The sequence below is a fragment of the Zea mays genome, chromosome 7, assembly GCF_902167145.1.
Source record: "Zea mays cultivar B73 chromosome 7, Zm-B73-REFERENCE-NAM-5.0, whole genome shotgun sequence".
NCBI classification, from domain to species: domain Eukaryota; kingdom Viridiplantae; phylum Streptophyta; class Magnoliopsida; order Poales; family Poaceae; genus Zea; species Zea mays.
In genome coordinates this window covers 174,995,671-175,139,849 of record NC_050102.1, presented here as the reverse complement: position 1 = coordinate 175,139,849, position 144,179 = coordinate 174,995,671, and the positions used below count along the sequence as shown (strand labels likewise).

At 46.5% G+C, this 144,179-nt stretch overlaps 5 protein-coding genes and 1 pseudogene across 10 annotated transcripts; 3 read left to right on the top strand and 3 right to left on the bottom strand.

Annotated features, from left to right (window-relative positions):
- Positions 1-46,045: 46,045 nt before the first annotated feature.
- Positions 46,046-49,514, bottom strand: LOC100193564 (AT hook-containing MAR binding 1-like protein). Of its 2 annotated transcripts, XM_008652686.3 has the most exons (2): positions 47,668-49,514; positions 46,046-46,484 (listed from the first exon to the last, which is right to left on the bottom strand). In XM_008652686.3, exon 1 carries the CDS (start codon positions 49,368-49,370, stop codon positions 48,042-48,044), a length of 1,329 nt encoding a protein of 442 aa, XP_008650908.1. In that variant the 5' UTR covers positions 49,371-49,514; the 3' UTR covers positions 46,046-46,484; positions 47,668-48,041. The 2 variants fall into 2 exon arrangements, with proteins under 2 accessions (XP_008650908.1, NP_001132145.1); NM_001138673.1 differs by lacking the exon at positions 46,046-46,484 and having other exon boundaries at positions 48,042-49,370.
- Positions 49,515-90,882: 41,368 nt separating this feature from the next.
- On the bottom strand, positions 90,883-94,847 carry LOC111589795 (translation initiation factor IF-2). The gene is made up of 2 exons (XM_023300715.2): positions 92,818-94,847; positions 90,883-91,269 (listed from the first exon to the last, which is right to left on the bottom strand). Exon 1 carries the CDS (start codon positions 93,762-93,764, stop codon positions 92,877-92,879), a length of 888 nt encoding a protein of 295 aa, XP_023156483.1. The 5' UTR covers positions 93,765-94,847; the 3' UTR covers positions 90,883-91,269; positions 92,818-92,876.
- A 3,257-nt stretch (positions 94,848-98,104) lies between these two features.
- Positions 98,105-103,693, top strand: LOC100280531 (uncharacterized). The gene is given in 11 exon segments (NM_001153450.1): positions 98,105-98,815; positions 99,505-99,635; positions 100,411-100,452; positions 100,537-100,645; positions 100,841-100,919; positions 101,050-101,346; positions 101,422-101,534; positions 102,437-102,544; positions 102,649-102,711; positions 102,799-102,966; positions 103,096-103,693. Coding segments are annotated over 11 exon segments (1,809 nt in total). The 5' UTR covers positions 98,105-98,257; the 3' UTR covers positions 103,237-103,693.
- A 5,442-nt stretch (positions 103,694-109,135) lies between these two features.
- On the top strand, positions 109,136-116,614 carry LOC100280892 (thioredoxin-like protein 4B). Of its 5 annotated transcripts, NM_001153812.2 has the most exons (6): positions 109,136-109,331; positions 109,663-109,867; positions 111,117-111,274; positions 112,017-112,083; positions 115,159-115,304; positions 116,334-116,614. In NM_001153812.2, exons 2-5 carry the CDS (start codon positions 109,733-109,735, stop codon positions 115,255-115,257), a joined length of 459 nt encoding a protein of 152 aa, NP_001147284.1. In that variant the 5' UTR covers positions 109,136-109,331; positions 109,663-109,732; the 3' UTR covers positions 115,258-115,304; positions 116,334-116,614. The 5 variants fall into 5 exon arrangements, with proteins under 5 accessions (NP_001147284.1, NP_001398315.1, XP_035816460.1 ...); NM_001411386.1 differs by lacking the exon at positions 116,334-116,614 and having other exon boundaries at positions 115,159-115,577; XM_035960567.1 differs by lacking the exon at positions 116,334-116,614 and having other exon boundaries at positions 109,160-109,419; positions 115,159-115,582.
- Positions 116,615-118,594: 1,980 nt separating this feature from the next.
- LOC103633427 (uncharacterized) lies at positions 118,595-120,307 on the bottom strand. Its single transcript, XM_008655125.4, has one exon. It carries the CDS (start codon positions 119,964-119,966, stop codon positions 118,857-118,859), a length of 1,110 nt encoding a protein of 369 aa, XP_008653347.1. The 5' UTR covers positions 119,967-120,307; the 3' UTR covers positions 118,595-118,856.
- Positions 120,308-122,671: 2,364 nt separating this feature from the next.
- Positions 122,672-143,282, top strand: LOC103634397 (scarecrow-like protein 6; annotated as a pseudogene).
- The last annotated feature ends 897 nt before the right edge of the window (positions 143,283-144,179 follow it).

The following is a 144,179-nucleotide window of genomic DNA, read 5'->3' as shown; positions in this document are numbered from 1 at the left end:
TTCAACAGCTTGAGGTGCTATCGATGGAAATTGAACCCAAAAAAGTGCGTGTTTGGGGTGCCGGCTGGAAAGCTACCCGGGTTTATCGTCAGCTGTCGGCGTTTCGGACCCCGGGGGACCCTCAACCGGGCTGACCAGTGAATTTTATCGCTACGTGCCCCTGCCCAGATGGGTTGGCGCAAGATGGAACACAAGAGGGAAATGCGACTCGTGTTATCTCGCACCAGGGGGTGCTCGTAGTAGGAGTTACAAGCGTTCGCGAGAGAGAGAGAGAGTGAGCCTGTTCGTTTTGCTCGTCCCCCCACGCGACCCTCCCGCAGGAAGGCTCTGGACCTCCCTTTTATAGATGCAAGGAGAGGGTCCAGATGTACAGTGGGGGTGTAGCTATGCGCTAACATGTTTGGAAGAGAAGTGCCTGAGCCCTGTGTACATGCCAACCTAGCTATCGGAGAAGTGCTTGAGCCCTTCGTACGCGATAACGTGGCCGTCGGAGAAGTGCCTGAGCTCTGTAGAAGCACAGCTGGCGATGCGGCTGGGATCCTGCTGACGTCTCCTTGCTTCCGTAGGGGGCTGAGAACCACCAGCGTCATGGACGCACGCGGGGAACCATCATTACCTGTTACCGGGGTGAGCCAGATGGGACGCCTGTGGCAGAACCGCCCGAATTATTCTAGCTTAAGTGCCTAAGTCACGCCTCAGGGGCCGTAACACACTTAAATCGGAGTAACCCGTCAGTCCCTCAGATCTAGTCTGATGAAGCCACTTAACCAGGATCAAACTCCACAATCTCACTCGAAGGTGAGTCACAGAAGAAATACAATAAAACAGGAAACCTCAAATTTAGTACTGAGTTATTACATAAATCGGAGTTTTTGAGTAGCAAGTAAAGTTCATAAATTAAAGTGCAGCGGATAATCGATGTCGTCGGTAATGAGGAAATGGGCAAGGCCTAGCCCACTACTCCTCATGCTCCTCTCCTGCCGGAGCAACATCCCACTCGACCGTCCAACCCGGTGGCAGGGTGGTAGGCCAAGTCACACCATCAACTACATCCTGCATGGTACCTGCAAAAATGGTGCCACAAGCAAGGCTGAGTATACTAATACTCAGCTAGACTTAACCGGTGTGAGGAGTCTACTCCTCTACCTCTAGACTATGCAGCTGTTTGGCTGAGGGGTTTGGTTTGCCAAAAGCACTAGCTGTTTCTAAAATCAACTTTTAGCTTTTCAAATTCTACCATCATTATCTTAGCTAGATTTGCTCCTTCTAAGCATACATGGTAACAATCAATTAGTTCAATCAACAAGTTATCTCATATAATCCACATTTCACTTCTTACTCGATGCAGTACAAGGAATCAAGCAGTCTCATTAGCTGCGAGAAGCAGACGATTCGAATCGAGTTTTTAAACCTTGCAAGGTAAACCTAAACACACGGCATGTCAGGGTACTCCGACCCCACACACGACAACCGTCCCCATCGATTCCCCGTTCGCGTCCAGGCCTCACCGCCTTGGCATACAATGCTCCACTGACCCCGACTGCCGTCGTGCAGTGGCCGCACTTGTACCCACCATAGCTAGCATGGGAGACCCTATCTCAGGTCGCATGAGGGATAAAGTCCGCGCCCGGCTTCACTCAGGTACTAGGTTTACCGGTTACCATTTTTCCCGGCATGTGCTTAGTACGTTCAAAAGCTTGACTCAGGTATCCACACATTAATCCTTAATTCATTTTTCCCGTCTCATGGACATGGCATCCTCCCTGGATCCAAGTCCACGGACCAACATATATCCCATTATCAAGATGAATACAATCAATTCCTGACCTCGCGCGAGTGCTAGAAAAATCACTCGACTTCTACCGAGATCCTGATTAGCAAGCAGCTACTCGACCTAGCATATTAGTATTCATCTCAAAAAGGAATCCTAAGTTCATGCAACTAGAGGTTTCAAGCAACTCCTACACTTAAGTGCACATTGCAATCCTACAAGCATTAAGTGTAGTAAAGTAGCATATAATAACATGGTTATGCATAAAACCGGGGCTTGCCTTCAATTGCTGGGGTTGTGGGGAGATCCTCAATAGCAGCCTCTGAAGCCTGCTCCTGGTCCTTCTCTTGGACAGGTCCTTGCTCGGGGATGAGCACGTACTCTCCGTCGGCAAGATTACAATCTAATGAATGCAATGCGTAAGATATATGCATGATATGATATGTGCTTTAGAATTTATAACTTTAAAGATGTATGATCTTTTGAGTTAAAACCAGTTAACTTTGCTTATGTAAAACCCTTTAGTGGTATACTTGGTAAATTGGGTTAGTCTTATTGGGATGAGGTTTATTCCTTCTTCTCTTTTCTTTTATTCTCTTTAATGTTTTGGAGTAGGTTTGAACTACAAGTTGCTTTTATAAAATTCCAAAAATTCTGCAAAAATTACAGTGGCTTGTTACTGGTGTATGATTTTCTGTCTCAAAATTTGGGGTTCAGAAAGTGAATGGTTTTCTCTGGACAAAATTACCAAATTTTAGGGCAGAAGGGGTACCTTGAACTACAACTATTATTTAATAGTGGGTAGTTTTCAAAAACTTATTTTTGCTGGTTTTTAGGTGTTGTAACACGACTTGATACAAATTTCTAGTCATTAATACCCTTTAATTCTTTCCCCAAGATTTTCTTAATGTTTCTAGCCAAAGGGGTGCTTTCTACTACCACTATACTTGAAAAACATCAAACAACATAGTTCTTATTTTTCTTAGCTAGTATTTTGTGCAAGAGCAATCATTCTAGAGTTTGGCTTCCTTTTGCCTAAGGGAAGGGGTGGTTTGCATTATTTGAGCTAAATGGCCTTTCTCACAAATTACTAGCAAAAGGCATGGGTTCACTTCTTTTTCATGGGTTTGTATTTTTCTCTGGTGGTTTATCTCATCATGGACTTAGCAAAATTTTGGTTGCCCATTATCACATTATTTGGGGTTGCTCATGATTTAGTGGGAAAATGCCTTATTATCATTCTCTATTTATTTTCCCTACTTAAAAAGTTAGGCTGGGGTGCTCTGTATTTTTGTAGTGGGGCTCTGGTGGTTATAAGTTCACTGGATTTTTGTTAACCACTTTGGTTATAGTTTTGCAATTCTAATAATTGATTTTCAGTCTACATAATGCTAATTAAAGCATCTTAATTAGAAACTGGTCCAAATTAATGGTCTCTGCATTTTTCCTAGGTTCTCTGTTGCATAAGTAATCTAGGAAAAATATTACTAATCACTGTTCATTAATCTCTAAGGCCTTTCTGATTTTCTCTAAGTTTTGGACAAAATGGCTTTAAATGAATAACTACATCATAATCTCTAATGCTGGGGCTCCTACTATTTTTAAACAGTGTCTAATTAAGGTATAAGCATCTACAAATTTTCTTAAGCTCAGCACAAAAGAAAAACTAATTTTCCTTAATTAAACAAGGTTTAGGGGGTTTCTGTTTTTAAATTTAAACTCTAAAATTTTGAACAGAAAGCATGGGGTTTACTATTTTTAAATGATAGATCATAATATTCCAGAGCTAGCAAAATTGGTTTGACAGCTTTTTATTAAGATTTCATCAAATTATGGATTTCCTAAGTTCTCTGGTTATTTTAAAAAGAATAACAGAATTGATTAATGGAAATCCACTTTGCACTGGGGTCCCTGGCGGTTTTTCTAAGTTTTCCTCGCAATTCAGTCCTTAGGTTACTATTCACATGAGTCGCTGACATTACGAAAAACCCCTCGGGTTCTACAGAACCTAACCCGAGGTCCTTCTTCTACCTTAAACAGTAGCCGCGGCGAAGAAAAGGGCGGAGGGGCTTACCGGCGGCGAGACTGTTCCGGTGAAGTGGCCGAGGGTGAAGGTGTCACACCCGGCTTTAAGGAACAAAGCCAGGTGCATCTCATACATGCGCCAAGAAGACAACATATATAATAACAGAGTGTATAGAGATAAATGTCATAAAACATCAGAGTACTTATTACATAGCGGAAGACTTATTACAAAATAAAAGAATAAACATAAAACGAACTAAGGATCGTCGGCGCCAATGTCGACTGGGAAACGCCACCTAGATCAGATCGAACTCCTCAGTGTTAGGCGGCTCCTCCTGAACCACCTGCTCTTCTCCTGTGGGGGGGTGTGAGACAGCAAGGGTGAGCTCACACATGATCATCGCTCAACAAGTTGTGGGGAATAATGTGACATGAACTCACCAAAGGTGGGAGCTCATGGAGTGTAAGGCTTATCAAAGAGAATGGTTAAAGCTGAGCATTGCTTTTAATGTTGGTCAAACTTTTATTAGCAATTACTAGATGTAAGTAAATACCAAACCTTAAATAAAGTAATAGAACAAATTAATAATAAACCCATGCATATGCAAATGACAAAATTGAATTTAAGTTCCATAATTTAATCATCAGAGAGTCCTGAGCTGCTCATGACCGTGAGCTCGGCTAGTATACCAGTTTTACACTCTGCAGAGGTTGTACCCTTTACCCACAAGTCATGTTACCCATCTGCCAAGGGGTCGCGAATCCCATACACCTCTACCTAGGAAGCGCGGCAGGGCAACACTACGAGGCCTTTACAAAGTTCCACTAGCTTCCGAAAACCCGCTACAGTTTATAGGAAGTTCCAATGCAGGGTTCCTGGCTGACCGCCATCGCAGCAAAATCAACCAGGGACCTCCCTACACTGACCACTCCCCTACTGCCCTTGCCCCTTTCGGGTAAGGTAGTCTTCCACTAGCTTTCCTAATTAGTCAGCCAAGGGCGTCCCATTAAACCCTTGTGGTGGCACGTGGTTCTCAAGTTAAGCTCTATGTTCCAATTAACATTAATGATCTCAACATGAACATAAATAGAATAACAAAAATAATTGGAACATAGATATAATAAATGATTATCCCAAAACCATGTAAAGCAATAGCAAACTACCCAAGTGATTCAGGGTAAACAAGGTAATGAGATAAACAATCTAGGGTGACCTATTGGGTCCCATCAAAATTAACCTATGCATGGATAAATGATATTAAAGAACATTATTGGGTAAAATGTGGTCAAGGGCACAACTTGCCTGGCACTTGAGATTCCAGTACCAACTTGCTTTTCAGATGACACAAGTCCTCGCGCTAGTCGTAGCAATACAAACAAACATGGTATAGATAAAATTAACATCACACCAAACATAAGAACAAACTAAATAATTAATAATCTACACGTTGCTACGAGACTAACGCAACTTGAACGGATCAAATCGGAGTTAAAACGAAGAAATTATGAATTTCCGAAGTTATTAGGTACTTAGAATAGATTAATTCAAATGAACAATTTTAATTCAAGTTTCAAGGCTAAATAGTGTTACTAGTTGATAGACAATATTAAAACAAAATTATAGGAACTGGAATTATTAATTTTGGAGTTATAGATTTTAAGTTATGAATTTCCTAAGGTTTAATGTGATTAAAATAGGATTAGATGAGAAATTAATTTTATTACTGGTTTCATGACAAAACAGAGACACTAATGTATAGACAATAATATTACAAAAATTTAGGAACTGGAATGGACCAATTTGGAGTTCATATGCATTTTCTATGAATTATACAAATTCTAGGGTTTATTTTCATATTAAAATCCAATTTCCAATTCATTTAATCAATTTAACTCTGTACTGGACTGGGCCTCAATTCCTGGAAAGTCCAGGGGTCTCGGGGTAACATTTCATATGACTCAGGCACTACAGAGGTGGACGGCGGGTTTATTATTAAATTGTCCAGGGACTCTTATGCAAAGTGCGCAAGCGAAGGGGGTATAGTTAGGTCTCGGTCGTTGGATCACAAGCTGACGGTGCAGATTAGATCGGTTTTATCCCGAACCGGTACGCAAACGGGGCCCTCGGATTCAGAATCAAAGGCCCGGATTTAATTAACCCTAGATCTAGATCCTACCGCACGACGCGAGATCAACGGTGTGGATTTCTTCCGAGCGAAGGGGTACGCTGGACCTAATCGGGACTGTCCGTCAATGATCCAACGGTGCTCGATCCCCACCCCAACTAGGCAGGCACGCGCGGCGGCGCCGCCCACACCCACGGCGGTGCACCGCCGGCCGCAACCATTAACCCCGCTCGGAGCCCCGAAACTCTATTCCAAACACTACTGCTCGAACCTAGAGTTGCTTCGAACTTAATGAGGACGAGTTTACCGTGGATTATGCAATGGCGGCCACTGGCTCCACGTGAAGGCGGATGGTTAACTCCGACGAGCGATTGATGCCGACCTGAGGATCAATCCCGCCGGGGTCTGCTAGGGTCGTCTTTCTAGGAGCGCGGTGAAGCTTCACGGTTCCTCTCCAAGGCTTCAATGGTGACGAGGCCAGGAATCGGCCGCGGCGACGCTATCCACTCCGGGCTTCTCTGTGGGCGGCTAGAAGGGGGAAACGGGGGAAAGGGTGACTGCGGCGCGGTGAGGGGAGGTTAGGCAGTTGAGGGGGCCCGTGCCCGACCTTTATGGTCCCGCGAGTCCGCGCCGAGGTGGGGGAGTCGTTGGGAGTCAGCGCGGCAATGGCGGGGAGGTGGCGCGCCGTTGAGAAGAAAGCGCTGACGACGAAAGTCCACCGGTCAGCCAAGACATGCGCGCACAACGGATACCGACATGTGGGCCCGCCAAGCGCGGATCACGGGGAAGACGGAGCTCCTGGCGAGCGGATCAACCGGCGAGTTCTACGGTGGAAAAACTGCGCGGCCCGTGCAGAAGAAGGCACGCGAGGGGAAGAAGAGCGTGCTGACCCGGTGGGGCCGGTTGGTCATTGACCCAGTGGGCAGTGGAAGCGGGATGGGCTGAGGCGACGGGGAATAGCTGGGCCGGTTGAGAATAGGCCCAAGTGCGCTGGTTCTTTTATTTAATTATTTATTTTCCATCTTTAGATTTCAGATTTGAACTCCTTCCCAAATTTAAAAATCGATAATTTGAATTCCCGTTTATATTGGGGTTTCCACACAGTAATTGAGCACATAAAATGTACTAACATGAAGGAGTATACTTATTCATGTATATTTTTCTTTGCATATTCCTTTCCCCTTTCTATTTCATTTTTTTTCTTAGTTCTCTTTCTCATTTAAATTTCAAATTGAATTTGAATCTTGTTATGAGCTTCACCTTTGAGTCAATTACAAAAATTCAAACCCTATTTTAGGAATCATTTATCTTTGTTCATTTTTTTACATAATATTCATTTTCTTATCTTTTCTAGAATTTCTTTTGGATGTCAAATTCCACTTTGGTCTTTAATATATTTCCTGTCACATTATTTTTTTTTATTGTCACAAAATGCACACAACATAAAATTCCAGCATGATGCATAATTTAGTGGCATATCATTTATTAATTATTTGTTTTTAAATGTGATATTCACATGTGATGATAAGTATAGATCACAAAATATTGGGCTCTCCTCTATTTTCACTATTTACATTTTTGGGTATTACAAATCCTACCCCCCTTAAAAGAATCTCGTCCTCGAGATTTAGGAAGGACTAGAGAAAAGATGGGGAAAATCTATGTGAAGCTCTTCTTCTCTTTCCCATGTAGCTTTATCTTCACCGTGGTGACTCCATTGCATTTTGCACATCTTTATCACCTTATTTCTTGTAACTCGAGTCAAAGTATCCAAAATCTTGATTGGGTATTCCGTGTAAGTTAAATCACCCTGAACACTAAGCTCTTCCATCGGTAACTGTTCCTCAGGGACACGGAGACACTTCTTTAGTTGAGATACGTGGAACACGTTATGCACATCCGATAGACTATCCGGTAACTCGAGTTGGTATGCCATCTCTCCAACTCGCCTAAAGATCAAGAATGGTCCAATATAACGAGGGGACAATTTGCCCTTAACTTTAAATCTCCTCATTCCACGAAGTGGTGACACCTTGAGGTACACATAATCTCCTTCCTCAAATTCCAATGGTCTTCTTCTATTATCAGCATAGCTCTTTTGTCTGGTTTGAGCCACTCTCAAATTCTCTCGAATTATACGGACTTGTTCTTCTGCTTCTTGAATCAGTTCAGGCCCAAAGAACTGTCTTTCTCCAGTCTGATCCCAATATAGAGGAGTTCTGCATTTCCTGTCATATAGAGTCTCGAACGGTGACATCTTCAGACTGGCATGTTAACTATTATTATATGAGAACTCAGCATAAGGTAAACTTTTATCCCAACTTCCTCCATGCTGAAGTGCACAAACTCTCAACATATCCTCCAACACTTGATTAGTCCTTTCAGTCTGTCCATCAATCTGAGGGTGATAAGCCGTACTAAAATTCAACTTTGTACTCATATTCTCATGAAAGCTTCTCCAAAATCCGGGGGTAAACTGTGATCCTCTATCCAAAATGATCTTCTTCGGTACACCGTGTAAACACACAATTCGAGCCATATATAACTCTACCAATTGAGATCACTTATAAGTAGTCTTGACCGGAATGAAATAAGCCACTTTGGTCAATCTATCCATAATAACCCATATAGAATCACATCCTTTCGAGGTGCGAGGCAATCCAGTAATGAAATCCATACCAATCTCTTCCCACTTCCACTCGGGTATCTTAAGTGGGTGCAGTAGTCTAGTTGGTCTCTCGTGTTCAGCCTTAACTCTTTGACACACATCGCACATAGCCACATGTGCAGCCACATCTCTCTTTAATCCATACCATCAATACTTCCGCTTCAAATCCTGATATATCTTGGTACTACCAGGATGAATAGAATAATCCGAGTCATGGGCCTCCTTTAAAATAGTCTCACGAAGGCTTTCAATCTCAGGAACACATATCCGATCCTTGAACCATACTGTGCCTTGTTCATCTTTCATGAATTCCAGACCTTGACCTTCGGTAATCAGATCCTTAATCTCTTGTATTTTTGCATCACCAATTTGGCCTTTGCGGATCTATTGCTCCAAGGTAGGTTCCACATCAATAGTAACTCCTTCAGTATGAGCAACTATGCCCAGGTTAAGTCTCCTGAAATCCTCAATAATCTCGTCGGGTAGCTAGGCAACAATAGCTGAATGAACATGCTCCTTGCGACTCAAGGCATCTGCAACCAATTTTGCCTTGCCCGGGTGATAGTGAATCTCCAAGTCGTAATCCTTAATAAGCTCCAACCAACAACGTTGTCTAAGGTTGAGATCCTTCTGAGTGAATATATACTTCAAACTCTTATGATCCGTGTATACTTGACACTTGTTTTCTATAATATAATGTCTCCAAATCTTAAGCGCATGCACAACGGCTGCCAATTCTAAGTCATGAGTGGGGTAGTTCAATTCATGTTTTCGTAACTGACGCGACGCATAGGCGATCACATGTCCTTCTTGCATGAGCACGCATCCTAAGCCTTGGCCACATGCATCACAATAGATATCAAATCCTTTCTGTAAGTCCGGCATAACCAATACTGGTGGCAACATCAATCTTTTCTTCAATTGATCAAAGCTATCTTGACACTTATCATCCCACTTAAATTCTCTTCCTTTCTCCAAAAGCGAAGTCATAGGCTTAGCAATCTTAGAAAATCCTTCAATAAATCTCCGATAATATCCAGCAAGTCCCAAGAAACTCCGAATCTCAGTAATTGTAGTGGGTACTCTCCACTCCATTATCTCCTTAACCTTAGCAGGATCCACTGATATTCCTCCATTGGAAATAATATGACCAAGAAATGGCACCTCGCCAATCCAAAACTCGCACTTGCTGAACTTGGCATATAGCTGGTTATCTCGTAGCTTCTGTAGCACCAATCTCAGATGTTCCTCATGATCGCTATCACTCTGAGAATAAATAAGAATATCGTCGATGAATACCACGACGAATCTGTCCAAATACTCCATAAACACCTTATTCATCAAGTTCATAAAATAAGCTGGTGCATTGGTTAATCCAAACGACATAACAGTAAACTCATATAATCCATATCGAGTCGAGAAAGCCGTCTTGGGAATATCCGATGGTCTAATCTTCATTTGATGGTAGCCCAATCAACCTTTGAGAATACTCTTGCACCTCTTATCCGATTAAATAAATCCTCGATGCGGGGTAATGGACACTTGTTCTTCACAGTGACATCGTTAAGGGACCTATAATCCACGCACATCCTTTGTGATCCATCTTTCTTCTGTACAAACAAATCTAACGCTCTCTAAGGTGAAGAACTTGGACGAATGTACCCATCCTCTTGTAATTCCATTAATTGCTTCTTAAGTTCCTTTAGCTCTTCTATGGACATCATGTATGGCCGTTTAGAATTAGGAGCAGCCCCAGGTAAGAGATCATTAACAAACTCAACTTCTCTATCAGGTGGCATCCCTGGTAACTCCTCTAGAAAGACATCCGGAAAATTTCTAACTGCACGGATGTTGCCACCCACAAACTTCTCATCTTCTAAGAATGTCGCTAGTCTGATGGTGGTAGTTACTGCAACTTCAACTTCAAATCTTTGTCCTTTGGAATTGGTGAGTTCTATGGTTCCTTTAGCACAGTGTATAAACTGCCTTTGCCTCTCTTAACCATGACATACCAAGGATCACGTCTATAGTGCTCTCTTCTAACACTATAGGGGTAGCCCATCTGGGTTAGAAACACAGGGTACGAAAGAAAGGAAGAATTATAGACAAGATGAGTAATTACGAGGAATGATACTACAGGGGATTTATTATCTAAGTAGATTAGTGTGTTATCCACTAAAGCTAATACATTACCTTATGGTGGTACATGCTAAGATGCCCAACTATAACGTTTCAATCAATCAAAGAAGCAAATCAAGCATTTATCATCAGAACAATCAACCAACATTTTTAAATAGAGAAAATAATTTTTAATTCCTTTTTTTGGTCTCCTATCTCTTAAAAAGGTTATAAATGTAGGATTCCAAGGTGTGAAATCCTTCTTGTCTTAGAGTAGAGAAGGTAAGAGTAATCAGAGTAGGAAAGCAAAAGGTGAGACAAGATCAAGATGAGATAAGTATAGGATGAATCAGAGTAAGGTAAGTAGTGAAGGGTTTTGTCCATTTCTATCTAGGTTTCATCCTACAGTCAACATTTCCTCTGATACCACTTCTGTCACACCCGGCTTTAAGGAACAAAGCCAGGTGCATCTCATACATGCGCCAAGAAGACAACATATATAATAACAGAGTGTATAGAGATAAATGTCATAAAACATCAGAGTACTTATTACATAGCGGAAGACTTATTACAAAATAAAAGAATAAACATAAAACGAACTAAGGATCGTCGGCGCCAATGTCGACTGGGAAACGTCACCTAGATCAGATCGAACTCCTCAGTGTTAGGCGGCTCCTCCTGAACCACCTGCTCTTCTCCTGTGGGGGGGTGTGAGACAGCAAGGGTGAGCTCACACATGATCATCGCTCAACAAGTTGTGGGGAATAATGTGACATGAACTCACCAAAGGTGGGAGCTCATGGAGTGTAAGGCTTATCAAAGGGAATGGTTAAAGCTGAGCATTGCTTTTAATGTTGGTCAAACTTTTATTAGCAATTACTAGATGTAAGTAAATACCAAACCTTAAATAAAGTAATAGAACAAATTAATAATAAACCCATGCATATGCAAATGACAAAATTGAATTTAAGTTCCATAATTTAATCATCAGAGAGTCCTGAGCTGCTCATGACCGTGAGCTCGGCTAGTATACCAGTTTTACACTCTGCAGAGGTTGTACCCTTTACCCACAAGTCATGTTACCCATCTACCAAGGGGTCGCGAATCCCATACACCTCTACCTAGGAAGCGCGGCAGGGCAACACTACGAGGCCTTTACAAAGTTCCACTAGCTTCCGAAAACCCGCTACAGTTTATAGGAAGTTCCAATGCAGGGTTCCTGGCTGACCGCCATCGCAGCAAAATCAACCAGGGACCTCCCTACACTGACCACTCCCCTACTGCCCTTGCCCCTTTCGGGTAAGGTAGTCTTCCACTAGCTTTCCTAATTAGTCAGCCAAGGGCGTCCCATTAAACCCTTGTGGTGGCACGTGGTTCTCAAGTTAAGCTCTATGTTCCAATTAACATTAATGATCTCAACATGAACATAAATAGAATAACAAAAATAATTGGAACATAGATATAATAAATGATTATCCCAAAACCATGTAAAGCAATAGCAAACTACCCAAGTGATTCAGGGTAAACAAGGTAATGAGATAAACAATCTAGGGTGACCTATTGGGTCCCATCAAAATTAACCTATGCATGGATAAATGATATTAAAGAACATTATTGGGTAAAATGTGGTCAAGGGCACAACTTGCCTGGCACTTGAGATTCCAGTACCAACTTGCTTTTCAGATGACACAAGTCCTCGCGCTAGTCGTAGCAATACAAACAAACATGGTATAGATAAAATTAACATCACACCAAACATAAGAACAAACTAAATAATTAATAATCTACACGTTGCTACGAGACTAACGCAACTTGAACGGATCAAATCGGAGTTAAAACGAAGAAATTATGAATTTCCGAAGTTATTAGGTACTTAGAATAGATTAATTCAAATGAACAATTTTAATTCAAGTTTCAAGGCTAAATAGTGTTACTAGTTGATAGACAATATTAAAACAAAATTATAGGAACTGGAATTATTAATTTTGGAGTTATAGATTTTAAGTTATGAATTTCCTAAGGTTTAATGTGATTAAAATAGGATTAGATGAGAAATTAATTTTATTACTGGTTTCATGACAAAACAGAGACACTAATGTATAGACAATAATATTACAAAAATTTAGGAACTGGAATGGACCAATTTGGAGTTCATATGCATTTTCTATGAATTATACAAATTCTAGGGTTTATTTTCATATTAAAATCCAATTTCCAATTCATTTAATCAATTTAACTCTGTACTGGACTGGGCCTCAATTCCTGGAAAGTCCAGGGGTCTCGGGGTAACATTTCATATGACTCAGGCACTACAGAGGTGGACGGCGGGTTTATTATTAAATTGTCCAGGGACTCTTATGCAAAGTGCGCAAGCGAAGGGGGTATAGTTAGGTCTCGGTCGTTGGATCACAAGCTGACGGTGCAGATTAGATCGGTTTTATCCCGAACCGGTACGCAAACGGGGCCCTCGGATTCAGAATCAAAGGCCCGGATTTAATTAACCCTAGATCTAGATCCTACCGCACGACGCGAGATCAACGGTGTGGATTTCTTCCGAGTGAAGGGGTACGCTGGACCTAATCGGGACTGTCCGTCAATGATCCAACGGTGCTCGATCCCCACCCCAACTAGGCAGGCACGCGCGGCGGCGCCGCCCACACCCACGGCGGTGCACCGCCGGCCGCAACCATTAACCCCGCTCGGAGCCCCGAAACTCTATTCCAAACACTACTGCTCGAACCTAGAGTTGCTTCGAACTTAATGAGGACGAGTTTACCGTGGATTATGCAACGGCGGCCACTGGCTCCACGTGAAGGCGGATGGTTAACTCCGACGAGCGATTGATGCCGACCTGAGGATCAATCCCGCCGGGGTCTGCTAGGGTCGTCTTTCTAGGAGCGCGGTGAAGCTTCACGGTTCCTCTCCAAGGCTTCAATGGTGACGAGGCCAGGAATCGGCCGCGGCGACGCTATCCACTCCGGGCTTCTCTGTGGGCGGCTAGAAGGGGGAAACGGGGGAAAGGGTGACTGCGGCGCGGTGAGGGGAGGTTAGGCAGTTGAGGGGGCCCGTGCCCGACCTTTATGGTCCCGCGAGTCCGCGCCGAGGTGGGGGAGTCGTTGGGAGTCAGCGCGGCAATGGCGGGGAGGTGGCGCGCCGTTGAGAAGAAAGCGCTGACGACGAAAGTCCACCGGTCAGCCAAGACATGCGCGCACAACGGATACCGACATGTGGGCCCGCCAAGCGCGGATCACGGGGAAGACGGAGCTCCTGGCGAGCGGATCAACCGGCGAGTTCTACGGTGGAAAAACTGCGCGGCCCGTGCAGAAGAAGGCACGCGAGGGGAAGAAGAGCGTGCTGACCCGGTGGGGCCGGTTGGTCATTGACCCAGTGGGCAGTGGAAGCGGGATGGGCTGAGGCGACGGGGAATAGCTGGGCCGGTTGAGAATAGGCCCAAGTGCGCTGGTTCTTTTATTTAATTATTTATTTTCCATCTTTAGATTTCAGATTTGAACTCCTTCCCAAATTTAAAAATCGATAATTTGAATTCCCGTTTATATTGGGGTTTCCACACAGTAATTGAGCACATAAAATGTACTAACATGAAGGAGTATACTTATTCATGTATATTTTTCTTTGCATATTCCTTTCCCCTTTCTATTTCATTTTTTTTCTTAGTTCTCTTTCTCATTTAAATTTCAAATTGAATTTGAATCTTGTTATGAGCTTCACCTTTGAGTCAATTACAAAAATTCAAACCCTATTTTAGGAATCATTTATCTTTGTTCATTTTTTTTACATAATATTCATTTTCTTATCTTTTCTAGAATTTCTTTTGGATGTCAAATTCCACTTTGGTCTTTAATATATTTCCTGTCACATTATTTTTTTATTGTCACAAAATGCACACAACATAAAATTCCAGCATGATGCATAATTTAGTGGCATATCATTTATTAATTATTTGTTTTTAAATGTGATATTCACATGTGATGATAAGTATAGATCACAAAATATTGGGCTCTCCTCTATTTTCACTATTTACATTTTTGGGTATTACAGAAGGGGAGGTCGCGGGGATCACAACGGTGTGCGGAACACCGTCGGAGATGGCCGGAGTCGGTCGGTCCACGCGCGCAGGCGGGGATGCTCGTCGGCGGCGAGGAGACCGGCCTGGTCGCGGCGAGACAGTTCAATCAAATAGGTCAGGGAGGTCCACGGGATGCCAGAGAAGACATGAGCGAAAGGAATTGGGCGGAGACTCACTGGATAGCTCGGTCCACGCGCGGCGGCGGAAGACCGAAGTCCGGTGAGGTTGATCTCGGGCCTCCGGTGAAGTCCGGTCGGGTCCGAGGGCTTGGCAAGCTTCACGGGCTACTGGCGGAGCTAGCCGAAGCACTGGTTGGGCTGGAGGGTGGCTGGAGTGGGCTGGCCACGGCGGCCGTAGTTCTGGCGGCAATGGCGGGCGGAAATGAGCTCGCCGGAGCTAAGGAACGGTGGCTGGCCGGTGAGGGTGAGTGCGGGGCGAAGAGAGGTGCGCCCGGGGAGGCTTTATAGGCGCGGGCGGGCACGGCCGAGGGCGTGGGCGCGCGGCGGACTTGACCGGACGCCGGGGCGAGCGCGCGCGCGGGTTGGGCGAGCTCTGGCGTGCCGACCAGGGTCGAACACGTGTGCCCGTGCGTTCTGCCCAAGCTCTGGCGCGTGTGGTCGCTCATCCGAGCCTGCTCTCGCCTTGGTCAGTGCACAAAACCTCTTCTCCTCCCTACAAGCTACCATTCTTGTGTGGAGGTCATAGGATTTTGCCTACTGGTTGCAGAGATATGGAGCCAGGAAATCTGGTCTGTCTCCCTGCCCAAACCCGAGACAAATCCCAAGTTTTGTCGTGTCTAGGGCTCGCGTCCCAATGCCATCTTCTGGCACACGACAGAGGGGTTAGTTAGACACAATTTTGTCAATGGGGCCATTAGGATTCGAGTTAGGGATCAAGGTGAACATCCCTGATCTTTGGCTCAAGGTCTGAATTTCAGAATTCTGAAATTCAGAATTCCCAATGAGTCCCAACAAAAGAAGCTTGATTTGGGGGTTTTCTTGAATTATTTTGGCTAAGCTTTCTCAATCTATCTTGTTGCTTATCAAATATACTTTAACTTATATAATTGGCTCAACTCAAAATTTTAAACTTTTCATTCCCTTTTGCTTATTTTCTTGAATTTTGTTCATGGGGTTCACTTAGGGTTCTTAATTAGGGTTGCACATTCTTATCCTTTAAGAGACTCAATTGTCTTGATCATGACACTTTTAAGCATATACTTGGTGAATTCTTTCTTACTTAAGTTATTTTGATGCTCATGCTTACTTTGGTTCACATAAAATAATGGTTCTTGGTTTGGCTTTTTAAGAGAAACCCTAGGTGACACTGGGGTGTCACAACGCCGGTCTTGTTCCCTCGTAGCCTGAGCTAGCTAGGGGTAGGGTAATGATGTATCCCCTGTGGCGCGGTCGGTCCGAGCCTAAGGTCGGGCGAGGCGGAGACTTCTCCTGAGGCCGAGGCTGGGGTCGGGCAAGGATGTGATTCCTCCCGAGGCCGAGGCTGAGGCCGAGTCTTGGGGTCGGGCGAGGCGGAGACCTCCTCCCGAGGCTGAAGCCTAAGGTCGGGCGAGGCGGAGCTTCCTGTTGCGCTCGAAGCTGAACTTGGTTGTTGTCAGCCTTGCCCGGGTGGTTGGCACAGCAGTCGGAGCGGGGCGAGCGGCGCTGTTTTCCTGTCAGGTCGGTTAGTGAAAGGGTGAAGTGACCGCGGTCACTTCGACCTTGCCGACTGAGACGCGCGTGTCAGGATAAGGTGTCAGGCGATCTTAGCATTGAATGTGCCTGCGATACGGTCGGTTGGTAAGGCGATTTGGCCAAGGTTGCTTCTCGATGAAGCCTGCCCGAGCTGGGCTTCGGGCGAGCCGAGGGTGTGCCCATCGCCTGAGGAGGCCCTCGGGCGAGGCGTGAATTCGTCCGGGACTACTGTTCCCGCCTGAGGCCAGGCTCGGGCGAGGCGAGATTGCGTCCCTTGGTAGACGAGGTCTTGACCTGAACCGTGCCCATCAGTCTTTGCAGTTTGTGTTGAGGGTGGTTACCAGCCGTGTTTAGGAGTGTTGGACCCTTGGGGTACCCCTAATTACGGTACCCGACAGTAGCCCCCGAGCCTCGAAGGGAGTGTTGGTACTCGCTTGGAGGCTTTGCCGCACTTTTTTGCGAGGGGACCAGCCTTTCTCGGTTATACTTTGTTTCGGTGGGTGCGCGCGAGCGCACCCGCAGGGTGTAGCCCCCGAGGCCTCGAAGGAGTGGTTTGACTCCTCTGAGGTCTTAATGCTTTTCATGATGCCTCGGCCGGCCTTGTTGTTCCCTCATGCGGCCTGGCCGTAGCCCGGGTGCATGGTTAGGTTCCGAGTTTTTAGGCTGGTTTGTTGACGTTGTCAACAGTTTGGCCGTAGCCGGGTTGCGAGAGCAGCCCCCGAGCCTCTGCATGGAGCGAGAGGACGATCAAGGACTGTCTCGACTTTCATTATACGCCCCTTCGTCGCCTTTCCGCAAGGACAAAGGGGGGAAAGCGCCATGTTGCCCTCGGAGGGCACCGAACATGGTGTTTCCAGTGAGTTGCTAACGAGTGATCCGAGTGGACGCCCGTGCCCCGTTCGATAAGGGTCGGTTAGTGGCCCAGAGGCGCACTCCAAAAGTACCTGAAGGTGATTTGCCAGACCCGGTCCCATTCGATAGGGTCCAAGGGCTCGATGCCTCCCTCCGATGGGACTCCGTTACAAAATCGTTCCCGCTGGTCTCGGAAATGTCCTAGGGTACCTCGGGAGCGTAGCCCGAGCCTCGGCCATATAACGGACGTACCCAGGGTCATCCCTCACTCTGCATGCTCTGGGGCGGCTGTCGAACCCTTCCGAGGGGCCGGCCTTCGAACCCCTGATTAGTAAAGGGTGTGGAGCCCGTGTGCTCTGAGGCGGCTATCGAATCCTTCCGAGGGGCCAGCCTTTGAACCCCTGATCAGTAATGGTCGCGGAGCCCGTGTGCTCTGGGGCGGCTGTCGAACCCTTCCGAGGGGCCAGCCTTCGAACCCCTGATCAGTAATGGGCTCGGAGCCCGAGTGCTCTGGGGCAGCTGTCGAACCCTTCCGAGGGGCCAGCTTTCGAACCCCTGATCAGTAGGAGGGCTCGGGGCCCGTTTCCTTCGCTGAGAAGGATCGTTTTCAAAATATCCCCTTTCCCGGTCCCTGTAGCAAGAGAGAGAAAGAGGAAGAGAAAAAGGATATGAATTTAAATAGTGTGGCACACCTTTTTTGATGTGGTCATCATGGCGGAGGTGAAACGACGCCCGCTTCGCCTGCCAAAGGTGTCGCTTGCCCTGCCGAGGAGTTAATGCGACGAACTGGGCGATTCGCGGGGCAGCCGTTGTGCGTGCGCGAGTCGTTCGAGGAACGGAACACGGGTGTGTCGTCTTCATGCCGTGGGAGAGGGCTCTCCTGCCGCTTCAGGAGGGGACGCGAGCCTGCAGGCGATTTGACTGCTGCTTCTGCCCATCTGCTACTGCAATTACTGCCGGCCCACTTTTGGCCATATCAACCGCCGCGCCTCCTTCCGTGGCTGACTGACCCGTGATCGTTGCACTCAATTGGCACTTTTGGGTCATGCGCAGGGCTGCCTCGAGTCGCGGCACTGGTTCCACAGTCGAGAAGACGCGGCATTGGTGCAAGTGGCAGTGCGGTTTCTTTGCACGCAGTATCCGTAGCGCCGGTTGCATGACATGCGGGCCCGGGCCTTCACGCTGACCCACCGGATGCGATGAAGCCGAAAGGGTGCACAATCGTGGTGCGGTTGCACGCCCCCTGCATGGCGGTCCGCCCTTTTGCCCGCTGGTTTCGGCGAGGATGGGGAACGCTTATAACCGCGGGGCGGTTACCTGCTTCGCGTGCAGCGGTTCGGCTTCTTCCGTTTCTGGTCAGCCCGCATGACGTGTAGGACCCAGCCCCCACGCCGGAGGGTGAGAACTCTGGAGCACGTCGGTGGAGACTTTGCCCGTGACGCTTGGGGATGCGAGTGGGGAGAGCCGCCTTTAAAAAGGGATCGATCCCCCGGGCAGTAGACATGCCTCCGCACTCCCCTCATGCATTGCGCCCTTCCACCTTCCGAGCCCCCGGATGGGGAGCACCCGTGTTGCCTTCTTTTTGCTGCTGTTGGAGGAGCGCGACCCCGCGGGGGTTGGCGCTCTTCATACATCGCTCGGCTTCAAGGATTTTCATCACGCAACCCGGTTGCAATCCCTCACCAATGGTCATCCATAGGGATGATCACCAGCCTCGTGGTGGGGAGAAGCAAGCCGGCTGCAGCCTCTGCCCCGCCCTCAGCTTCAAGGATGTTCATCATCCGGGCTAGGGAGGGGGCGCGCCGAGTTGGGGCCTGCCTCCGCGTGGTCCGGCGACCCGCTTCTTCCTCCAGCATTCGGGGGAGAAGTGCATCCTCCAGCTCTGCGGAGGAGGCGTCCTCCAGCCATGCGGGGGAAGGCGAACTGCTGCTGCCTGGACAGGGTGCAGATGTCCGTCTTCCACCCGGGCGACGGTCGCCGGCTGCACCGGGGGGTCGCACAACACGTCGTACGCCGCGAGGGCGGTACTCGTGTTCTGGGATGGTCTCGTTCTCGTTCTTGTGGCGAGAGCGGGAGTGAGGACCTGCTGGTCCGCTTTGGGGTGGCCGCCGCTCGCTGGTGCGGTGTTGGTGGGCAGGTGGCCGCTGTCGTCGGTGCTGAGGTGGTGGTCGCCATAGGTGAGGCTGCCTCTGCCGAAGCGGTTGCTACCGCCGATGAGACCGTCAGTGTCACCTGCGCTCCGGACCTCCGGCTCTTTGGTTTTAATGGCTGGTTCTCGTCCCCCGTGAGGGGACGTGAACGAGGGCCTTTCAGCAGCATCGTTTGCCCTGAGGCCATCATTGCAACTGTCTTGTTGCCCGAGACGGAGGTCGTTGCCGCGCTGTTGGTGCAGCGGTCGCCAGCGAGCCACCTGGAGTTTGTTGTCCCGCAGGCCCTCTGGTGTGGAGGTTGTTCATACCCGCAGGAGTGGAACCGGAGTCCCGTTTGTAATGGTACCCTGAGTATGGGTGTTTGTTCTTTGCGGCTGCTGAGGCCTGAACATTTGGGCATTTGAGCGTAATGTCGTGTTTCTTCCTCATTTCGAGCGCTAGGACTCGCCTGTCGGCTAGCCGAACCACTTAACCGAGCGTGAGTTGCCTTGCGCGGAAGGTGATGAGTGAGGTATCCGTATCCCGGAGGCGTAGGAGTCCCTCGGCTCGGTCGGCCTTGCCGCTCAAGGCTTCTCTTGCTCAGTTTTAGAACCTTTGGCCGCTCTGCGATGAGCTGAAGCCGGAGGCAACGATGTCGGCGTGGACAGAGGCAGAGTCGGCTCGAAAAGAGGCTTCGTCGGCCCGGGAGCATGTGGCTTCCTAGGCCGAGGAGGTGTGTCACACCCGGTTTTAAAGAACAAAGCCGGGTGCATCTCATACATGCGCCAAAGAAGACAACATATATAATAACAGAGTGTATAGAGATAAATGTCATAAAACATCAGAGTAATTATTACATAGCGGAAGACTTATTACAAAATAAAGATAAATATAAAACGAACTAAGGATCGTCGGCGCCAATGTCAACTAAGAAACGCCACCTAGATCAGATCAAACTCCTCGCCTTGTGGCTCCTCCTGAACCACCTGTTCTTCTCCTGTGGGGGGGTGTGAGACAGCAAGAGTGAGCTCACATACGTTCATAGCTCAACAAGTCGTGGGGAATAATGTGGCATGAACTCACCAAAGGTGGGAGTTCATGAAGTGTAAGGCTGATCAATGGAATAAAGGCTGAAGCTGAGCATTGCTTTTATAAGTTGGTCAAAGTTTTATTAGCAATTACTAAGTGTAAGTAAATACCAAACCTTAATAATAATAAAGAAAAGTAATAGTAAAATAATCCCAAATGTGATGCAAATGTCAAATTAAATTTAAGTTCCATAATTAATCATGTGAGGGTCCGAGCCCCTCATGACCGTGAGCACGGCTAGTATACCAGTTTTACACTCTGCAGAGGTTGCGCATCTTTACCCACAAGTCATGTTACCCATCTGCCAAGAGATGGCCAATCCCATACACCTCTACCGAGGAGGCGAGGCAGGGTAACACTACGAGGCCTTTACAAAGTTCCACTAGCTTCAGAAATCCCGCTACAGTTTATAGGAAGCTCCAATGCAGGGTTCTTGCCTGACCGCCATCGCAGCAAAATCAACCCAAGGACCTCCCTACACTGACCACTCCCCTACTGCCCTTGCCCCTTTCGGGTAAGGAAGACCTCCACTAGCTTTCCTAGTTAATCAGCCAAGGGCGTCCCATTATACCCTTGTGGTAGCACTGTTTTCCCAGGTGGTCGCTCCATGTTCCCATTAACATAATGATCTTAACATGAACAGTAATAATAAACAGATAATAAAAGTAATCATGAGTAATAAATATCTCTATACCCAAAACCACATAAAGCAATAGCATGTACTACCCAAAAATTTAGTAGTAAAATCAGTGGTGAAACATGGTATAAAGATAGTCAAATCTAGGGTAACCTATTGGGTCCCATCAAAATTAACATATGCAGATCATTATAATTAATAAGAACATGGCTGGGAAAAGTAAGTGATCAAGGGCACAACTTGCCTTTAATGAGCTCCTGCTCAGCTATCTCTACTTGCTGAACCTCAGTTTCCACAGTGGCTTGCTCGTCTACTCGCATCAACACAATACATACATAGTATAGCATAAATTAACATCACATCAAACATGTAAATAAAATATACAGTAAAAATCTACACATTAAAATGAGATCATTGGAACTGGAATTATTAAATTTGGAGTTATAGATTTCAAGTTATGAATTTCCTAAGGTTTAATGTGATTAAAATAGGATTAGATGATAAATTAATTTTCTAACTGAGTTCATGTCAAAACAGAGATACTAAATGATAAAGAATATTATTACAAAATTTTAGAAATTGGAATGGTTCAATTTGGACCAAAAATGGAATTTCTATGAATTTTACAAGTTTCTAGATTTGTTTTTGTATTAAAAATGAATTTCTAATATTATTTCTCTGTTTTTAAACGTCTCTGAACTGGGCCTCATTTTTCAGAAAGTTCAGGGGCTCCGGTGCAAGTTTTCTAAGACACAGAGCACAATATGAGCGGATGGCGGGTTGATTTGTGATTTCTTCGGGGTCTCATGTGCAAAGTGGGCCGATCGAAGGGGTATGAATGGATCCTAGCCGTCGGATGAAAACCCTACGACCCACATTAGATCTATCTACGGGCGAGCCGGTACGACGCGACCACCGTCCGATCGACGGTCGACGGTCCAGATTTAAAATAGCCTAATCTAATGCTGTCCGTCCATTTTCCGATCTCTGGCTCAGATCGAATAGGCGAAGAGATCACTCAAAACCTAATCCTCACCGTTCCTGGACAGATCAACGGTCCACGGTCGTTCTTCTTCTTTCCTCTCCCAGCGACTCACCTCCCCCGACGACACCCCCACCGTCGACAAACACGCGACGCCGGTGATGGCCAATCGGGCCCGCTACTGCACTAAACCCTAATTAAAAGGTCCTACACGTTCGTAAGGATAAAGCGAGCCAGTTGGAAGCTATCTCACCGGTGACTAGGCGCTGGTTGAAGCTGCTCACGACGAGAGGCGGATTCGCGGCGGCTTGTAAATCACGGCGAGAAATTGGCGAGGTTTCGCCCACCGAGTTGGCTTGGCGACAGCACGGACTCCTTCGGTGTGTCCCCGGGGATAACCACGATGGCTCAATCGAAGCCCGACACCAGCCACCGACGAGGATCTACAACGGCGGCCGAAAACTGCCTCTCACTCTCGGTTCTTACGATGGACAGGGCAAGCACTAGTCGACCGATTCAAGGGAGCGCTCGAACTATATGGACACGAGATGGAGTGCCATGCAGTCCGCAGAGAGTGCCGGGTCTTCAGGGCACGCCGCCATTGTCGGGCGGATGGTTGCACGCGCCCGCGCGGAGCTCGGTGAAGCCGTTGGGGCGATTCTGACGCATGGGGGCCACGGTTCAGTGATACCGGCACGCCCACGGGGAAAGGGGGCACGCTTGACTGGCAGTTCGGGCCCAGCCCCCAGAGAAAGTTCCCATCGCGCGCGGAAGCCAGCGACTGACAGCCGGGACCCAGGTGTCGGCGCAGTGTTTAGTTGGGCTGGTCGCGCGGATGGAAATAGTTGTTGGGCCAGATTAGGAGTCCGAGGCCCAGGTAAGGTTTTAATCCTTTTCTTTTTTATTTTCTTTCCTAATCTCTTTTCTTCCTTTCCAAATTCATATTTCCATTTCAAATTTAAATTCCACCCTTGTGTCAAGTTTATCCACAGATTATAAGTGCAATTTTAACATACCCAAAAATGAGAAGAATTTATTTATTTATATATTTATTTTGCATTGTACAATATTTATTCCTTTCCTTCTCCATTTTCATGGTTTTGTTTTTAATTTAGGGTTTGGATGTCATGGGCACATTATTACATTGCTATTGATGCTTTTATTTTTATTATTCACAAATGCACAATCAAATAAACTCCAGCATGATGCACAGGTTATCTATGTGTTCTTTGTGTTAATTATTCACTTATAACTAGGGTTAATCACATGTGATGATAAGTAGAGGACACAAATTGCTGAGATTATCTCTGTTCTCATTATTGCACTTTTGAGTATTACAAATCCTACCCCCCTTAAAAATAATCTCGTCCTCGAGATTTAGGAAGAACGAGAGAAAAGGTGGGGAAAATCTATCCGAAGCTCTACTTCTCTTTCCCAAGTTGCTTCATCTTCGCCATGGTGACTCCATTGCACTTTGCACATCTTTATAACCTTATTCCTCGTGACACGAGTCAGTGTATCCAGAATCTTGATAGGGTACTCAACATAAATCAAATCCTCTTGAACACTAAGGTCTTCCATTGGTAATTGTTCCTCAGGTACCCTGAGACATTTCTTCAGCTGAGATACATGGAAAACATCATGAACATCCGCATACGGTAGACTCTTATCCCAACTTCCACCATGCTTAAGAGCACAAGCTCTTAACATATCTTCCAGTACTTGGTTAGTCCTCTCAGTCTGCCCATCAGTCTGGGGTTGGTAGGCCGAACTAAAATTCAACTTCGTATCCATATTCTCATGAAAACTTTTCCAAAATCTGGAGGTAAACTGCGATCCTCTATCCGAAACGATCTTCTTCAGTACACCGTGTAGAGACACAATCCGAGCCATATATCACTCTACCAATTGAGATCCCTTATAAGTAGTATTGACCGGAATGAAATGAGTCACTTTGGTCAATCTATCCATAATAACCCATATAGAATCATATCCTTTCGAGGTGCGAGACAATCTGGTAATGAAGTCCTTACCATTCTCTTTCCACTCCCACTCGGGTATCTTAAGTGGGTGCAATAGTCCAACTAGTCTCTGGTGTTCAGCCTTAACTCTTTGACATACATCGCACATACCACATGTGCAGCTACATCTCTCTTCAATCCATACCACTAATACTTCCGCTTCAAATCCTGATACATCTTGGTACTGCCAGGATGAATAGAATAATCTGAATCATGGGCCTCCCTTAAAATAGTCTCTCGAAGGCTTTCAATATCAGGAACACACATCCTATCCTTGAACCATACGGTGCCTTGCTCATCTTCCGTAAATTCCGGACCTCGACCTTCAGTAATCAGATCCTTGATCTCTTGTATTTTAGCATCACTAATTTGACCTTTGCGGATTTCTTGCTCCAAAGTAGGTTCCACATCAATAGTAACTCCTTCAGTGTGGGCAACTATCCCCAGGTTAAGTCTCCTGAAATCCTCAACAATCTCATCGGGTAGCTAGGCAACAATAGCTGAATGAACATGCTCCTTGCAACTCAAGGCATCTGCAACCAAATTTGCCTTGCCCGGGTGATAGTGAATCTCCAAATCATAATCCTTAATAAGCTCCAACCAATGGTGTTGCCTAAGGTTGAGATCCTTCTGAGTGAATATATACTTCAAACTCTTATGATCCGTGTATACTTGACACTTGGTCCCCATGATATAATGTCTCCAAATCTTAAGCGCGTGCACAACGGCTACCAATTCCAAGTCATGAGTGGGGTAGTTCAATTCATGTTTCCGCAACTGACGAGATGCATAGGCAATCACATGTCCTTCTTGAATGAGCACACATCCAAGTCCCTGGCCACATGCATCACAATAAATGTCAAATCCTTTATGTAGATCTAGCATAACCAACACTGGTGGCGACATTAGCCTCTCCTTCAATGGATCAAAGCTTTCTTGGCACTTCTCATCCCACTTGAATTCTCTCCCTTTTTCCAAAAGCGAGGTCATAGGCTTGGCAATCTTAGAGAATCCATAAATAAACCTCCGATAATATCCTGCAAGCCCCAAGAAACTCCGAATCTCAGTAACTGTAGTGGGCACTCTCCACTCCATAATCATCTTAACTTTAGCAGGATCCACTGATATCCCTCCATTAGAAATAATATGACCAAGGAATGGCACCTTGTCAATCCAAAACTCGCACTTGCTGAACTTAGCGTAGAGTTGATTATCTCGCAGCTTTTGTAGCACCAACCTTAGATGTTGTTCATGATCACTTTCATTCCTAGAATAGATCAGAATATCGTCGATAAACACCACGACGAATCTGTCCAAATACTCCATAAACACTTTGTTCATCAAATTCATGAAATAAGCTGGTGCATTGGTTAATCCAAATGACATAACAGTAAACTCGTATAATCCATATCGGGTTAAGAAAGCCGTCTTGGGAATATCTGATGGCCTAATCTTCACTTGGTGATAACCCGATCGGAGCTCAATCTTCGAGAATATCCTAGCATCTCTCATCTGATCAAATAAATCTTCAATGCGGGGTAATGGATACTTGTTCTTCATAGTGACACCATTAAGGGACCTTTAATCCACGCACATCCCTTGCAATCCATCTTTCTTCTGTACAAACAAAACCGGTGCTCTCCAAGGTGAGGAACTCGGACGAATGTACCCAGCCTCTTGTAACTCAGTTAACTGCTTCTTAGGTTCCTTTAATTCTTCTACAGACATCCTGTATGGCCGTTTAGAAATAGGAGCAGTTCCAGGTAAGAGATCTATGACAAACTCAACTTCCGTATCTGGTGGCATCCCTGGTAACTCCTCTGGAAAGACATCCAGAAAATCCTTAACCACACGGATGTTGTCACCAACAAACTTCCCATCGACCAAGAATGCTGCTTGTTTGGTGGCGGTAGTTACTGCAATTCCAACTTTAAATCTTTCTCTTTTGGAACTGGTGACTTCTATGGTTTCTTTAGCACAATGTATAAACTGCCTTTGCCTTTCTTAACCATGACATACCAAGGATCACGTCTATAGTGCTCTCTTCTAACAGTATAGGGGTAGTCCATGTGGGTTAGAAATACAGGATAAGAAAGGAAGAATTGTAGACAAGGCGAGTAATTACGAGGAATGTTACTGCGGGGGATTTATTAGCTAAGTAGATTAGGGTGTCATCTACTAAAGCTAATATATTACCTTATGGTGGTACATGCTAAGATGCCCGTCTATACTATTTCAATCAATCAAAGAAGCAAATCATGCATTGATCATCAGAACAATCAACCAAGATTTTTAATAGAGAAAATAATTTTAATTTTTGTCTTAGGTCTCCTATCTCTTAAAAAGGTCATAAATGTAGGATTCCAAGGTGTGAAATCCATCTTGTCTTAGAGTAGAAGAGATAAGAGTAATCAGAGTGGAACAACAAAAGGTGAGACAAGATCAAGATAAGTTAAGTATAAAATGAATGAGAAGAAGGTAAGTAGGGAAGGGTTTTGTCCAATTCTATCTAGGTTTCGTCCTACAGTCAACATTTCCTCTGATACCACTTCTGTCACACCCGGTTTTAAAGAACAAAGCCGGGTGCATCTCATACATGCGCCAAAGAAGACAACATATATAATAACAGAGTGTATAGAGATAAATGTCATAAAACATCAGAGTAATTATTACATAGCGGAAGACTTATTACAAAATAAAGATAAATATAAAACGAACTAAGGATCGTCGGCGCCAATGTCAACTGAGAAACGCCACCTAGATCAGATCAAACTCCTCGCCTTGTGGCTCCTCCTGAACCACCTGTTCTTCTCCTGTGGGGGGGGGTGTGAGACAGCAAGAGTGAGCTCACATACGTTCATAGCTCAACAAGTCGTGGGGAATAATGTGGCATGAACTCACCAAAGGTGGGAGTTCATGAAGTGTAAGGCTGATCAATGGAATAAAGGCTGAAGCTGAGCATTGCTTTTATAAGTTGGTCAAAGTTTTATTAGCAATTACTAAGTGTAAGTAAATACCAAACCTTAATAATAATAAAGAAAAGTAATAGTAAAATAATCCCAAATGCGATGCAAATGTCAAATTAAATTTAAGTTCCATAATTAATCATGTGAGGGTCCGAGCCGCTCATGACCGTGAGCACGGCTAGTATACCAGTTTTACACTCTGCAGAGGTTGCGCATCTTTACCCACAAGTCATGTTACCCATCTGCCAAGAGATGGCCAATCCCATACACCTCTACCGAGGAGGCGAGGCAGGGTAACACTACGAGGCCTTTACAAAGTTCCACTAGCTTCAGAAATCCCGCTACAGTTTATAGGAAGCTCCAATGCAGGGTTCTTGCCTGACCGCCATCGCAGCAAAATCAACCCAAGGACCTCCCTACACTGACCACTCCCCTACTGCTCTTGCCCCTTTCGGGTAAGGAAGACCTCCACTAGCTTTCCTAGTTAATCAGCCAAGGGCGTCCCATTATACCCTTGTGGTAGCACTGTTTTCCCGGGTGGTCGCTCCATGTTCCCATTAACATAATGATCTTAACATGAACAGTAATAATAAACAGATAATAAAAGTAATCATGAGTAATAAATATCTCTATACCCAAAACCACATAAAGCAATAGCATGTACTACCCAAAAATTTAGTAGTAAAATCAGTGGTGAAACAAGGTATAAAGATAGTCAAATCTAGGGTAACCTATTGGGTCCCATCAAAATTAACATATGCAGATCATTATAATTAATAAGAACATGGCTGGGAAAAGTAAGTGATCAAGGGCACAACTTGCCTTCAATGAGCTCCTGCTCAGCTATCTCTACTTGCTGAACCTCAGTTTCCACAGTGGCTTGCTCGTCTACTCGCATCAACACAATACATACATAGTATAGCATAAATTAACATCACATCAAACATGTAAATAAAATATACAGTAAAAATCTACACATTAAAATGAGATCATTGGAACTGGAATTATTAAATTTGGAGTTATAGATTTCAAGTTATGAATTTCCTAAGGTTTAATGTGATTAAAATAGGATTAGATGATAAATTAATTTTCTAACTGAGTTCATGTCAAAACAGAGATACTAAATGATAAAGAATATTATTACAAAATTTTAGAAATTGGAATGGTTCAATTTGGACCAAAAATGGAATTTCTATGAATTTTACAAGTTTCTAGATTTGTTTTTGTATTAAAAATGAATTTCTAATATTATTTCTCTGTTTTTAAACGTCTTTGAACTGGGCCTCATTTTTCAGAAAGTTCAGGGGCTCCGGTGCAAGTTTTCTAAGACACAGAGCACAGTATGAGCGGATGGCGGGTTGATTTGTGATTTCTTCGGGGTCTCATGTGCAAAGTGGGCCGATCGAAGGGGTATGAATGGATCCTAGCCGTCGGATGAAAACCCTACGGCCCACATTAGATCTATCTACGGGCGAACCGGTACGACGCGACCGCCGTCCGATCGACGGTCGACGGTCCAGATTTAAAATAGCCTAATCTAATGCTGTCCGTCCATTTTCCGATCTCTGGCTCAGATCGAATAGGCGAAGAGATCACTCAAAACCTAATCCTCACCGTTCCTGGACAGATCAACGGTCCACGGTCGTTCTTCTTCTTTCCTCTCCCAGCGACTCACCTCCCCCGACGACACCCCCACCGTCGACGAACACGCGACGCCGGTGATGGCCAATCGGGCCCGCTACTGCACTAAACCCTAATTAAAAGGTCCTACACGTTCGTAAGGATAAAGCGAGCCAGTTGGAAGCTATCTCACCGGTGACTAGGCGCTGGTTGAAGCTGCTCACGACGAGAGGCGGATTCGCGGCGGCTTGTAAATCACGGCGAGAAATTGGCGAGGTTTCGCCCACCGAGTTGGCTTGGCGACAGCACGGACTCCTTCGGTGTGTCCCCGGGGATAACCACGATGGCTCAATCGAAGCCCGACACCAGCCGCCGACGAGGATCTACAACGGCGGCCGAAAACTGCCTCTCACTCTCGGTTCTTACGATGGACAGGGCAAGCACTAGTCGACCGATTCAAGGGAGCGCTCGAACTATATGGACACGAGATGGAGTGCCATGCAGTCCGCAGAGAGTGTCGGGTCTTCAGGGCATGCCGCCATTGTCGGGCGGATGGTTGCACGCGCCCGCGCGGAGCTCGGTGAAGCCGTTGGGGCGATTCTGACGCATGGGGGCCACGGTTCAGTGATACCGGCACGCCCACGGGGAAAGGGGGCACGCTTGACTGGCAGTTCGGGCCCAGCCCCCAGAGAAAGTTCCCATCGCGCGCGGAAGCCAGCGACTGACAGCCGGGACCCAGGTGTCGGCGCAGTGTTTAGTTGGGCTGGTCGCGCGGATGGAAATAGTTGTTGGGCCAGATTAGGAGTCCGAGGCCCAGGTAAGGTTTTAATCCTTTTCTTTTTTTATTTTCTTTCCTAATCTCTTTTCTTCCTTTCCAAATTCATATTTCCATTTCAAATTTAAATTCCACCCTTGTGTCAAGTTTATCCACATATTATAAGTGCAATTTTAACATACCCAAAAATGAGAAGAATTTATTTATTTATATATTTATTTTGCATTGTACAATATTTATTCCTTTCCTTCTCCATTTTCATGGTTTTGTTTTTAATTTAGGGTTTGGATGTCATGGGCACATTATTACATTGCTATTGATGCTTTTATTTTTATTATTCACAAATGCACAATCAAATAAACTCCAGCATGATGCACAGGTTATCTATGTGTTCTTTGTGTTAATTATCCACTTATAACTAGGGTTAATCACATGTGATGATAAGTAGAGGACACAAATTGCTGTGATTATCTCTGTTCTCATTATTGCACTTTTGAGTATTACAAGGTGCAGCAGCGGCGGCTGGAGCTTGGTCAGGTCGTCCGCGAGCGGGACTAACCCCGGAGTCACGCTGCTGAGGCCGTGAGCTAGGCTGAGGTCCTCGGGGGACAGCTGGCTGAGGCTACGGAGCGGCTAGCCGGGGTATCTGCTCGGGCCAGAACCCTTGCGGAGAGCCTGGCCGTGAGGGCCCAAGCGCGGTGCTGGCGTCCTCCTTCGAGGTGGAGATCCTTCCGCCTGTGTCACTGTCTGAGGCCAGGCCAGATTCTGCCGAGGGTGGAAATGACGCCGAGGGCGCTGCTCCTCCCCCTGCCGATGTCTGAACCTGCAAGAATAGTTTGTCTGAAGCATGCGTATGTTTTTTCGGCCGCTGAGGCCTAAACATTTTAATTGTCGTATTATAAAGCTGCGTTTTCTCTCCTCTCGTTTCGAGCATTAGGACTTGTTCGTCGGTAGCAGAATCGCTTATCCGAGCGAGAGTTACTTTTCGCGGAAGGTGATGAGTGAGGTATCCGTATCCCGGAGGCGTAGGAGTCCCTCGGCTCGGTCGGCCTTGCCGCTTACGTGCTCTCTCATTCGGTTGTAGGATTCTGTTATCGATATAGTTGAGAAGGCACGAAAGTCGTTTTCTACCGGAGCGTTTAGGACTCGTTCGGTAGCAGAATCGCTTATCCGAGCGTGAGTTACTTTTCGCGGAAGGTGATGAGTGAGGTATCCGTATCCCGGAGGCGTAGGAGTCCCTCGGCTCGGTCGGCCTTTCCGCTTACGTGTACTCTCGTCGTTTTTAGGACCCTGCTATCGATATAGTCAAAAGCACGGAAATCATTTTCTACCCGAGCGTTTAGGCTTGTTCGATAACAGAACCGCTTATCCGAGCGTGAGTCACTTTTCGCGGAAGGTGATGAGTGAGGTATCCATATCTCGGAGGCGTAGGAGTCCCTCGGCTCGGTCAGCCTTGCCGCTTACATGCTTTCTCGCTCGTTTTTAGGGCTCCGTTATCGATATAGTCGAAAGTCGTTTTGGTAGAAAACTTTTCCTTTGGTAGAAAACTTTTCCGAGGAAAATTTTGACGCAGAGGGGGTTCCCCCCTTCTAGCCCCCGAGGGAGGGTCGGGCTTTGCCGAGGCAAGGCTGATCCTTCCTTGACGGTTAGACTTTATTTATGTATGTAAATAACGAGGTATATGAATGACTTGAAAACATCTTAAGGGTAGAAGCGACGTAGCTGTTGGATGTTCCAAGCGTTGTTGTAGACCTCGCCTTGATCGTTGGCCAGCTTGTATGTTCCGGGCTTCAAAATCTTGGCGATGATGAATGGCCCTTCCCAGGGAGGAGTAAGCTTGTGGCGCCCTCGGGCGTCTTGTCATAGTCGAAGTACTAGGTCTCCCACCTGGAAGTCTCGGGACCGAACCATTCGGGCGTGGTAGCGTCGCAGAGACTGCTGATACCGTGCCGAGTGTAGTAAGGCCACGTCCCGAGCCTCTTCCAGTTGGTCCAATGAATCTTCTCGGTTGGTCTGGTTGCTTCGGTTGTCGTACGCCTTTGTCCTCGGGGAACCGTATTCTAAGTCTGTGGGTAAGATAGCCTCGACCCCATAGACTAGAAAGAACGGCGAGAAGCCCGTGGCTCGGCTCGGCGTCGTCCTCAGACTCCAGACCACCGAGGGTAGCTCTTTCATCTACCGCTTGCCAAACTTGTTGAGGTCGTTGTAGATCCTTGGTTTAAGTCCCTGTAGAATCATACTGTTGGCACGCTCCACCTGCCCATTCGTCATGGGGTGAGCTACGGCGGCCCAGTCCACACGGATGTGGTGGTCCTCGCAGAAATCCAGGAACTTCTTCCCAGTGAACTGCATGCCATTGTTAGTGATGATGGAGTTCGAGACCCCAAAGCGATGGATGATGTTTGTGAAGAACGCCACCGCCTGCTCGGACCTGATGCTGGTTAAGGGTCGGACCTCGATCCACTTGGAGAATTTGTCAATGGCGACCAGCAGATGCGAGAAGCCCTCGGGTGCCTTTTGCAAGGGACCGACGAGGTCCAGACCCCACATGGCAAACGACCAGGTGATGGGTATTGTCTGCAGGGCCTGAGCGGGCAGGTGTGTCTGTCTTGCGTAGAATTGACACCCTTGGCAGGAGCGTACAATCCTAGTGGCGTCGGCCACCGCGGTCGGCCAGTAGAAACCCTATCGGAAGGCATTCCCCACGAGGGCTCGAGGTGCTGCGTGGTGACCGCAAGCCCCCGAGTGTATTTCTTGCAACAGCTCTCGTCCCTCGGCGACGGATATGCATTGTTGGAGAATGCCTGAGGGGCTGTGGTGGTAGAGCTTCTTTTCATCACCCAGTAAAACGAACGACTTGGCGCGCCGCGCCAGTCGCCGAGCTTCGGCCTTGTCGAGGGGCAGCTCACCTCGGAGGAGATATTCTAGGTACGGGGCCTGCCAGTTCGGGTTTGGCGTGACCCCATTCCACTCTCCCTCGACGCGCAGGGCCTCTCCCTCGCGGCCGAGGATACCTCGGGCTGGGCCGAGGTCTCCTCGGGCTCGGGCGTGTCATCGATCTTGACGGAGGGTTGATGTATGTCCCTGAAGAAGACGTCCGGGGGAACCATCGTCTGCCCCGAGGCTATCTTAGCCAGCTCATCCGCAGTCTCGTTGTACCGTCGAGCAATATGGTTGAGCTCTAGCCCGTAGAACTTGTCTTCCAGGCGCCGAACTTCGTCGCAGTAGGCCTCCATCTTCCGGTCGCGGCGATGGGAGTTCTTCATGACTTGGTCAATGACAAGCTGCGAGTCGCCATGAGCGTCGAGGCGCCGAACCCCTAGCTCGATGGCGATGCGCAGCCCGTTAACCAAAGCCTCGTACTCGACCACGTTGTTTGATGCCGGAAAAAGGAGGCGCAGCATGTAGCGCACATGTTTCCCGAGGGGTGAGATGAAGAGCAGGCCCACACCTGCTCCTGTTTTCATCAGCGACCCATCGAAGTACATGGTCCAAAGTTCGGGTTGAATTGGAGCTATTGGCAATTGGGTGTCGACCCATTCAGCCAGGAAGTCTGCCAAGGCTTGAGATTTTATGGCCTTCCGAGGAGCGAATGAAATTGTCTCGCCCATGAGTTCCACCGCCCACTTTGCTATCCTACTCGAGGCCTCTCGGCACTGGATGATCTCCCCCAGGGGGAAGGATGACACCACAGTCACCGGATGAGACTCGAAGTAGTGTCGCAATTTTCGCCGCGTCAGAATTACTGCATACAGTAGCTTCTGGATTTGTGGGTAGCGGATCTTGGTCTCGGATAGCACCTCGCTGATGAAGTAGACCGGCCTCTAGACGAGCAGTGCATGCCCTTCTTCTCGTCTCTCAACTACGATCATGGCGCTGACCACCTGAGTAGTTGCGGCTACGTAGATCAAGAGGGCTTCTCCCGCAGCGGGGGCACCAAGATGGGTGCATTGGTAAGGAGTGCCTTAAGGTTTCCGAGGGCTTCTTCGACCTCGGGGGTCCAAGTGAAGCGCTCGGTCTTCCTTAAGAGGCGGTACAAGGGTAATCCTTTCTCGTCGAGGTGCGAGATGAAGTGGCTCAGAGCCACAAGGCATCCCATGACCCTTTGTACTCCTTTAAGATCTTTGATAGGCCCCATGTTGGTGACGGCCGCGATTTTTTCCAGGTTGGCCTCTATGCCCTGCTCGGAGACGATGAACCCCAGGAGCATGCCTCGGGGGACTCCGAAGACACACTTCTCGGGATTGAGTTTCACGCCTTTCGCTCTCAGACACTTGAATGTTGTCTCAAGGTCGGAGAGGAGGTCGGAGGCTTTCCTCGTCTTGACAACGATGTCATCGACGTAAGCCTCGATCGTTCGGCCGATGTGCTCTCCGAACACGTGGTTCATGCACCTTTGGTATGTTGCACCTGCATTCCTCAAGCCAAATGGCATAGTAGTATAACAATACATGCCAAAAGGTGTGATGAAAGAAGTCGCGAGCTGGTCGGACTCTTTCATCTTGATTTGGTGATAACCTGAATAGGCATCGAGGAATGACAGGGTTTCGCACCCAGCAGTGGAGTCCACAATTTGATCGATGCAAGGCAGAGGGTAGGGAACATTCGCACATGCTTTGTTTAGACCAGTGTAGTCTACACACATCCTCCACTTCCCACCTTTCTTTTTCACAAGCACAGGGTTAGCTAATCATTCGGGATGGAATACCTCTTTGATGAACCCTGCAGCCATCAGCTTGTGGACCTCCTCATGGCTCTGCGCTTTTCTTCATCGAAATGGCGCAGGTGCTGCTTCACGGGTCGGGCGCCGGCTCGGATGTCCAGTGAGTGCTCGGCGACATCCCTCGGTATGCCGGGCATGTACGAGGGACTCCACGCAAAAGTTGGCGAGCACTGCTTCCTATTTGGGGTCGAGCTCGGAGCCGATCCAGACTTGCTTGCAGGCGTCGTTGTTGGGGTCGAGGGCGACGGACTTAACCGCCTCAGCCGGTTCGAAGTTGCCAGTGTGGCGCTTCGCATCTGGCGCCTCCTTGGAGAGGCATTCCAGGTCAGCGATGAGGGCCTCGGACTCGGCGAGGGCCTCAGCGTACTCCACGCACTCCACGTCGCATTCGTACGCGTGTCGGTACGTGGATCCGACGGTGATGACCCCGTTGGGGCCTAGCATCTTGAGCTTGAGGTACGTGTAGTTGGGGTCGGCCATGAACTTGGCGTAGCACGGTCTCCCCAGCACCGCGTGGTAGGTCCCTCGGAACCCGACCACCTCGAACGTGAGGGTTTCCCTATGGAAGTTGGAGGGAGTTCCGAAGCAGACGGGCAAATCGAGTTGTCCAAGGGGCAGGACACGCTTTCCGGGGACGATCCCGTGAAAGGGAGCCGCACCGGCCCGGATCGTGGACAAATCTATCCCCAGGAGCCCGAGGGTCTCGGCGTAGATGATGTTGAGGTTGCTGCCTCCGTCCATGAGGACCTTGGTGAGCCTGGCATTGCCGATGACAGGGTCGACAACGAGCGGGTACCTTCCTAGGCTCGGTATGCAGTCGGGGTGGTCGCCTTGGTCAAAGGTGATGGGCTTGTTGGACCAGTCTAGGTAGATTGGCGTCGCCACCTTCACCGAGCAGACCTCTCGGCGCTCCTGCTTGTAGTGCCGAGCCGAGGCGTTCACCGCTTGCCCACCGTAGATCATGAAGCAGTTGTGGACCTCCGGGAACTCCTCTGCCTCGTCGCCCTCCTTCTTGTTGTTGTCTTGGCCTTTGCCATCTCCCGTCGGGGGCCCGGCTTTATAGAAGTAGCGCCGAAGCATGACGCATTCCTCAAGGGTGTGCTTGACGGGACCCTGGTGATAGGGGCACGACTCCTTGAGCATCTTGTCGAAAAGGTTGGCCCCTCCAGGAGGCTTTTGTGGGTTCCAGTGCTCAATAGCAGCGACGAGATCCGTGTCAGCGGCGTCGCGCTTTGTTTGCGCCTTCTTCTTGGCCTTCTTCTTTGTGCCACGCTGGGTGGACGCCTCGGGAACGTCTTCCTGCTGCCTTCCCTGAGGCTGCTTGTCCTTCCGGAAGATGGCTTCGACCGCCTCCTGACCAGAGGCGAACTTGGTGGCGATGTCCATCAATCCGCTCGCCTTGGTGGGAGTCTTGCGCCCCAATTTGCTGACCAGGTCGCGGCAAGTGGTGCCGGCGAGGAACGCCCCGATGACATCTGAGTCGGTGATGTTGGGCAGCTCGGTGCGCTGCTTTGAAAACCGTCGGATGTACTCTCGCAGGGATTCCCCTGGCTGCTGGCGGCAACTTCGGAGATCCCAGGAGTTCCCACGGCGCACGTACGTGCCCTGGAAATTTCCAGCGAAGGCCTTGACCAGGTCGTCCCAGTTGGAGATCTGCGCGGGAGGCAGATGCTCCAGTCAGGCCCGGGCAGCGTCGGAGAGGAATGGGGGGAGGTTGCGGATGATGAGGTTGTCATCGTACGTCCCTCCCAGCTGGCATGACAGCCGGTAGTCCGCAAGCCACAACTCCAGCCTTGTCTCCCCCGAGTACTTGGTGATGGTAGTCGGGGCCTGGAACCGAGCCGGGAACGACGCCCGTCGTATGGCCCGACTGAAGACTTGCAGACCTGGTGGTTCGGGCGAGGGACTCCGATCCTCCTCACTGTCGTAGCGTCCTCCGCGCTTGGGGTAGTAGCCTCGGTGCACCTTCTCGTCGAGGCGGGCTCGACGGTCGCAGCGGTGGTGCTCGTTGCCGAGGCGATCCGGGGCTGCAGGCATCCCGTCCCGCGTGCGCCCGATGCGGACCGAGGCCTCCCGCATGAATCGGGAGGTCGTTGCGCGATGCTCCGGGGGGCACCCTTGCCTTCGGGAGGCAGAGCTTTTGGCCCGTCGGACCACGGCATCCTCCAGGAGATTCTTGAGTTCTCCCTAGATACGCTGCCCCTTGGTGGTGGATGGCTCCGGCATTGCTCAGAGTAGTATTGTCGCTGCAGCTAGATTCTGGCCGACCCCGCTGGAGGCCGGGGGCAGCCTTGCCCTGGCATCGTCAGCGATACGGTGTTGGACGTCCCGGGCCCGATGACGCGCTTCTCCGGCGAGTGCTTGGCCTGCCCACTCCTGCTCGACGTTTTGCCGGAGCTGCACAAGTCGCCCTGCTTCCTCGTCGAGCTTGGCCTGCATCTCGTGGATTTGCTCGAGCTGTGTGTCCTAACCCCCCGCAGGGACTGGGACCACAGCTAGCTCCCGTGGGATGTCAACGCCAGAAGCAGGCCCAGGGGGATCGTCATCCTCCGGCATACCGAGGTGGTTGCCTTCGTCGTGATCCCCCAGATCGACGTGGAAACATTCGCGACTTGGGCCACAACCCTCGTCGTCAAGGCTGTGGCCATCATCAGAGCAACCGGAGAGGCAGTAGTCACATGCGGACATGAAGTCTCGCATGGCACTGGGATCACTGAGTCCGGAGAAATCCCAACCGGAGTCTGGGTCGTCTTCTTCCTCGGAACCCGGGGGCCCATAAGTTGAGACGGCCGTCAGTCGGTCCCAGGATGACCACATATGGTACCCCGGAAGGTTAGGATATGCCTTTACGAAAGTGCTCACCGAAGCGGGGTCGCTTGGTGGATCGAAGCTGAATCTAAAAGGCACAGGGTGGAAAACAGACGGTACCTCTTGGTCGATGGACGGTGGGGAAGTCGCGTCGGGGACGGACTGCACCGTTATCTCAGGTACGAGGCTAACGCCCAGCAAGTCCTTCGCGAGAGTGATGGCGTCATCAGTCCACTTGGGGTTGGCACGTTGCGGGGAAACGACATCCGTCGTTGTCTCAGGTGCGAGGACAACGCCCGACATGTCCCCCGCTGGGGTGCCGGCGTCGTCGACTCGCTCGACAGCCGACGAGGTGTCGCCTCCTGCCTGGCCACGGTTGCCCCGTCTCCTCCTCCTGCGGCGAGGAGGGTGGCGGGGCAAACCCGGATGCTGCTCTTCCGCCACGGGGGGAAGACGTCGTCGAGTCCGCCGCCGCCGGGCGAGCTGACGACCGTCGTTGTTGCTGTCGCGCTGCGGGGGGAGGAGTACCATGTCGTAGCTGCCGTCGCAATACATGAACTCGAGACTCCCGAAGCGGAGCACCGTCCCGGGCTAAAGAGGTTGTTGAAGACTACCCATCTGGAACTCAACGGGAAGGTGTTCGTTAACACGCAGCAGGCCCCTATCTGGCGCGCCAACTGTCGGCGTTTCGGATCCTGGGGGACCCTCAACCGGGCCGACCAGTGAATTTTATCGCTGCGTGCCCCTGCCTAGATGGGTTGGCGCAAGATGGAACACAAGAGGGAAATGCGGCTCGTGTTATCTCGCACCAGGGGGTGCTCGTAGTAGGGGTTACAAGCGTTCGCGAGAGAGAGAGAGAGTGAGCCTGTTCGTTTGCTCGTCCCTCCGCGCGACCCTCCCGCAGGAAGGCCCTGGACTTCCCTTTTACAGATGCAAGGATAGGGTCTAGATGTACAGTGGGGATGTAGCTATGCGCTAACGTGTCTGGCAGAGAAGTGCCTGAGCCCGGTGTACATGCCAATGTGGCTGTCGGAGAAGTGCTTGAGCCCTTCGTACGCGATAACGTGACCGTCAGAGAAGTGCCTAAGCCATGTAGAAGCATAGCTGGCGGTGCGGCTGGGATCCTGCTGACGTCTCCTTGCTTTCGTAGGGGGCTGAGAACCACCGGCGTCATGGACGCACGCGAGGAACCATCATTACCTGTTACCGGGGTTAGCCAGATGGGACGCCGGTCTTGTTCCCTTGTAGCCTGAGCTAGCTAGGGGTAGGGTAATGATGTATCCCCTGTGGCGCGGTCGGTCCGAGCCCAAGGTCGGGCGAGGCCGAGACTTCTCCTGAGGCCGAGACCGGGGTCGGGCGAGGATGCGATTCCTCCCGAGGCCGAGGCTGAGGCCGAGTCTTGGGGTCGGGCAAGGCGGAGACCTCCTCCCGAGGCCGAGGCCTAAGGTCGGGCGAGGCGGAGCTTCCTGTTGCGCCCGAAGCTGAACTTGGCTGTTGTCAGCCTTGCCCGGGTGATTGGCACAGCAGTCGGAGCGGGGCGAGCGGCGCTGTTTTCCTGTCAGGTCGGTCAGTGAAAGGGCGAAGTGACTGCGGTCACTTCGACCTTGCCGACTGAGACGCGCGTGTCAGGATAAGGTGTCAGGCGATCTTCGCATTGAATGCGCCTACGATACGGTCGGTTGGTAAGGCGATTCGATTAAGCCTGCCCGAGCTGGGCTTCGGGCGAGCCGAGGGTGCGCCCACCGCCTGAGGAGGCCCTCGGGCGAGGCGTGAATTCGTCCGGGACTACTGTTCCCGCCTGAGGCCGGGCTCGGGCGCGGCGAGATTGCATCCCTTGGTAGACGAGGTCTTGACCTAAACCGTGTCCATCAGTCTTTATGGTTTGTGCTGAGGGTGGTTACCAGCCGTGTTTAGGAGTGTTGGGGGTACCCCTAATTACGGTACCTGACATCAGCCATCAAGGAATAGAAGCAAATCCAGAAAAGATTGAAGCCATTAAGAAGATGGAGCCACCGCGATCACAGATGAAGGTATAGAGGCTCATTGGATGCATGGCAGCGTTGAGTAGATTCATATGAAGGCTGGGTGAGAATGGGATGCCATTCTATAAGTTGCTCAAAAAGGTGGATAAATTCCAGTGGAACACCGAAGCTCAAGAAGCCTTGGAGGCACTAAAAAGTTTCTGACCACGCCACCAGTGCTCAAGCTGCCACACCGAGCTACCTCCAATCAGCTGGCTGAAGACCTGCTACTATATATCTCCTGCACGACTCACGTAGTAAGCACTACGCTGGTAGTCGAGCGGGAAGAAGAAGGGCACGCATACACAGTACAACATCTAGTTTACTTTATTAGTGAAGTCCTCGGTCCCAAGAAGATAAGGTACCCTCAAGTTCAGAAGCTATTATACGCAGTACTTCTAACTGCTCGCAAGCTTCGACACTACTTTGACGACCACAAAGTCATAGTAGTCACAGGATTCCCAATAGGAGATATACTCCACAACAAGGAAGCTGTTGGGAGAACAACCAAGTGGGCATGCGAACTCGGAGCTCATGATATAGAATTTCAGCCTCGCATTGCAATAAAGATTCAAGTACTGGTTGATTTCGTATCAGAATGGACTGAGCACTAGGTTTCGTAAAACTCAGAAGCTGCTAAAGTCTGGAAAATGTACTTTGATGGCTCGCTAAGATTGCAAGGAGTCGGGGGCAGGGATTCTTTTCATCGCTCCTGGAGGTGATCAACTCAAGTATGCGCTTCAGCTCCTGTTTTCGGTGTCCGACAATGCTGCAGAGTACGAGGCCCTGGTTCATGGGCTGAGCATCACCATCTCACTCGACATCAGAAGATTAATGGTATATGACGATTCACTGGTGGTCATCAGCTAGGTAAACAAAGACTGGGACTGCTCAACCGACTCAATGAATAGATACTGTGCAGTGCTACGAAAGCTGGAGGACAAATTCGAGGGTTTGGAATTCCATCACATAGAAAGGGATCGCAACGCAACAACAAATGCATTGTCGAAGTTGGGGTCCAGTCAAGCCCAAGTTCCACCTGGGGTTTTTGTCCAAGAGATACAGTAGCCAAGCGTCACCACAGAGCAGGTTGAGGAGTGCCACGTTCTAGGTTAGGCAGAAGCAGATCCCAACGACGGGAGGGAACCAATTATCAGATACATAAAAAACGAGGAAGAACTAGATGATAAAGCTATAGTAGAACACATCGCAAGACAGTCGGCTCACTATACCATCATATGGGGTCTACTATATAGAAGAGGTACATAAGGAGTCCTCATGAAATGTGTTCACTCGGCTACTGGAAGGCAGCTGCTGGATGAAATCCATGCGGGGCAATGTGGCGTGCATGCAACATCAAGGACATTAGAAGGGAAAGCTTTCGGGTCCAGGTTCTACTGGCCAACAACGAAGAATGATGCAACATAGTTGGTTTAGAAGTGTGAAACAAGCCAATTCTTATCAAAGCAGCAACACTTACCCGCCGAACAGTTGCAGACTATTCTTGTGACCTGGCCTTTCGCATGCTGGGGGCTGGACATGATCGGGCCCTTCAAAAAAGCTCAAGGTGGATACACTCACATATTGGTCGCCATTGGTAAATTCACAAAATGGATAGAATACAAGCCCATCGCCTCTTTGACCTCAGCAAAGGCGGTAGAATTCATTCATGAAATAATGTTCAGATTTGGGATACCTAACAACATCATCACAGACCTGAGATATAACTTCACTACTTAGAATTCTTTGATTTTTGCGAGCAAAGGAGCATCCAGATCAAGTATGCATCAGTGGCACACCCAAGAGCTAATGGGCAGGTGGAAAGAGCCAATGAGATGATACTTGAACCACTCAGGAAGAAGGTGTTCAACAAGAGCGAAAAGCTTGCAGAAAAATGGATCAGAGAACTACCGTACGTGGTCTGGAGCCTGCGAACACAGCCAAGCCGAGCTTTACATGGAAACACCACATTCTTCATGGTGTATGGATCGAAAGCAGTACTACCAGTAGATTTGATCTTTGGAGTGTCAGGGCTAACATTCAAAAGCATAGTTGGGGCAAAAGCAACTCGGCTGGAAGACATTGATGTATTAGAGGAAGAACGGTTGAACGTGGTCATTCAGTCGACCAGGAACCAGCAAAACTTGAGGCGCTACCACGACAGAGCAGTGTGACATCGATCCTTCGCAGTGGGAGACCTAGTCCTCTGTCGAGTACTGACGGGAGAAGGACGGCACAAACTGCCACCCCCATGGGAAGGACCATTCATCGTTGCAGAAGTTACTCGGTCAGGATCCTACCGACTCACCCAAATGGATGGCACCGAAGTGGGGAATTCGTGGAACATTGAGCACCTCAGGAAATTCTATCAATAGCAGTACCTCAAAACTCTGGTGGACAAGTTGTACTTTGTAAGCAAAAGGTCTCATTATCAATAAAGCTTCTATGTTCTACTGCATACAAATTCTCGATCAACAACTGGCCTAAGTCGGATACAACTTAGAATCGACGCAACATACCTTCACACTTACATGACTCAGGGTGATGACTATACCCTACTAACGGAGCAATCGACTTAAGTCGGAAACGCCTTAAGTCGGTGCGACATGCTCACGCTTACATGATTCAGGGTGATCACTATACCCCACAAACGTAGCAATCGACTTAAGTTGGAAACGCCTTAAGTCGGTGCGACATGCTCACGCTTACATGACTCAGGGTGATCACTATACCCTACTAACGGAGCAATCGACTTAAGTCAGAAACGCCTTAAGTCGGTGCAATATGCTCACGCTTACATGACTAAGGGTGACCACTATACCCTACTAACGGAGCAATCGACTTAAGTCGAAAACGCCTTAAGTCGGTGCGACATGCTCACGCTTACATGACTCAGGGTGATCACTATACCCTACTAACGGAGCAATCGGTTTAAGTCGAAAATGCCTTAAGTCGGTGCGACATGCTCACGCTTACACAACTCAGGGTGATCACTATACCCTACCAACAGAGCAATCAGCTTAAGTCGAAAACGCTTTAAGTCGGTGCGGCATGCTCACGCTTACATGTGTCATGTTCGGGCGCACGTATACTAGGCGTCGCCGAGCCCGGGACGTGCGTCGTGCCCAGGAGCGCGCCGAACAGCATGCAAAGGCCACGCAGGAAGGCATGTTGGGCGCCGGCTCCACCAGCGGCTAGGGATAGATATGTGTCGATTTGAGTTCCTTAATTAGTGGAGGTGGTTACTCCAAGTCGGTTGGGCCATAGGCCATATATATCTTAGTTCCTTAATTAGTGGAGATTGTTACTCTAAGTCGGTTGGGCCATAGGCCCTATATATATCTTGTAATCAAACTATGAGAAGGGAAGAATATCAACTATCTAATCTCCTCTCTCTATTCTCCTAAGTCAGCAACCTGGGAGCATAACCCGGTTGACGAAGAGCGGCGGCGTGGGGGTATAACCCTACCGTCTACCACGGATCGCGACTACGAACTCCGTAGTCGGGGACCGACATCCTTGGGAACGAACGCCCTTGACAACCTGGTATCTAGGTCACGTCGATCCTCTCCCACCACTTCCTCCCAGTCCACCATAGCAGCTGCCCCCAAGCAGCCACCGCCACGTCGTTTAGCCCACCAACATCGCCTTCTTTCTCCACAGCATCCGCCCTCACCTTCCCACCATGTCTGAACCGACCATAGCCAACATGGTCGAGATGTTGAAGTCCTTCAAGACGGAGATGTCCACCTTGCAGGCTGACCTCGCTGCGTTGAAGGAGAAGTCAGTTTCGTCGTCGGACAGCAGCGGCGGCCGCCGCTCCGAGGGTTACCGCAACCTGGATCGCCTTCCCAAGTTCTAGAAGCTCGATTTCCCTCGCTACGACGGCAAGTTCGACCTGATGCTCTTCATCAACAAATGCGAGTCGTATGTTCGGCAGCAACGCACCATGGCGGAGGAGCGCGTCTACATGGCGTCATACAACCTGGAGGATGTCGCCCAGATGTGGTTCATCCAACTAGAGGACGATGAGGGCACGCCTCCGTGGGGCAGGTTCAAAGACCTCCTCAACTTGCAGTTCGGATCGGCCCTACGCTCGGCCCCCCTTTTCGAGCTGTCCGAATGTCGCCGTACTGGCACGGTGGAAGAGTATTCCAACCGTTTCGAGGCTCTCCTTCCCTGTGCCGTCCGGTTGGATGAGAGACAACGCGTTCAACTATACACGGGTGGGCTTCTTCCACCATTGAGCCAATGTTATGAAGAGATATTTTGATGTTGTATCAGGGTGATTGTGTACCTTCATATCATCATATGTGTGTTGTTCTGACTTGCGAATTAATTTTGTAACTATTTCTCTGCAGCTTGTTGAGTGGTTTCAAAAATCACATCTGCTCAAACTTGTAGAGCGTGATTACGCTTGACGTGTTGATTTAACAGCTAAGATCTAGAGTACAATATGCACTTATCCTTAATATGAAGCCTGCAGTATCTATGGTTCAAGAATACTGATTCTTTGAAAGAGATATTTTTATATGGTTTCAAAGCTTCAGAACAATGCAACAGAACTTATATACACGTGTTTTGCTTTGATCTTAACATAAATGTGTAGTTATAAAACCATGTCTACTAAGCATCGAATGATTTAGTTTTTTTCGAGCCATCTGATGCCACATATGTAAGGGAAGGGTTGATAGACCAATCCCCTTCTGCAGATCTTAAAACAGTAAATTAACTAACGCCTCATTAATTTTGTTATTGTACAGATCTTAATGTTGGTGCCCAAGTACTGGTCGTTCCTTGTACTGCGAACTGCCGTTCTTCTTCAACCTGCTTTGGTGGAAGGGAGCCATTTTGGGTGCATGATGTGATATTTGGCCACACACTATCCTCCAAGCTCGCCAGGTAAGGTACCTCAACGGCTCAACCTGGAGACCTCCTGGGACAAGGTACGCCCCGCCCGCCGTCGCTCTTGCGCGCGTGCTGGGTAGCTAGCTGCTCCCGTGCTTACGCTCTCGTCTCGGCTTTGCTGTTGAAGGACCAGCTGCTAGACGTGGTGCACTAATATCCGGAGCATGTACTGCACTTCTTCAATCGTTGTATCTATTTTTAAGTTGTAAGGCTGTCCGCACTCGAAAGCTGTAAAGCGTGCGCTACCGGATACAGTTAGAAATGCAGTAAAAATCTGCTGCAACGTTCACCTTACCGTCCACCTTAAATTAAAGGAAGACATGAAAAACGCTACTTCTAGAGCTACTCCAAATCTCCCTCCTCCCGTCATGGAAACTTGTGCGCTGACAGCGTGAGGCGATGTGGCTGTACGTGTGTGGTAGCGTGGTAGAAAGAAATCATATAATATGTGGTAGTTGGTATAGAGTTGAGATATGAAGTAGATATGACTGCGGAGAATTGTAGTATAGAGTAAAGAATTTTGCTGACTAGGACAGAATATTCCTTTTAGAGTAGAAATTTAGAGTTATATGAGTGCGGATAGCCTAATGTTACTTGAAAACAGTGACAAGGTAATTATTTCTCTGTCTAAGCAGTTGCTGAATCAATAAGGAAAAAACACAACAAATCATGATAATAATGAGGCAATGCAAATACGACTTTTGTATTGCTTGATCTAGCTAGGGTTTGTACTGCTTGATCTAGCCAGGATAAGAATGCCAGAACGATCTCTTAAATTCAAAGGCCCCAACGACTGAATGAAAGCAGATCCAAAAATTCCTCAAAAAAAAAAAAGCAGCTCCACAAATGTTCCTTCCCCTTCCTATGGTGACCTTTAACCAAGCACGAATCAGATGCTTGGATTGCAGACCACTGAGGTAATTTTTAGTCTTTGCACTATTTATTCCTCATTTTACTTGGTCGGCCTGAATTCAAACAATATTTTCTATGATAGGTAAATGCGAGTGATAGTTGTGGTAAGGCGAACTCCAAGATTGAGAATGGTGTTGAGGGGACTACACCGAATTCTATCAAAGAACCTATCATCAATGTGACTCTGAATTATAGTTATAAACAGTCGTTGGTGTTGCAACATGAGTCATGAACTTTTTTTTACTTCTTATTTTGATTTTCATGTATTAAGTGGGCAACAATTTCACAGGTCAAAACATCCCAAAGTTGTCTTGAGGTAAAAGTGGTGTTGATGATCTTATTGCTAGCTAGCATCAAGATATCAAAGATCCTTATTATCTGCATTTATAATGACTGTTATAACCAGAAATTGACGACACTTGTTAACTATTGCATGATGCTTAAGTTCAGAAAGCCAATGAAACAACATGTTATTTCTTGCCATGTTCAGTTCCAGTGAGGTAATGATCTTCAGAATTACTAATGTTTCCTTGAATTACAAGAACCCAACACCACATTCCTTTTGTTGTATCTAGACATACACAATGTAGTTAGCCTAGTACTATTCATCTTATGTAGGAAATGGATCTGCATTTGACATAAATGTTACAGTAATATTTTGTCATATGAATTTTGCATGTCATAATGATGTTTGTCATTTCGTATCTATGTTCTATACTAACTTTTAACTCATGTGGCAATGCACAGGCACGTACTAGTCAGACTTAACTACGCTGAAATGAGCCATCGTGTAGATTTAATTGGTGTCGGTAACTACGAGCTGCTCAAATATTGCATATCATATGATATAAATCTGTAGTGTCGGTAAACAACGGTCTGTTTAAATATTGCATATCATATGACAGAAATCTGTGCCCGTAGCGCAAACACATATGATACAAAATCCGCTAGTTTTTTATAAAGAGAAGAAAACCAAGAAACAGGCTCTAAGGATGAACGCAAACTCTTCGGCATTCCCTGCCGCATTTTATCAAATAGATTTGCAATAACCTGTACTTTGTGTCTCCTGTTTCTATGGTTCCATGGTATGTTTTTTAGATTCGAAACATTCACATATGGAATTCGGAGCTTTTTTTCTTGTTTATATCCTTGCTGCTGTAGTTGAAATTCATACCAATATACAAAGTACAGTTTGAGGTCATGGAGCATTGGAGCTCGTGATGACTACGAAGGCAATGCTTCCAGGAGCTACAGTAACACGGTTGACAAATAAATATTCTAGCTGCCAACCACAGTTACTATTTTCCGCTTACGATGGAAAATTGGGCACAGACAAATTCCATTTAGGGGGTGTTTGACTAAAAATTAGCTCAGGCGAGGAAATCAATAGCTTGGCATATGACAAACAACAAAGAAAGAATTATAGGCTACAAGCCACGGATGGCCCCTAAACTGAGGCACACGTCCATACCACTTCTCTTATTCAGCTCCTTCGATGACTAGTGAAGGCAATCAACTGATGGCAAGAAATGCGTAGAGTTTTTGATCGAGACATCTGAAACAAAAGGACATAAACACAAGTGTAAATTAGACAATCAAACGAGGATAAGACATTAGATAGTAGATGCAACTGGGAGGTATGGATCATGCATAAAAAAAATCTCCATCGTTAAAATTTCTATGAAAAGTTACACCTAAGGCCTTGTTTGATAAAACTCCTTTGGAGGAGCCGGAGTCGTTTTGGAGCTACCATAATTTCTGGCTTACAATCGGTGTTATATTAAATGTTAAACAGTAAACAACCGGTCACCCTATGTTTAGTGTTTAGATGATGCTCAAAATGGAGTTAATCAGTTAACATCCTAAATGGTTTTGTGTAATAACACTAAATATACATATCTAAGTATGTAAAAGTCGGCTGCACTAAAAAGTACTACCCCTGTTCTCCAATATTTGTCGCTGGCTAGTTCATTTTTCAACTAAAACGCGACAAATAAAAAAGAAAAGAGGAAGTATAAACATCTATGCTTGTAAAAAGTAGAAAATACTTTTTTGTGGAAGAAAACTAAATCTCACCTCACATCATATATTTATGATGTAAATTAGCTGGGTGCCAAGTAGCCTTTCTATTGACTATAAGGTGATCGACTGTATCCAATTTAATCACGTTGAACTCGATTCTGTTTAGATAGTTTAGACGGTTTAAATGGTCCAACCGTTCACTTGAACGTTTAGGTTCTAAACAACACCAACACGGGTGGCCTTTGTTAACCATTTAAACGCTGTTTAGGCGGAGGCTACATAAGAACACATAGCCACAACATGCCATGGTTTGCTGTTACCGCGCTTTGGCTGTAGCCATGACCAGGAGATGTTTATTAAAAGTAAAAAGGTCATGATTAGAAAAGGAATAATACTACATTCTATCAAGCATTCGTGACTATCACGAGAGTAATTTTCTTGGTAAACAGATAACAAGTTGGAATATAATTAGATGAACAAATAATAACGAAAATAACATGATTATGACAATGACAATGCATGTGTTTTATTGAGTGTAAGTCACTATTTTATATCCAAGGGTAAGGGTATGCATCAGCAAACTAAAAGAATTACACACAACTTGTTTGGTATTGAATAATGCAAACTGAGTCAATACATCATGAGTCCATGAAATCACTGAGACGTCCATTCTAAATAAAGGATATATTTATGCACATTAAGAAGAACAAACTTACTATTGTAAATGGCATTTATCTGCTAGTGCTCCATATGACCTCTGTTGCACTGTAACCCTTATAAAACTAAAAGCTTCATCAATCATCCATGTCGAGTGCGTTATTCCATTCACCCCATTTACCTCCTTATGTTAATCACGGGTGGCACATATTACATGTCCCCAACTAATTTGGGGTACTTTACTCTGCAGATTTGTGAAGATTATTGACCCAGATGGTACAGCAGACTAGCTAACTACAAAACACAGAATAAGTATGAGAAATGGTGGCAATGGAACCAAGGGAGTAGTGAAGGATCAGACTAAGTAGGAATTCCTTCAACAATAGGATACACACCACTTCTACGAACACCTACACTGAGCACATTGTGACAACTAAAACATCCTTCTGTTATTGCCATCCTCCCTCAAGAATGGTAAGTTGTGCAAATTCCCCAATATAGCATCAGTCGCATCAACATCCAAATCAAACCTGATATCCTCATCCCCGCCAAAATTAAGCATTGTGGCGCTATCAGTTGGCATTGCCACCTCATTTATGTTGATCTCTCTAGTACCCACTGTCTGCCCACTTCCTGCATTCCCATTCAACGAATCTGCCCCAAGCATAGATGGCTCAATGCCACTGTCCACGCCACTGGAACTGTGCTTCTTAGATACAGCACCAACTTTCTTGCGGGCTGTTGTCTTCTTCATCCTTCCTCTAGATGGACCTGCTGCACGGTCAATGTCACCACTCTTACCTGGGGGCTGCACACTTGCTGGCGTTGAATTGTCGTCAATGCCATTATTCTCAACATTTTGTACATCAGTGCCGCCATTATTCTCAAGATTCTGTACATCAACATTCACAGTGACCGCAGGTGCTGGCTGCAGCGGAGATTCAGAATTCCCAGGAAACATGGGGCAAAATGGCCTCCAGTTGGTGCTCAAATCAGCTGCCTTAGGGAAACCCATGGGGAAGAAGCCCCACGCGCAGTAGTACATGTCTGTGCCGGGCACAATAGGCGGCGCGTTCGGGATCTCTGTGGCCTCGAACGCTCGCCGGCAACCCGCGCTCTGGCACCTGAGCGCGCGCCCCACCAGCGCACGCTGGTATTGATACACATGGCAGCAGTAGGGGCACACCGTCCAGAACGCATTGCCATCAGCCGAGGCCAAGGCGTCCCCAGAAACAGGAGCAGGAGCTGGGATAAGAGAAGGAGCGGCAGCAGGAGCAGGAACAGGAGCAGGAGGGGCAGCAGGGGCAGGGGCAGGAACAGGAACAGGAGCGGCAGCAGGAGCAGGAGCAGGAGGTGGATCAGCGGAGGCGTTGCTGGAGAGATCAGCAAAGGCTTCTTGGATGAAATGAAGAGCGGTGTCCGCGGCGGGACGGGGATTACGCGGGGAAGACACGAGCTGCGAGAGGCGGTGGAAGGAGCGCTTGGCGGCGGCGGGGTCAAGGCCCGGGGCGGGCTGGAGCTGGAGCACGCCGACCGGATCGGGGCGGCCGGAGGGGAGCAGGCGCTGGGAGGCGAGGAGGACGTCGGCGACGGCGAGGAGCTCGTCCGCACCGGGGAGGTACGGGTCAGCCTCAACCGCGCGCTCCGCCAGTCGCTTGCAGCCGACCAGGTCCCGCGCGGCGAGTAGCTTCCGGGCGATCTCGAGCCACCGGGCCGGCTCGGCGCGGCTGCGGCCGCCGCCGCCGCCGCCGGAGAAATCCATGTGTGGGATGGGGTGGAAGGAGAGTGGTGGTAGACTGGTAGGCAGCGAGCGCTGGAGGTGGGGTTCAGCTGTCAGGTGTTACGAGGGGGATGGGAGCCTTCTTTCTGGGATCTAGCGACTAGCGGAGAGCTTTCCGTTGCGAGCGGGAGCAGTGACGGACTGACAGTGGTGGTTATACCGACATCCACGGTCAGCACGGCCGGTTATTACGGTTCTTTAAATGCACTAGAATAAAAGATTGTAACTTTAGATATATATTATTGGTTTCATATGTTATTGACTCATGTGAACCCCACATATAATGAGATAGTAATAATACATATCTAAAGTTGTGAATGGTACATATCCAAATTTTATTAAAATTAACTACTAAAATTAGCTGAGACATCTAAATAGTCTACCTAATAGTTTAGTTATTAGCAATTTTTAGCCAACTAAGGTCCTGTTTGAAATCATTAGAGCTAATAGTTAGCTAACTAATAAATTATTAGTCAGGTTAATCCAGCTAATGAACTAATTGTTAGCTACGATATAGCTAACAATTAGATACGGTATTAACTGATGGTGTTTAGAACCCAACAAGTAATTTTTAGTAGCTAACTATTAGTTTTAGAGATTTTAAACAGAGCCTAAGTATTAGTTCTAGTACATTTAAATACCCTAAAGGAAAAGAAAATAGAAAAGAAAATGTAAAAATAGGAAATTGAATACAACGTTTAGATTACGTAGTCATCTAAGACGAGATCCAAATATTAATGTTTTTTTTGAAACAAGCTTTTTATTGCTCTACTTTTAAGAAAGCAATTAACAATTTTGTAAGTGCAATCAATCTCAAATTGAGAGGTTTGGTGATTTAATGAAAAAACAAATAAGATTACTAATAAGTTTGCTTCTAGTGCACAAAGAAAAAAAAGGAGTAACAACTTTAGTTGAGAAATAGAAAGGGAAGTGTCAAGGACAAAGCAAACACATCAGTGGTGCTTTGAAAAGATTACATGTGACGATCGTGTAAAATTTTCTATATATCTTGAGTCGCAGAATCTAATTCTTTCTTAGTAATTTCCGCACATGTAATGGTGTTTGCTATTGCTTAAGCCTCTAAATTCAAAATCTATTTTGAAAACAAAAATTCTTTGGACACTCTGTGTTTGCGTCTGTAGTTAGGATTGAGAAACAGAGAGTGTTCCTGTTGAAAAGCTAGGTTGAACTTGACTTAAGCTGAGTTGAGTTTTTCTTTACCTGGGTTAAACTTGACTTAAGCTGAGTTGAACTTTTCTTTAGCTGGGTTGAACTTGACTTCAGCTGAGTTGAGATTTTCTTCAGTTGGGTTGAACTTGACTTTAGCTGAGTTGAGTTTTTCTTCAGCTAGATTAAACTTGACTCCAGTTGAGTTGAGCTTTTCTTCAGCTGGTCAAAACCAGTTGAACCTACCTCCGGGCCAGTTCAACTTGGTTTTCTCTCCTGAACTCTCTAGTTAATACCAGTTGAACCGACCCTAGGGGCGGTTCAACCGATGTCTGGGTCAACTGCCTAGTCTGACCTGCAGTCTGCTAGTCTGACTAGCAAACTGTCTGTCAGCCTGCCACCAAGCGGTTGAACCGCCCCTGGCCCCAGGGGAGGTTCAACCGGTGTCAGATCGACTTTCAACCTGCCCCATGCGGTTCAACCGGTCCTAGGGGCGGTTCAACCGGCCTTGCGCAGAAAAAGTTTGTCCAACGACTCTTTTTGATGAGACTCTATAAATACTCCCTCATGCCTCTCTCCTTTTTACCCTGGTCGCCCTCCATACTTATTGATCACCTAACTTGAGACAAAAGCACCCTCCCTCTCTCTCACTTGATCTAGCTCTCAAATCAATCGATTGAAGGAGCCCCTTTAGTGTGAGTTTTGTGCTTGTGGTCCTCGGATTTGGTTTTCCTCTCCCTTCTCATTATTATCTCTTGAGCTTGTTGCAAGCACCTCTTGTGCGATATTGTTGTTCTTGGAACCCTAGAGTTCTTAGACGAATTGAGGTTGCTTGGGAGTCTCCAAAGTTGTGGACGACCCCAAGAAGTTTGTATTCCCCGCCCTTGTGAGCAGATTTGAGAAAAGATTCCCTTGTCCTTTGTGGTCGGGTTGTGGAGGATTAGGGTTGGAAAAGACTCAACCCTTTGTGGGCTCCTCAATGGAGAGTAGGACACCTTTGTGGTGTGGCCGAACCTCGAGATAAAATCTTGTGTCTCTCACCATCGTGTGGATCTCGTGGTGAATTAACTCTTGTATTTCTCACCATCCACACTTAGTTTATCCCTCACGTTTTCCGTTCTAAGGGATCCTCATTGTATTTTCGCGTAGTTCAAAGCCTAGATTTATTCTAGCAGTTGGACTAGTTCAAAGTAGTTCAACTTGCCTTTATAGCATTTGAACTGGTCTGCACCAGTTGAACTGTAGATTTAACATTATCTCGAAGTTTGTGGTGATAATTTTTAGGTTTAGCCTATTCACCCCTCTAGCCTACTTTTCAATTGGTATCAAAGCTTTGTGCCTCGTTTTTGCGCCTAACCGCGTGAGGAAACGATCATGTCGACTCAAAGGGACAATGTGGATCCCCTTCTTGAGAAGATCCTAGCCACATCCACTACCGAGGAAATGGATCCCAATGTCCTTGACCTCGCCATGAAGATTGTTGAAAGGATGTTCCTCAAAATGAAACAGGAAGATGCAAAGAAGAAGGTCTAAGAAGAAGAATCAAGGAAAAAAGTCGAGGAAGACAAAGGAAATGGAAAAATGGAGTACAACGATGACTTGGTTGAGCTTTTGGTGTCTAAGGTGATGAGCAAGATAAGTCTCAACGCCGAAGAGTCATCCACCAAAAGCAAAAGTAACAAATTCAACCAAGTTTAATTTGATTATTCTCGTAATTTTGTTCCCAACTTCTCTTCGGCGTCCCTCGGAAAGCTTCCAACTCTTAGTGAGTTGAACTATGACGAGTGAGCTGACAAGATGAAGTCACATTTAATCGGTGTGCTTCCAAGTCTTTGAGAGATTGTAAATATAGGTATGAACAAGCCCGCCTAAGGAGAAAAGATGACGCCGAAAATGATGCAAGAAGTGTATCGCAATGCTCAAATGGTGAGCATTATCAAAGGAATTCTAAGTCCGGAAGAGTATCATAAAGTTCAAGGTAGAGAGGATGCTCGTGTTATTTGGATCATTCTTAAAATGTCACGTGAAGGAGATCCTAAGGCCAAGAGACATAGGATCTAAGCCTTGGAAAGCAAGCTTGCAAGATATGATTAGATCAAGGGTGAGTGTCTCTAATCATTCTTTGATCGATTGATGGTCTTGGTCAATAAGATAAGAGTTCTAGGAAGTGAGGGTTGGAGTGACTCTAAGGTCACTAGGCTATTAATGAGAGCCTACAAGGAGAAAGGCAAGAGCTTAGCAAGGATGATAAGGGACTGTGATGACTCCTCATCAACTATTTGCCAATATTTAACAACATGAGTCAGAGGAAGCCCTAACCAAGACAAGGGAGTCTCACGCCTTGGTTGTAAATGAACAAGATTCTTACAAGAAGGGTTCGATGAGCAAAGATCAAAAGTCAAAGAAAGTGGTCAAAAGTTCAAGTGAGGATGAAAGTTCAAGTGATGAAGACACGACTATGTTCATCAAGACTTTCAAGAAATTTGTGAGAAAGAATGATAAGTATCAAAGGAAAGGAAGAAAGATGGCATGTTATGAATGTGGTCAAATCGATCATTTCATTATGGATTGTCCTAATAAGAAGGAACAAGAAGCAAAGAAGGACTTCAAGAAAGACAAGTTCAAGAAAGGGGGAAGAGCAAGGGATACTTCAAGAAGAAGAAGTATGGTTGAACGGGAATTAGGCTTACACCTATTTCCTAATTGATTTTGGTGGTTAAATTGCCCAACACAAATAATTGGACTAACTAGTTTGCTCTACTGTATAAGTTATGCAGGTGCTAAAGGTTCACACTTAGCCAATAAAAAGACCAAGAATTGGGTTCAACAAAGAGAGCAAGGGATAACCGAAGGCACCCCTGGTCTGGCGCACCGGACTGTCCGGTGTGCCACCGGACAGGTTCGGTGCACCACCGGACAATGTCCGGAGTATCAGGGGACTTCACGCTGAACTCCTCACCTTCGGGAAAATCCAGAGGCGCTCCGCTATAATTCACCGGACTGTCCGGTGCTTTAAGGAAGAGTGTCTCAGGAACTCGCCAGCTTCGGGAATTCGCTCCGCTATAATTCACCGGACATGTCCGGTGTGCACTAGACTGTCTGGTGAGCCACCAACGGTCACCTGCAGAAGCATTAAATGCGCCAGAGCGCGCAGAAGTCAGGCACGCGCGAAGTGGCGCACCGGACACTCTACAGTGCATGTCCGGTGTGCCACCGGACATCCAGGCGGGCCCAGCAGTCAGAGCTCCAACGGTCAGAACCCAACGGCCTGGTGACGTGGCTGGCGCACCGGACTGTCCGGTGCGCCATGCGACAGCAGCCTCCACCAAACGGCTAGTTTGGTGGTTGGGTTATAAATACCCCCAACCACCCCCACATTCAAGTCATCCAAGTTTTCAACCTTCCAACCACTTACAAGAGCTAGGCATTCAATACAAGACACACCCAAGTGATCAAATCCTCTCCCAATTCCACAAAAGCATAAGTGACTAGTGAGAGTGATTTGTCGTGTTCTTTTGAGCTCTTGCGCTTGGATCGCTTTCTTCTTTCTCATTCTTTCTTGTGATCAAACACTCACTTGTAACCAAGGCAAGAGACACCAATTGTGTGGTGGTCCTTGCGGGAAAGTTTTGTTCCCGGTTGATTTGAGAAAAGAAAGCTCACTCGGTCCGAGGGACCGTTTGAGAGAGGGAAGGGGTTGAAAAAGACCCTGCCTTTGTGGCCTCCTCAACGGGGAGTAGGTTTGCGAGAACCGAACCTCGGTAAAACAAATCCACGTGTCACACTTCTTATTTGCTTGTGATTTGTTTTTCACCCTCTCTCGCGGACTTGATTATATTTCTAACGCTAACCCGGCTTGTAGTTGTGATTGACTTTGTAAATTTCAGTTTCACCCTATTCACCCCCCCCCCCCCTCTAGGCGACTTTCAATTGGTATTAGAGCCTGGTACTTCATTAGAGCCTAACCGCTCGAAGTGATGTCGGGAGAACACGCCAAGAAGGAGATGGAGACCGGCGACAAGCCCGCTACAAGCCACGGGAAGGCTTCATCGGAAGAGTCCCGCAACAAAAAAAGGGAAGGAGAAGAAAGCCTCCTCCCACAAGTCGCATCGGAGTGGCGACAAGAAAAAGAAAATGAGGAAGGTGGTCTACTACGAGACCGACACTTCATCACCTTCCACCTCCGGCTCCGACGCACCCTCCATAACTTCTAAGCGCCATGAGCGCAAGAAGTTTAGTAAGATCCCCTTACACTATCCTTGTACTTCTAGACATACTCCATTACTCTCCGTTCCATTAGGCAAACCGCCAACCTTTGATGGTGAAGATTATGCTAGGTGGAGTGATTTAATGAAATTTCATCTAACCTCACTCCACAAAAGTATATGAAATGTTGTTGAGTTTGGAGCACAGGTACCATCCATAGGGGATGAGGATTATGATGAGGACGAGGTGGCACAAATCGAGCACTTCAACTCCCAAGCCACAACCATACTCCTCGCCTCTCTAAGTAGGGAGGAGTACAACAAAGTGCAAGGATTAAAGAGCGCCAAGGAAGTTTGGGACGTGCTCAAGACCGCGCACGAGGGTGATGAACTAACCAAGATCACCAAAAGGGAAACGATTGAGGGGGAGCTCGGTCGCTTCCGTCTTCGCCAAGGGGAGGAGCCACAAGACATGTACAACCGGCTCAAAACCTTGGTGAATCAAGTGCGCAACCTCGGGAGCAAGAAATGGGATGACCACGAGGTGGTTAAGGTTATTTTAAGATCACTTATTTTCCTTAACCCTACTCAAGTACAATTAATTCGTGGCAATCCAAGATATACACTAATGACTCCCGAGGAAGTTATCGGGAATTTTGTGAGCTTTGAATTTATGATCAAGGGCTCACGGAAGATCAACGAGCTTGACGGTTTTTCTACGTCCGAAGCTCAACCGGTCGCATTCAAAGCAACGGAAGAAAAGAAGGAGGAGTCTACACCGAGTAGAACACCCATCGACGTCTCCAAACTCGACAATGAGGAAATGGCGCTCGTCATCAAGAGCTTCCGCCAAATCCTCAAGCAAAGGAGGGGGAAAGATTACAAGCCCCGCTCCAAGAAGGTTTGCTACAAGTGTGGTAAGCCCGGTCACTTTATAGCAAAATGTCCTATCTCTAGTGACAGTGACAGGGGCGACGACAAGAAGGGGAGAAGAAAGGAGAAGAAAAAGTACTACAAGAAGAAGGGCGGTGATGCCCATGTTTGTCGCGAGTGGGACTCCGACGAAAGCTCTAGCGACTCCTCCTCCGACGAGGACGCCGCCAACATCGCTGTCACCAAGGGACTTCTCTTCCCCAACGTCGGCCACAAGTGCCTCATGGCAAAGGACGGCAAAAAGAAGAAGGTTAAATCTAAATCCTCCACTAGATATGAGTCCTCTAGTGATGATAATGCTAGTGATGAGGAAGATAATTTGCGTACTCTTTTTGCCAACTTAAACATGCAACAAAAAGAGAAATTAAATGAATTAATTAGTGCCATCCATGAGAAGGATGATCTCTTGGACTCCCAAGAGGACTTCCTAATCAAGGAAAACAAAAAGCATGTTAAAGTTAAAAATGCTTATGCTCTAGAAGTTGAAAAATGTGAAAAATTATCTAGTGAGCTAAGCACTTGCCATGAGACTATAGACAACCTTAGAAATGAGAATTCTAATTTGTTAGCTAAGGTTGATTCTATTACTTGTAATGTTTCAATTCCCAATCTTAGAAATGACAATGATGATTTGCTTGCTAAGATTGAAGAATTAAGTATGTCTCTTGCTAGCCTTAGGATTAAAAATGAAAAAATGCTTGCTAAGGCTAAAGAATTAGATGTTTGCAATGTTACAATTTCCAACCTTAGAACTAAAAATGATATATTGCATGCTAAGGCTGTAGAATTGAAATCTTGCAAACCCTCTACATCTACCGTTGAGCACACTTCTATTTGTACTAGATGTAGAGATGTTAACATTGATGCTATTCATGGTCACATGGCTTTAATTAAACAACAAAATGATCATATAGCAAAATTAGATGCTAAAATTACCGAGCATGAACTTGAAGATGAAAAATTTAAATTTTCTCGTAGAATGCTTTATAGTGGGAGACGTCCTGGCATCAAGGATGGCATTGGCTTCCAAAAGGGGGACAATGTCAAACTTAATGCCCCTCCTAAGAAATTGTCTAATTTTGTTAAGGGCAAGGCTCCCATGCCTCAGGACAACGAGGGTTACATTTTGTACCCTGCCAGCTATCCTGAGAGCAAAATTAGGAGAATTCACTCTAGGAAGTCTCACTCTGGCTCTAACCATGCATTTATGTATAAGGGTGAGACATCTAGCTCTAGGCAACCAACCCGTGCTAAGTTACCTAAGAAGAAAACTCCTATGCATCAAATGATCATGACATTTCATTTAAAACTTTTGATGCTTCTTATGTTTTAACTAACAAATCCGGCAAGGTAGTTGCCAAATATGTTGGGGGCAAGCACAAGGGGTCAAAAACTTGTGTTTGGGTACCCAAAGTTCTTGTGTCTAATGCTAAAGGACCCAAAACCATTTGGGTACCTAAAGTGAAGAACTAAACTTGTTTTGTAGGTTTATGCATCTAGGGGCTCAAGTTGGATCATCGACAGCGGGTGCACAAACCACATGACAGGGGAGAAGAAAATGTTCTCCTCCTACGAGAAAAACCAAGATCCCCAACGAGCTATCACATTCGGGGATGGAAATCAAGGTTTGGTCAAAGGATTGGGTAAAATTGCTATATCTCCTGACCATTCCATTTCCAATGTTTTTCTTGTAGATTCATTAGACTACAATTTGCTTTCTGTATCTCAATTATGTCAAATGGGCTACAACTGTCTATTCACTGATGTAGGTGTCACTGTCTTTAGAAGAAGCGATGATTCAATAGTATTTAAGGGACTGTTAGAGGGTCAGCTATACCTGGTAGATTTTGATAAAGCTAAACTCGACACTTGCTTAATTGCTAAGACTAACATGGGTTGGCTATGGCACCGCCGACTAGCCCATGTTGGGATGAAGAATCTTCATAAGCTTCTAAAGGGAGAGCACATTTTAGGATTTTGAGAAAGACAGGATTTGTAGCGCATGCCAAGCAGGGAAGCAAGTTGGTGCCCATCATCCACACAAGAACATCATGACGACTGACAGGCCACTGGAACTCCTACACATGGATCTATTCGGCCCGATAGCTTATATAAGCATCGGCGGGAGTAAGTACTGTCTAGTTATTGTGGATGATTATTCTCGCTTCACTTGGGTATTCTTTTGCAGGAAAAATCTCATACCCAAGAAACCTTAAAGGGATTCTTGAGACGGGCTCAAAATGAGTTCGGCTTGAGGATCAAGAAAATTAGAAGCGACAACGGGACGGAGTTCAAGAACTCACAAATAGAAGGCTTCCTTGAGGAGGAGGGCATCAAGCATGAGTTCTCTTCTCCCTACACGCCACAGCAAAATGGTGTAGTGGAGAGGAAGAATCGAACTCTATTGGACATGGCAAGAACCATGCTTGATGAATACAAGACTTCGGATCGGTTTTGGGCCGAGGCGGTCAACACCGCCTGCTACGCCATCAACCGGTTATATCTACACCGAATCCTCAAGAAGACATCATACGAACTCCTAACCGGTAAAAAGCCCAATATTTCATATTTTAGAGTCTTTGGTAGCAAATGCTTTATTCTTGTTAAAAGAGGTAGAAAATCTAAATTTGCTCCTAAGACTGTAGAAGGCTTTTTACTAGAATATGATTCAAACACAAGGGCATATAGAGTCTTTAACAAGTCCTCTGGACAAGTTGAAGTTTCTTGTGACGTTGTGTTTGATGAGACTAACGGCTCTCAAGTAGAGCAAGTTGATCTTGATGAGATAGGTGTTGACGAGGCTCCGTGCATCGCGCTAAGGAACATGTCCATTGGGGATGTGTGTCCTAAGGAATTCGAAGAGCCTCCAAATGCACAAGATCAACCATCCTCCTCCACGCAAGCATCTCCACCAACTCAAAATGAGGATGAGGCTCAAGTTGATGAAGGAGAAGATCAAGCAAATGAGCCACCTCAAGATGACTACAATGATCAAGGGGGAGATGCAAATAATCAAGACAAGGATGATGAAGAACAAAGACCGCCACACCCAAGAGTCCACCAAGCAATCCAACGAGATCACCCTGTCGACACCATCCTAGGCGACATTCATAAGGGGGTAACCACTAGATCTCGTGTTGCACATTTTTGTGAGCATTACTCTTTTGTTTCCTCTATTGAGCCACACAGGGTGGAGGAAGCACTTCAAGATCCGGACTGGGTGGTGGCGATGCAAGAGGAGCTCAACAACTTCACTAGGAACGAGGTATGGCATTTGGTTCCACGTCCTAATCAAAATGTTGTAGGAACCAAGTGGGTCTTCCACAATAAGCAAGATGAGCATGGTGTGGTGACAAGGAACAAAGCTCGACTTGTGGCCAAGGGATATTCGCAAGTCGAAGGTTTGGATTTCGGTGAAACCTATGCACCTGTAGCTAGGCTTGAGTCAATTCGTATATTATTGGCCTATGCTACTTATCATGGCTTCAAGCTTTACCAAATGGACGTGAAGAGTGCCTTCCTCAATGGACCTATCAAGGAAGAGGTCTATGTTGAGCAACCTCCCGGCTTTGAAGATAGTGAGTACCCTAACCATGTCTATAAACTCTCTAAGGCGCTTTAAGGGCTCAAGCAAGCCCCAAGAGCATGGTATGAATGCCTAAGAGATTTTCTTATCACTAATGGATTCAAAGTCAGAAAGGCCGATCCTACACTCTTCACTAAAACTCTTGAAAATGACTTGTTTGTATGCCAAATTTATGTTGATGATATTATATTTGGGTCTACTAACGAGTTTACATGTGAAGAATTTAGTAGGATCATGACACAAAAATTCGAGATGTCTATGATGGGGGAGTTGAAATATTTCTTAGGATTTCAAGTAAAGCAACTCCAAGAGAGCACCTTCCTAAGCCAAACAAAGTATACTCAAGATATTCTAAGCAAGTTTGGGATGAAGGATGCCAAACCCATCAAGACACCCATGGGAACCAATGGGCATCTCGACCTCGACGAAGGAGGTAAATCCGTCGATCAAAAGGTAATACCGGTCGATGATTGGTTCTTTACTCTATTTATGTGCATCTCGACCGGATATTATGCTTTCCGTATGCATGTGTGCAAGATTCCAAGCCGACCCTAAGGAAGCTCACCTTACGGCCGTGAAACGAATCTTGAGATATTTAGTTTATACTCCTAAGTTTGGGCTTTGGTATCCCAGGGGATCCACATTTGATTTGATTGGTTATTCGGATGCCAATTGGGCAGGGTGTAAAATCAATAGAAAGAGCACATCGGGGACTTGCCAGTTCTTGGGAAGGTCCTTGGTGTCTTGGGCTTCAAAGAAATAAAATTCCGTAGCTCTTTCTACCGCCGAGGCCGAGTACATTGCCGCAGGACATTGTTGCGCGCAACTACTTTGGATGAGGCAAACCCTTAGGGACTATGGTTACAAATTAACCAAAGTTACTCTTCTATGTGATAATGAGAGTGCAATCCGCATGGCGGATAATCCCGTTGAGCATAGCCGCACTAAACACATAGCCATTCGGTATCATTTTCTAAGGGATCACCAACAAAAGGGAGATATCGAGATTTCATATATTAACACTAAAGATCAATTAGCCGATATCTTTACCAAGCCACTAGATGAACAAACTTTTAACAAACTTAGGCATGAGCTAAATATTCTTGATTCTAGGAACTTCTTTTGATATCTTGCATGCATAGCTCATAAATATACCTTTGATCATATCTCTTTTATATATGCTATGACTAATGTGTTTTCAAGTCTATTTCAAACCAAGTCATAGGTGTATTGAAAGGGAATTGGAGTCTTCGGCGAAGACAAAGGCTTCCACTCCGTAACTCATCCTTCGCCGTCGCTCCAAGCCACTCTCCATCTTTGGTATAATCTTCACTCATTTATTTATGACCAAAGGGGGAGAAAGTAATTCTAAGGGCTCTAATGACTCCGTTTTTGGCGATTCATGCCAAAGGGGGAGAAAATATTAGCCCAAAGCAAAAGGACCGCACCACCACCTAATTTTAAAATAATTTTCAATTGGAAATTTCAAATTGGTATCCTATTATGTTCAAAAGGGGAGAAAGTAGTATTTCAAAATTGATATATCAAAACCCTCTTGAACACTAAGAGGAGATTTCATTTAGGGGGAGTTTTGTTTTAGTCAAAGGAAAAGCATTTGAAACAGGGGGAGAAAATTTCAAATCTTGAAGATGCTTCGCAAAATCTTATTCATTTACCTTTGACTATTTGCAAAAGAACTTTGAAAAGGATTTACAAAAGAATTTGCAAAAACAAAACATGTGGTGCAAGCGTGGTCCAAAATGTTAAAAATGAAGAAACAATCCATGCGTATCTTATAAGTATGTATATTGGCTCAATTCCAAGCAACCTTTGCACTTACATTATACAAACTAGTTCAATTATGCACTTCTATATTTGCTTTGGTTTGTGTTGGCATCAATCACCAAAAAGGGGGAGATTGAAAGGGAATTAGGCTTACACCTATTTCCTAATTGATTTTGGTGGTTAAATTGCCCAACACAAATAATTGGACTAACTAGTTTGCTCTAGTGTATAAGTTATACATGTGCTAAAGGTTCACACTTAGCCAATAAAAAGACCAAGAATTGGGTTCAACAAAGAGAGCAAGAGATAACCGAAGGCACCCCTGGTCTGGCGCACCGGACTGTCCGGTGTGCCACCGGATAGTGTCCGGTGTATCAGGGGACTTCACGCTGAACTCCTCACCTTCGGGAAAATCCAGAGGCGCTCCGCTATAATTCACCGGACTGTCCGGTGTACACCGGACTGTCCGGTGTACACCGGACAGTGTCCGGTGCTCCACGGAAGAGCGTCTCAAGAACTCGCCAGCTTCGGGAATTCGCTCCGCTATAATTCACCGGAGATGTCCAGTGTGCACCGGACTGTCCGGTGAGCCAGCGGAGCAACGACTACTTCGCGCCAACGGTCACCTGCAGAAGCATTAAATGCGCGCCAGAGCGCGCAGAAGTCAGGCACGCGCGAAGTGGCGCACCGGACACTCTACAGTGCATGTCCGGTTTGCCACCGGACATCCAGGCAGGCCCAGCAGTCAGAGCTCCAACGGTCAGAACCCAACGGCCTGTTGACGTGGCTGGCGCACCGGACAGTGTTGAAAGGGAAATGTGCCCTTGGGCCATTTCTAAGTATTTTGGTGATTGAGTGCCAACTCAAGTGCTTAAATGTGAATTTATGCCATGGATGAATAAAGTGAAAATCAAGAGCAAAGGTATGTTTCTAAGTCTTAGTACATTGGTTTTGTGTACTAATATACTTGTCTAAGTATTGGAAACAGGAAGAAAAAGAAAGGAAAAGAGTCGGCTGTGTACAGCCAGAAGGCTGCTTCGGTCTGGAGCACCGGACTGTCCGGTGGTGCACCGGACAGTGTCCGGTGCGCCAGGCTGCCTCGGCCGAAGAGGCCGCTCTCGGGAATTTGCTGACGGCGTATGGCTAAAATTCACCGGACTGTCCGGTGTGCACCGGACTGTCCGGTGAGCCAACGGTCGGCCGGGCCAACAGTCGGCCGCGGATTCTGCGCGCGACACGTGGCCAAGCCAACGGTTGGAAGGGGGCACCGGACTGTCCGGTGTGCACCGGACATGTCCGGTGCGCCAACGGCTCCCAGATCTGCAACGGTCGGCTTCGCCATTTAAGGAAAGGAATCGGGCACCGGACACTGTCCGGTGTGCACCGGACTGTCCGGTGCACCCGATGACAGAAGGCAAGGATGGCCTTCCAGATTTGTTCTCAACGGCTCCTAGCTGCCTTGGGGCTATAAAAGGGACCCCTAGGCGCATGGAGGAGCACACCAAGCATTCCTACAACATTCCTAAGCACCAAGACATCGATCTCGCGCATTCGTTTCATTGTGATAGCATATAGAGCTCTTGTGGAGTTGTGAACTCTTTGAGTGTGTTGCGAGCTCTTGCTGCGACTTGTGTGCGTGTTGTCGCTCTGATCTTTTGAAGTCTTGTGTGCGTTGCTCATTCCTCCTTACTCCGTATTTCTTTGTGAATCTTAAGTGTAAGGGCGAGAGGCTCCAAGTTGTGGAGATTCCTCGCAAACGGGATATTGAAAGGCAAAGCAAAACACCGTGGTATTCAAGCTGGTCTTTGGACCGCTTGAGAGGGGTTGATTGCAACCCTCGTCCGTTGGGACGCCACAACGTGGAGTAGGCAAGCGTTGGTCTTGGCCGAACCACGGGATAAACCACTGTGTCATCTCTGTGTTTGATCTCTTGTGGTATTGTGTTTTGTTGAGACTCCTCTCTAGCCACTTGGCAATTATTGTGCTAACACTTAACAAAGTTTTTTGTGGCTATAAGTTTAAGTTTTCACAGGATCACCTATTCACCCCCCCCCCTCTAGGTGCTCTCAATTGGTATCGGAGCCGTTCTCTTCAAGAAGGGACTAATCGCCCGAAGAGATGGATCCTAAGGGAAAGGGAATCGTGATCAACGACAAGGAGAAGGAGTCCTTCGAGCCTAAGGACGACAAGCCTACTGACTCGGGCTCGGGCCACAAGCGTAAAGATGGGAAGAAGAAGAAGACAAGGCGCATCAAGGAGATCGTCTACTACGACGATAGCGATGAGTCTACTTCTTCCCAAAAGGACGACGACAACGACTACAGGAAGACGGTCAATTCGAACTTTTCATTTGATTATTCTCGTATTCCACATAGTTCGAATTCGCATTTGCTCTCCATTCCTCTTGGCAAACCTCCACACTTCGATGGGGAAGACTACGGATTTTGGAGTCACAAAATGCGTAGTCACTTATTCTCTCTCCATCCAAGCATATGGGAGATTGTAGAGAATGGAATGAAATTTGATAGCTCGGATAGCCCTATGCTTATAAATGAACAAATTCATAGAAATGCACAAGCTACTACTGTTCTATTAGCATCTTTGTGCAGGGAAGAGTACAATAAGGTGAGCGGCTTGGACAACGCCAAGCAGATATGGGACACCCTCAAGATCTCTCACGAGGGGAACGACATCACCATGCTCACTAAAATGGAGTTGGTGGAGGGCGAGCTTGGACGATTCGCAATGATAAGGGGAGAGGAGCCAACCCAAACGTACAACCGGCTCAAGACCCTTATCAACAAAATAAGGAGCTACGGAAGCACGCGATGGACGGACCACGACGTCGTCCGCTTAATGCTAAGGTCCTTTACTGTTCTTGATCCTCATCTCGTAAACAATATTCGTGAGAATCCCAGGTACACGATGATGACGCCCGAGGAGGTACTCGGAAAATTCGTAAGCGGGCGGATGATGATCAAGGAGGCGAGATACGTCGACGACGCCTTGAATGGTCCGATCAACGAGCCTCAACCCATTGCTCTCAAGGCAACAAGGAGCAAGGAGGCGCTACCCAGCAAGGTGGCACAAATTGAGGCTGCCGGTCTTAATGATGAAGAGATGGCCCTCATCATCAAAAGATTCAAGACGGCGCTAAAAGGTCGAAAGGGACAGCCAAGCAAGACTAAGACCAAGGGAAAGCGATCATGCTTCAAATGCGGTAAGCTTGGTCATTTTATTGCTAACTGTCCCGACAATGATAGTGATCAGGATCAAGGGAACAAGAGGGAAAAGAAGAAGCATTACAGGAAGGCCAAGGGCGAGGCACATATCGGAAAGGAGTGGGACTCGGACTGCTCCTCGTCCGACTCCGACAATGAAGGACTCGCCGCCACCGCCTTCAACAAGTCATCCCTCTTCCCCAACGAGCGTCACACATGCCTTATGGCAAGGGAGAAGAAGGTGAGTACTCGAGACTCCACTTATGCTTCTTCTAGTGATAATGAGTCTAGTGATGATGATGACATAGACTATTCATGCTTATTCAAGGGTTTAGATAGATCTAAAATAGATAAGATTAATGAGTTGATTGATGCTTTGAATGACAAGAATAGATTACTAGAAAAACAAGAAGATCTTTTGTATGAAGAGCATGACAAATTTGTAGAGGCACAAAATTCTCTTGCTCTAGAAATTAAAAGAAATGAAATACTCTCTGGTGAATTATCTACTTGTCATAAAACCATTTCTACTCTAGAAGGTGTCAACAATGATTTAAATGCTAAATTAGAAGTAGCAAATAAATCTAATTCTTGTGTAGAACATGTTGTAATTTGTACTAGGTGTAAAGATATTGACATTGATGCTTGTAGTGAACACCTAGTTTCAATTTCCAAGCTTAATGATGAATTGGCTAGTCTTAATGCTCAACTTAAGACTAGCAAGAATGAATTTGACAAGCTAAAATTTGCAAGGGATGCCTACACGATCGGTAGACACCCCTCAATTAAGGATGGACTTGGCTACAAAAGGGAAGCCAAGAACTTGACAAGCCATAAGGCTCCCATTCCCGCTAAGGAGAAAGGGAAGGCCCCTATGGCTACTAGTGCTAAAAAGAACCATGCCTTTTTGTATAATGATAGAAGACAAACTAGGAGTTATAATGCTTACAATGATTTTTCTCATGCTATGTTTGCTTCTAGTTCTTCATATGTGCATGATAGAAATGTTGGTAGAAGGAATGTTGTTCATAATATGCCTAGAAGAGATGTTGTTAATATTCCTAGGAAAGTTAATGAACCTTCTACAATATATCATGCTTTGAATGCTTCCTTTGCAATTTGTAGAAAGGATAGGAAGATAGTTGCTAGGAAGTTAGGGGCAAAATGCAAGGGAGACAGAACTTGCATTTGGGTCCCTAAGGATATTTGCACTAACCTTGTAGGACCCAACAAGAGTTGGGTACCTAAGTCCCAAGCCTAAATTTGTCTTGCAGGTTTATGCATCCGGGGGTTCAAGCTGGATTATTGATAGCGGATGCACAAACCATATGACAGGGGAGAAGAAGATGTTCACCTCCTACGTCAAGAATAAAGATTCCCAAGATTCAATTATATTCGGTGATGGGAATCAAGGCAAGGTAAAAGGGTTAGGTAAAATTGCAATTTCTAATGAGCACTCTATCTCTAATGTGTTTTTAGTAGAGTCTCTTGGATATAATTTGCTATCTGTTAGTCAATTATGCAACATGGGGTATAACTGTCTATTTACAAATGTAGATGTGTCTGTCTTTAGAAGAAGTGATGGTTCACTAGCATTTAAGGGTGTATTAGACGGCAAACTTTATTTAGTTGATTTTGCAAAAGAGGAGGCCGGTCTAGATGCATGCTTAATAGCTAAGACTAGCATGGGTTGGCTGTGGCATCGCCGCTTAGCACATGTGGGGATGAAGAACCTTCACAAGCTTCTAAAGGGAGAACACGTGATAGGTTTGACTAACGTACAATTCGAAAAAGATAGACCTTGTGCAGCTTGTCAAGCAGGTAAACAAGTGGGAGGAGCACATCACAGCAAGAATGTGATGACCACATCAAGACCCCTGGAGCTGCTACACATGGACCTCTTCGGACCCGTCGCCTATCTGAGCATAGGGGGAAGTAAGTATGGTCTAGTTATTGTTGATGACTTTTCCCGCTTCACTTGGGTGTTCTTTTTGCAGGATAAGTCTGAAACCCAAGGGACCCTCAAGCGCTTCCTCAGGAGAGCTCAAAATGAGTTTGAGCTCAAGGTGAAGAAGATAAGGAGCGACAATGGGTCCGAGTTCAAGAACCTTCAAGTGGAGGAGTTCCTTGAGAAGGAAGGGATCAAGCACGAGTTCTCCGCTCCCTACACACCACAACAAAATGGTGTGGTAGAGAGGAAGAACAGGACGCTAATCGATATGGTGAGGACGATGCTTGGAGAATTCAAGACCCCCGAGTGTTTCTGGTCGGAAGCCGTGAACACGGCTTGCCACGCCATCAACAGGGTCTACCTTCATCGCCTCCTCAAGAAGACTTCGTATGAGCTACTAACCGGTAACAAACCCAATGTATCATACTTTCGTGTATTTGGGAGTAAATGCTACATCTTAGTGAAGAAGGGTAGAAACTCTAAATTTGCTCCCAAAGCTGTAGAAGGGTTTTTGTTAGGTTATGACTCAAATACAAAGGCGTATAGAGTCTTCAACAAATCATCGGGTTTGGTTGAAGTCTCTAGCGACGTTGTATTTGATGAGACTAATGGCTCTCCAAGAGAGCAAGTTGTTGATTGTGATGATGTAGATGAAGAAGATGTTCCAACAGCCGCTATACGAACCATGGCGATTGGAGAAGTGCGGCCACAGGAACAAGATGAACGAGATCAACCTTCTTCCTCGACAACGGTGCATCCCCCAACTCAAGACGATGAACAGGTTCATCAAAAGGAGACGTGTGATCAAGGGGGAGCACAAGATGATCATGTGATGGAGGAAGAAGCGCAACCGGCACCTCCAACCCAAGTTCGAGCGATGATTCAAAGGGATCATCCCGTCGACCAAATTCTGGGTGACATTAGCAAGGGAGTAACTACTCGATCTCGATTAGTTAATTTTTGTGAGCATTACTCCTTTGTCTCTTCTATTGAGCCTTTCAGGGTAGAGGAGGCCTTGCTAGATCCGGATTGGGTATTGGCCATGCAGGAGGAACTCAACAACTTCAAGCGCAATGAAGTTTGGACACTGGTGCCTCGTCCCAAGCAAAACGTTGTGGGAACCAAGTGGGTGTTCCGCAACAAACAGGACGAGCACGGGGTGGTGACGAGGAACAAGGCTCGACTTGTGGCAAAAGGTTATGCCCAAGTCGCAGGTTTGGATTTCGAGGAGACTTTTGCTCCTGTGGCTAGGCTAGAATCAATTCGTATCTTGCTAGCATATGCCACTCACCATTCTTTCAGGTTGTACCAAATGGATGTGAAGAGCGCTTTCCTCAACGGGCCAATCAAGGAGGAGGTGTACGTAGAGCAACCCCCTGGCTTCGAGGATGAACGGTACCCCGACCACGTGTGTAAGCTCTCTAAGGCGCTCTATGGACTTAAGCAAGCCCCGAGAGCATGGTATGAATGCCTTAGAGACTTTTTACTTGCTAATGCTTTCAAGGTTGGGAAAGCCGATCCAACTCTGTTCACTAAGACATGTGATGGTGATTTGTTTGTGTGCCAAATTTATGTCGATGACATAATATTTGGTTCTACTAACCAAAAGTCTTGTGAAGAGTTTAGCAGGGTGATGACGCAGAAATTTGAGATGTCGATGATGGGCGAGTTGAACTACTTCCTTGGGTTCCAAGTGAAACAACTCAAGGACGACACCTTCATCTCCCAAACAAAGTACACGCAAGACTTGCTGAAGCGGTTTGGGATGAAGGATGCCAAGCCCGCAAAGACTCCGATGGGGACCGACGGACACACCGACCTCAACAAAGGAGGTAAGTCCGTTGATCAAAAAGCATACCGGTCCTTGATAGGTTCTTTGCTTTACTTATGTGCTAGTAGACCGGATATTATGCTTAGTGTATGCATGTGTGCTAGATTTCAATCCGATCCTAAGGAGTGTCACTTAGTGGCGGTGAAGCGAATTCTTAGATATTTGGTTGCTACGCCTTGCTTCGGGCTCTGGTATCCAAAGGGGTCTACCTTTGACTTAGTTGGATACTCAGACTCCGACTATGCTGGATGTAAGGTCGATAGGAAGAGTACATCGGGGACGTGCCAATTCTTAGGAAGGTCCCTGGTGTCATGGAACTCTAAGAAACAAATCTCTGTTGCCCTATCCACCGCTGAGGCCGAGTACGTTGTCGCAGGACAGTGTTGCGCGCAACTACTTTGGATGAGGCAAACTCTCCGGGACTTTGGCTACAATCTGAGCAAAGTCCCACTCCTATGTGATAATGAGAGTGCTATCCGCATGGCGGAGAATCCTGTTGAGCATAGCCGCACAAAGCACATTGACATCCGGCATCACTTTTTGAGAGACCACCAGCAAAAGGGGGATATCGAAGTGTTTCATGTTAGCACCGAGAACCAGCTAGCCGATATCTTTACCAAGCCTCTAGATGAGAAGACCTTTTGCAGGTTGCGTAGTGAGCTAAATGTCTTAGATTCGCGGAACTTGGATTGAATTGTAGCATACATGTATCTATGCCTTATGATCATGTTCCTTTCTGCATTTTGTTGCTTATTATGGTGCTCAAGTTGTACAAACACTCCCTGGACCTCACAAGTCCGTTGCAAAGTGATGCACATGTTTAGGGGGAGATGTGTTACAACTTGACCCTTGGAGACTAACCATGTGTTTGAGTTTGATGATTTAGTCTCGAAGGAGGATTGAAAGGGAAAAAGGTGGACTTGGACCATGAAAGACTTCCACTGCACTCCGATGAGGGGGTAATTTATTCCAAGTTCATATTTAAACTCTTATTGCCTTTGTACTCTTAATTGAAGATTTTGGTGAGGCAATGGGGTTAAAGGGCCAAGATTGATCCCGTTTTGGTGCTTGATGCCAAAGGGGGAGAAAATAAAGGCCAAAGCAATAGATGGATCAGCTACCACTTGAGAAACTTTGAAAATAGTAGAATAGAGCTTTTGGTTTGTCAAAACTCTTGTATTGTCTCTTTTGTCAAAAGTTGGCCTCTTTTGGGGAGAAGTGTTGATTATATAAAAAAAGGGGGAGTTTTTGAAATCTTTGATCAATCTCTTTTGGGATAACTCTCTATATGCTTCAACATGTGTGTTTGACTTAGAGATAGAGATTTGAGTTTGATTTGCAAAAACAAACCAAGTGGTGGCAAAGGATGATCCATATATGCCAAAATTGAATCAAAATCAATTTGAGTTTTATTTGAAGTGATTTTGCACTTGTTCTAGTTGCTTTATGTTGTGTTGGCATAAATCACCAAAAAGGGGGAGATTGAAAGGGAAATGTGCCCTTGGGCCATTTCTAAGTATTTTGGTGATTGAGTGCCAACTCAAGTGCTTAAATGTGAATTTATGCCATGGATGAATAAAGTGAAAATCAAGAGCAAAGGTATGTTTCTAAGTCTTAGTACATTGGTTTTGTGTACTAATATACTTGTCTAAGTATTGGAAACAGGAAGAAAAAGAAAGGAAAAGAGTCGGCTGTGTACAGCCAGAAGGCTGCTTCGGTCTGGAGCACCGGACTGTCCGGTGGTGCACCGGACAGTGTCCGGTGCGCCAGGCTGCCTCGGCCGAAGAGGCCGCTCTCGGGAATTTGCTGACGGCGTACGGCTAAAATTCATCGGACTGTCCGGTGTGCACCGGACTGTCCGGTGAGCCAACGGTCGGCCGGGCCAACGGTCGACCGCGGATTCTGCGCGCGACACGTGGCCAAGCCAATGGTCGGAAGGGGGCACCGGACTGTCCGGTGTGCACCGGACATGTCCGGTGCGCCAACGGCTCCCAGATCTGCAACGGTCGGCTTCGCCATTTAAGGAAAGGAATCGGGCACCGGACACTGTCCGGTGTGCACCGGACTGTCCGGTGCGCCCGATGACAGAAGGCAAGGATGGCCTTCCAGATTTGTTTTCAACGGCTCCTAGCTGCCTTGGGGCTATAAAAGGGACCCCTAGGCGCATGGAGGAGCACACCAAGCATTCCTACAACATTCCTAAGCACCAAGACATCGATCTCGCGCATTCGTTTCATTGTGATAGCATATAGAGCTCTTGTGGAGTTGTGAACTCTTTGAGTGTGTTGCGAGCTCTTGCTGCGACTTGTGTGCGTGTTGTCGCTCTGATCTTTTGAAGTCTTGTGTGCGTTGCTCATTCCTCCTTACTCCGTATTTCTTTGTGAATCTTAAGTGTAAGGGCGAGAGGCTCCAAGTTGTGGAGATTCCTCGCAAACGGGATATTGAAAGGCAAAGCAAAACACCGTGGTATTCAAGCTGGTCTTTGGACCGCTTGAGAGGGGTTGATTGCAACCCTCGTCCGTTGGGACGCCACAACGTGGAGTAGGCAAGTGTTGGTCTTGGCCGAACCACGGGATAAACCACTGTGTCATCTCTGTGTTTGATCTCTTGTGGTATTGTGTTTTGTTGAGACTCCTCTCTAGCCACTTGGCAATTATTGTGCTAACACTTAACAAAGTTTTTTGTGGCTATAAGTTTAAGTTTTCACAGGATCACCTATTCACCCCCCCCCCCTCTAGGTGCTCTCAAGTGTCCGGTGGCGCACCGGACTATCCGGTGCGCCATGCGACAACAGCCTCCACCAAACGGCTAGTTTGGTGGTTAGGGTTATAAATACCCCCAACCACCCCACATTCAAGTCATCCAAGTTTTCAACCTTCCAACCACTTACAAGAGCTAGGCATTCAATACAAGACACACCCAAGTGATCAAATCCTCTCCCAATTCCACAAAAGCATTAGTGACTAGTGAGAGTGATTTGTCGTGTTCTTTTGAGCTCTTGCGCTTGGATCGCTTTCTTCTTTCTCATTCTTTCTTGTGATCAAACACTCACTTGTAACCAAGGCAAGAGACACCAATTGTGTGGTGGTCCTTGCGGGAAATTTTTGTTCTCGGTTGATTTGAGAAAAGAAAGCTCACTCGGTCCGAGGGACCGTTTGAGAGAGGGAAGGGGTTGAAAAAGACCCTGCCTTTGTGGCCTCCTCAATGGGGAGTAGGTTTGCGAGAACCGAACCTCGGTAAAACAAATCCACGTGTCACACTTCTTATTTGCTTGTGATTTGTTTTTCACCCTCTCTCGCGGACTTGATTATATTTCTAACGCTAACCCGGCTTGTAGTTGTGATTGACTTTGTAAATTTCAGTTTCACCCTATTCACCCCCCCTCTAGGCGACTTTCAATGGTCAAGCTCACATTGGTGAAGAATGGATTTCCGATGAAGAAAGTTCTAGCTCGGATGAAGAAGGGGTGACAAACATTACCGCCCAGTCAACCTCATCGTCGCGGCTCTTCACCAACCTCTCTGACGATTCCTTTAGTCACACTTGTCTTATGGCAAAAGGGGGACAAGGTACATTTGTTTGATTCAAATTTTGTTGATAATGATGATGATGATGATGAATATAGCATGAAGAGTAAAATGATTAGTGAATTTGGTCTAAATGGATAGCTTATGGAAAAAAACTAGAGAAAAGAAAAGCAACTCTTGATTCTCAAGAAGACTTGCCCATCCTTGAAAAAGAGAGAAGCCTAGAGCTTCAAGAGTTGATAACAAAAAAGGATGAAATGTTAAGTGCTTTAATTAAAGAAGCCTCTATAGCCATAGTAATTATAGAGGATAAAGAACATGAACTTTCTAGTGCTAAAGTTGCTACAATTGATCTTGCAAGTGCCAAATAAAAACTTGAATAAAGCATATCAAGCTTGAAGGTTCAAAACTAAGAACTTTAAGTACAAATTGGCAAATGCAAGATATCTACCACCTCACCTCTAGTGGTAGATTCTCTTGCTAGTTCTTCCAACACTAGCACATGTAAACATTGTTTAAAATATCATGCTACATGTTGCTTTACTAACCGTGATAGGAAAAATGGTTCAAAGACTGAGGTCAAACATTTGTTGAAAAGATGCTCTAGCAATGATGGGTTAAAGAAAGATGAACCCAAGTACAAACCTTTGAGGAACAATAATGGAAAAAATGGGCTTGGGTACAATACATATAAGGTGAACCTTATCATTGAGCATAAGGGGTGGAGATCCCCTAAGTTCATAGAAGGTACTACCTTATATGATGCCTTAGGGAGGATCCACTCCAAGGATGTGAAAGTCGCCTAGAGGGGAGGTGAATAGGGCGAATCTGAAATTTATAAACTTAAGCACAACTACAAGCCGGGTTAGCGTTAGAAATAGAAACGAGTCCGAGAGAGAGGGTGCAAAACAAATCGTGAGCAAATAAAGAGTGAGACACGATGATTTGTTTTTACCGAGGTTCGGTTCTTGCAAACCTACTCCCTGTTGAGGTGGTCACGAAGACCGGGTCTCTTTCAACCCTTTCCCTCTCTCAAACGGTCACCTAGACCGAGTGAGCTTCTCTTCTATATCAAACGGAACACGGAGTTCCCGCAAGGACCACCACACAATTGGTGTCTCTTGCCTTGGTTACAATTGAGTTGATCACAAGAAGAATGAGAAAGAAAAGAAGCACTCCAAGCGCAAGAGCTCAAATCAACACAACAAATCTCTCTCTCTAATCACTAAAGCTTTGTGTGGAGTTGAGAGAGGATTTGATCTCTTTGGTGTGTCTTGTATTGAATACTATAGCTCTTGTAAGGTGTAGAAGTGTAGAAACTTGGATGCCATTGAATGTGGGGTGGTTGGGGTATTTATAGCCCCAACCACCAAAAATGGTCGTTGGAAAGCTGCAGTCGCATGGCGCACCGGACAGTCCGGTGCGCCAGCCACGTCAGCAAGTCGTTGGGGTTCGACCATTGGAGCTCTGACTTGTGGGGCCTCTGGGCTATCCGATGGTGCACCGGACAGGTCCTGTAGACTGTCCGGTGCGCCACCCGCGCGTGCTCTGACTTCTATGCGCACTGTAGTGCATTGAATGCGGTTGCAGTCGACCGTTGCGCGCGAAGTAGCTGTTGCTCCGCTGGCACACCGGACAGTCCGGTGTGGCACCAGACACTGTCTGGTGCTTCACCGGACAGTCCGGTGAATTATAGCGGAGCACCCTCTGATTTTCCCGAAGGTAGTGAGTTCAGCTTCGAGTGCCCTAGTGCACCGGACACTGTCCGGTGCGCCAGACCAGGGTGCCTTTGGGTTGTCTTTTGCTCTCTTTGTTTGACCCCTTTCTTGGTCTTTTTATTGGCTTATTGTGAACCTTTGGCACCTGTAGAACTTATAGACTAGAGCAAACTAGTTAGTCCAATTATTTGTGTTGGGCAATTCAACCACCAAAATCAATTAGGAAAAAGGTGTAAGCCTAATTCCCTTTCAATCCCCCCCTTTTTGGTGATTGATGCCAACACAAACCAAAGCAAATATGGAAGTGCATAATTGAACTAGTTTGCATAATTGTAAGTGCAAAGGTTACTTAGAATTGAGCCAATAAAAATTCTCATAAGATATGCATGGATTGTTTCTTTACTTTAACATTTTGGACCACGCTTGCACCATATGTTTTGTTTTTGCAAATTCTTTTGTAAATTCATTTCAAAGTTCTTTTGCAAATAGTCAAAGGTAAATGAATAAGATTTTGAGAAGCATTTTCAAGATTTCAAATTTTCTCCCCCTGTTTCAAATGCTTTTCCTTTGACTAGACAAAACTCCCCCTCAATAAAATCCTCCTCTTAGTGTTCAAGAGAGTTTTAAGATATCAATTTTGAAAATACTACTTTCTCCCCCTTTTGAATACAATAAGATATCAATTGAAAAATTCATCATTTTAAAACCTTTTCTTATCTTTTTGAAAATGGGTGGTGGTGCGGTCCCTTTTGCTTTGGGCTAATACTTTCTCCCCCTTTGGCATGAATCGCCAAAAACGGATACTTAAGTGAAATATAAGCCCTTATTACTACTTTCTCCCCCTTTGATAAATAACATATGAGTGAAGATTATACCAAAGACAGAGAGCGGCTCGGAGCGACGACGAAGGGTGAGTAATTGACGGAGTGGAGTGGAAGCCTTTGTCTTCGCCAAAGACTCCAATTCCCTTTCAATCTATGACTTGGTTTGAAATACACTTGAAAACACATTAGTCATATATAAAAGAGACATGATCAAAGGTAGATTAAATAGCTATGTGTGCAAAACATCAAAAGAAATTCCGAGAATCAAGAATATTTAGCTCATGCCTAAGTTTGTTAAAAGTTTGTTCATCAAGTGGCTTGGTAAAGATATCGGCTAATTGTTCCTTGGTGTTAATATATGCGATCTCGAAATCCCCCTTTTGTTGGTGATCCCTAAGAAAATGATACCGAATGGCTATGTGCTTAGTGCGGCTATGCTCAACGGGATTATCCGCCATGCGGATTGCACTCTCATTATCACATAGAAGAGGAACTTTGGTTAATTTGTAACCATAGTCCCTAAGGGTTTGCCTCATCCAAAGTAATTGTGCGCAACAATAACCTGCGGCAATATACTCGGCTTCGGCGGTAGAAAGAGCTACGGAATTTTGCTTCTTTGAAGCCCAAGATACCAGAGATCTTCCCAAGAACTGGCAAGTCCCCGATGTGCTCTTTCTATTAATTTTAGACCCCGCCCAATCGGCATCCGAATAACCAATTAAATCAAATGTGGATCCCCGAGGGTACCAAAGCCCAAACTTAGGAGTATGAACCAAATATCTCAAGATTCGTTTTACGGCCGTAAGGTGAGCTTCCTTAGGGTCGGCTTGGAATCTTGCACACATGCATACGGAAAGCATTATGTCCGGTCAAGATGCACATAAATAGAGTAAAGAACCTATCATCGACCGGTATACCTTTTGATCGACGAATTTACCTCCCATGTCGAGGTCGAGATGCCCATTGGTTCCCATGGGTGTCTTGATGGGCTTGGCATCCTTCATCCCAAACTTGTTTAGAATGACTTGAATATACTTCGTTTGGCTAATGAAGGTGCCCTCTTGGAGTTGCTTTACTTGAAATCCTAAGAAGTACTTCAACTCACCCATCATCGACATCTTGAATTTCTGTGTCATGATCCTACTAAATTCCTCACATGTAGATTCGTTAGTAGACCCAAATATGATATCATCAACATAAATTTGGCATACGAACAAATCATTGTCAAGAGTTTTAGTGAATAGAGTAGGATCGGTCTTTCCGACTTTGAAGCCATTAGTGATAAGAAAATCTCTTAGGCATTCATACCATGCTCTTGGGGCTTGCTTGAGCCCAGAAAGCGCCTTAGAGAGTTTATATACGTGATTAGGATACTCACTGTCTTCAAAGCCGGGAGGTTGCTCAACATAGATCTCTTCCTTGATTGGTCCGTTGAGGAAGGCACTTTTCACGTCCATTTGATAAAGCTTAAAGCCATGGTAAGTAGCATAGGCAAGTGATATGCGAATTGATTCTAGCCTAGCTATGGGTGCATAGGTTTCACCGAAATCCAAACCTTCGACTTGTGAATATCCCTTGGCCACAAGTCGGGCTTTATTCCTTGTCACCACACCATGCTCATCTTGCTTGTTGCGGAAGACCCACTTGGTTCCTACAACATTTTGGTTAGGACGTGGAACTAGATGCCATACCTCGTTCCTAGTGAAGTTGTTGAGCTCCTGAGAGCACCTAGAGGGGGGTGAATGGGTGATCCTGTAAAACTTAAACTTAATTCCACAAAAACCTGGTTAAGCGTTAGCACAGTAATGCCAAGTGGCTAGAGAAGAGTCTTAGCAAAACACAATAACCACAACAGAATCAACACAGATAGGCACAGTGGTTTATCCTGTGGTTCGGCCAAGTACAACACTTGCCTACTTCCACGTTGTGGCGTCCCAACGGACGAGGGTTGCAATCAACCCCTCTCAAGCGGTCCAAAGACCCACTTGAATACCATGGTGTTTTGCTTTTCTTTTCTATATCTCGTTTGCGAGGAATCTCCACAACTTGGAGCCTCTCACCCTTACACTTTGATATTCACAAAGAAGCACGGAGTAAGGGAGGGATGAGCAACTCACACAAGACACAAAGATCACAGCAAATACGCACACACAAGACCCAGACTTGAGCTCAAGAGCCTATCACAAGTTTCACACTAGAACGAAGCTCAAATCACTAAGAATGTCGAACAAGTGCGCAAGAATGGAGTGTGAGTGATCAACAATGCTCAAAGGATGCTTGGTGTACTCCTCCATGCGCCTAGGGGTCCCTTTTATAGCCCCAAGGCAGCTAGGAGCCGTTGAGAGCATTACAGGAAGGCAATTCTTGCCTTCTGTCGCCTGGCGCACCGGACAGTCCGGTGCACCACCGGACACTGTCCGGTGCGGATTTCTTTCCTTCTTTGGCGAAGCCGACCGTTGGCGCTTTGGAGCCGTTGGCGCACCAGACACTGTCCGGTGCACACCGGACAGTCCGGTGCCCCCTTCTGACCGTTGGCTCGGCCATGTGTCTCGCGCGGATCGCGCGGCCGACCGTTGGCCCACCGGACAGTCCGGTGCACACCGGACAGTCCGGTGAATTTTAGCCGTACGCCGTTAATTACTTCCCGAGAACAGCAAGTTCGCCTGAGTCTGCCTGGCGCACCGGACACTGTCCAGTGCACCCAGACTGAGCAGACTTTGGCTGAACAAAGCCACCTCTCTTCCAATTTGATTTCTCCTGTTTCCAGCACTCAGACACAATACATTAGTCCATAAAACAATGTACTAAGTCTAGAAACATACCTTTTGACTTGATTTGCACTTTGTCCACCACTTTGTATAGATCAACACTTAGGCACTTGTGTTGGACACTAAATCACCAAAATACTTAGAAATGGCCCAAGGGCACATTTCCCTTTCAATCTCCCCCTTTTTGGTGATTTATGCCAACACAACATAAAGCAAGTAGAACAAGTGCAAAATCACTTCAAATAAGAACTCAAAATTGTTTTGATTCAAATTTGACATATATGGATCACTCTTTGCCACCACTTGGTTTGTTTTTTGCAAATCAAACTCAATTTCCTATCTCTAAGTCAAACACACATGTTGAAACATAAAGAGAGATTTTTCACGAGAAATTGATCAAGGATTCAAAAACTCCCCCTTTATCCCATAATAAAGCCTTCTCCCCACAAGAGACCAACTTTTGACAATAATAGGCAAACACGAGTATTTTGATAAACAAAAACTCTAATTCTACTATTTTCAAAAACTCTCAAGTGGTAGCTGATCCATTTATTGCTTTGGCCTTATTTTCTCCCCCTTTGGCATCAAACACCAAAACGGGATCAATTTTGGCCCTTTAACCCCATTGCCTCACCAAAATCTTCAACTAAGAGTAAAAAGGCAATAAGCGTACAAAGATGAACTTGGAATAAGTTACTCTTTCATCGGAGTGCAGTGGAAGTCTTGCATGGTCCAAGTCCACCTTTTCCCTTTCAAACCTCCTTTGAGACTAGATTAAGCAAACTCAAGCACACAGTTAGTCTCAAAAGGTCAAGTTGTAGCACATCTCCCCCTAAATTTGTGCATCACTTGCAAGGACTTGTGAGGTCCGGGGAGTGCTTGTACAACTTGAGCACCATAAATAAATAACAAACTGCAATAAGGAACATGATCAAAGGCATAAACACATGCATGCTATAAATCAATCCAAGTTCCACGAATCTAAGACATTTAGCTCACTACGCAGCTTGCAAAAGGTCTGCTCATCTAAAGGCTTGGTAAAGATATCGGCTATCTGGTTCTCGGAGCTAACATGAAACACTTCGATATCTCCCTTTTGCTGGTGGTCTCTCAAAAAGTGATGTCGGATGTCTATGTGCTTTGTGCGGCTGTGTTCAACAGGATTATCCGCCATGCGGATAGCACTCTCATTATCACATAGGAGTGGGACTTTGCTCAGATTGTAGCCAAAGTCCCTGAGGGTTTGCCTCATCCAAAGTAGTTGTGCGCAACACTGTCCTGCGGCAACGTACTCGGCCTCAGCGGTGGATAGGGCAACGGAAGTTTGTTTCTTAGAACTCCATGACACCAGGGACCTTCCTAAGAATTTGCATGTCCCCGATGTACTCTTCCTATCGACCTTACATCCAACATAATCGGAGTCTGAGTATCCAATCAAGTCAAAGGTAGACCCCTTTGGATACCAGATCCCGAAGCAAGGCGTAGCGACTAAATATCTAAGAATTCGCTTCACTGCCACTAAGTGACACTCCTTAGGATCGGATTGAAATCTAGCACACATGCATACGCTAAGCATAATATCCGGTCTACTAGCACATAAATAAAGTAAAGACCCTATCATTGACCGGTATGCTTTTTGATCAACGGACTTACCTCCTTTGTTGAGGTCGGTGTGTCCGTCGGTTCCCATTGGAGTCTTTGCGAGCTTGGCGTCCTTCATCCCAAACCTCTTGATCAAGTCTTGTGTGTACTTCGTTTGGGAGATGAAGGTCCCATCCTTGAGTTGCTTCACTTGGAACCCAAGGAAGTAGCTTAACTCGCCCATCATCGACATCTCAAACTTTTGAGTCATCACCCTGCTAAACTCTTCACAAGACTTTTGGTTAGTAGAACCAAATATTATGTCATCGACATAAATTTGGTACACAAAAAGATCACCATCACAAGTCTTAGTAAAAAGAGTTGGATCGGCTTTCCCAACCTTGAAAGCATTAGCAATTAAAAAGTCTCTAAGGCATTCATACCATGCTCTTGGGGCTTGCTTAAGTCCATAGAGCGCCTTAGAGAGCTTACACACGTGGTCGGGGTACCGTTCGTCCTCGAAGCCATGGGGTTGCTCTACGTACACCTCCTCCTTGATTGGCCCGTTGAGGAAAGCGCTCTTCACATCCATTTGGAACAACCTAAAAGAATGGTGAGCGGCATATCCTAGCAATATACGAATGGACTCTAGCCTAGCCACAGGAGCAAAAGTCTCCTCAAAGTCCAAACCTGTGACTTGGGCATAACCTTTTGCCACAAGTCTAGCCTTGTTCCTTGTCACCACCCCGTGCTCGTCTTGTTTGTTGCGGAACACCCACTTTGTTCCCACAACATTTTGCTTGGGACGAGACACCAGTGTCCAAACTTCATTTCTCTTGAAGTTATTGAGCTCCTCTTGCATAGCCAACAGCCAGTCCGGATCTAGCAAGGCCTCCTCTACCCTGAAAGGCTCAATAGAAGAGACAAAGGAGTAATGCTCACAAAAATTAACTAATCGAGACCGAGTAGTTACTCCCTTGCTAATATCGCCCAAAATCTGGTCGACGGGATGATCCCTTTGAATCATTGCTCGAACTTGGGTTGGAGGTGCCGGTTGTGCTTCTTCCTCCATTACATGATCATCTTGTGCTCCCCCTTGATCACACACCTCCTTTTGATGAACCTGTTCATCGTCTTGAGTTGGGGGATGCACCATTGTTGAGGAAGAAGGTTGATCTCGCTCATTTTGTTCCTGTGGCCGCACATCTCCAATCGCCATGGTGCGCATTGCGGCTGTTGGAACGTCTTCTTCATCTACATCATCAAAATCAACAACTTGCTCTCTTGGAGAGCCATTAGTCTCATCAAATACAATGTCGCTAGAGACTTCAACCAAACCCGATGATTTGTTGAAGACTCTATACGCCTTTGTATTTGAGTCATAATCTAACAAAAACCCTTCTACCGCTTTGGGAGCAAATTTGGAATTCCTACCCTTCTTCACTAGAATGTAGCATTTACTCCCAAAAACTCGAAAATACGAAACATTGGGTTTGTTACCGGTTAGTAGCTCATATGAAGTCTTCTTGAGGAGGTGATGAAGGTAGACCCGGTTGATGGCGTGGCAAGCCGTGTTCACGGCTTCCGACCAAAAGCGCTCGGGGGTCTTGAACTCTCCAAGCATCGTCCTCGCCATGTCTATAAGCATCCTGTTCTTCCTCTCTACCACACCATTTTGCTGTGGTGTGTAGGGAGCGGAGAACTCGTGCTTGATTCCTTCCTCCTCAAGATACTCCTCCACTTGAAGGTTCTTGAACTCGGACCCATTGTCGCTTCTTATCTTCTTCACCTTTAGCTCAAACTCGTTTTGAGCTCTCCTTAGGAAGCGCTTGAGGGTCCCTTGGGTTTCAGATTTATCCTGCAAAAAGAATACCCAAGTGAAGCGAGAAAAATCATCAACTATAACAAGACCATACTTACTTCCTCCTATGCTTAGATAGGCGACGGGTCCGAAGAGGTCCATATGAAGTAACTCCAGGGGTCTTGATGTTGTCATCACATTTTTGGCATGATGAGAGCTTCCCACCTGTTTCCCTGCTTGACAAGCTGCACAAGGTCTATCTTTTTCGAATGTAACATTAGTTAGACCTATCACGTGTTCTCCCTTTAGAAGCTTGTGAAGGTTCTTCATCCCCACATGTGCTAAGCGGCGATGCCACAGCCAGCCCATGCTAGTCTTAGCAATTAAGCATGCATCTAGACCGGCCTCATCTTTTGCAAAATCAACTAAATAAAGTTTGCCGTCTAATACACCCTTAAAAGCTAATGAACCATCACTTCTTCTAAAGACAGACACATCTATATTTGTGAATAGACAATTATATCCCATATTACATAATTGACTTACGGATAACAAATTATATCCAAGAGACTCTACTAAGAATACATTGGAAATAGAGTGCTCATTTGAGATTGCAATCTTGCCTAAACCTTTCACCTTGCCTTGGTTCCCATCACCGAATATAGTTGAGTCTTGGGGATCCTTGTTCTTGACGTAGGAAGAGAACATCCTCTTCTCCCCCGTCATGTGGTTTGTGCATCCGCTGTCGATAATCCAGCTTGAGCCCCCGGATGCATAAACCTGCAAGGCAAATTTAGGCTTGGGTCTTAGGTACCCAACTCATGTTGGGTCCTACAAGGTTAGTCACAATAGTCTTAGGGACCCAAATGCAAGTCTTGTCTCCCTTACATTTTGCCCCTAATTTTCTAGCAACTATCTTCGTACCCTTTCTACAAATTGCAAATGAAGCATTGCAGGCATGATAGATTGTAGAAGGTTCATTCATTTCTTTCCTAGGAGCATGAACGATATTTCTTCTAGGCATAGCATTTTTCCTAGCAACATTTCTATCATACATAATAGAAGAACTAGAAGCAACCATGGCATGAGCATCATAACTTCTAAAAGTATTCCTAGAATGTCTCCTATCATGATACATGAAAGCATGGTTCTTATGAGCACTACTAGCCATAGGGACCTTCCCTTTCTCTTTGGCTGAGATGGGAACCTTATGGCTTGTTAAGTTCTTGGCTTCCTTCTTGAAGCCAAGTCCATCCTTAATTGAGGGGTGTCTACCAATCATATAGGCATCCCTTGCAAATTTTAGCTTATCAAATTCACTTTTGATAGTCTTAAGTTGGGCATTAAGACTAGCAATTTCATCATTTAACTTTGCAATAGAAGTTATGTGTTCACTACAAGCATCAATATTGAAATCTTTACACCTATTGCAAATCATGACATGTTCTACACAAGAGTTAGATTTATTTGCTATTTCTAGTTTAGCATTTAAATCATCATTAACACCTCTTAAAGTAAAAATGGTTTCATGACACGTAGATAGTTCACAAGAAAGCATTTCATTCCTTTTAATTTCTAGAGCAAGAGAATTTTGCGCACTAACAAATTTATCATGCTCTTCATATAAAATGTCATCTTGCTTTTCTAATAATCTATTCTTATCATTTAAAGCATCAATCAATTCATTTATTTTATCAATTTTGGTTCTATCTAAACCCTTGAATAAACATGAATAATCTATTTCATCATCACTAGACTCATCCTCATTTGAAGAAGCATAAGTACTAGTATTACGAGCGCTTACTTTCTTTTCCCTTGCCATGAGGCAAGTGTGATGCTCGTTGGGGAAGAGGGCCGATTTGTTGAAGGCGGTGGCGGCGAGTCCTTCGTTGTCGGAGTCGAAAGAGGAGCAATCCGAATCCCACTCCTTTCCAAGATGTGCCTCACCCTTCGCCTTTTTGTAGTTTTTCTTCTTTTCCCACTTCCCACTCTTCTTTTCCTGGTCACTATCATTATCAGGACAATTAGCGAAAAATGACCAATCTTACCACATTTGAAGCAGGAGCGCTTCCCCTTCGTCTTGTTCTTGTTGGGGTGCTCCTTGCGACCCTTTAGCGCCATCTTGAATCGCTTGATGATGAGGGCCATCTCTTCATCATTAAGCCCGGCCGCCTCAACTTGTGCCACCTTGCTAGGTAGCGCCTCCTTGCTCCTTGTTGCCTTGAGAGCAATAGTTTGAGGCTCTTGGATTGGGCCATTTAATGCATCGTCGACGTATCTAGCCTCCTTGATCATCATCCGCCCGCTTACGAACTTTCCAAGTATCTCCTCGGGCGTCATCTTTGTGTACCTAGGATTCTCACGAATATTGTTCACAAGATGTGGATCAAGAACGGTAAAGGACCTTAGCATTAGGTGGCCAACATCGTGGTTCGTCCATCGCGTGCTTCCATAGCTCCTTATCTTGTTGACGAGGGTCTTGAGCCTGTTGTACGTCTGTGTTGGCTCCTCCCCTCTAATCATCGCGAATCTCCCGAGTTTGCCTTCCACCAACTCCATTTTGGTGAGCATGGTGACGTCGTTCCCCTCATGTGAGATCTTGAGGGTGTCCCAGATCTGCTTGGCATTGTCCAAGCCGCTCACCTTATGGTACTCGTCCCTGCACAATGAGGCTAACAACACAGTAGTAGCTTGTGCATTTTTATGAATCTATTCATTTATAAATAAAGGACTATTCGAGCTATCAAATTTCATTCCACTCTCTACTATCTCCCATTAACTAGGATGGAGAGAGAACAAGTGACTACACATTTTGTGACTCCAAAAACCGTAGTCCTCTCCATCAAAATGAGGAGGTTTACCGAGTGGAATGGAAAGCAAATGTGCATTCGAGCTATGCGGAATACGAGAATAATCGAAAGACAAGTTTGAGTTAACCGTCTTCTTTTTCTCGTAGTTGTTGTCGTCATCCTTTTGGGAAGAAGAGGACTCGTCGCTGTCGTCGTAGTAGACGATCTCCTTGATGCGCCTCATCTTCTTCTTCTTCCCATCTCTTCATTTGTGGCCCGAGCCCGAGTCGGTAGGCTTGTCATCTTTAGGCTTGTTGACGAAGGACTCCTTCTCCTTATCATTCATCACAATCCCCTTGCCCTTAGGATCCATCTCTTCGGGCGATTAGTCCCTTTCTTGAAGAGAACGACTCTGATACCAACTGAGAGCACCTAGAGGGGGGTGAATAGGTGATCCTATAAAACTTAAACTTAATTCCACAAAAACCTGGTTAAGCAATAGCACAGTAATGCCAAGTGGCTAGAGAAGAGTCTTAGCAAAACACAATAACCACAACAGAATCAACACAGATAGGCACAGTGGTTTATCCCGTGGTTCGGCCAAGTACAACACTTGCCTACTTCCACGTTGTGCCGTCCCAACGGACGAGGGTTGCAATCAACCCCTCTCAAGCAGTCCAAAGACCCACTTGAATACCACGGTGTTTTGCTTTTCTTTTCTATATCCCGTTTGCGAGGAATCTCCACAACTTGGAGCCTCTCGCCCTTACACTTTGATGTTCACAAAGAAGCACGGAGTAAGGGAGGGATGAGCAACTCACACAAGACACAAAGATCACAGCAAATATGCACACACAAGACCCAGACTTGAGCTCAAGAGACTATCACAAGTTTCACACTAGAACGAAGCTCAAATCACTAAGAATGTCGAACAAGTGCGCAAGAATGGAGTGTGAGTGATCAACAATGCTCAAAGGATGCTTGGTGTACTCCTCCATGCGCCTAGGGGTCCCTTTTATAGCCCCAAGGCAGCTAGGAGCCGTTGAGAGCATTACAGGAAGGCAATTCTTGCCTTCTGTCGCCTGGCGCACCGGACAGTCCGGTGCACCACCGGACACTGTCCGGTGCGGATTTCTTTCCTTCTTTGGCGAAGCCGACCGTTGGCGCATCGGACACTGTCTGGTGCACACCGGACAGTCCGGTACCCCCTTCCGACCGTTGGCTCGGCCACGTGTCTCGCGCGGATCGCGCGGCCGACCGTTGGCCCGGCCGACCGTTGGCTCACCGGACAGTCCGGTGAATTTTAGTCGTACGCCGTTAATTACTTCCCGAGAGCAGCAAGTTCGCCTGAGTCTGCCTGGCGCACCGGACACTGTCCGGTGCACCACCGGACAGTCCGGTGCACCCAGACTGAGCAGACTTTGGCTAAACAAAGCCACCTCTCTTCCAATTTGATTTCTCCTGTTTCCAGCACTCAGACACAATACATCAGTCCATAGAACAATGTACTAAGTCTAGAAACATACCTTTTGACTTGATTTGCACTTTGTCCACCACTTTGTATAGATCAACACTTAGGCACTTGTGTTGGACACTAAATCACCAAAATACTTAGAAATGGCCCAAGGGCACATTTCCCTTTCAGCTCCTCTTGCATCGCCACCACCCAATCTGAATCTTGTAGTGCTTCCTCTACCCTGTGTGGCTCAATAGAGGAAACAAAAGAGTAATGTTCACAAAAATGAGCAACACGAGATCGAGTAGTTACCCCCTTTTGAATATCGTCGAGGATGGTGTTCACGGGGTGATCTCGTTGAATTTCTTGGTGGACTCTTGGGTGTGGTGGTCTTGGAGCTTGTTCATCTTCCTTATCTTGATCATGGGCATCTCCCCCTTGATCATTGCTCTCCACTTGAGGTGGCTCAACTTCTTGATCTTCTCCTTCATCATTTTGAGCCTTATCCTCATCTTGAGTTGGTGGAGATGCTTATGTGGAGGAAGACGGTTGATCTCGTGCATTTGGAGGCTTTTCGGATTCCTTAGGACACACATCCCCAATGGACATGTTCCTTAGCGCGACACACGGAGCCTCTTCATCACCTATCTCATCAAGATCAACTTGCTCTACTTGAGAGCCGTTAGTCTCATCAAACACAATGTCACAAGAAACTTCAACTAGTCCAGAGGATTTGTTAAAGACTCTATATGCCCTTGTGTTTGAATCATATCCTAGTAAAAAGCCTTCTACTGCCTTAGGAGCAAATTTAGATTTTCTACCTCTTTTAACAAGAATAAAACATTTGCTACCAAAGACTCTAAAATATGAAACATTGGGATTTTTACCGGTGAGGAGTTCGTAAGATGTCTTCTTGAGGATTCGGTGTAGATATAACCGGTTGATGGCGTAGCAGGCGGTGTTGACCGCCTCGGCTCAAAACCGATCCGAAGTCTTGTACTCATCAAGCATGGTTCTTGCCATGTCCAATAGAGTTCGATTCTTCCTCTCCACTACACCATTTTGTTGTGGGTGTAGGGAGAAGAGAACTCATGCTTGATGCCCTCCTCCTCAAGGAAGCCTTCAATTTGAGAGTTCTTGAACTCCGTCCCGTTGTCGCTTTTTATTTTCTTGATCCTTAAGCCGCACTCGTTTTGAGCCCGTCTCAAGAATCCCTTTAAGGTCTCTTGGGTATGAGATTTTTCCTGCAAAAAGAACACCCAAGTGAAGCGAGAATAATCATCCACAATAACTAGACAGTACTTGCTCCCGCCGATGCTTATGTAAGCTATCGGGCCGAATAGGTCCAAGTGTAGGAGCTCGAGTGGCCTGTCAGTCGTCATGATGTTCTTGTGTGGATGATGAATACCAACTTGCTTCCCTGCCTGACATGCGCTACAAACCCTGTCTTTCTCAAAATGAACATCTGTTAGTCCCAAAATGTGTTCTCCCTTTAGAAGCTTGTGAAGATTCTTCATTCCAACATGTGCTAGTTGGCGATGCCAGAGCCAACCCATGTTAGTCTTAGCAATTAAGCAAGTGTCGAGTTCAGCTCTATCAAAATCTACTAAGTATAGCTGACCCTCTAACACTCCCTTAAATGCTATTGAATCATCATTTCTTCTAAAGACAGTAACACCTGTATCCGTAAAAAGACAGTTGTAACCCATTTTACATAATTGCGAAACTGAAAGCAAGTTGTAATCTAAGGAATTTACAAGAAAAACATTTGAAATGGAATGGTCAGGGGATATAGCTATTTTACCCAATCCTTTGACCAAACCTTGATCCCATCCCCGAATGTGATAGCTCGTTGGGGATCTTGGTTTTTCTCGTAGGAGGAGAACATCTTCTTCTCCCTGTCATATGGTTTGTGCACCCGCTATCGATGATCCAACTTGAGCCCACGGATGCATAAACCTACAAGACAAGTTTAGTTCTTGATTTTAGGTACCCAAATGGTTTTGGGTCCATTGACATTAGATACAAGAACTTTGGGTACCCAAACACAAGTTTTTGACCCCTTGTGCTTGCCCCCAACATACTTGGCAACTACCTTGCCGGATTTGTTAGTTAAAACATAAGATGCATCAAAGGTTTTAAATGAAATCTTAGAATCATTTGATGCAATAGGAGTTTTCTTCTTAGGCAATTTAGCACGAGTTGATTGCCTAGAGCTAGATGTCTCACCCTTATACATAAAAGCATGATTAGGACCAGAGTGAGACTTCCTAGAATGAATTCTCCTAATTTTGTTCTCGGGGTAACTGGCAGGGTACAAAATGTAACCCTCGTTATCCTGAGGCATGGGATCCTTGCCCTTAACAAAGTTTGACAATCTTTTAGGAGGGGCATTAAGTTTGACATTGTCCCCCTTTTGGAAGCCAATGCCATCCTTGATGCCAGGGCGTCTCCCACTATAGAGCATGCTTCTAGCAAATTTAAATTTTTCATTTTCTAAGTCATGCTCGGCAATTTTGGCATCTAATTTTGCTATATGATCATTTTGTTGTTTAATTAAAGCTATGTGATCATGAATAGCATCAATGTTAACATCTCTACATCTAGTGCAAATAGTAACATGCTCAATGGTAGATGTAGAGGGTTTGCAAGAGTTAAGTTCAACAATCTTAGCATGCAAAATATCATTGTTATCTCTAAGATCGGAAATGGAAGCATTGCAAACATCTAATTCTTTAGCCTTAGCAATCAATTTTTCATTTTCAATCCTAAGGCTAGTAAGTGAATCATTCAATTTCTCAATTCTAGCAAGCAAATTAACATTGTCATCTCTAAGAATGGAAATTGAATCATCACATACATTTGAATCAACCTTAGCTATTAAACTAGCATTTTCATTTCTAAGGTTGACAATAGTATCATGGCAAGTGCTTAGCTCATTAGATAGTTTTTCACATTTTTCCACTTCTAGAGCGTAAGCATTTTTAACCTTAACATGCTTCTTATTTTCCTTAATTAGGAAGTCCTCTTGAGTGTCCAAGAGTTCATCCTTCTCATGAATAGCACTAATTAATTCATTTAACTTTTCCTTTTGTTGCATGTTTAGGTTGGCAAAAGGATGCGCAAATTGTCCTCCTCATCACTAGCATTATCCTCATTACTAGAGGTTTCATATTTAGTGGAGGATTTTGATTTTACCTTCTTCCTTTTGCCGTCCTTTGCCATGAGGCACTTGTGGCCGACGTTTGGGAAGAGGAGTCCCTTGGTGACAGCGATGTTGGCGGCGTCCTCGTCGGAGGAGGAGTCGGAGGAGCTCTCTTCGGAGTCCCACTCGCGGCACACATGGGCATCGCCACCCTTCCTTTTGTGGTACCTCTTCTTTTCTCTCCTCTTGCCCTTCTTGTCGTCGCCCCTGTCACTATCACTAGACAACTGACATTTAGCAATGAAATGACCGGGCTTACCACATTTGTAGCACACCTTCTTGGAACGGGGCTTGTAATCTTTCCCCTCCTTTGCTTGAGGATTTGGCAAAAGCTCTTGATGATGAGCGTCATCTCCTCATTGTCAAGCTTAGAGGCGTCGATGGGTTGTCTACTTGATGTAGACTCCTCCTTCTTCTCCTCCGTCGCCTTGAATGCGACCGGTTGTGCTTCGGGCGTGGACGGGCCATCTAGCTCAATAATTTTCTTTGAGCCTTTGATCATCAATTCAAAGCTCACAAAATTTCCTATCACTTCCTCGGGAGACATTAGTGTGTATCTCGGATTACCACGAATTAATTGAACTTGCGTAGGGTTAAGAAAAACAAGTGATCAAAGAATAACCTTGACCATTTCATGGTCATCCCATTTTGTGCTCCCGAGGTTGCGCACTTGGTTCACCAAGGTCTTTAAGCGGTTGTACATGTCTTGTGGCTCCTCCCCTTGGCGAAGCCGGAAGCGACCGAGCTCCCCCTCGATCGTCTCCCGCTTGGTGATTTTGGTCACCTCATCTCCTTCGTGCGCGGTCTTGAGTACGTCCCAAATCTCTTTGGTACTTTTCAATCCTTACACCTTGTTATACTCCTCTCGACTTAGAGAGGCAAGGAGTATAGTGGTGGCTTGAGAGTTGAAGTGCCGGATTTGGGTGACCTCGTCCGAATCATAGTCTTCATCCCTCGGTGATGGTACATGTACTCCAATCTCAACAACATCCCAAATGCTAGTGTGGAGTGAGGTTAGATGATGCCTCATTTTATCACTCCACATATTATAATCTTCACCATCAAACATAGGTGGTTTGCCTAGTGGGACGGAAAGTAATGGAGTACGCTTAGAAATGCGAGGGTAGCGTAGGGGAATCTTACTAAACTTCTTGCGCTCAAGGCGCTTAGAAGTTACAGACGGCGTGTCGGAGCCGGAGGTGGATGGCGACGAAGAGTCGGTCTCGTAGTAGACCACCTTTCTCATCTTCTTCTTTTTGTCACCGCTCCGACGCGACTTGTTGTGTGAAGGGGATACCTTCACCTTGTTGGCGGACTCCCCGGATGGAGCCTTCCCGTGGCTTGTAGCGGACTTCTCACCTCTGATCCCCATCTTCTTGGCGTGATCTCCCGACATCACTTCGAGCGGTTAGGCTCTAATGAAGCACTGGGCTTTGATACCAATTGAAAGTCGCCTAGAGGGGAGGTGAATAGGGCGAATCTGAAATTTATAAACTTAAGCACAACTACAAGCCGGGTTAGCGTTAGAAGTAGAAATGAGTCCGAGAGAGAGGGTGCAAAACAAATCGTGAGCAAATAAAGAGCGAGACACGATGATTTGTTTTACCGAGGTTTGGTTCTTGCAAACCTACTCCCCGTTGAGGTGGTCATGAAGACCGGGTCTCTTTCAACCCTTTCCCTCTCTCAAACGGTCACCTAGACCGAGTGAGCTTCTCTTCTCAATCAAACGAAACACGAAGTTCCCGCAAGGACCACCACACAATTGGTGTCTCTTGCCTTGGTTACAATTGAGTTGATCACAAGAAGAATGAGAAAGAAAAGAAGCACTCCAAGCGCAAGCGCTCAAATGAACACAACAAATCTCTCTCTCTCTAATCACTAAAGCTTTGTGTGGAGTTGGGAGAGGATTTGATCTCTTTGGTGTGTCTTGTATTGAATACTATAGCTCTTGTAAGGTGTAGAAGTGTAGAAACTTGGATGCCATTGAATGTGGGGTGGTTGGGGTATTTATAGCCCCAACCACCAAAAATGGTCGTTGGAAAGCTGCAGTCGCATGGCGCACCGGACACTGTCCGGTGCGCCAGCCACGTCAGCAAGCCGTTGGGGTTCGACCGTTGGAGCTCTGACTTGTGGGGCCTCTGGGCTGTCTGGTGGTGCACCGGACAGGTCCTGTAGACTGTCTGGTGAGCCACCCGCGCGTGCTCTGACTTCTGCGTGCACTGTAGCGCATTGAATGCGGTTGCAGTCGACAGTTGCGCGTGAAGTAGTCGTTGCTCCGCTAGCACACCAGACAGTCCGGTGTGGCACTGGACACTGTCCGGTGCTTCACCGGACAGTCTGGTGAATTATAGCGGAGTGCCCTCTGATTTTCCCGAAGGTAGCGAGTTCAGCTTCGAGTGCCCTGGTGCACCGGACACTGTCCGGTGGTGCACCGGACAGTCCAGTGCGCCAGACCAGGGTGCCTTTGGGTTGTCTTTTGCTCTCTTTGTTTGACCCCTTTCTTGGTCTTTTTATTGGCTTATTGTGAACCTTTGGCACCTCTAGAACTTATAGACTAGAGCAAACTAGTTAGTCCAATTATTTGTGTTGGGCAATTCAACCACCAAAATCAATTAGGAAAAAGGTGTAAGCCTAATTCCCTTTCAGGATGCATCAACTCAAGGAAAGGTAAACATGAATACCACAAAGGATAAGTTGAAGAATGTTGTCACAACATATGGAGACAAGGCTTCAATCTCCTATCTCACAATCTTATCTTTGTGATTATATGTTGACCTAGGATCAAGGCAAGCTAGTTGTGAAATATGTTGATGTCTACACTAAATGGAAAATAATGAAAAATAATGTGTGGGTACCAAAGGCTATTACTAACACATAAGGACCCAATTCAATTTGGATACCTGAAAGCATAGCCTAAATCTATGATTGTAGGTCTACTCCTCCGGTCGATCAAGCTGGGTGCTTGATACTGGATGTACAAATCACATGACCGGGGAGAAGGACATGTTTCATACCTTACATCTAACCCAAGAGTCACAAGAAATTGTGTTTGGGGATAGTGGTAAAGGAGAGGTGATTGGTATTGGTAACATTCCTATCTTAAGCAATTAATCACTCTTTAATGTTTTATTAGTTGATTCCCTGAGTTACAATCAGAACCACCAGAAAACAAACATGAACTAAACACTACAGAATAGGAACCAACACACATTGCACACAGCTCCATGGGCCCAACAACAGGCACAAAAACAAAACAAACTCCACTCTAACACCCATCTTCCAGACTACAAACAGGGACATCTCCTTCAAGATGAACATAAGCAGCTCCAGCAGACAGCAACAATAACCCATATTTCCAAACTGGCTAAAACCCAAGCTCAGGACTGACAGAAAACAACCCCAGAAAATCAGATGACGCCAATGTCCGATGTTGACTCATGCCTCAGTTGATATTTCTGCAGCCACCCCTTCATGTGCTTCAGCATCTCCTCCAAAATAAATGCATCCTTTGACCTCAACACAATTCCCTATTTCTACAAGTACCCAATAGCATCAAACATAATAACTGTGAGACCATTAGGAAAAACCTTCTCAATTGCTATCTTATTTCTGTTTCTCCAAATGCCCCATGACATGTCCCACAGAATAAATAAACACATTTTTATGTTGGTACCTTGATTATCCCATGGTTATAAAACAGATCTTCAGCAATTAAAGGAATCTTTTCCCAGTCAAACATCAACTTCCAACAGCCTTAAAGAAACTTTGCCAAAGAGCAACTAAAGAAAATATGGTCTTTATTCTCGTGATTCTGACATAAGACACACTTAGTACTCCCTTTCCACCCTCTTTTTTAAGCTCCATGGCAGATGGAAGCTTCCTGTTGTATAATTGTCATAATAAGATCTTAATCTTTATAGGCACCCTACACTTCGAAATGTTTTATATACATTATTTTTAACTCCCCCATCTTTCATAAAACTGTAAAGCGATCTAGAAGAGAAACATTGGATTTATTTAAACTCCAATTTATCATATCCCTCTCGCGAGAAAGAGAGTGCTCCTTCAGCTCGTTATACAACTCTTCCCACTCAACGAACTCTGTGTCCGAAAAAGGTCTTCAAAACTCCACATACCAGTCTCCATCCACATGACAATCCGACACCCGACCATCCTTGTCCCTACAAATGTCAAAGAACCTGGCATACTTCACTTCTAGTGGAACCCCTCCGCACCAAGTATCCTTCCAAAATAAAGTTCCTTTCTCGCTCTTAACCATATTCACCGCTCCCCATTTGAAAAGATGTTTAATCTTATGCAAACCTTGTCAAAATTGAGAGACCCCTCTAATTTTGGATAGAAAAAAATTATCCTTAGGCATGTATTCAGCTTTAACGAGCTTATACCACATATGCTCTGAACCTTGAACAATTTTCCAGATCCATTTTGCCAATAAACATTCATTCATGAAATTGGTGTCTAAAATACCTAGACCACCTTGGTCTTTAGGTCTAGGTATCACTTCCCATTTAACCATATGATAATTGCTTTTTTCTCACACCTTAATAGAAAAAATAGCTCTAATTGAATCCATTATCTTATGGATATCCTTGGAAAGAAGATAGAAACTCATGGTGTAGATAAGAAGATAGAAATCCATTTTCATTACCGACACTATACTCGGTCTACCGAGAAGAGATAGGAACCACCTCATGTCTATCTTCTTATCTACACCAAGTTTTTCGACGACGTGCCTCCACTTCGTTTATCAAACTAACCGTCTTTTTTAAAATTTAGATCACAAATTCAACATTTGCCCTCCTGTATCGTATGTCACCCTGGGCAAATCAAGCATTGCTTCGTCAACTAAACAAACTGCCGATCTAGCTCGCTTTTTGTATAATAGGCCAACCAAGGCAAAGCAAGCATTCTGTAGTCTGTACCAGAACATCTTTCTGTATGGATCGCCTCCCTTTATGCAAAAACCTTGCGTAATATAATTGCACACAAAGATCTCTTGTAAATGTTTTTTGAACCACGACGCTACTAGTTATTTGTCAAAAGCCCATTGAAACGCTCACCTCCAACCACAATTCGGCTCAGGAAGAACTCTTCTGAACGCCCGCAGCCACCTCAACGCTCAAGCCTTGGTTAGGTTGCCCAGGAACCTCCGCAGCTTCTTCACCGCGAAGCACGACCTCCCGCTCCGGCTCCGGCTCCTCCGGGCCAGCGCGCTTGCCCGCGTGCCGCGGGCGTCGTCCCCGTCCGCGCGGCGACGAAGCTCAGCTTCAGCTTCAGCAGCCACTCGCCTCTTGGCGCGCGCTGCGTTCAGCCTCGCCAAGGCCGCCGCTCTTCGCGCCTTCGCCGCGTGCCGCGCTGCTTCGGCCTCCTCGACGCGCGCCTCGGCCTTCCGCTCCTCGGCGTCCACGAGCCTGCGCAGCTCCTGGAGCTTCCGCGCCGGCAGCGCCACGACGTCGTGGTGGGGGTCCTCCTCCCCGTCGCCGCGCGCGCGCGCGGCCAGCTCGGCGGCCGCGGCCGCGGACCACGCCAGCGCGTGGGCCTCCGCCGCGATGGCGCGCTCCGCCAGCTGAAGCGCCCGCGCGGCCTGGCGCCGGACGAGCACCCGCCGCTCCAGCGCGTCCTTGGCGCCCCTCGACGCCGCGACCTCCGCGCGCAGCCGCCGGAGCTCGGCGCGCGCCCCGTCGACGCGCAGGCGGAGGTCCTCCGCGGCGGCCTTCTTCCTCGCCGCCGCCTCCTGCCTCGTGGCGACCGCGGCGTTCGTGGACTCGATCCGCGACTTGAGCAGCGGTATCTCGGCCGCCGTCGCGGCGAGGCGGGTCTTGGCCGCGGCTAGTTCGGTGCGGAGCCGCTCCAGCTCCTCGCCGAGCGGCATGGACGCCAGCCACGCCTGCACCGCCGCCTCGCGGCCGCGCTCCACCTCCTCCCTGGTCCCCGACAGCGCCTTGTTGTGGACACTGGCGGTTGTGCCAGGGGGGAGCTCGGCTGATTCGTTGTTGCCTTCTTCCATTTTCTGACGACGAGTTCGACGTGTGCTTCAGCTGGACAGGTGCATATGCCGTTGTTATATGCAAGGGCCAAGGTGTGACGGGGGCTTCTAACGTTCTATGCTTCTTCTTGGTGTATCCTATGGGTTTTGTTGTTTCTATCGCTGCCCCGCTGGCTGTAATAATAATTGTAAATGTGCATATTTCGAGTTCAAACAAGCGCGGCAGCACATTGTACTCACCGATTTGATAATTTGAGGCGAATTGCTGGGTTGCGGCACTACTGCTCTGCTCATGACAATGATAACGAGGTAGATATCACTAGTTCATTATCACGGAATCGATCTTCAAAGACGGCCAAAATCTATTGTCGAGGACGGCAGCATGTTCGCCTCCGAACAGGCGTCGCTCTTGATAAAAAAAGAGGCCACTCTGGTAAGCTTGAGACCACGAATGAAGCCACCACCATCGCATCCCCGATCAGAAGTTTTGACGACGAGTCGCGGCCGGCCGGGGTGGCCGAGGCGATGTTTTAACAGGCCCCCGTGACACCGAGATAGTGGGCCGTCAGTGTTGATTCGTCCGGCCCAGCATCGAGAGAAGGAGCGGACCAGACGTGTCTTGTAGCCGGACGGCAGTCGGCAGGTCATGGTAGCGGCGCCCGTGTTTCAGTTCATCTTGTCTTGGACCACCACTTGTGCAGCGCAGGCGCAGCGTTGGTACGGGAGTTCACGTACCCGGGCGGCGCACGGAGGACAGCGACGATCGAGCGGCACAAGTGGTCTCCTCTGTGGCTCTGTCTGCTTCGGGGGGCAGGCAGGAGCGGAAGGCCGAAGGCGGAGCTCTCGCACTCAGCGGTTGGCAATCAAGTCTTTTTTTTTTTGGTGGATGGACGGACGGATCACTGAAACGATGCAGCTGCAATGAAAGCTACCATGAACCACTGCTACTCGCTGGCATTGATGCTGCGTGCCGCCGCCGCCATGACCCCAGCCTCTGCCTGTGAGAGCAGCGATGCACAGCTAGCATGTGGATGGTGGTCCGTCCTGAGTACTCGTACGTCTCTCTCTCTGCCCTGTGCCCTCTGCTTCGGTGCTTTCGTACCCGCTCATCCTGTCATCCATTGATATGCTTCTGTGCGTAGTACAGAGCCACAGCACGTGTTAGAGCTTCTGTAGGAATTAATAACAGAACGCTTGCATCGACTTCTCTGAGCGAGGAGAGAGGACGGACATTCCTCGGCCGTTTGGGCGGAGGCGCTGTCCTTCGCCGACACGTGGGTCCGGGGCGCCGGTCGTTCCGGTTCCGAGTGCGTCTTGGAGGCGCAAGGATTTGCTTGCCTCGTCGTTCGTTGGCCTGTTTGCTGCCGCCGGACAGTTCCTTTGACGGGCGCCGGTCGCCGGGCCAGCACCGGCAGAGAGCCAGAGCCAGAAGCCCAGTGCCCAGAACGAACGGACGAACCAACTGCGCCGCGCCGCGCCGCGCAGCACGGACGGCGCCCTACAGTCCGGGTAGGCATGGCAGTACACGTGAGCAGAGCCAATGCCTGCCAGCTCCCTTTGTCTTCGCTCCGCATCCAGACTGCCGCTGCCAGCCAGCGCTAGATCCTCTGCCTGTCGTGGCCCTGCTGCTGACGCCTTTATCTTTTTCCTGCCATCGCTCTCGTCGTCGTGGTCGTCGTCTTCTCTCGATCGTTCTTGCTCCCAGGATTTTCATCCACCCGTATTTCCGGACCCCGGAGCCGGAGGACGTACGTACTGGACGAGTGTTCCTTTGCGTTGCGTGTGGACCCTCGTGTCCGCGTCTCACCATCTCGGCGTGACGTTGCGCAAAGTGTATCAAGTAAGCTCTCAAGTGCAAAAAGAGAAGCCGAATAATTATACCAGACACGATTTGACTTCATCTCTAGAGTGCCTTGAGGTTTCTTATAGGACAAGAGATGGTTTTTCGTGGGCACGATGAATCCTCGTCCTCTCTAAACAAGGGTAATTTCCTAGAGATGATAGATTGGTACAAGGGTGTCGTCATGATGCCAAGAAAAAAAACTAGTACTTTCGTACTGTAACTATATCCATGCTTGTCTTGGTCGTGATCTCCAGGAGTCGACCGAGAGACCGGAGCACACTCATCATGATGCCAAAATCCGACCGCGGGAACTACGCGAGATTTGGGACCAGCACAGCATTATCTCCCATCAATTTAAAATGCACGCGCGCGGGAGCTAATTTCTTGCTACCACCACCGTACCCGCCGCCCAACGACGTACCTCAGGGCGTGTTCGGTTGGCTGCAAGCCGACACTGTTGCAGCTGTTTGGACTGCTGCAGCTGCAATCCATAGAGAGAAAAATACTGTAGAAGCCGCAGTCGCAGCCGGATTAAAGCCGCAGCAAGCCGCAGCGAACAAGCTGTGAGCGCTGCAAGGACGCCGTTGCAGTCTCGATCGCCAGATGTGAGGATCCGAGTCGGAGAACGAAGCTAGCTAGCAGGCAGCAGCAACGGAACAAAGACAAAGCGGAAGAGTGCAAGCATGGAAAGACGCCTGTGGCTGTAGATGCGAACGATGGGTGTTGCTCTCGGTCTAGCTCCCGCCCCTCCCGGTACCCTAGCTAGCACGCACGTAACGCCTGGGCCTCATGTTCGAATCTCACCATCCTGTGTTCGAAAGAGATACTACCGAGCACGGCGTACAAACTTCCTCCTCCTGCTCGACACGGTGGCGCAGCAGGGATGGAGACGCATATACTCGCGTACAATAACAAGAACAGCTAGCAACGACGTCCATGGTATACCGGTGCCAATAGCGACTTCACGCTTCAGCACGTTCTGTATTTGTACAAAAAAAAAAACCTCCAAAACATTGGACGACCATAGAAAAAAAAAGAAAGAAACTTGTTTCACGACAGAAGAAAAAAGGAAAATATCCTCATACACGTCAACTCACACACGTTCCTTTCATTTTTGCTCCATGTGTGAGATGCTATGCAGGCATGAAGCATCTCTCTGTTTGCAACTGTTTTTTGTGGGTCTTAGGGGGTGTTTGGTTTTAGAGACTAATTTTTAGTCCCTCCAATTTATTCCACTTTAGTCACTAAATTGTCAAATATGAAAACTAAAATAGAGTTATAGTTTCCATATTTTGCAATTTATTGACTAAAGTGGAATAAAATGGAGTGCCTAAAAATTAGTCTCTAGTAACCAAACACTACCTTAAAACGATGGTGCATATGGGCTGTAGTACCACATGACTTCCGGTCTTCGTCCGTCTCAAAATATAATTCATTTTAGACTAAACAGATATATATTAATTATCATATAATTGTAATTGTAGTTTTTATTCAAATGAATATGGACGGGAAAAATATTATTCAAATGAATGTGAATGGAAAAAAAAAGCTAAAAAAACTATATTTTTGGATGTAAGGAATGTTATATTATTGCCACTCCACACGAAATTTTTGGGGGACCAATCAAGCATTAGCATCTGCCTCTCTCTATCTCCCACTTTTGTACGTCCTCTTGTCCTCACCAGTCACCATATACACACTTCCTCTCTTTTTTCTACCGTAAAGAACATAATCACATGCATATCTATCTATCTATCTGTTGACTGTATACACTCTCCCAGTAATCACATGCCAACATCCAACGGAAAAAAACCAATGCAAATAAACCAACAGCAATGACAAGGGACCAATCAAAACTCCTCACAACCGTACCGTTGGACATAGGGGTCAGGAACAACAACCCAAAAACATTTTTTTCCCAATGCCAAACAGACAGAACAAAAGCTCCGAAAACCAAAGTTCATTTTTATAGAAATGGATGGAAACCCCAATCCCATGCTAGCTCCACCCACCATCCCACAAGGTAATCGTGATCATTTCGACGAGAAAAGCTAATCATAGTCATTGACACTAACTCCAACAACAACACAAAAAAGAGAGTAGCATTAGGGGGTGTTTGGTTTCTAGGGACTAATGTTTAGTCCCTTCATTTTATTCTCTTTTAGTGTATAAATTGTTAAATATAGAAACTAAAATAAAGTTTTAGTTTTTATATTTAGCAATTTTAGAACTAAAATGGAATAAAATCTAGGGACTAAATATTAGTCCCTAGAAACCAAACACCCCCTTACTCAAACAAACTTATTTTTGTACTAAACAGCAATGCCAAAGAAGGAAAAACTAAAAGTGAAAAAGGCACCGAAAAACGGGTCCACCAGGCAGGCAGCTCTCGCACACACTCACTCCCAGGCCGCGCCGCGTGCCCGCGTCGCCACTCGCCACCTTGCTGCCTTTACTCCTCTCCCACCATCCCCGTTTCAATTCCCTTCACTCCCCGAAGTCCCCACTCCCCACTCCCCAAAGCTCTCTCGCTACCTCCCTCCCTCCCTCCCTCCCCCTCTTCCGAGGCTTCTCCTTTCCGCCATGGCCTCCTGCTAGTGCCAGCCCCCGTCGCAACGCCTCCCAGATCCCGGACGCAGCGTGCCGCACCCCGCGACGGCCGGCTCGCGACATGGGAGGGTGTCACGCGAAGCCGCTCACCCACGACGCGGACCGCTCGCCGCCGCACGCAGCGCCGGCGACCCCGCCCCCGGGCTCCGCCACGCCCGCCACCCCCGGCCCCGGGAAGAAGCACTGGGCGGTGTCCCCGTTCTTCGCGTTCTCCACGCCGAGCCCGAGCCCCGCGCACCACCTCTTCGGCGGCTCCGCGGCATCGCCGCGCAAGTCCCCCGCTCCGCCGGGCTCCGCGCCCACCACCCCGGCCAGGCGGCTCCTGAGGCTGCCCTTCCCGCCGCCGTCGCCCGCCAAGCACATCCGGGCGGCGCTCGCCAGGCGCCACGGCCCGCCGCGGCCGTCTATCCCCGAGGAAGGCGGCGGCGAGGGGGAGGGCGGCGGCGGCGGAGGCAGGGGCCTCGACAAGGGGTTTGGGTTCAACAAGGGGTTTGCGGCCAAGTATGACTTGGGGGATGAGGTCGGACGGGGGCACTTCGGCTACACCTGCGCCGCCACGGTTAAGAAGGGCGCGCGCAAGGGGGAGTCCGTCGCCGTCAAGGTCATCCCCAAAGCAAAGGTGATGTGCAGCTCTCGCAATGCCCTACTCTCACACCTTTTTTGTGTGTGTGTAATATGCTGAATTTTAAGACACCACATACACATGCTGTCTTTCTCGGAAAAAAATGACCATGTGAAAATTTTGAGATGTTGTCGGTTTGCTGATTGTTGTCTTGAGATTACTGATTTCGAACAAAATATTCATAGAATTCTGTCGTGACATTTTATGGTTTTGCATTCTGGATAGCAACCAGCTTAGACCTTGTCCGGTTATTCCAATTCCATGTGGATTGGAGTGTATTGAAATGGATCGGGATAGATTTTGACTTGCTATGGATTTAAACTGACTCAATACCACTCAATCCACATAAATTTAATGCTGAAACGAACAGGCCCTTACTGCGTGCCCATGAGTATGGTGCATTCTGCCTTTTTGTTATGTGCATTCTGCTCCAAATGTGCCTACTCTAAGTCTGTAAGGATAAGATACAAATAGATCGGGCAATGTATGTTACTTGGGAAACTTACATCTGATGCTTTGCAACTACCGATCCAGAAGACTTCAGTCACATGGCATTGTTTGTGCAAACTGATTTAAGCTCCATCCTGGTGCCAGAAAATACTCTCAGTTGGTCGTCGTCCGAACTTGGGCTCCTTACATGATCATCTTTTTAACAACACCCAGTGCTTGCTATCCTGTTTTATCAGATGACTACATCCATTGCTATAGAGGATGTCCGAAGGGAGGTTAAAATCTTGAAAGCTTTAGCAGGAAACAAAAACTTGGTCCAATTTTATGATGCCTACGAGGACAACGACAACGTGTATATAGTAATGGAGTAAGTTTACATGGCCTGAGAAATTACTTTTCTTTTTACTTGATGTTTCATATTCTATGAGGCTGTCCTCCATACCATATATAGTTTGTTATTATACGTCATTATTAGCACTTATAACTATTATCAAGAACAGAAACTATAAAATCATGAAAAGTCACAGCTTCATATTTGCTAATTGAGTTAATGTACCTTTGGGCGGTCACTTTATTGTTATTTTTTGTTCACCTATTGTTGATGCAGTTAGAACAATATTTAAATGCATGCTAAATACCATACGTCGTTAAAATAATTTTCTGTCAATTAGTTGAAATGATCTATTGCCTTAGCCTTTCTAGTATCCTTTTTATTCTAAGTAACACTCATAATGCGGGATAAAGATTAGCATTTGTAATGTGTAACAAGCAACAACTCTATATAATCTGGTACCAATTGCACTTATTACTTCCATGGTGAAAATGTACTGCTACAAATGTTCTTTGTGGGAGGCAGTCAAGATATGCTTCTCTTTTCCTGCCGAACATTAGTTAGTTGTAACATTCTAGAAAGGGTGAAAGCTTCCAGATTGTTTACGTGCTGCCAAAGTTTATTACCATGGTATACCGGGGTTTGAAAGATTTCTCGGCTAACTATTTGCTTCTCATTTATATTTATTACCTTTTATACCCTGCTGATGAAGTGATGATGGTCCTCGAATAGTTCCATTTCTGCATTTACCATCCAATCCATGCTTGTTCTTTAAAGATTCATGTTTATTGTTTAAAATCCTATTCTGTAGGCTGTGCGAAGGTGGAGAGCTACTTGACAGAATACTTTCCAGGTAAGTTAAAGCGAACATAAAATTTTTAAACAACATATCGAAATATGTGCTTCAATAGAACTGATATTTGGCATTGGACTTAAGAGGCGGGAAGTACTCCGAGGATGATGCAAAAGCTGTCCTGGTGCAAATATTAAATGTCGTCGCTTTTTGCCACATTCAAGGAGTGGTTCATCGAGATCTCAAACCAGAGGTGATGTGTTTTTCTGCATCTCTACAGTTAGTGCAGATTTCATAATTTAAGGAGGTTTAAGAAATGGCAACTCCTACTTTTGTAGTTTAGAACTTTACAATATCCATAGCACTGGTAAACTAAGCATGCCTTACTCTATATTGTAATATTAGCGTTTTTATTGTTTACTAAAAATTTATAATACCTGTTTTTCAGAATTTTCTTTTTACATCAAAAGATGATGATTCCCATCTTAAGGCCATTGATTTTGGCCTATCAGACTTTGTAAAACCAGGTATAGTTTGTACTGGTCAACCTTTGTTATTTTCTATATATTTTTTCTGGCCTGTAATTGTCTGGGCAAAAAGGATTGTAGTATTCACATGCAAAAGGTCTTGAATATGTGGTTCTGATATTTTATGCAGATGAGAGGCTCAATGACATAGTTGGAAGTGCTTATTATGTTGCTCCAGAAGTTCTGCATAGATGCTATAGCACAGAAGCTGATGTTTGGAGCATAGGTGTAATTGCATATATCCTTCTTTGTGGCAGTCGTCCATTTTGGGCACGCACGGAATCTGGCATATTCCGTTCGGTTCTCAAAGCCGATCCCAGTTACAATGAGGCACCATGGCCTTCTCTGACTCCGGAAGCAATGGATTTTGTCAAGCGATTGCTGTGCAAGGATCCGCGTAGAAGGATGACTGCAGCTCAGGCTTTAAGTATGTTTCCGTTCATTTTATCCTGATGGCTTATGCTGAATATTGCATTGTTGTGAGTGTTCTTGTTTTTTGTAGGTCATCCATGGATCAGAAATTATAATGACATTAAGCTGCCGTTGGACATTCTTATATTCCGACTTATCAAAGCTTATATTCGCTCCTCATCTTTACGGAAAGCTGCTCTGAGGGTCAGTATTCAATTTTTTGTTTTGATCTCTTTTCTTTCTGTTCATAGTTATACTGCTGCTGCTTCAGTTTGGCAATCGGTACTTACCTTATCTTACCTCAAGTTTGTTCTACTGAAGGCTTTTAATGGTTGTACTTTACAAGTACTCTTTTGTTGTTTGGAAGTGGTTGATGAATTTCCTATTAAATCTTGTTTAGCAATGCGTACTAGTACAGTTTTTTGTGGTAAATCTTTGTCAGGATTTTGCATACATGTGTGCTTTAGCTAGGTTCGGGCAACATTTAGGGTATGACGGTCCTTGATTTATTAGTTCCAAGAAAAGAAAAAAAGTGCTTGGGTGACTCTGTTGCCAATACTTCCATTTAAAATTGAATCTTGTGCTAACGAGCTAAAAACTTCATCCCAAATGGAATGTTTGTTCAATTTTTTCCTAAGTCAAGCCACCTTAAATTTGGCAAAGTTTATACAAGAAAATACCAATTAATCATATTTATATTACCATATAAGCATCATTAGATTCATCATGAAATATATTTTTATAGTACATTACTACATATATCTGCTGTGCAGCGGTAGAGCCTACCGTCTGTAACCGGAAGGTCCCGGGTTCGAGCCCCAGCCTCTGCATATTATGCGGGTAAGGCTTGGCGCTTAAAGATACCCTTCCCCAGACCCCGCACAGTGCGGGAAGCCTACGGCACTGGGTACGCCCTTTATTACTACATATATCTGCTGTCACATGTGTTCATAATCTTCTCTATAAACTGGGTGAAACCTTAAAAGCTTCGACTTAGAACAAAGCTAACATGGCATTATTTTTGGGGTCAGAGGTAGTATATCATTACTGTTCTTTCTTTAATGCCAGTAATCTGTAGCGATTGATGTATTCATGAACTGCTACAGGCTCTGTCAAAGACCTTAACCGTAGACGAGCTTTTCTACCTGAAATCACAGTTTTCTCTATTGGAACCAGACAGGAATGGGTGCATCACTCTTGACAATATCAGAATGGTTAGCTCATAGCTACAGCTAATTCCAGACTGGTTAATGCTAGAATATAGTCCGTACTTTTTTTTGTGTAATTCTAATGGCTCCTGTTGCTTCACGCTGTTTAGGCCTTAACGAGAGAAGCTACTGATGCAATGAAGGAATCGCGAGTTCAAGATATTCTTGTTTCGGTACATTTGTTTTTGATCATATGACACCATTTTGTTCTTGCAAAAAATGTGGCACTGTCTGACTCTATAACTGGATATTCTTTTCAGTTGAGCGCCCTTCAGTACAGAAGAATGGAATTCCAAGAGTTCTGTGCAGCAGCAGTTAGTGTGCATCAGCTTGAAGCATTGGATAGATGGGAGCAACATGCGAGATCTGCTTATGAACATTTTGAGAAGGAAGGCAACCGAGCTATTGTAATAGATGAATTAGCTTCTGTACGTGATCTTCCTCCCTGTTCTCTTTCTAGCATACCAGTTTGGTGGACCTCCCAATATTTCCTGGCACATTCGTTATTACATGCTATGGAATATTTCATTGTCAATAAAATTTACTTGTTCTCTCAGGAATTGGGCCTCAGCCCTTCAGTGCCACTGCATGTCGTTCTGCAAGATTGGATCAGGCATACGGATGGGAAATTGAGCTTTCTCGGATTTGTCAAGTTATTGCATGGCATGTCCAGCAGGTCCCTGTCAAAGATGAGATAGCTGTTGATAATCTCTAACGACAGCGCATGCTTACACCGCCTTAGCCCTTGTCGACTTGGTTCGTGGGTTGGAGCTTGTGTATCAAGGGCGTATCTAGCAGCACCTGATCTGTCACTAATTTGAGTATAGAGTTATGTTTGTTGTTGCCTGCCTACTGATCATTAGCCGATAGGAAAAAGGAAAATCTCACCCATATCTGCAACATGTGATGTTATCTAACAGTGTTAGATTAGGCGTCATTTTCTGTTGTGATTTTTGGAAACTTTGTAATGCTTCCTTCCTGGAACTGGAGCAAGTTAACTGCAAGTTACCAGGTTGGCCTTTAGAGCATGGACATATCACTTACCGTGCGTGGTCGTTATGTGGTACTACGTCAGGTTCTCTTCGTGTATATATTGATGAGATGGAACTGTGCATTATTTTGAATCTCAATATTAGCATGTCAATTTGCAAACTCGAATTGATTCTGTTCTTTATGTCTCAGAATAAACTGGAATACGTGCAAAAAAGTATAAATTTTACTGAATATGTAAAAATGTTTATAATGATCTGGAATATGACAATAAACCTGTGTTGATTTTGACAAGATATGAGAGAAAATTTCTTTTTTGTGAGGATTTCAGAGTTTATGTACATAAAAGTATTTCATAACATTCTTCTTTTATCATGTTTCACCCTTAGCACCAGAAACCATTTCGTTCATATGTTATTACTAGTATAGTGCCTGTGCGACGGCACACAAATATAGTGTCCGAACTTGGCGAAAACGATGCCCATGTCCTTTGGGTCAGCCCATGTCCATGCGTCCTACCAGATACTGGAGATATTGTGTTTCAGATTCACTGCTAGAAGCAATCAACATATGCAACAGTCTTAATAGCTTTATGTGTTGTGACAAACCACCTCTCATTGGACGATAAACATATACCAAAGTTACAAGGCTAGAGATTTTGATGTTTGTGGTTTCGTATCTTTTAACTCCCAGGCACATACCTAATAAACATATAAGAGCCATTGCAATGTTGTTCAGTTTATGACCTATATATCCTTTGGCCCATCAAGAACATACAAGAAGACAACCCAGAGCAAGGATAGTACTCTAGTAGCTTCTGAAAATTTTACTGCTACTATTATTTATCATCAAGGCTGCTTTAGCATCACAACGGCAGGACAAGTACAAAGAAATGAAACATGAAATAAAGTAGAAAAATAAGCCAAACGTGATGGTGAGAGCAGAGGATCCTCCAGCCGAACTCAAACCAGATCAAAATTTTCAAGAGGATTGCAGCACCCTAAGGCGCCATGAGCCCTTGGATCGTGTATTGAAGAGACTTCGCTCAATATTCCTTAAAAAGTAAAGTTTGTAGAGTCTTCATAGCATTATAATTTGGATCCAACTTATGTTGGCAGCCCTGTAATAAAAACGAAAAGAAATGAAGAATCACAAATGGAAAAAGGAATGCATGCAAAACGTATTCTTGCAATTAAAGAGATAAAGGTGTGATACACAAATAGACAATTACATAAAGCAGTTTATATAGCCACAATAGAATCCCAACTGTTTACAAATGAACACATCATCTTTAGCTGGAAATTAGACAAACAAAATAACTATAGGAGGAGCAACATGTAAAAGCAAGCCTAATTCTGATATACGCACATACACAGACATACATATACATATAAGGATCATAAATGGCACAAGGATATTGGAAATAGTAGGGCCATGTCTCAATTGACATCCGTGAAGCTCCATGATGCCATTTTGACAAGTTCTTAAATAGAAGTTTAGCTTGCTGCTCCTTCTGATCTTGCCCATCATCCAACCCCTTCTGCTAGTGGACGTCCATCGGTGACACGAGCTATCATTGTTAGCTTCACCATGGTGTCAAGAAGGCTAGAACCACTAAAATGTATCCTAGATAAGAAACCATAGATAAGAAAATAGAAGGGATCATAATAGATGCAAATGATGTACTCTTAATATTGGCAATTGCATAGATATAATATTATAGTTATTCATAAATCGGCGCAGAAACAATGCTCGGAGATTGTCTTAAGTAAACTGGTACACCCACCTTTCAATATTCTTGATTTTTGCCTCTTCCATAGCTTCTGTTCCTTCTAAGTAAATTGGTACACCCACCTGTCAATGCTCAAAAGAAAAATAACTCACTGACATGCGGCGTCTGGGCGGGGGCGTGGTGTAACCGTGGACGTCCTCCTTAGCTCCTTATAGAGTAGTAGAGATAGTTGGAATTCTTCCTGTGCAATATAAAATGACCGCAAATATTAATCACTCTTGTCAAATACCTGCTGATCTGTTTGGGCTCCAGATAGTTCGCACCATCCCACTTATGATCAGAAAGACTGGAACGAAATGGAAAATGAAGAGTTACAATTTTGCTTGCATGAGAAAAAGGAACATCAGTTCACCATATAATCATTGTGATTTTTAATATTTACTTGTTACTGGTGGAACATACGTTAGTTCATACAGATAGCGTAGGAGTTCCTGAAAATCACTCAATTCTCCACTTGTTCTAGGCAGCACTCAGCACTGGCGCGCTCGCTAGAGCTTACCTCCTGCTGCCACACCCAGTGGCTGGATTTCCCTAATGCTACCCGCACCGCCATCACAGGATGCGCTCCACTTCCTCCTCCTCCTCACCATCTAGTTCCCCCATCGCCGACGAGAAGGTTCTGCGCTTTTTTGTTCTCACATTTAGAAGAGCTGCAGCAGGAAAATAGAAGCTGCCATGGAAACAGACAGACATGTACCCTCATCTGATCAATCGAAATAGGCAATTTGCATTGAATCCATCCTCAGCTCTCCTCAATACACTGTACACGACTGACCACCATCACCCGGACACACACTGGAACCCTTGCACCCCCGCCAGCCAGGCCGCGAACAACACGAGGCAGACGACGGCGTCGATGACCTTCACGTGCCGCATCCACAGCGACCGCGACGACTGCTGCCTCCGCAGCCTGGACTGGTGCTTGCCCGGGCCCCGTGATGCTCGTCCTCACAGCCCCCCGCCCCCGCCGCCGATGACGACAGCTTGTCCCTGGACCACCGCTTCTCCTTCCTGCTACCGCGACCGAGAGATGGCCTTCCCCAAATCCAATCACAAAGACAAAGAGCCAGGACCCGAATCGTTCGTACCTGCTGGAGGCAGGCCTGGGAGATCTCCTCGCGCTCGCGGCTGGCGCTCTGCAGGAACTGGAGCTCGGCGATGAGATGCTCGCGCTCGACGGAGAGCTCCTCGGCCTGCGCGTACGCCTCTGCAAGGACGAGGAGCTCAACAGAGTGGACCACGCCCTTCCATGGAACGCCGAGGTCGGGGTCGGTCTGGACTATGCGTCTGTGCCCTCCCATGGATATCCGAGGTTGGGGTCGGCGTGGACAGGCGCCCTTCCATGGAGAGCCGAGATTGGGGCCGTTTGCGGGCGATCACAGTGAGGGATCTCGGCGAGAGCAGCGCGTTGAGGGTTTTGGGAAGGGCGTCCTTGGTGGAGGAGAAAAGGAGGCATCTCAGCCGGCGGGGAAGGAAGCCGCGCGTGCGATGGGGAGGTGGATGAAACGAGGCGGGGGCACGGTGATTTCTAGGTGTGGACGCCCTCACCTTAATCTTAAGGTGTAGTAGAGATTGTAAACACAAATTATGATGTGTTTGCCATCTAAAAATCCTACACCATGGACTACATCAATGTAAATTCGATGCTTGCCACACTTTCTAAGCACCATGTCCCACACTTCAAAGTTTTTTTCTAGCCTGAAGAAGTTTTCTTAGTTACATAAGCTACAAAAACCCTTAGGCATCAACTAATTAGGAATCACAGGATACTATGTTGCCTGCTACATCATATTAATAACACATACTATAATAATGAGCTACAAAAACCTAAAAAAATCTTGTATGTCCCGTTGTTGACACAGTAATCAAAATGTGAGCATTTAAATCATAGTGCTGTGTTTCATGAGAGAACTAATAAATGCACTGATCTTCAGAAACAAATAATCCCAACAGTTGTTTTCATGAGAGAGAAGCACATAAACTGGTACAGTGACAACGGATCATGTACCTGACTGTGCAAGCTCAGTGTGTCGTCTAATTGGGACAGCTTCGTTATTAGCATCTCTTACAATCCAAGGAAACAGCAAGCAATATTTCTTTAAGTATAAAAATCTTGCTCATGTACATAACCAATGGGATTTAGAAAGTGATATAATCGAATGGAAAATTCAAGAAAATAATTGTAACCTGTGGGAGCGTGGTGATGGAAATCATGAACCTGGTAGATGGCTGCGGGGGAGGGGAACGCGTGAGCGCAAGGGGCACCTTCGTGGTTGCCGGTGGGCAACGGCGCGAAGCGAACGTGCATGGGGCCGGGGCTGCGCTCGGCGCCGCCGGTGGCGACCGAGGCATGGGTGGAGAGGTTCCAGCGGAGGCGGTGGAAGGGAGGTTGACATGGGTGGTGCGGCAATCGTGTGGCGGATGTCACGACAATCACGCGGTGGCTGTCGGGGTGCAAGGGCATGGTATGCGCGGGCGTGGGAGGGAGCGGGGCGGAGGCAGGTGGGGTGTGGACGCCTTCCTTGCTATCTTAATAGATAGTTGTCCCCTTAGTACTTGCAGAAACCTGAGAAGAAGAAATTGGATGCAGTTGGAAACACAGAATAATATGATATGTACCTCATGCCTATGTCTAGCTGCTTATTATAGCTGCTCTGGTTTCTGTTGGTAAAAAGGTCCACTTTAACCAACTAATTTCGTTTCAACAGCTATAAATATGAGAAAATTAAAAGCTTTAATTATTACATAATCCTCATGGGAACCAGTGAACACAAAAACTTACTATGTCTGGCTTGATTATGTCATTCCACTCCTTTGTCTTCCTCTTCATCTCCTTGGAATTTGAATCGGCAAGCTGCAGAAACAAATGGAGTAGTTTATATGCATCTGATATATAGAACATGTAATGCACGTCTATTGTATACACATGTTTGAGCGCATAACACAAATAGGCTTTTGTTTTCAGTCAAAGCAATGACGAATACCGTAGGTAAAGATAAGCGACGGCAATGTCATGACTTATTTTGTAATTATATTGAGTGGATTTTACACCATTTGTTTCAATTCATAGTCCATATTTAGCTTTGGCCTAAATCAAAATTCTCCAAATTTGATAAATTCATTGAAAAGTGCGCTACGAGATCAAATTTGGTTTAATTAAACTCCACAAAATATATCTTGAAAGTGCATTTATTTTGAATTTATAGGTGTTAGAATATTTTTTCTAAAAGCTTTAGCAAAATTTAGTGAAGTTCGACTTATAATGATAAGTCTTGAGTGGATTATATTTGCAATAGAGAGTAGTCATTAAATAGATTACTTATAATGATAAATCTTGAACAAAAATGTTGATACTAGCTATTATTGCTCTCATCTCAGCCGTCCATTATGCGTAGAACATACCGATTCAAATGTCCTCGAGGTTCAAAATTTGGATTTCGAAGTTCGCAGAGTGAGGCAGTGAGGCCTGGCTAACGTTGGAACTTTCAAGGGAAGAAACCTGCTATGCTAGGAGTTTTTTTATTACAGTATTTATATGTTGTGATTTTTTCATAATGGTATTCATGGTTTGAACTTTTCTAAATTTCAGTACTTACAAATGTGAATCTTTTCTAAAACAGTTAGTTACATGTGAACATTTTTAGTTACAGGATTATTTAACATTAGGCAGTAAAATTTAATGTTTGGTTGATGTATTAGTTGGCATTGGATGCCTTAGAAGTTATGATATGGAATATTAGTAGCCATCTGTATCTCATATGGAATCAACTAAAATTCTGAATCACATGGCTGGAGAACAGCATGGTCAGTAAAATGAATAACATGCTTCATTTCTAGGTTCCCTTTTCCATTTTTTCTAGCGCCCTCTGCCTCCATCCACCGACGCGGCGCCCGACGCCCGACGCCGCACTCACCTCGCCTCGCTGAATCGTCCCCGCCAGACGTCGGGTGCCCGACGCTGCAGCACGGCAGCCGCACAACCGCAGCTCCCACCGCTGCCGCGCTCCTCCGGTCAGGCGGTCCTTCCTGGCCCGGCCCCCCCCCCCCCCCCCCCCCCCCCCCCCCCCCCCCGCCTGCCCCGTTGCATCCGTGCCCCTAGGTACTATAGAGGCCGAATCCCCAGGCACAAGCACAGCCCACATGAATCAATTATCAGTATACTTTTTTACTTCTTTCTCAGTATGTTTCTCGGGCCCAATAAAGATTTTATGCTTCGCAATAGCGGTTTCCGTATGTTATCTAAATTTACATTATTTATCATGTTTTTTTTTGGCGTATTTTTGTCACAACTCTAGCATAATTTGGCCCGGGGCTTCACTTAATCCTGGTTCCGCCACTGCAGCGCAACCTCGATCGCGCACAGAGGCCCATTCCGCCGAGGAGTGGCACGAGGAGAGACGACAGGTGCGGGGATGGGGTCAGTTTTGCTGCCAACGCTGCGGCTGAAGAGTGAGGTCGACGCCGCCATCCGCGACACCCTCGATAAGGTCCTCGTTCTCCGATTTGGTCGCGCCACCGACGCCACTTGCCTCCACCTAGATGACATCGTGAGTGCCCTCTCTCGTATCCCTCAGACCCTGCATGAGGGCTATTGTTGCGCTGAGCGATCCTCGGGCCTTTCATCACCTAGCACGAACCTCATGCTCTCTTCCCCTCTGGCCACCGTACTCATAGCCTGGGTCCGCTGTGCAATTTTGAAATGAATCGGTGCTGGTTAGTTTGAGATTGGCTGGTTGTTGCTGTTTGTGAGGATGCGGTACTACTGTCTACTGTATTACCTTTTTTTGTAACGCAAGGGTGATCTGCCGTTCAATTAAAAAGAGAAAGAGTTGATCCAGTTTATAAGGAAAAACCAACCCCGAAAACCTTACAATCACACAGTTTTTTTAGATGAAAATTAGCAAAAACCCTAAACACGAGAACCTAGATGACTAACAAGCAACCCATTTACACACAAAGGTGGCACACAACCGATGGAGCCTACCACATATTATTGTTGCGGAGCTTATCACAAGCCAGCGATAAGAAGCTCTGACTTCCCACGATAAACATCAGCCAAAGCCCCCCAACACACCGCCGTTTGCAACAAGCCACAACTTCCATAGAAAAAGAATACAGTGTGTTATCGTTGCCACTTGCCAAGCTTTATTGCATCCCACAACCAAAACAACTGTGACTTCAAAACTGCAGATCCACATCCACTCTAGCAGAACCGGAGATGTACAGCAAGACGGAAGAACCATAATTACTGAGCGGAATTAGTGTGTTAAACTGTTAATCAAAGCGAATCAGTTGGAGCAGTGGGTTCACACTTCACACTGCCTATGGTCAAAATTTTCTCTGAAACTGCTAGAATGATGTGGGGAGATGAAATGCACGTAAAACTGTTTGGTGGTTTGATCACATCAACATAATTCCAAACACAAGTTACATTTTTCTTAGCTCTGTTGTTAGTGTCGCACTGATAGCAATCCCTCTCGGTGTGAAAATGGAATTAATAACTTGGTATGCAAAACCCTGCAAACCTATTATTTTGACCATAAAAAGTGTCATTGAGGTTCTTATTTTCTGTATTCTAAATTAGCGTCTGTTAAATCTGCAGAGGCCAATAAAACAAGGATACCTCACATCCTTATTAGTGATAGTCTAACACCCAACATCCACATTTGTTCAGTATTATAGTATGTATACACGCTGTTTAGCAGATTGTTCGTTTACATCCTTTCCATAGGTTAAGTATATGCCTCTGTATGTCTGTAATTTTATGAAATTTTATAATTCGTCATGTCTGAACAGCTGGATAAATCTTCTTGGGACATATCCAAGTTTGCTATGGTAGCATTAGTTGACATGGACTCTGAGGAGATTCAAGTTTACATTGACTACTTTGACATTACTTTGGTTCCAGCAACCATTTTCTTCTTCAATGCCCATCACATGAAGATGGATTCAGGGTAGGTTCTTTTCCACTTAAAAAGAATCCATTCTCATCAATTGGAGCCTTTCCTTTCATATGTTAGTTTTTTTACATGAACTCATACCAGAATATTAAGTTTTTTTGCTTGCTGAATTTGAATTGGTATAATTTTGAAAACCGATATCTTTGTCTTACCTATTTATGTCTGTTATCTCATCATCATGGTGCTTTTGGTTTCTCATGTCATCAATATGTAACAGAAATGAACTTTGCAAAGCTAGATTCTATTCTAGTGCTTAAGGCTAGAAGGAATAGGGTCAATAATAAGGAAGTAGGCTGTGGAAGGTATGCGTTGAATATTAAAGAGTTAAATGATAAAAGCAGAGAACTAGTTTATTATTGATACTGTTGGTGAGAACTTCTGCATATGTATTACTGCTATATGAAATACGGCCTAAATGTCTGAATCCTGATGAACTTAGAATATGATGTATTCATTTAGCAACTAGCAGAGACATCTACCCTGATGTGTAAATAATTATGTGTAATTAAAAACTGCAAAAGTAAATTGTTTTGAACCTCTGTTATTCTTATTTTGCATAAATTCGTGAGATTAAATTTATATCGTTACTTCTATTATCTATTATTATGAAATCTAAAGTAGATACTGAGGTGATATGCAACAGCGTGGATAATTTTTAGTATTTTTGCTCGCTATATGTATCATAGTTTTACCTGCAACAGTAATATAAAATGCTTATTATAATGTAAATATGCAGGACACCTGACCACACAAAATGGATAGGTTCTTTTAGCAGCAAACAAGACTTTATCGATGTAGTTGAGGTGAGCAAACCATGACTGCTTTCTCTGGATTGCAATTTATATTTCCCTCTTCAGTTAACATCTAACAATGCCATTGATTTATTTGTGAATTTTCTACAATCTAGAAAAAAAGGAGAACTGGACACTTTGTATAACCATATGTACATGTTTTGTATTTTTATCAACCAAAAAATGCAGAAAACACAAACTAGAAAAATGCAGATATTTGGATAATTTTAGTTGTTTCGTTAATCAGTTCTACGGTAGGTCAAGCTGAGTTCTGCTGGAGACTTGTCAACTTGTCCTAACACATGCACTTCAGTAGCTGTACAGAAGTCATGTTAGTTAGAAATGTAATTTTTTACACACATGGTACTAAGGAAGCAACGAATGGCCAATGATTGAGCAATTCCTTGAACTCTACTGGCACAAACTCTTTACTGTGTTGTATTAAAGTAACTTGCTAGTCAGTGTTCTGTTCACCTCGGTGCCCCTGCTTTATGATATCCCCTATAATAACACCTATTTGAATAGGGGCGTGTTTGGTTCGGCTTTTTTCTGACCAGCTTTTCAGAAAAGCTGGCTGTGGGGAAAAGTTGGCTGTTGGGAAAAGCTGGTGGTTAGAATTTAGGTGTTTGGTTCGCCAGCTGTGCAAAAAAGCTGTTCGTGAGAATCTACGTGTTTGGATAATCAGATTCTCATATTGCAGATTCTGTTCGAACAAACGATAAAATGAAACCCATAACGAACAAAAGGTCATTACACAATAATTAGTGGAGTTGATTACATCATAAGTACTGTTACATTGACATACTTAACTACGACACTAATGCATTAGCAATTGCATCTCGAAAAGCACTCATGTCTAACTCATCAGATGTGCTACTACTACTCTCACCTAAAGGTACATCATGACTGATGCTATTAGGTCCTAGTTCATCAAAGTCTCTATCGTGTAACCGTGCTGTCCAATATAATTATGGCTTGCTCTGAGGCCGGGACTGCCGCTGGAAAGTGACTACCATAATACTGAACAGAAGCCTCTGTTGTCGGACGACCAGCATCTAAGTGCCCTTTCATTAAGAGTTTTCCACTGTGTGAACATTCTCTTTAAGGAGTCCCACCTATTCTTCATTTGATCCCTACTGCAAGGAGAATACAAGCAAGAGTACAATGAAGCAAGGGAGTAACTACCTACCTGAAGGACAGAATTGATACTTTGATAGAACAATTAGAAGTTGAAAGCAAGAGAGTAACACTGCCTGAAAAATGAATAGTTAGGAAAAAAAATTAATGGTAATGACACTTAGCTATGATTAATGAGCACACACCTGGAGCAACAAAGTCACATGTTTTAATTTTTTAGTTATATAGCTAATATAACAATAATGTTCATTTCCTTCAAGATTTCAGCTGTAAGATTAAACTAAAAAACAGACATTAAGTCATGGTTGTACCAAGCAAATGGAGAACTCTGTGCATAAAACTGTCTAGCGCATTGAAAAGTAGAAAATTGAGCTCGTAATTACCATATCAAGCAAACTAAAAACTAGGGCAGCTATCTACAAAATCCATTCCAGTAGGGGAGCCCGGAGCCCACACTCCCTCCTGTTACCATAAAAAAAATCTACAAGATCCATTTCTTATTCTGACAGGAGCGGAGCAGCCATGCATAAGACGCATGCAAGCACCCAGCATGAGGTGTAATGTAACAACATAATTAGGACAATTCTATTGAACAATAGCGCCGCTTAAATATTCGTACAAGTAGCTAACTACAAAAGGCAAAAGAATTAACACGTCAAGAAACTAATATGCGAAATTCATCACTGTGCAAACCGAGATGATCAGCCCAACGCCCAAACCAGCAGCTACAAAGTGCCCATCAGGTGTTCCTTCAAAGCTAGGAGATTAGTGTAAATACACACATTTCTACGAACCCTAAAATAGTGGAACCCTTACGGGACCAAAAATTGGAGCCCAGTGGCGGAGCATCAGAGCATGGGCATCCAACAATTGTTTTCATGTATTTTTGCGGAGCAAAATCTGGGTTTGGTTGCTCGGAGAATGGCCATCCATCTCCCAGAATAAGCGATTCTTATCTTAAGAAAGAACGCAGAATCACGCAGTACTTGGGGTTTCCGCCGGCGTTGCGACTTGCGAGAGGGAGCGGAGACGCCGGAGAGGGTTTGGGGTTTTGCTGTTTCGGGAACCCGTACGTACCACGATGCGGGGAGGAGACGGACCGCCGGCGGCGCGATGGGTTCGCGGCGGCGGCCGGATGGGTTCGCGGCGGCGGCGCGATGGGTACGCGGCGGCGGAGGAGCGTCGCGTGCCTAGCGAAGTGGGCGCGGCTTCGAACCGAAGCCAACTCACGGCCGCTTCGGGCGTTAAGTGGCCGGACGGCTTTCTGCGGAAGCGCGTCGCGGAGAAGCGGCGCGAGAAGCTACCCGTTTGGCTCCAGCTTCTGCTTCTGGCGGCTAGAAGCCGCCCAGAAGCTGAACCAAACAGCCACTAGACTGGCCAGTGTGATGTCAAAAGAACATTTCTGTCAATTGCTTTACTTGGTTACTTGATCTTTTACCACTCAGAACATTCTTGTTTGTTTAAAAAATTAGAGGACAATTTGCCTTTTTTCACTAAGAATCTTGTCATGTGATAGAATTAATAAAAATGCACACAAGGATGTGGGCTTTCCTTTTGTGTGAAAGGAATGGCAGGTTAATGACTTGGTCCTGTGTGTCCTGTTCATCTGTGCCATGACTTTGAATCTTGATCGTTGGAATATCCTGTTTTTTTATAGTAACTCTGTTCCCTAAGTTGTTTCGCTGCTCTTAAGTCTAATCTTTCCATATAGCCGAATTGCCTCTCTGACTAGCAAAATTTATCGTAGCCTAACTTGTGTCATCTATGCTAGTTATTCATGGTTCTATACTAGTTTATTTATCTATATCCATTGTGTACCCCACCCGTTACATTTTGATATTTGGTTATCTTATTCTCACTGTTCCGTAAACATTTGGACATAAGGAAATGTTTATGAAGATAATATTTACGAAAAATAATTTATCTGATCCCTCGAGTTCCTTATGACAGGCAATATTCAGAGGTGCGATGAAAGGCAAACTGATAGTGTCTTGCCCCCTTCCTCCTGAGAGGATACCAAGATTCCAGCTTCTTTTCAAGGATGTCTGAGAAAACTGCAGCTCATCACGTGCACACAATCAGCTACCTAGCCCAAGGTAAGTAGAAAAGCTGAAGCTTCTATAAGAGAAGCACAACAGAGGGGACAATGCAGGCGTGTTCGTGCTTCGAAGAAACCTAATTGTGCTGGAAACAGCCATTTTCATTCTCAAGACTGTTTGCGCAAATCTCTGCAATAATCTAATGTTGTACTTGTCCATATTGCATGTTTAGGTTTGTATTTAATCACGTTCATCAAATATGACGGGTATAGATTTCTTGTTTGGTGTTAATACCTTGCTACTAGTTTATATTGAGTTTTGGCATTTTACACAAACTGGACCTGGTGTGTGTGTGTGTGTGGGTGGGGGTTGGGGGGCGTGCCCCCATGGCATTGCATTTAAGAAGAAGCATTTTACACAAACTACAGTTAGATAATTACTTGTGAACATTTTTTAGTTATATGAGTATTTAATATTAGTAGTCAGTAAATTTTAATGTTTGGTTGATGTATTAGTTGCCATTGGAAGCCTTAGAAGTCATGATATGGAGTATTAGTAGCCAGCTGTATCTCATATGGAATCAACTAAAATTCTGAATCACAGGGCTGGAGAACATCTTGGGCAGTAAAACGAATAACATTTTAATTTCTAGGCTCCCTGAAATCAAGAAGAAAAGTTGTACCCATAGGCTTCTGATATCCTAGAGTGAGTACTGGTTTCCGTCGACAAGACAAATCTGGCTGATGCCAGCTGCATTTTGATAATTGCATTGGTGGTAGGACACGCCGCACGCGGTCTTGGTTTATTTTCATCAATGCCATTTGCCTCTTACGGGCTAGTTGGGAACTCCATTTTATTAAGGAATTTCTATTATCCTAAGAAAAAATGAACTAATTTACCTTGGGAAAATAGAAATTCTTTGGAAAAATAGGATTTCCCAAACTAGCCCTACATAATGTGCACAGGCCAGAACATAAACACTGTTTCATCCTGTGATCTTGAAATAAGGCCTCCCTTCGTGCAAAAGAAAGAAAAAAAATTCTGGACCTCGATGAAAAGGACTTGATTTTGTTCGCATCTGTGCAGGATCACAGGATCTGAGTGGTGAGGAAATATCACCATCTTGTGTGTGTGTGTGTGTGGGTGGGTGGATGGAGTTCGTAGCTGGAGTTGTCCTGCGAGATTGAAGCGAGGTGTTCCTAGGAGCCAGAAGGGGCACCGCATTGGTTTCTGATGTACGCACACTAACGGTTTCTGAAATTTGAGCTAGTAATCTGAATGAAATCCAAACCGAATAACCGATACAGATTTTTGCTTACCACCCTACCTTCCGTGGGGAAGAAATACAGCAGTCTGTCAGTCAGTCAGGAAAAACTTTGGATGCTCTATTATTCACTCCAATACACATAAGTTGAGGGAGGATTAGAGTGTAAATTAAATTAATTACACCAATCTCCCTAAACCCATGTGTATTGAGGTATAAATTAAATTAATTTACACCAATCCCTCTCAACCTATGTGTAGGTGAATACTATAGTATCAAATATAGCTTTATTGGAAATTATTTCTAGTTCCACAAATCCACCCATCATTGTCAGTGTACAATCTAGGCTTCGTTCGTTTGCATGAGATTGGAGGAGGATTGAGCGGATTAAATATATTTCTATTTAATTTTGATCGAACAAGCCCAAAAGGAACGTTTTTCTCCCTCTTTTTAATCGACAAAACCTATATTGAGCGTTTGTTTTACCTAAAGGCCTGAGCATGGCACATGATCTTTCCTTGTTCGACGCTAGGTCCTGTCATGTGCTGTGCTAGAAGAAGGAATTTCGATGGCACTAATTACACTAACTCCCCGAAAGTTTTGTGGGGGAGATGGAGATCCCCATCCAATTAAACACCCATGTCAGCACGGCACTAACATCTCCGTGTGCCACCCATGCATGTGCACCAACAAGAGGAAATGGTCGGCGGCGTCGAGTTGGCCGAGGCAGCTGGGTTTTGCCGGGACAAAAATTCCGATCAGGCCCGGCGGCGCGCACTCGCCGCTTGTGCTCGCGACCTCGCCTCGGGAGATGGACGACCTGTAGCCCGCGCTGTAGACTGGTAGACGAGTCGTCGATGTGAGGTGTACGTGCTGACTGGCCTGGCCTGGCCGTCGTGGGCGCATCGTTGCATACTAGTACAGGACGCAGACGTCTGTCTGCATGTGTCGGCTTGTTGAACCGATCGCGAGTCAATAATATTTTCGTCGACGCTGTTCGTGCATGTGCGAGCATATCGCGCATGTGGCTGCAGGCCAAGAGGGGGCGCCCATGCAAAAGGTTGGCACGCACCAAAACAAATCGCGTCAACCTGCGTGCGTACGTGTGGGAGCCTCAGCCTAGTCTACATTTGCCTGCCCAACCCCGACCGCAGTCCATCTCTTTCGTCCTTCTTCCCCACACGACCACACCACACGCACTGGGAGGCGGCGGCGTTCTCATTGACTGTTCCCAGCACAAGTTGCCGATCAACAAACAATGCATGCAGGACCTGTTGGTTGGTTGGTGTTGACCCGCGCGCGGAGAAGACAAGAGAAGGTTAACAGCTGGCAGGCAAGCTTGTTAGGCGGCCCTACAGCCGTAGGTGCTGCAACTACAATCTATAGAGCGCAGCTACCTTGTAAGCTAAGGCATTATAGTCATAAAGCTGTCTGCAACAGTTACTGCGCTTCAAAAGACCCCTATATACTGCAACGGTGTTCTCTACCCATCCTCTATGCCAGATGGATCAAACCAGCCTAAGCAAAGGCATCGATAATCAAGACGAAAAGATGTCTGCCCGATGGATTTCTTCAAATCACGCAGGACAAGAGAGAGGGAGCGCAGATGAGAATTCAAGGATACGCAAAAATGGGTGACGCAGTCGCTTGCATCACGTATAGAGAGAGAGAGCGATATTTTGCTTTCCATTTGCAAAAAAACACTCACCCCTTCAGTTTTTTCCAAGTCCAGTAATGGCAGGCCGCCCAGCTGGTCATGCAACAGTTGTGACGGTTTGCAGCGCTAGAAAAAGAAAAGATCATTATAGTACGGCAGGCACAGGCTCGGCAATCTGCCGCAAAACCGATCTTTGCAGCATCCCAAATATGCATCCCACCATGGAATCTGCACACAGTGCTCCCATGTTGGTCTAGCTGTCTGAATGTCTGATCGAAAACCGGCCATGGGACGAGCGAGGAAGCCAAGCTTGTGAATCAGACGAGAGGAAAACATAATGAGGACTAGTTTGAGATTTGAGAATCACATTTTCCAAAAAAAATTATTTTTAAGGGAAAATAAACTAATTTCATATGAAAAAATAGAAAGGTAAAATGAGGCTCCCAAACTAGTCCTGGTATTTTTCTTTTTCAACAACAACAACAACAAAATCCTTGGGAACATCACCGTGTAGTGTACGTACGTATCTACGCTAGCTAGCTATTACTACTAGTATGGAAACCTTGTGGTTCACATGAAACGAAAGAATACGTACGCTGCAAAAATGTACGTACTAGCGAAGAGAAAGAGGAAAGGGGACAAGTACATGTACAACGCCGCTTCCCTCCCTCCGGCGGCCATTTCTGCATCATCGCCGTCGAGATTCCTGGTGCGGTGCTGTGCGTCGTGCCGTGCGTGCGTACGGATCGTCATGTCGGCCTGCTGCCTGCCTGCCTCCGCGGCTGGAGGACGAGGACGAGCCGGAGTGGCCGCTGCCCCCCAGCTTCCTGCTGATGCTGTGGATCGCCGGGTTGGAGCGCAGGTAGCCGAACAGGCTGTTGCGGTGGAACGGCAGCGGCGTGGTGGTGGCGGTGGTCGTCCGGCGCCGCACGTCCTCGGCGGCGGCCGCCCGGTTGATCGTGGCGTACGGCGTGTCGCCGGCCGACGCAGCCGACCCTCTTCCCTTGCGCATGGACATGGACGCGCTGCTTAGCCTCTGGGGCTGGCCGTGGGGGTGCCAGAACGACGCCGACGACAGCGCGGTGTACTTGAGGAGCGGGTCCTTGCCGGTGGCGCGGCCCTCGGACGCGCTGCGGAAGAGGAACAGGTCCTTGAGCCGCCACTTCCTGCTGCCGCTGCCGCTGCCGCAGCCACGTATCATGGAGGAGGCTCGGGGAGACGGAGGAGGGGACTCGTCGTCGACGTCGTCAGCGGCGGCGGCGTCCAGGCCACTGCCGCCCCTGAACGGGGACAGAGACCGCGTGGCCCTCCTGCTCCTGCTCCTCGACGAAGAAGGCGCCGCAGCGGCGGCGGAGGAGGGCCTGCAGCCCGACCTGCCTCTCTCCAACGGCGCCGCCTCCGCTTGACGATCCGCGCCGCCGGCTCTCCTCGGGGAGCACCGAGTGCCATCGGCGGAGCCGGAGGAGGCGTCGTTGGCGACCCGCAGAATGCTCGGGTGCGGCGCGTTCAGCGGCCGAATCCTGCCGCCCTCGAAGAGCTCGTCGGCGGCCGCGAGGGTCGGCGTGGCCTCCTGCAGCTGCCCGCTGAACCCGAGCGTGAAGTCGAACGTGCTGGCCTCGTCGCCACCCGGCGGCGACGACGCGGGGTTGCAGTTGCAGCTCGCCCTGGACGGGCTCGTCGGGGCGCTGGAGAAGAAGTAGCAGTAGGCCGGGAGGTGGTCGCCGCCGGCCATGGTCGCGGTTCTTGGGCTGCACGGTGCGCTTGGCGCCATGACAGGCACAGGCACCATCACCTCCATCTCGAATCCTCGAACGCTTCTTTGCTTGCTAGCTGCTCTTCTTGCTCCCTCTCCCTCTCTCTCTACCACGTTGATCCTTTAAAAGGCCTTGGGATTTTGTTATTGTTGAGTGAAGTTTTGGTCTGGGAGGTACTAGGCTGGTGCCCTGGTGGTAGAGAGAGAGAGGAAGGTACTACTCCAGCCGAGGAAGGCAGAAGGAAGCTCGGTCGGATTCGGGTAGAGAAATGGAGACGTTAAAAGCCGTCTCGATCCAACACATCAACCATGTCCATGTGGTCGTATTCGCAACTTGGTTTTTGTTTAATGCACTTGATGTGAACAGTTCGTTATGAGATTATTAGTTTGTCAAGTACACACATCCATGCTGCAGATTAGGGACTGTCAGCTCAGCTGTTGGGTAGACGGTAGGCCGGTAAACGCATGGCATGCATGCATGCATGACGAGCAGACTGTTTGGGCGCGCTGCTGAACGGTGCAGACACAAGATCAAAAAAAAAAATCAACCAAATGTTGCATGAGAAATTCTCTCCGCAGAAAAAAAAAACATGCTCTCCAAATTTTCCACGCTAAAACATATGCAGTCACGTCACGTCTACTCACGTGGTTGATTGTTCCGAGCTGAGATGGATGGGTGTAGAGCGATGGACAGGGACAGGGGTGCCTGGATTTTATTGTCTGACAGCGATTATATTGGGGGGCGGGGAGGTAGAGGTCGAAAAATAAACGCCGTTCGTTCTAGAACGCCGTTGAATGATTATTGCTGCCGTTTTGCGAGACGAACACGAAGGGGTCTCTTTCGGACGTGCGTTTCAGAGCCTGCCAGCTGGGTCTACTCACTGTGTCTTATTTCGTGGTTATATAGTAGAAGGTATAAGAGTTTTTAAAAAAGTATAACTGATGTCACATTAAACCATAATGTCTCCTCCGTCACTGCCAGCTGGGCCGCCACCAGGATGTGTGTCGTTGTCTGTCTCTTACTACTTAGGCCCTGTTTGGAAACAAAGTTTTTGAAAACCACAGTTTTTGAAATACTATACTATACTTTAGTTATGACAATACCGTAGTTTATAATACCGCAGTTTTGAAAACTGAGGTCCAGAGCTAAGTTTAGAATGCCTTAAAACAACTATAGTATTTGCAATACTTCAGTTTTGAAAACAGAGATTTTACCCAGCTTGCCAAACACCATTATGTATATAATACTGCAGTATTTGAGAATACTACAGTATTCTTCCAAAACTGCAGAAAAACTTTGTTCCCAAACACCCCCTTACTGTACGTAATACAGTAGTAGTATCTCTTTTTTTTTTCTTGAAAATATCGAGCATGTATAGATGCGATCGAGTACTTTGTATTTGGCGCGAGAATATAGAGTCAATTTGCTTGTCGCGGAGAAAATGTTTGCATACCTGTAACGGTCGGACGTGTCCTCTTCGATCTTGCTCCACACGTATATGTCCTTCGTTCTTTAATTTCCTGATGGCGAGGAGATAAAAAGACGAATTTCTCTCTCCCTCCCTATCTCACTCACTGTATTATTTTTCATCATTCACGAACAACGACAACACGCACCGTTTTGTTTCTCTAGAAGAACGGTCTCGAGTGGTACCTAGAGATGTCCAAACGGGCCGCCCGGCCCGGTCCGGCCCGGGCCCGGTGAAGCCCGGCCCGTTTTGGGCCCGGCCCACCAGGCACGATTAAAAAACCGGGCCGGGCCGGCTAAGCACGCGGGCTCAATTCCTTGTCCGAGCCCGGCCCGCAACGAGCCTAAACGGGCCGGGCCGGCCCGTTTAGCACGAAAAAAGCGGACCGGAAAGCGGGCTATGCGGGCCGAAAAGCACGTTTTAGTGTAAAAAAGCGGGCTTAACGGGCTTAGAGCTAAACGGGCCGTGTCGGGCTAGCCCACCGTGCCTAATTTCCTGTCCGAGCCCGGCCCGCTTATTCGTGCCGGGCCGGCCCGGGCCCGCATATAACCGGGCCGTGCCGGGCTCGGACCGGGCCCAAAAAACGGGCTTCGTGCCGGGCTCACGGGGCCTCGTGCTTATTGGACATCTATAGTGGTACCCTATATGAGCTCTCAAAGTCCGAAACGAACCTGTCACGCCTTCCGTGCCGTGCGCGTGCACGTAACGATATTCCTATGTACGTAAAGGCCTAACGGGGCAGTAGGGCACACACCAGCAGAGAGTACCAGAGTGGCAACGCCTGGAACGAAAGGATAACAGCTGTACCGCACCTGCACGAACGGAAGCGTTTGGGCGTTGGAGATGATATTGGAGCTGAGGGCACCAGATGATACGGTGCAGACACAAGATCAAAAAAAAAAAATCAACCAAATGTTGCATGCGAAATTCTCTCCGCAGGAAAAAAAACATGCTCTCCAAATTTTCCACGCTAAAACATATGCAGTCACGTCACGTCTACTCACGTGGTTGATTGTTCCGAGCTGAGATGGATGGGTCTAGAGCGATGGACAGGGACAGGGGTGCCTGGATTTTATTGTCTGACAGCGATTATATTAGTGGTGGGGAGGTCCTTCCCCACCGTAGAAATCCCTACTACTCTATAAGAGTCTATTGTAGGCGTGCACATGTGCCATCGTTCTGCCTCTCGGCGCTCCCCTCCTAGAATCTCGGCCGCGTCATTCCAGGGACGACTCTCCATCCCTGCCGCCGCCATCATCGCCCCACGCTCGCGCTCCGTCGATGGAAGGCGCCATTCTAGGGATCCTCTGCGGCCTCCACTATCCTCCCAATCCTTGGCCCGCTCGTGATATCCCCATGGCCCCGCCGCTCCCACCCCTGTCCTCCCGACCTCTCTGTCGGGTCCTTGTTCCCGTCGTCGACCCTGGCCCATTCCACCAGTCAGCATCACCCTCGGCCATGGCCTCCGACCACCAGCCCCGCTTCAGTTCGCCACTCCCTCCCCGCCGGTGTGGCAGTCCTCGCCGGTGCTAACGCCAAGAACGTCTCCCCGCCGCCGGTGGTGGCGGCATGGCCAGGTGGAGGAGGGGCGGAGGAGTGGCAGCTCACGCCGCTTGACATGGGCCTTGGCGCCGGCGAGGGGTGGGACGCCGCCGACGCCGCCGGGGCTCGCCCCCGACCACACCTTCCTGATAGTCGCCTAGAGGGGGGGGTGAATAGGGCGAAACTGAAATTTATAAATATAAACACAACTACAAGCCGGGGTTAGCGTTAGTAATAATAAATGAGTCCGCAAGAGAGGGCGCAAAACAAATCGCAAGCAAATAAGGAGAGTGACGCGTGGATTTGTTTTACCGAGGTTCGGTTCTTGCAAACCTACTCCCCGTTGAGGAGGCCACAAAGGCCGGGTCTCTTTCAACCCTTCCCTCTCTCAAACGGTCCCTCGGACCGAGTGAGCTTTCCTTCTTCTCAATCAACCGGGAACAAAACTTCCCCGCAAGGGTCACCACACAATCGGTGCCTCTTGCCTCGGTTACAATTGAGTGTTGATCACAAGAGCAAAAGAGAAAGAAAGAATGCGATCCAAGCGCAAGAGCTCAAAAGAACACGGCAAATCTCTCTCGCTAGTCACTAAGGGCTTGAGTGGAATTGGAGAGGATTTGATCTCTTTGTATGTGTCTAGAATTGAATGCCTAGCTCTTGTAAGTGGTTGAGAAGTGGAAAACTTGGATAGCAATGAATGTGGGGTGGTTGGGGTATTTATAGCCCCAACCACCAAACTTGACCGTTGGCTGGAGGCTTCTGTTCGATGGCGCACCGGACAGTCCGGTGCACACCGGACAGTCCGGTGCCCCTGCCACGTCAGCGTTGCCGTTGGATTCTAGCCGTTGGAGCTTCTGACTTGTGGGCCCGCCTGGGTGTCCGGTGCACACCGGACATGCACTGTTTGATGTCCGGTGCGCCGGTATGGGCAGCCCTGACGTCTGCGCGCGCTGCGCGCGCATTTAATGCAGCGCAGGGAGCCGTTGGCGCCGCAGGGAACCGTTGCTCCGCTGGCACACCGGACAGTCCGGTGCTGAAAGGGAATTAGGCTTACACCTAGTTCCTAAATAATTTTGGTGGTTGAACTGCCCAACACAAATATTGGACTGACTAGTTTGCTCTAGTGTATAAGTTATACAGGTGCAAAAGGTTCACATCTAGCCAATAAAAAGAAAGTGTTGGATTCAATAAAAGGAGCAAAGGGGCAACCGAGGGCACCCCTGGTCTGGCGCACCGGACTGTCCGGTGTGCCACCGGACAGTGAACAGTACCTGTCCGGTGCACCAGGGGACTCAGACTCAAACTCTTCACCCTCGGGATTTCTCGGAAGCCGGCGCGCTATAATTCACCGGACTGTCCGGTGTGCACCGGACATGTCCGGTGCTCCAAGGAAAGCTCGGCCTCCTGAACTCGCCAGCCTCGGGTTCGCGCGGCAGCCGCTCCGCTATAATTCACCGGACTGTCCGGTGTGCACCGGACTGTCCGGTGTGCCAGCGGAGCAACGGTTCCCTGCGGCGCCAACGGCTCCCTGCGCTGCATTAAATGCGCGCGCAGCGCGCGCAGACGTCAGGGCTGCCCATACCGGCGCACCGGACATCAAACAGTGCATGTCCGGTGTGCACCGGACACCCAGGCGGGCCCACAAGTCAGAAGCTCCAACGGCTAGAATCCAACGGCAACGCTGACGTGGCAGGGGCACCGGACTGTCCGGTGTGCACCGGACTGTCCGGTGCGCCATCGAACAGAAGCCTCCAGCCAACGGTCAAGTTTGGTGGTTGGGGCTATAAATACCCCAACCACCCCACATTCATTGCCATCCAAGTTTTCCACTTCTCAACCACTTACAAGAGCTAGGCATTCAATTCTAGACACATACAAAGAGATCAAATCCTCTCCAATTCCACTCAAGCCCTTAGTGACTAGCGAGAGAGATTTGCCGTGTTCTTTTGAGCTCTTGCGCTTGGATCGCATTCTTTCTTTCTCTTTTGCTCTTGTGATCAACACTCAATTGTAACCGAGGCAAGAGGCACCGATTGTGTGGTGACCCTTGCGGGGAAGTTTTGTTCCCGGTTGATTGAGAAGAAGGAAAGCTCACTCGGTCCGAGGGACCGTTTGAGAGAGGGAAGGGTTGAAAGAGACCCGGCCTTTGTGGCCTCCTCAACGGGGAGTAGGTTTGCAAGAACCGAACCTCGGTAAAACAAATCCACGCGTCACTCTCCTTATTTGCTTGCGATTTGTTTTGCGCCCTCTCTTGCGGACTCATTTATTATTACTAACGCTAACCCCGGCTTGTAGTTGTGTTTATATTTATAAATTTCAGTTTCGCCCTATTCACCCCCCCCTCTAGGCGACTATCAATTGGTATCGGAGCCCGGTTCTTCATTAGAGCCTAACCGCTCGAAGTGATGTCGGGAGATCACGCCAAGAAGGAGATGGAGATCGGCGACGACAAGCCCACTACAAGCCAAGGGAGCACTTCATCTTCATCGGAAGAGTCCCGCACCAAGAGAAGAGAGAAGAAGAAGAAATCCTCCAAGCGGAAGGAGAAAAGATCTTCCTCTTCTCACCATAAGGAGAAGAAGGAAAAATCTTCTCACAAGCCGCATCGGAGTGGGGACAAGCACAAAAGGATGAGGAAGGTGGTCTTCTACGAGACCGACACTTCATCGACCTCCACCTCCGGCTCCGACGCGGCGTCCGTCACTTCTAAACGCCAAGAGCGTAAGAAGTATAGTAAGATCCCCCTACGCTACCCTCGCATTCCTAAACATACACCTTTACTTTCCGTCCCATTAGGCAAACCACCAACTTTTAATGGTGAAGATTATGCTATGTGGAGTAATTTGATGCGATTTCATCTAACCTCTCTCCACAAAAGATTATGGGATGTTGTTGAGTATGGTGTACAGGTACCATCCGTAGGGGATGAGGACTACGACACGGACGAAGTGGCCCAAATCGAGCACTTCAACTCTCAAGCCACAACCATTCTCCTTGCCTCTTTAAGCAAGGAGGAATACAACAAAGTACAAGGGTTGAAGAACGCCAAGGAGATTTGGGACCTACTCAAGACGGCGCATGAGGGTGATGAACTCACCAAGATCACCAAGCGGGAAACGATCGAGGGGGAGCTCGGTCGCTTCCGTCTTCGCCAAGGGGAGGAGCCACAAGACATGTACAACCGGCTCAAGACCTTGGTGAACCAAGTGCGCAACCTCGGGAGCACAAAATGGGATGACCACGAAGTGGTTAAGGTTATTCTGAGAGCCCTTATTTTCCTTAACCCTACTCAAGTACAATTAATTCGTGGCAATCCTAGATATACACAAATGACCCCCGAGGAAGTCATCGGGAATTTTGTTAGTTTTGAATGCATGATTAAGGGCTCCAAGAAGATCAACGAGCTTGATGAGCCTTCCACATCCGAGGCGCAACCCGTGGCCTTCAAGGCAACGGAAGAGGAGTCTACACCAAGTAGACAACCAATTGACGCCTCCAAGCTCGACAACGAGGAGATGGCCCTAATCATCAAAAGCTTCCGGCAAATCCTCAAGCAACGGAAGGGGAAGGACTACAAATCCCGTTCCAAGAAGGTTTGCTACAAGTGTGGTAAGCCCGGTCACTTTATTGCTAAATGTCCATTATCAAGTGACAGTGACAGGGACAACGACAAGAAGGGCAAGAGGAAGGAGAAGAAGAAGTACTACAAGAAGAAGGGCGGCGATGCCCATGTTTGTCGGGAGTGGGACTCCGACGAAAGCTCAAGCGACTCCTCCGACGACGAGGACGCCGCCAACATCGCCGTCACCAAAGGCCTCCTCTTCCCCAACGTCGGCCACAAGTGCCTTATGGCCAAGGACGGCAAAAAGAAGGTAAAATCAAAGTCCTCCACTAAATATGAAACATCTAGTGATGAGGATGATAAAAATGAGGAGGATAACTTGCGTATTCTTTTTGCCAACCTTAACATGGAACAAAAGGAAAAATTAAATGAGCTAATTAGTGCTATCCATGAAAAGGATGATCTCTTGGACTCCCAAGAAGATTTCCTAATCAAGGAAAACAAGAAACATGTTAAGGTTAAAAATGCTTATGCTCTAGAAAGAGAAAAATGTGAAAAATTATCTAGTGAGCTAAGCACTTGCCATGAGATTTTAGACAACCTTAGAAATGAAAATGCTAATTTGTTGGCTAAGGTTGATTCTCATGTTTGCATTGATCCTAGAAATGACGATGTTGATTTGCTTGCTAGGATTGATGAATTGAATGCTTGCATCGCTAGCCTTAGAAATGAGAATGAGAAATTAATTGCTAAGGCTAAGGATTTTGATGTTTGCAATACTACTATTTCTGACCTTAGAACTAAGAATGATTTGTTGCATGCTAAGGTTATTGAATTAAAGTCTTGCAAACCCTCTACATCTACTATTGAGCATGTGTCCATTTGCACTAGATGTAGAGATATTAATGTTGATGCTATCCATGATCACCTTGCCTTAATTAAAAAACAAAATGATCACATAGCACAACTTAATGCTAAAATTAGAGAGCATGACTTAGAAAATGAAAAATTTAAATTGGCTAGAAGCATGCTCTATAATGGGAGACGCCCGGGCATTAAGGACGGCATTGGCTTTCAAAGGGGAGACAATGTCAAAATTAATGCCCCTCCTAAGAACTTATCTAACTTTGTTAAGGGCAAGGCTCCCATGCCTCAGGATAACGAGGGTTACATTTTGTACCCTGCCGGGTATCCTGAGAATAAGATTAAGAAAATTCATTCTAGGAAGTCTCACTCTGGCCCTAATTATGCTTTTATGTATAAGGGTGAAACATCTAGATCTAGGCAACCAACCCATGCCAAGTTGCCTAGAAAGAAAACTATTAATGCATCAAATGATCATGCCATTTCATTTAAAACTTTTGATGCATCTTATGTGTTGACTAGCAAATCTGGCAAGGTAGTTGCCAAAATTGTTGGGGGCAAACACAAGGGCTCCAAGACTTGTGTTTGGGTACCCAAAGTTCTTGTATCTAATGCTAAAGGACCCAAAACCGTTTGGGTACCTAAAACAAAGAACTAAACTTGTTTTGTAGGTTTATGCATCCGGGGGCACAAGTTGGATACTCGACAGCGGGTGCACAAACCACATGACCGGGGAGAAAAGGATGTTCTCCTCATATGAGAAAAACCAGGATCCCCAACGAGCTATCACATTCGGGGATGGAAATCAAGGTTTGGTCAAAGGTTTGGGTAAAATTGCTATATCTCCTGACCATTCTATTTCCAATGTTTTTCTCGTAGATTCATTAGATTACAACTTGCTTTCTGTTTCCCAATTATGTCAAATGGGCTACAACTGTCTTTTTACTGATTTAGGTGTCACTGTCTTTAGAAGAAGTGATGATTCAATAGCATTTAAAGGTGTGTTAGAGAGTCAGCTATACTTAGTAGATTTTGATAGAGCTGAGCTCGACACATGTTTAATTGCTAAGACTAACATGGGTTGGCTCTGGCACCGCCGACTAGCCCATGTTGGGATGAAGAATCTTCATAAGCTTCTAAAGGGAGAGCACATTTTAGGACTAACCAATGTTCATTTTGAGAAAGACAGGATTTGTAGCGCATGCCAAGCAGGGAAGCAAGTTGGCACTCATCATCCACACAAGAACATAATGACGACTGACAGACCACTGGAGCTCCTACACATGGATCTATTCGGCCCGATCGCTTACATAAGCATCGGCGGGAGTAAGTACTGTCTAGTTATTGTGGATGATTATTCTCGCTTCACTTGGGTATTCTTTTTACAGGAAAAATCTCAAACCCAAGAGACCTTAAAAGGATTCTTGAGACGGGCTCAAAATGAGTTCGGCTTAAGGATCAAGAAAATAAGAAGCGACAATGGGACGGAGTTCAAGAACTCTCAAATTGAAAGCTTCCTTGAGGAGGAGGGCATCAAGCATGAGTTCTCTTCTCCCTACACGCCACAACAAAATGGTGTAGTGGAGAGGAAGAATCGAACTCTATTGGACATGGCAAGAACCATGCTTGATGAGTACAAGACACCGGACCGGTTTTGGGCCGAAGCAGTCAATACCGCCTGCTACGCCATCAACCGGTTATATCTTCACCGAATCCTCAAGAAGACATCATATGAACTCCTAACCGGTAAAAAGCCCAACATTTCATATTTTAGAGTTTTTGGTAGCAAATGCTTCATTCTTATTAAAAGAGGTAGAAAATCTAAATTTGCTCCTAAAACTGTAGAAGGCTTTTTACTTGGTTATGACTCAAACACAAGGGCATATAGGGTCTTTAACAAGTCCACTGGACTAGTTGAAGTCTCTTGTGACGTTGTGTTTGATGAAACTAACGGCTCTCAAGTAGAGCAAGTTGATCTTGATGAGATAGGTGAAGAACAGGCTCCATGCATAGCGCTTAGGAACATGTCCATTGGGGATGTGTGTCCTAGGGAATCCGAAGAGCCTCCAAATGCACAAGATCAACCATCCTCCTCCATGCAAGCATCTCCACCAACTCAAAATGAGGATGAGGCTCAAAATGATGAAGAGCAAAATCAAGAAGACGAGCCACCTCAAGATAATAGCAATGATCAAGGGGGAGATACAAATGATCAAGAAAAGGAGGATGAGGAAGAACCAAGACCGCCACACCCAAGAGTCCACCAAGCAATCCAACGAGATCACCCCGTCGACACCATCCTCGGCGACATTCATAAGGGGGTAACTACTCGATCTCGGGTTGCTCATTTTTGTGAACATTACTCTTTTGTTTCCTCTATTGAGCCACACAGGGTAGAGGAAGCTCTCCAAGATTCGGATTGGGTGGTGGCGATGCAAGAGGAGCTCCACAATTTCACGAGGAATGAGGTATGGCATTTAGTTCCGCGTCCTAACCAAAATGTTGTAGGAACCAAATGGGTCTTCCGCAACAAGCAAGATGAGCATGGTGTGGTGACAAGGAACAAAGCTCGACTCGTGGCCAAAGGGTATTCACAAGTCGAAGGTTTGGATTTTGGTGAAACCTATGCACCCGTAGCTAGGCTTGAGTCAATTCGCATATTATTGGCCTATGCTACTTACCATGGCTTTAAGCTTTATCAAATGGACGTGAAAAGTGCCTTCCTCAATGGACCAATCAAGGAAGAAGTCTATGTTGAGCAACCTCCCGGCTTTGAAGACAGTGAGTATCCTAACCATGTCTATAAGCTCTCTAAGGCGCTTTATGGGCTCAAGCAAGCCCCAAGAGCATGGTATGAATGCCTTAGAGATTTTCTTATTGCAAATGGATTCAAAGTCGGAAAGGCCGATCCTACACTCTTTACTAAAACTCTTGAAAATGACTTGTTTGTATGCCAAATTTATGTTGATGATATTATATTTGGGTCTACTAACGAGTCTACATGTGAAGAGTTTAGTAGGATCATGACACAGAAATTCGAGATGTCAATGATGGGGGAGTTGAAGTATTTTCTAGGATTTCAAGTAAAGCAACTCCAAGAGGGCACCTTCATCAGCCAAACGAAGTACACTCAAGACATTCTAACCAAGTTTGGGATGAAGGATGCCAAGCCCATCAAGACACCCATGGGAACAAATGGGCATCTCGACCTCGACACGGGAGGTAAGTCCGTGGATCAAAAGGTATACCGGTCGATGATTGGTTCATTGCTTTATTTATGTGCATCTCGACCGGACATTATGCTTTCCGTTTGCATGTGTGCAAGATTTCAAGCCGACCCTAAGGAATCACACCTTACGGCCGTAAAACGAATCTTGAGATATTTGGCTTATACTCCTAAGTTTGGGCTTTGGTACCCTCGAGGATCCACTTTTGATTTGATTGGTTATTCTGATGCCGATTGGGCGGGGTGTAAGATCAATAGGAAGAGCACATCGGGGACTTGCCAGTTCTTGGGAAGATCCTTGGTGTCATGGGCTTCAAAGAAGCAGAATTCGGTCGCTCTTTCCACCGCCGAAGCTGAGTATATTGCCGCAGGTCACTGTTGCGCGCAATTGCTTTGGATGAGGCAAACCCTGCGGGACTACGGTTACAAATTAACCAAAGTCCCTTTGCTATGTGATAATGAGAGTGCAATCAAAATGGCCGACAATCCCGTCGAGCATAGCCGCACTAAGCACATAGCCATTCGGTATCATTTTCTTAGGGATCACCAACAAAAGGGGGATATCGAGATTTCTTACATTAATACTAAAGATCAATTAGCCGATATCTTTACCAAGCCACTTGATGAACAATCTTTTACCAGACTTAGGCATGAGCTCAATATTCTTGATTCTAGAAATTTCTTTTGCTAAGCTTGCACACATAGCTCATTTGAATACCTTTGATCATATCTCTTCTATATGCTATGACTAATGTGTTTTCAAGTCTATTTCAAACCAAGTCATAGGTATATTGAAAGGGAATTGGAGTCTTCGGCGAAGACAAAGGCTTCCACTCCGTAACTCATACTTCGCCACCACTCCGAGCAACTCTCTCTTCTTTGGGGGAGAAATGAGCATCAAGGAAAAGGACTTCATCCTTGGGGGAGAGAGTAAAAGCTCAAACGCAAAAGGACTTCGTCTTTGGTATAATCTTAACTCATTTATTTATGACCCAAAGGGAAGGAAACACTTAGAGGGCTCTAATGCTTCCGTTTTTGGCGATTCATGCCAAAGGGGGAGAAAGTAAGAGCCCAAAGCAAAAGGACCGCACCACCACCAATTTCAAAAACTTAAGTATTGAATATTTTTCAATTGATATCCTATTGTGTTCAAAAGGGGGAGAAAGTAGTATTTCAAAAATGGTATATCAAAACCCTCTTGAACACTAAGAGGTGGATCTCTTTTAGGGGGAGTTTTGTTTAGTCAAAGGAAAAGCATTTGAAACAGGGGGAGGAAATTTCAAATCTTGAAAATGCTTTTTGCAAACTCTTATTTATTTACCTTTGACTATTTGCAAAAGATCTATGAAAAGGATTTACAAAAGGTTTTGCAAAAACTAAACAAGTGGTGCAATCGTGGTCCAAAATGTTAAATAAGAAAGAAACATTCCTTGCATATCTTGTGAGTAGTTATATTGGCTCAATTCCAAGCAACCTTTACACTTACATTATGCAAACTAGTTCAATTATGCACTTCTACATTTGCTTTGGTTTGTGTTGGCATCAATCACCAAAAAGGGGGAGATTGAAAGGGAATTAGGCTTACACCTAGTTCCTAAATAATTTTGGTGGTTGAACTGCCCAACACAAATATTGGACTGACTAGTTTGCTCTAGTGTATAAGTTATACAGGTGCAAAAGGTTCACATCTAGCCAATAAAAAGAAAGTGTTGGATTCAATAAAAGGAGCAAAGGGGCAACCGAGGGCACCCCTGGTCTGGCGCACCGGACTGTCCGGTGTGCCACCGGACAGTGAACAGTACCTGTCCGGTGCACCAGGGGACTCAGACTCAAACTCTTCACCCTCGGGATTTCTCGGAAGCCGGCGCGCTATAATTCACCGGACTGTCCGGTGTGCACCGGACATGTCCGGTGCTCCAAGGAAAGCTCGGCCTCCTGAACTCGCCAGCCTCGGGTTCGCGCGGCAGCCGCTCCGCTATAATTCACCGGACTGTCCGGTGTGCACCGGACTGTCCGGTGTGCCAGCGGAGCAACGGTTCCCTGCGGCGCCAACGGCTCCCTGCGCTGCATTAAATGCGCGCGCAGCGCGCGCAGACGTCAGGGCTGCCCATACCGGCGCACCGGACATCAAACAGTGCATGTCCGGTGTGCACCGGACACCCAGGCGGGCCCACAAGTCAGAAGCTCCAACGGCTAGAATCCAACGGCAACGCTGACGTGGCAGGGGCACCGGACTGTCCGGTGTGCACCGGACTGTCCGGTGCGCCATCGAACAGAAGCCTCCAGCCAACGGTCAAGTTTGGTGGTTGGGGCTATAAATACCCCAACCACCCCACATTCATTGCCATCCAAGTTTTCCACTTCTCAACCACTTACAAGAGCTAGGCATTCAATTCTAGACACATACAAAGAGATCAAATCCTCTCCAATTCCACTCAAGCCCTTAGTGACTAGCGAGAGAGATTTGCCGTGTTCTTTTGAGCTCTTGCGCTTGGATCGCATTCTTTCTTTCTCTTTTGCTCTTGTGATCAACACTCAATTGTAACCGAGGCAAGAGGCACCGATTGTGTGGTGACCCTTGCGGGGAAGTTTTGTTCCCGGTTGATTGAGAAGAAGGAAAGCTCACTCGGTCCGAGGGACCGTTTGAGAGAGGGAAGGGTTGAAAGAGACCCGGCCTTTGTGGCCTCCTCAACGGGGAGTAGGTTTGCAAGAACCGAACCTCGGTAAAACAAATCCACGCGTCACTCTCCTTATTTGCTTGCGATTTGTTTTGCGCCCTCTCTTGCGGACTCATTTATTATTACTAACGCTAACCCCGGCTTGTAGTTGTGTTTATATTTATAAATTTCAGTTTCGCCCTATTCACCCCCCCCTCTAGGCGACTATCAGGTGCACACCGGACAGTCCGGTGAATTATAGCGGAGCGGCTGCCGCGCGAACCCGAGGCTGGCGAGTTCAGGAGGCCGAGCTTTCCTTGGAGCACCGGACATGTCCGGTGCACACCGGACAGTCCGGTGAATTATAGCGCGCCGGCTTCCGAGAAATCCCGAGGGTGAAGAGTTTGAGTCTGAGTCCCCTGGTGCACCGGACAGGTACTGTTCACTGTCCGGTGGCACACCGGACAGTCCGGTGCGCCAGACCAGGGGTGCCCTCGGTTGCTCCTTTGCTCCTTTTATTGAATCCAACACTTTCTTTTTATTGGCTAGATGTGAACCTTTTGCACCTGTATAACTTATACACTAGAGCAAACTAGTCAGTCCAATATTTGTGTTGGGCAGTTCAACCACCAAAATTATTTAGGAACTAGGTGTAAGCCTAATTCCCTTTCAATCTCCCCCTTTTTGGTGATTGATGCCAACACAAACCAAAGCAAATGTAGAAGTGCATAATTGAACTAGTTTGCATAATGTAAGTGTAAAGGTTGCTTGGAATTGAGCCAATATAACTACTCACAAGATATGCAAGGAATGTTTCTTTCTTATATAACATTTTGGACCACGTTTGCACCACATGTTTTGTTTTTGCAAATTCTTTTTGTAAATCCATTTCAAAGATCTTTTGCAAATAGTCAAAGGTACATGAATAAGAGTTTGCAAAGCATTTTCAAGATTTGAAATTTCCTCCCCCTGTTTCAAATGCTTTTCCTTTGACTAAACAAAACTCCCCCTAAAAGAGATCCACCTCTTAGTGTTCAAGAGGGTTTTGATATACCATTTTTGAAATACTACTTTCTCCCCCTTTTGAACATAATAGAATACCAAATGATAAAGACTTTTTGGAAAGCACTAAGTTTTTGAATTTTGTGGTGGTGGTGCGGTCCTTTTGCTTTGGGCTCATTTCTCCCCCTTTTTGGCATGAATCGCCAAAAACGGAATTATTAGAGCCCTGTAAGTGCAATCTTCCCCTTTGGTCATAAATAGGTGAGTTAAGATTATACCAAAGACGAAGTCCTTTTGCGTTTGAGCTTTTACTCTCTCCCCCATGGATGAAGTCCTTTTCCTTGATGCTCATTTCTCCCCCAAAGATGAGAGAGTTGCTCGGAGTGATGGCGAAGTATGAGTTACGGAGTGGAAGCCTTTGTCTTCGCCGAAGACTCCAATTCCCTTTCAATATGCCTATGACTTGGTTTGAAATAAACTTGAAAACACATTAGTCATAGCATATAAAAGAGATATGATCAAAGGTATTCAAATGAGCTATGTGTGCAAGTTTAGCAAAAGAAATTTCTAGAATCAAGAATATTGAGCTCATGCCTAAGTCTGGTAAAAGATTGTTCATCAAGTGGCTTGGTAAAGATATCGGCTAATTGATCTTTAGTATTAATGTAAGAAATCTCGATATCCCCCTTTTGTTGGTGATCCCTAAGAAAATGATACCGAATGGCTATGTGCTTAGTGCGGCTATGCTCGACGGGATTGTCGGCCATTTTGATTGCACTCTCATTATCACATAGCAAAGGGACCTTGGTTAATTTGTAACCGTAGTCCCGCAGGGTTTGCCTCATCCAAAGCAATTGCGCGCAACAATGTCCTGCGGCAATGTACTCGGCTTCGGCGGTGGAAAGAGCGACCGAATTTTGCTTCTTTGAAGCCCAAGACACCAAGGATCTTCCCAAGAACTGGCAAGTCCCCGATGTGCTCTTCCTATTGATTTTGCACCCCGCCCAATCGGCATCCGAATAACCAATTAAATCAAATGTGGATCCCCTAGGGTACCAAAGCCCAAACTTAGGAGTATAAGCCAAATATCTCAAGATTCGTTTTACGGCCGTAAGGTGGGATTCCTTAGGGTCGGATTGGAATCTTGCACACATGCAAACGGAAAGCATAATGTCCGGTCGAGATGCACATAAATAAAGCAATGAACCAATCATCGACCGGTATACCTTTTGATCCACGGACTTACCTCCCGTGTCGAGGTCGAGATGCCCATTAGTTCCCATGGGTGTCTTGATGGGTTTGGCATCCTTCATCCCAAACTTGGTTAGAATGTCTTGAGTGTACTTTGTTTGGCAAATGAAGGTGCCCTCTTGGAGTTGCTTGACTTGGAATCCTAGAAAATACTTCAACTCCCCCATCATCGACATCTCGAATTTCTGTGTCATGATCCTACTAAACTCTTCACATGTAGACTCGTTAGTAGACCCAAATATAATATCATCAACATAAATTTGGCATACAAACAAGTCATTTTCAAGAGTTTTAGTAAAGAGTGTAGGATCGGCCTTGCCGACTTTGAAGCCATTAGCAATAAGGAAATCTCTAAGGCATTCATACCATGCTCTTGGGGCTTGCTTGAGCCCATAAAGCGCCTTAGAGAGCCTATAGACATGGTTAGGGTACTCACTGTCTTCAAAGCCGGGAGGTTGCTCAACGTAGACCTCTTCCTTGATCGGTCCATTGAGGAAGGCACTTTTCACGTCCATTTGATAGAGCTTAAAGCCATGGTAAGTAGCATAGGCCAATAATATGCGAATTGACTCAAGCCTAGCTACGGGTGCATAGGTTTCACCAAAATCCAAACCTTCGACTTGTGAATACCCTTTGGCCACGAGTCGAGCTTTGTTCCTTGTCACCACACCATGCTCATCTTGCTTGTTGCGGAAGACCCACTTGGTTCCTACAACATTTTGATTAGGACGTGGAACTAAATGCCATACCTCATTCCTTGTGAAATTGTTGAGCTCCTCTTGCATTGCCACTACCCAATCCGAATCTTGGAGTGCTTCCTCTACCCTGTGTGGCTCAATAGAGGAAACAAAAGAGTAATGTTCACAAAAATGAGCAACCCGAGATCGAGTAGTTACCCCCTTATGAATGTCGCCGAGGATGGTGTCGACGGGGTGATCTCGTTGGATTGCTTGGTGGACTCTTGGGTGTGGCGGTCTTGGTTCTTCCTCATCCTCCTTTTCTTGATCATTTGCATCTCCCCCTTGATCATTGCCATCATCTTGAGGTGGCTCATCTTCTTGATTTTGCCCTTCATCAACTTGAGCCTCATCCTCATTTTGAGTTGGTGGAGATGCTTGCGTGGAGGAGGATGGTTGATCTTGTGCATTTGGAGGCTCTTCGGATTCCTTAGGACACACATCCCCGATGGACATGTTCCTAAGCGCTATGCATGGAGCCTGTTCTTCACCTATCTCATCAAGATCAACTTGCTCTACTTGAGAGCCGTTAGTTTCATCAAACACAACGTCACAAGAGACTTCAACTAGTCCAGTGGACTTGTTAAAGACCCTATATGCCCTTGTGTTTGAGTCATAACCAAGTAAAAAGCCTTCTACAGTTTTAGGAGCAAATTTAGATTTTCTACCTCTTTTAATAAGAATGAAGCATTTGCTACCAAAAACTCTAAAATATGAAATGTTGGGCTTTTTACCGGTTAGGAGTTCATATGATGTCTTCTTGAGGATTCGGTGAAGATATAACCGGTTGATGGCGTAGCAGGCGGTATTGACTGCTTCGGCCCAAAACCGGTCCGGTGTCTTGTACTCATCAAGCATGGTTCTTGCCATGTCCAATAGAGTTCGATTCTTCCTCTCCACTACACCATTTTGTTGTGGCGTGTAGGGAGAAGAGAACTCATGCTTGATGCCCTCCTCCTCAAGGAAGCTTTCAATTTGAGAGTTCTTGAACTCCGTCCCATTGTCGCTTCTTATTTTCTTGATCCTTAAGCCGAACTCATTTTGAGCCCGTCTCAAGAATCCTTTTAAGGTCTCTTGGGTTTGAGATTTTTCCTGTAAAAAGAATACCCAAGTGAAGCGAGAATAATCATCCACAATAACTAGACAGTACTTACTCCCGCCGATGCTTATGTAAGCGATCGGGCCGAATAGATCCATGTGTAGGAGCTCCAGTGGTCTGTCAGTCGTCATTATGTTCTTGTGTGGATGATGAGTGCCAACTTGCTTCCCTGCTTGGCATGCGCTACAAATCCTGTCTTTCTCAAAATGAACATTGGTTAGTCCTAAAATGTGCTCTCCCTTTAGAAGCTTATGAAGATTCTTCATCCCAACATGGGCTAGTCGGCGGTGCCAGAGCCAACCCATGTTAGTCTTAGCAATTAAACATGTGTCGAGCTCAGCTCTATCAAAATCTACTAAGTATAGCTGACTCTCTAACACACCTTTAAATGCTATTGAATCATCACTTCTTCTAAAGACAGTGACACCTAAATCAGTAAAAAGACAGTTGTAGCCCATTTGACATAATTGGGAAACAGAAAGCAAGTTGTAATCTAATGAATCTACGAGAAAAACATTGGAAATAGAATGGTCAGGAGATATAGCAATTTTACCCAAACCTTTGACCAAACCTTGATTTCCATCCCCGAATGTGATAGCTCGTTGGGGATCCTGGTTTTTCTCATATGAGGAGAACATCCTTTTCTCCCCGGTCATGTGGTTTGTGCACCCGCTGTCGAGTATCCAACTTGTGCCCCCGGATGCATAAACCTACAAAACAAGTTTAGTTCTTTGTTTTAGGTACCCAAACGGTTTTGGGTCCTTTAGCATTAGATACAAGAACTTTGGGTACCCAAACACAAGTCTTGGAGCCCTTGTGTTTGCCCCCAACAATTTTGGCAACTACCTTGCCAGATTTGCTAGTCAACACATAAGATGCATCAAAAGTTTTAAATGAAATGGCATGATCATTTGATGCATTAATAGTTTTCTTTCTAGGCAACTTGGCATGGGTTGGTTGCCTAGATCTAGATGTTTCACCCTTATACATAAAAGCATAATTAGGGCCAGAGTGAGACTTCCTAGAATGAATTTTCTTAATCTTATTCTCAGGATACCCGGCAGGGTACAAAATGTAACCCTCGTTATCCTGAGGCATGGGAGCCTTGCCCTTAACAAAGTTAGATAAGTTCTTAGGAGGGGCATTAATTTTGACATTGTCTCCCCTTTGAAAGCCAATGCCGTCCTTAATGCCCGGGCGTCTCCCATTATAGAGCATGCTTCTAGCCAATTTAAATTTTTCATTTTCTAAGTCATGCTCTCTAATTTTAGCATTAAGTTGTGCTATGTGATCATTTTGTTTTTTAATTAAGGCAAGGTGATCATGGATAGCATCAACATTAATATCTCTACATCTAGTGCAAATGGACACATGCTCAATAGTAGATGTAGAGGGTTTGCAAGACTTTAATTCAATAACCTTAGCATGCAACAAATCATTCTTAGTTCTAAGGTCAGAAATAGTAGTATTGCAAACATCAAAATCCTTAGCCTTAGCAATTAATTTCTCATTCTCATTTCTAAGGCTAGCGATGCAAGCATTCAATTCATCAATCCTAGCAAGCAAATCAACATCGTCATTTCTAGGATCAATGCAAACATGAGAATCAACCTTAGCCAACAAATTAGCATTTTCATTTCTAAGGTTGTCTAAAATCTCATGGCAAGTGCTTAGCTCACTAGATAATTTTTCACATTTTTCTCTTTCTAGAGCATAAGCATTTTTAACCTTAACATGTTTCTTGTTTTCCTTGATTAGGAAATCTTCTTGGGAGTCCAAGAGATCATCCTTTTCATGGATAGCACTAATTAGCTCATTTAATTTTTCCTTTTGTTCCATGTTAAGGTTGGCAAAAAGAATACGCAAGTTATCCTCCTCATTTTTATCATCCTCATCACTAGATGTTTCATATTTAGTGGAGGACTTTGATTTTACCTTCTTTTTGCCGTCCTTGGCCATAAGGCACTTGTGGCCGACGTTGGGGAAGAGGAGGCCTTTGGTGACGGCGATGTTGGCGGCGTCCTCGTCGTCGGAGGAGTCGCTTGAGCTTTCGTCGGAGTCCCACTCCCGACAAACATGGGCATCGCCGCCCTTCTTCTTGTAGTACTTCTTCTTCTCCTTCCTCTTGCCCTTCTTGTCGTTGTCCCTGTCACTGTCACTTGATAATGGACATTTAGCAATAAAGTGACCGGGCTTACCACACTTGTAGCAAACCTTCTTGGAACGGGATTTGTAGTCCTTCCCCTTCCGTTGCTTGAGGATTTGCCGGAAGCTTTTGATGATTAGGGCCATCTCCTCGTTGTCGAGCTTGGAGGCGTCAATTGGTTGTCTACTTGGTGTAGACTCCTCTTCCGTTGCCTTGAAGGCCACGGGTTGCGCCTCGGATGTGGAAGGCTCATCAAGCTCGTTGATCTTCTTGGAGCCCTTAATCATGCATTCAAAACTAACAAAATTCCCGATGACTTCCTCGGGGGTCATTTGTGTATATCTAGGATTGCCACGAATTAATTGTACTTGAGTAGGGTTAAGGAAAATAAGGGCTCTCAGAATAACCTTAACCACTTCGTGGTCATCCCATTTTGTGCTCCCGAGGTTGCGCACTTGGTTCACCAAGGTCTTGAGCCGGTTGTACATGTCTTGTGGCTCCTCCCCTTGGCGAAGACGGAAGCGACCGAACTCCCCCTCGATCGTTTCCCGCTTGGTGATCTTGGTGAGTTCATCACCCTCATGCGCCGTCTTGAGTAGGTCCCAAATCTCCTTGGCGTTCTTCAACCCTTGTACTTTGTTGTATTCCTCCTTGCTTAAAGAGGCAAGGAGAATGGTTGTGGCTTGAGAGTTGAAGTGCTCGATTTGGGCCACTTCGTCCGTGTCGTAGTCCTCATCCCCTACGGATGGTACCTGTACACCATACTCAACAACATCCCATAATCTTTTGTGGAGAGAGGTTAGATGAAATCGCATCAAATTACTCCACATAGCATAATCTTCACCATTAAAAGTTGGTGGTTTGCCTAATGGGACGGAAAGTAAAGGTGTATGTTTAGGAATGCGAGGGTAGCGTAGGGGGATCTTACTATACTTCTTACGCTCTTGGCGTTTAGAAGTGACGGACGCCGCGTCGGAGCCGGAGGTGGAGGTCGATGAAGTGTCGGTCTCGTAGAAGACCACCTTCCTCATCCTTTTGTGCTTGTCCCCACTCCGATGCGGCTTGTGAGAAGATTTTTCCTTCTTCTCCTTATGGTGAGAAGAGGAAGATCTTTTCTCCTTCCGCTTGGAGGATTTCTTCTTCTTCTCTCTTCTCTTGGTGCGGGACTCTTCCGATGAAGATGAAGTGCTCCCTTGGCTTGTAGTGGGCTTGTCGTCGCCGATCTCCATCTCCTTCTTGGCGTGATCTCCCGACATCACTTCGAGCGGTTAGGCTCTAATGAAGAACCGGGCTCTGATACCAATTGATAGTCGCCTAGAGGGGGGGGTGAATAGGGCGAAACTGAAATTTATAAATATAAACACAACTACAAGCCGGGGTTAGCGTTAGTAATAATAAATGAGTCCGCAAGAGAGGGCGCAAAACAAATCGCAAGCAAATAAGGAGAGTGACGCGTGGATTTGTTTTACCGAGGTTCGGTTCTTGCAAACCTACTCCCCGTTGAGGAGGCCACAAAGGCCGGGTCTCTTTCAACCCTTCCCTCTCTCAAACGGTCCCTCGGACCGAGTGAGCTTTCCTTCTTCTCAATCAACCGGGAACAAAACTTCCCCGCAAGGGTCACCACACAATCGGTGCCTCTTGCCTCGGTTACAATTGAGTGTTGATCACAAGAGCAAAAGAGAAAGAAAGAATGCGATCCAAGCGCAAGAGCTCAAAAGAACACGACAAATCTCTCTCGCTAGTCACTAAGGGCTTGAGTGGAATTGGAGAGGATTTGATCTCTTTGTATGTGTCTAGAATTGAATGCCTAGCTCTTGTAAGTGGTTGAGAAGTGGAAAACTTGGATAGCAATGAATGTGGGGTGGTTGGGGTATTTATAGCCCCAACCACCAAACTTGACCGTTGGCTGGAGGCTTCTGTTCGATGGCGCACCGGACAGTCCGGTGCACACCGGACAGTCCGGTGCCCCTGCCACGTCAGCGTTGCCGTTGGATTCTAGCCGTTGGAGCTTCTGACTTGTGGGCCCGCCTGGGTGTCCGGTGCACACCGGACATGCACTGTTTGATGTCCGGTGCGCCGGTATGGGCAGCCCTGACGTCTGCGCGCGCTGCGCGCGCATTTAATGCAGCGCAGGGAGCCGTTGGCGCCGCAGGGAACCGTTGCTCCGCTGGCACACCGGACAGTCCGGTGCACACCGGACAGTCCGGTGAATTATAGCGGAGCGGCTGCCGCGCGAACCCGAGGCTGGCGAGTTCAGGAGGCCGAGCTTTCCTTGGAGCACCGGACATGTCCGGTGCACACCGGACAGTCCGGTGAATTATAGCGCGCCGGCTTCCGAGAAATCCCGAGGGTGAAGAGTTTGAGTCTGAGTCCCCTGGTGCACCGGACAGGTACTGTTCACTGTCCGGTGGCACACCGGACAGTCCGGTGCGCCAGACCAGGGGTGCCCTCGGTTGCTCCTTTGCTCCTTTTATTGAATCCAACACTTTCTTTTTATTGGCTAGATGTGAACCTTTTGCACCTGTATAACTTATACACTAGAGCAAACTAGTCAGTCCAATATTTGTGTTGGGCAGTTCAACCACCAAAATTATTTAGGAACTAGGTGTAAGCCTAATTCCCTTTCACTTCCTCAGGTGGATCATCGACGGCGAGGACGCGTCTGCAGCCATGGGGTCTGTCATGGACCCGCAGGTCCTTGAGCTGGACCACACGTCGTCCATGATGTCGCCGGCGTTCGGGTCCACCATGTCGTTCGTGTCGGCCATGGAGGACGCCAAGCTGGTGCCCTTCGGCCACATGCCCAACTTCCTGCTCCACCACTACCACCAACACCACCCCCAGCCGCATGCCACCTTCTTCGGCTCGCACCCGTCCCTGGACGCGGCGCCGCAGCCGAAGCGACCCCACCCGATGGCCGGCGTGTACAAGGCCTTCTCCGAGGTGTCCCCCGTGCTCCAGTTCGCGCACCTCACCTGCGTGCAGGCGGTGCTGAACGAGCTCGGGGCCGCCAGCCGCATCCACGTGCTTGGACCTGGACATCAGCATGGGCGAGCGGTGGGCGTCGCTGATGTAGGAGCTGGCGCAGCGCTGACCCGCGGCGACGCTCAAGGTGACCGCATTGGTGTCGCCGGCGTCACACCACCCTCTGGAGCTGAACCTCATCCACGAGAACCTGTCGGGCTTCGCCCGCGAGCTCGGCGTGTTCCTCCAGTTCGCAGCGTACAATGTGGACGCCCTGGACCCCACGAAGCTGGTGGCCATCACGAGCGGCGACGCCGTGGCCGTCCACCTCCCCGTGGGGTAGGCCCACGTGGACGCAATGCCGGTCGTGCTCCGCCTCGTGAAGCGGCTCGGCGCCAAGGTGGTGGTGTCCGTGGACCGCGGCTGCGACCGCACGGAGCTGTCGTTCGCCACGCACCTGTTACAGGCGTTCCAGTCCTGCGTGTCCTGCTTGACTCCGTCGACGCCGTGGGGGGCGCGGACGCCGATGCGGTCAGTAGGATCGAGCGGTTCATGGTCTAGCCCGACGTGGAGCGGCGCTTGGTGTCACGCCACCGCGCGGCGGCGGCCGTGGACAAGCCGCTATTGCTGCCGTGGCGGACCGTGCTCGCATCGGCGGGGTTCGTGCCGGTGCAGGCCAGCACGTTCGCCGTGTCGTAGGCCGAGGCCCTACTCAAGCGGATGGCGCTGATGGGGTTCCGCGTGGAGAAGCGTGGCGGCGCGCTCTGCCTCTTACTTGCAGCGCGCTCTGCCTCTACTAGCAGCGTGGCGAGCTGGTCTCCGTGTCGGCGTGGCGGAGCTGACCGCCGGGGGGTACGCCGCCGCAACCAAGAGCCAGTCGTGAATCTACCACAAGCCGGAAGAGCAAGCGCATAAAGGCGGCCGGCAAAATTTTGTTCTTCAAACATTGGGATTCCGATCTGCACTTGGCGGCGAGATATATACAGGCTAGGACTAGGACGCTCCGGTTCGCTAATGCTCCAGGCTGACAGAAGTGTTTACGACCATTATCTTGTTCCATCAGATGCTGCTGGTACCCAAAAAAACAGAACAAAAAAGAAGAAGAAGCTAGGATCATTCGCACCGCTAGGATGCATGTTCTAATCCCTTGGGGTTACTGGATCCGCCCAATTTTTTGCTTAAGTGAACTAGAGTACCTTTTGTTAAGTTGTATGATCTGACAGAAAGAGAGAAATAAGCTAGACTCGTGCAGTTAACAGACCCTCTGACTTGGTGTGTGCACTGCACTGCACCCACCACGAAGCTCAAAAGTGAGCGCATTACAGGCGAAGCAGAGTTGCTAAACCAAGCAAGTTCCCACGTCTACTGGACTCCTGCAAGGCTGCAAGGATGGTTCAGGTTCAGGTCACGTTGGTCTCATTTGCCCATCGTTGTTTCAATGTTGCCACAAATAAGTACTGCTAGGAGTTTTTTTGTTTCACAGATCTTGCATGACGAAGAGAAACTTCGCTGGAAGCTTCATCTTCCAGCGCCGCTGAACGCTAAACGAGCACCGCTCCCCGCATGCCTGTGTCCTGACCCCTGCCGATTGCTGTGACGAGCGAGGCAGAGTAGCCAGCCAGGCCAGGCCAGGCTCACTCAAAACGTCCAAGGCAGGCACTACTGTCGAGGTCCAGGGTAGGGCACAACACACGCTGCCTACTACTCCCATCCCATCTGTGATCTCCCTCATGTGTCGG

What these genes read in the sequence shown, in the direction of transcription:
- LOC100193564 (XM_008652686.3), bottom strand. Translation starts at nt 49,370, where the DNA reads ATGGATTTCTCCGGCGGCGGCGGCGGCGGCCGCAGCCGCGCCGAGCCG.
- LOC111589795 (XM_023300715.2), bottom strand. Translation starts at nt 93,764, where the DNA reads ATGGAAGAAGGCAACAACGAATCAGCCGAGCTCCCCCCTGGCACAACC.
- LOC100280892 (NM_001153812.2), top strand. Translation starts at nt 109,733, where the DNA reads ATGGGGTCAGTTTTGCTGCCAACGCTGCGGCTGAAGAGTGAGGTCGAC. An exon ending in GCCTCCACCTAGATGACATC is followed by an intron (nt 109,868 to 111,116) that starts GTGAGTGCCCTC and finishes ATGTCTGAACAG; the next exon opens with CTGGATAAATCTTCTTGGGA. An exon ending in ACTTTATCGATGTAGTTGAG is followed by an intron (nt 112,084 to 115,158) that starts GTGAGCAAACCA and finishes TCCTTATGACAG; the next exon opens with GCAATATTCAGAGGTGCGAT.
- LOC103633427 (XM_008655125.4), bottom strand. Translation starts at nt 119,966, where the DNA reads ATGGAGGTGATGGTGCCTGTGCCTGTCATGGCGCCAAGCGCACCGTGC.